Source organism: Saccopteryx bilineata, chromosome 2 (genome assembly GCF_036850765.1).
Source record: "Saccopteryx bilineata isolate mSacBil1 chromosome 2, mSacBil1_pri_phased_curated, whole genome shotgun sequence".
NCBI classification, from domain to species: Eukaryota; Metazoa; Chordata; class Mammalia; order Chiroptera; family Emballonuridae; genus Saccopteryx; species Saccopteryx bilineata.
Genome location: NC_089491.1, coordinates 134,787,294 through 134,928,641, shown reverse-complemented (window position 1 = coordinate 134,928,641; position 141,348 = coordinate 134,787,294). Strand labels below are relative to the sequence as shown.

The 141,348-nt window shown below is 45.2% G+C and overlaps 6 protein-coding genes, 1 long non-coding RNA gene, 1 other non-coding gene and 3 pseudogenes across 20 annotated transcripts in view; 3 read left to right on the top strand and 8 right to left on the bottom strand.

The window, feature by feature from the left end:
• KMT2D (lysine methyltransferase 2D) overlaps positions 1-2,637 on the bottom strand; it is a 41,858-nt gene extending 39,221 nt beyond the window's left edge. For all 11 annotated transcript variants that reach the window (XM_066257937.1, XM_066257941.1, XM_066257943.1 and 8 more), the window contains exon 1: positions 1,712-2,637. The gene's annotated coding sequence lies outside the window, so the exon portion shown is untranslated. The remainder of the gene's footprint in view (positions 1-1,711) is intronic.
• A 3,840-nt stretch (positions 2,638-6,477) lies between these two features.
• RHEBL1 (RHEB like 1) lies at positions 6,478-9,836 on the bottom strand. Of its 2 annotated transcripts, XM_066257949.1 has the most exons (8): positions 9,625-9,836; positions 8,941-9,012; positions 8,303-8,370; positions 7,942-8,024; positions 7,796-7,852; positions 7,544-7,591; positions 7,117-7,198; positions 6,478-6,956 (listed from the first exon to the last, which is right to left on the bottom strand). In XM_066257949.1, the coding sequence occupies exons 1-8, from the start codon at positions 9,674-9,676 to the stop codon at positions 6,867-6,869; spliced, it is 552 nt and encodes a 183-aa protein (XP_066114046.1). In that variant the 5' UTR covers positions 9,677-9,836; the 3' UTR covers positions 6,478-6,866. The 2 variants fall into 2 exon arrangements, with proteins under 2 accessions (XP_066114046.1, XP_066114047.1); XM_066257950.1 differs by lacking the exon at positions 8,941-9,012.
• A 19,131-nt stretch (positions 9,837-28,967) lies between these two features.
• Positions 28,968-34,269, bottom strand: DHH (desert hedgehog signaling molecule). The gene is made up of 3 exons (XM_066254815.1): positions 33,759-34,269; positions 30,790-31,051; positions 28,968-30,519 (listed from the first exon to the last, which is right to left on the bottom strand). The coding sequence occupies exons 1-3, from the start codon at positions 34,059-34,061 to the stop codon at positions 29,894-29,896; spliced, it is 1,191 nt and encodes a 396-aa protein (XP_066110912.1). The 5' UTR covers positions 34,062-34,269; the 3' UTR covers positions 28,968-29,893.
• Positions 34,270-36,039: 1,770 nt separating this feature from the next.
• On the bottom strand, positions 36,040-52,259 carry LMBR1L (limb development membrane protein 1 like). Its single transcript, XM_066257936.1, has 17 exons — positions 51,900-52,259; positions 47,081-47,165; positions 46,104-46,137; positions 44,590-44,729; positions 43,685-43,788; positions 42,997-43,123; positions 42,401-42,469; positions 42,197-42,261; positions 41,777-41,849; positions 41,620-41,703; positions 41,448-41,524; positions 40,430-40,507; positions 40,209-40,282; positions 39,896-39,986; positions 39,728-39,794; positions 36,841-37,002; positions 36,040-36,651 (listed from the first exon to the last, which is right to left on the bottom strand). The coding sequence occupies exons 1-17, from the start codon at positions 51,969-51,971 to the stop codon at positions 36,584-36,586; spliced, it is 1,470 nt and encodes a 489-aa protein (XP_066114033.1). The 5' UTR covers positions 51,972-52,259; the 3' UTR covers positions 36,040-36,583.
• A 4,381-nt stretch (positions 52,260-56,640) lies between these two features.
• LOC136322970 (large ribosomal subunit protein eL36 pseudogene) lies at positions 56,641-56,940 on the bottom strand (annotated as a pseudogene).
• A 13,612-nt stretch (positions 56,941-70,552) lies between these two features.
• On the bottom strand, positions 70,553-74,030 carry TUBA1B (tubulin alpha 1b). Its single transcript, XM_066257935.1, has 4 exons — positions 73,873-74,030; positions 72,220-72,442; positions 71,930-72,078; positions 70,553-71,700 (listed from the first exon to the last, which is right to left on the bottom strand). Exons 1-4 carry the CDS (start codon positions 73,873-73,875, stop codon positions 70,720-70,722), a joined length of 1,356 nt encoding a protein of 451 aa, XP_066114032.1. The 5' UTR covers positions 73,876-74,030; the 3' UTR covers positions 70,553-70,719.
• A 157-nt stretch (positions 74,031-74,187) lies between these two features.
• Positions 74,188-104,529, top strand: LOC136324698 (uncharacterized). Of its 2 annotated transcripts, none has more exons than XR_010729129.1 (4): positions 74,188-74,399; positions 78,497-78,638; positions 84,754-84,802; positions 104,195-104,529. It is a non-coding gene; the product is annotated as an uncharacterized lncRNA (long non-coding RNA). The 2 variants fall into 2 exon arrangements; XR_010729128.1 differs by lacking the exon at positions 104,195-104,529 and adding an exon at positions 84,942-85,251.
• LOC136323719 (heterogeneous nuclear ribonucleoprotein A3-like) lies at positions 89,024-89,964 on the bottom strand (annotated as a pseudogene).
• On the bottom strand, positions 102,850-107,238 carry LOC136324693 (tubulin alpha-1A chain). The gene is made up of 4 exons (XM_066257929.1): positions 107,097-107,238; positions 104,860-105,082; positions 104,569-104,717; positions 102,850-104,027 (listed from the first exon to the last, which is right to left on the bottom strand). Exons 1-4 carry the CDS (start codon positions 107,097-107,099, stop codon positions 103,047-103,049), a joined length of 1,356 nt encoding a protein of 451 aa, XP_066114026.1. The 5' UTR covers positions 107,100-107,238; the 3' UTR covers positions 102,850-103,046.
• A 6,014-nt stretch (positions 107,239-113,252) lies between these two features.
• Positions 113,253-113,329, top strand: TRNAS-AGA (transfer RNA serine (anticodon AGA)). The gene has a single exon. It is a non-coding gene; the product is annotated as a tRNA-Ser (tRNA).
• Positions 113,330-124,866: 11,537 nt separating this feature from the next.
• Positions 124,867-126,216, top strand: LOC136322969 (microfibrillar-associated protein 1 pseudogene; annotated as a pseudogene).
• Positions 126,217-141,348: the final 15,132 nt, after the last annotated feature.

The following is a 141,348-nucleotide window of genomic DNA, read 5'->3' as shown; positions in this document are numbered from 1 at the left end:
AAGTCTAAAACAGCAAGGAAAAGGCAGGGTGGTATACTGTCCTCCCTGCCTCTATTCCAGACCAATAGCTTTAACTCCATTTTCCCAGCCAAAGAAGAAATGGAGCCCTGGAGAGGTGAAAGGCTTGAAGCAGGCTCTTGAGTGAACAGCTCTTCTGTAGGACTCAGGACTTCCTGGTTCCCAGCCTGAGAATCAAACCACACCTCTTCCCACCCCCATTTTGGGGTTGGACCTCCAGGAAAAATTGAAATGGCAACATTGGCCCTGTAGACCCTCTGGACTGTCCCTGGGTCATCCTGAGGTAAGCCACAGCTAACAAGGAGAGAGGCCCCTACTCAGGAAGTTCTTCGGGGACAGACAACAGGAAGGGCCCTCCATAGGAGGCAGGGACAGAGAGCATGGGTGACAGCTAGACTCACTGTACCACCCCTGTGCCACCTTCCACCTTGGGGTTACTACTCAGAAACCTTTCAAGGGCAAAACTCCTATTTTCTCCTTTCCAAGACCAGATTCAAGAAGATCTAGCCCGTGTATATATGTTGCAGGGGCTAGAATGAGGGAGCAGAACACAGGAGCCAAATCTCTGCTGGGCAGCATGACAGCTGTGAGAGGGGCTGTCCCAGCCCAGGGCCCAGAGGCATGAGGCTCATGCTGCACCCTACATACATTCACATACACACCCTTTCTCCCCAACACCTTTGGCCAGGGCTTGAAACAATAGCTTCTGCAGAAACAGCTCTTATGAGGTAATTTCTCCTCCAAACAGGTATAGGCTACTCTATTCTGTAGGGTTGCGACAGGATCGGAGGACCAGTTAACATTCCCTGGTCAAAAAGGGTTGGACAGATCAGGAGGGGCCTATAGGACTGGCTGAGAACTTATGGACAACCAGCTCACCACACCAGGCCCAGAAAGCCGGAGACAAAAGCCATTTTTTGCAGTCCACATTCGCAGGGAGCAAATCTCAACTGCCTCTTCTATAATCCCCTAGAGATTATGTCCATCCTGAGAGGAGGGGAGGCAAAGCAAGCTAAGATAGCACTAGGCCTCGCTGCGGTCACTTTGCCAGGCAGGGGTAGTTTAAAGTTGAACAGCAAGGCCACAGCTGTCCCCAGCCCCACCTCCTTCTTGTCCCAGCCACCCCCTTCATCACACTAGTCAGTTTCCACACAATCTCCCCTGTCCACAGTGAAATAAGGCCTGGTGAAGGATCTAAGGCTCCTTGAGTCTCCCAGAGACTCTTCTGAGTGCCCCAGTGGGCAAGAACAACCTTAAAGTCCAATCTGGCAGTAAGTGTGACCTGGCAGTGGCACTCTACCCACCCTCCCAAGTTGTTCTGTTCCCAAGGTCCACAAGGAACCCTGAAGAAGCAGCTGACGGGATTGGTGCTGGAATCAGGGCCTCAGTCCTACTTTAGTAGAGCTCCCACCAACACAAAAATAAACAGGCAGAGAGGCGATCTGGCCAGGTTCCCAAACTCCTGTGGCTCCCTGAACCCCCAGTCTTTAAAGAGGCACACCCCAAGACACCAGGCCTCAGTTCTGCCCCGGCCCACTGGCTCAGGTTCCCTTGACAAACCCTGCCAAAAAAACCTTCCTCAGCCCTGGCACCCCTTTCTCCAACCTAAAGGCCAGCTCCGGCCAAGATAGTCCATCTGGCTATGCCCCTAGTCCAACCCTTTCTGGGCCTTGGCTGGGCAGACTTCACTCACCTCTTCACAAGGCGATCCAGAAATCCTCATCCGAGAACATGGCCAGAGCCCGGGCCGCTTCCCGACCTCCAACCACCAGAGCGATCACAGCCGCCCCCCGCACGGGGGGGCTTAGGGGGACCAAGAACGGTAAATCCAGGTCGGAGTGGCCACCCTCCCTTCCAAAAACAGCAAAAAGCCAAAGAAGGGTTCTATGCTTCAGGTTCCAGCAGTTTAGGTTTCCATGGACAGCCCGAGGGCGGCGAATCCCGAGCGGACACAAAGAGAGCACCGGTGGCTTTGATCTTGGGCGAGCAGGCTCTGCATCCGCGTCGTCGGGCGGCCTCTCAGTCCTAGGGCCGGGCCAGCGCCCCGGCCGCCCGCGCCGGGCTCGGGCAGAACGTCGAGGCTCTCCAGATGGAACGTCGAGGCGCCTCCCCAGCAGCCCGGAAGGAATGCCGCGCCGCCCCGCGCCGGGACCGGATGGAACGTGAGACCCTCACAGGAGCGCGGAGCTCCACTCCCCGTCCGGGCCGGCGCCCCGGGGCCGCGCAAGCTACGGCGACACGGAGACCGCGGGGCTGAACCTGACACACACCCAGCGCCGGGCTTCTCGACCCCGAGCACTCGCCCTCGGCGGCTTCGAGCCCCCCACCTTCCTCGGGGAAGGGAGGAGGGTAGGTGGGCGAGGAAGAGGAAGGGGCGGGCGGTACGAGCCCTCTGCCCGCTCTCCTCCGGCCGCTCCAGGCCCTGCGCTCGCCTCCCTTCCCCTCTGGCCTCCGGAGCTGCCCCGCCCCCGGCCTGGCCGGCTCTGATCGGCGGCACCCCCTCGACCCCCGGTTGGCTGTGATCGCGGCGGGCCTAGCGGTGCACGGCCCAACCCCGGCTCCCGGCGCCGGGGGGTCAGGAAACTGAGCGGAAAGTGGGGAACGAGGCAGCCATTTGCAACCGGAGAGGAAAGTAGTGCAGCGCGGCGCCGCTCCGCCTCCCCCCCCCCCCTCCGCCTCCTGTTCGGCCGGTAGGGTGGTTCCTCCGAAGGGGCTATTTCCTGGCCCGAGAACTCGGCAGCGATCGTGGAGATTCAAGAAGTCTTCGGTGCGAGACGCAGAATGGGGGGAGGGCCTTTTGCCTAGAGAACCCCACTCGAGAATGGGAGAAAGGAGAAGACTGGTCCTATTTTGTGTTGGAGCAGAGCGGCGGAGGGATACGGCCCTCTCGGAGGAAAGGCTGTGACTTTGCAGTTCTACGCACACGCTGCGGAATCCCTCCGCCACGCGTTAACCCCGACGGCGCCGGGCCGGCTGTTGGGCAACACGTGGGAATGAAGCCCCCCTCCTCTTCGCTCTGACCCTGGAACCGTTTCCTTCACCGCCTGGCTCGGGAAAGTAGGACTCCGACCACTTTCTTATCCCGTTCCCTTGTAGTTTCAGGTCTCTGAAACTCCAACTGCCCCCTTGACTTGACCAGGGACGATCTTTCCCGAGAGGGGAATGGAAGAAGAGCCAGGAGATTGGCTGCTGCTCTGCATCCTGGGAACTGGAGTCCGCAAATGGAGAAAGTGAGGCAGGGCTCCTGGCGCTGCAAAGCGTGGGTTCTTGCCGCGTTCCGGGCTCGAAGAAAAGCGGAACGATCGTTGCTTCTGACTTTCAAACTCCCTCATGAGGAAAAAAGACTGTCAGTAACCCCCCCCGCCCCAATCACCACACACACCTCCCCCCTCAAAACAAATGTAGTTTCTCTTCCTTTCCCAAGTGCCCCCACCCCCAGTCTTTCTCGCTGGACCTTCAGGGCCTATGTCCCCTTTTTCAGTAAACAGTGGGGCTGTACCTTGGAGCCTGGCTGCTACCTGGCTGGAGTACTGTCACTCTGGACAAGATCCCAAACACTGCTTGCAAGCCCCCCCCCCCCCCCCCCCCCCCCCCGCTTCTTCCATAAGTCTGGATGAGAAATGAAATGTCTTTTTCTGTCTTAGCAGTGCAAGGGATGGTCAGGAGGAGACATTAACTATGTACTAGATACTTTATTCTTATTCCTCACCATCATTATGCATTACGTGGAGTTATGTCTGTATTACAGATGACAAGTTGAGGCTAAAATGGGTAAAATTGTCCAACAAACCACAACTATTGAGAAGTAGAGCCATGATTCAGCTAATGGCCACATTTTTCCTAGGATTGAGACTTATTTATTTATTTATTGGAGATGTGGAGAAAGAAGCGGACTAAACAGGGCCAGTTTTGTGGGTAACCGTTTACAGTGCTATCCAATGGAATTTTGTGCAATGATGGAAATGTACCATAGCTACACTAATATACACTGTAACTACACTATCTAATATAACTTGGCCACAAGTAGCTATTGGGCACTTTGAAATGTAGGTGGCGCAACTGAGGAACTTTTTATTTTATTTAATTTTAATAACTAAATTAAACTTAAATAGCTATGTGTGACTTGTGTATTCCATATTGGACAGTGCAGGAGACCTAAATCCCTACTGGCCAGAATCATAGGAGGGATCCAGAATAGGCATCCTGTGCTAGCCACACACTGACATCATGTGCCCTGCACTGACCAGGTCTATTTCAGCAAAAAGAAATTCCAATAGTGACCATACACCTGTCCCAGCTATAGTGGAATAAATAAACCAAGAAACAAAAGTTGGAAAATGGAAGGCCCCTACCTACTCTCTGCACCCAAAGGCAAGAAGGCAGACCCTCACCAGAAAGACCTCTAATATTATAATAGCTACCATTTCTTAGGGGTTTATTATGTACGAGAAACTGCTAAGCATTTCATATATCACCTTAGTTTAACTCTCACCTCTACCCTATTAAGGTTTAACTACACTTCATAAATGAGAATCTGAGGCTCAAAGAGGTTAAATGACTGCACAAGATTACACAGGTAAGTGGAAGAGTATTCCAACCCAGTCATTCTTCACTATTCTTTACTGCTGTCAGGCTCTGAGTTTGCTTAATACAGTTCTAGAAAACCTCGGGCATTTGTAAGTCTATACCAAACCTCATGGAAATGACAGCAGGAGAGTGGGTACCTTATAATAAGTATTCCAGGTGAGAGGTTTGCCCTTATTGACCCACCACATCAGTAGGATGCATATACTTCAGCTAAGATGGTTTGGTCTTATATACCTCTAGTTTCCATGTCCACCCCTCATTTCCTTCCAGTCCTAGGACCTAATTGAGTATCTCCTCGAAGGAGTTACCTGAGTGGTATCCTTCACAGGGAGGGAGGACCCTGTGAAATTAGGTGCAAAAGCACCTAATTTAATGTAAGGAGAGGTGATGAGAACCCTAAAGAGACTCCTAAGCCACTAAGATTGCTCTTTGTAGTATGCCTCTTCCAGCAGCTACTTCTTTTTGGATTCTGGATCAGAGGTACAAAAGCAGTTGGCAGGACTTCTGAGAACCAGCAAACAAACTATTATCCCCAAATGTAAGCCCAACTACCCTGAAGCCAGGCACTAGCAAGGTCACAGCTAAAAATCATACCTATATCTTGTCTATCCTCCCCAACTAAAAATACTTCAATCTCCCCCGGCCAGCAGAAGTCTATGTCCTCCCTCCCTGTGAAGGATACCACTCAGGTAACTCCTTCGAGGAGATACTCAATTAGGCCCTAGGACTGGAAGGAAATGAGGGGTGGACATGGAAACTAGAGGTATATAAGACCAAACCATCTTAGCTGAAGTATATGCATCCTACTGATGTGGTGGGTCAATAAGGGCAAAAGCAATAAATAGCCTTGACACCTAGAAAAGGGAACACAACTCCAAAGGTGTGAAAAGTATCAAAAGGTCACCAAAGGTATAAAAATAGCAAAGAAAATCTATTTTAATGAAAGGCACTGTTGACATTGCAGTATGGGGGGGGGGGGGGTGATAGACATCAGAAGCATTATTTCTTACTTAACTCTCTTAGACAAAATCTTCACAACAGTTTAGTCCCTGCCTCTATATGCCTCAATTCTTTTTTATAAAAGGTAGGATTTTTTAAAGTCAAACTTAAAAAAATTTTTTTTATTGATTTAAAGAGAGAGGAAGTGAGAGATAGAAATATCAATTTATTGTTCCACTCATCCATGCATTCATTGGTTGACTCTTCCATGTTCCCTGACTAGGGATCAAACCCGCAACCATATCAGGATGATGCTCTAGTCTAACCAATAGAGCTATCTTACCAGGGCCACAAAACCGGCCCTGATCTGTCTGTCTCTCTCCACATCTTCCTCAAAAAAAATTTTTTTTTAATTAAAAAAAAATATATATATACACACACACACACACCCCCGTCTCAGTCCTAGCTTAGTCCTAGGGAAAACATAGCCATTGGTTGAATCATGATTTTACTTTTCAATTCTTTCATCATTAGGAATGAGGAGCTTTCTTTCTCTTCACCAAATTGTATCCTCTGAATTCCAGCAAATGCCAAGGTCCAGAAGAGAAATAGGACAGCATGTGGCTGCTGGCCACTAGAGGGTAGTGTTTCTGTAGTTAAGGGGCTCTTGAGAGCCTACAAACTTAGATGGGAGTGGCAGCCAACTAGTACCTGTATAGGGAGAACCCTGTAGAAAAGTAGACTGGGAAAGACAAGTGTTAAGTTTTAAGGTAATGGTCTGAATGATTGAGGAGTAAAGAATAGGAAGAAGGTAGGAGGAAAGAAATTAGCCCTGATTCCCCACCAAAGACCATAGTCATCAGTCATTGGAAAAGGAGATATTGGCCCTGAGCTCTCCCCATATACAGAGAAGTCAACAACAAAAAGAATTCTCAGTTTATTTGCATATATACATTGTCACCCCAGGGAGTAATCTCCACTTTACCCAGCCAACATATAAAACCTACATAAGGAGACTGGGTCCTGAATAAATAATACCCAGGACTCGTATCACAACCCCATACATAGGTTATGTTATAAGAATTTATTTAGCAAAAAAAGAGGCCAGTGCCCATAAGACATCTTTACCCCTTTGTAAACATTGACTACCAGGCCACTGGAGCCTGGGGAAAGTGTGCAAATATGAGGGTACCATACTGTGTGCTCAGAAGGCCAGGGACACACCTGGCAGCCATACCCGTGAAGTCCTGAAGAGCTGCACTCACTGGAACCTGGCAATGCCAGGGGAAAAAAATCAAGGCAGCTAGCCCATGCCTGAGGGCTCACATGAGACTACAGCGGCGCTCTTGCCCATATGAATTCTCCACACGGGCAATCTCCTGGATGACTTTGGTGAAGATGCCTTGAGTCAGCTGCACGAGATAGAAATTCAGGGCAAAAAAAGTCATTTTACTGCCAAAAACACCCAGCTCTGAGGTGAATACTCCACTCCCTCACCATCTCCACCACTAAGGAGTTACATAAGAAAAACACTGCCACCCCCACCATCTTCCTAATCTTCAAGCCCAGCACCTGATTCTCTCGAGCAGATGACTCCATGAATGTTGCACCCCAGGACTCTGCCAGCTTCTTCCCTTCAATTGCCTGGACCTCCCTAGAAGCAAATTTGGGATATGAAGATGAAAAATAGCAATGTCCTCATGTTCTCTGCAAAATCTTTATAAAATCCAGATTTCTTATAGCCCATCCCACTTCCAAGGTTTAGAAGGAGGGTTGGGGAAGGAGAAAATATAAGTAAAACAAAGACACCTGGAACTGAGGCTTGAAATGTGAAATGATAGCTTTGGTAATGGAAGAGTTATCTTCTCTTATCCTTCAAGTTAGAAACAAAAAGAGGTGAAATGACTTGTTCAAGTCAGTGGCAGAGCCAGGACTAGAGCCTGACTGATTCCTAACTCAGCTCACTTTTCTTTGCCCTGAGCTGCAAAGATTTCCATACCTGTCTGGAGAGAGATCTGCCTTGTTCCCCACTAGCACCACCGGCAGCCTGTGAGGAAATAGTAGTTACTAAAGGATCCCCTCCAACTGCCCTTGGACTCCCAACCTTCCTCACATCAGGGCTAGACAACTCCCTATCAGACCAGACAGGATCTATATCCCTGTCTCCTCCCTAACTTAAACCAGTATTTCCCTCTGCTCTCTCCCATGTTGTAGTGTCCATACTATGTCTCTATCCCCTAGGACCACTTACCGGGTTTTCCCATGGCCCTCATGTAGCTTTTGGTACAGACTCTCAATGACTTGGAAGCTTTAAACATAAGAATTTGAGCTATAATTTTATTCTGGGACAGCCCTCAGATCTTCACAAGCCCCCCACTCACAACCTTGGTCCCTTACCTATGCAGAGAGGTGACAGAATACACAAGCACATAACCATGGACCCCAATGATGAATGAATAAGGCAGAATGCTGTACTCATCCTGAAAAGAAATTGAAACATCAATGCCTAGATTCATAACACTCAGATGGCAAAGGTTGGTGGGGCTGCATCCTGGGAACCCTCCCTGGGGCACTCCCTATTCCAGTCATACTTTTATTCAACAAGCAATTATAGAGTAGCTCCAATGAGTGCTACACACTACTAAATGCTAAAATGCTTTTCTTTTAATACTACTGTACAGATGAGCCACAGAAGCTACCAGACCTCATCTCTCAGGACTGAACTGCTACATTTGGATACCCTACCCCAAAGCAGTACCTGCCCTGCTGTGTCCACCAGGTGTAAGTGAAACTCATCTTTGCCAAGAGTCACTATCTTGCTGTAAGCTGAAAAGAAAAGAAAACTTGACTGTAAGTTGCCTTGTAGGGCTAGTGATATGTATCCCAATATATTCTTAACCCTGGGGTAGACATAGATGGACCAAGTCCAGGGAGCTCTCCAGGAAACTATAGAGACAATGTTAAGGGTTTTTTTGTTTTGTTTTAATTTAATTTTATTTATTAATTTTTAGAGAGGAGAGAGAGAGAGACAGAGAGGAATAGAGAGAAGAGACAGAGAGAGAGAGAAGGGAGGAGGAGCTGGAAGCATCAACTCCCATATGTGCCTTGACCAGGCAAGCACAGGGTTTCGAACCGGCGCCCTCAGCATTTCCAGGTCGATGCTTTATCCACTGCGCCACCACAGGTCAGGCCGATTGTCTACATCGACACCACGCTGGACTCAGTATCTTGCAAAATCCACACTCTAGCTCAACTAATAGAACAAGATTGCTGGAGAAGAGATTAGATTTAATATGTAATTAAATCATTCCTTGGCACCAGGAAAATCTCACATTCTGGAGCTGGGTGGGGCACCCAAGCCCTCCCTGACCAACCCCTAGGCAGAAATCCACTCACTATTCTCCACTGTAGGATCATAGCTTTCCAAGAACTTGCTCTCCACAAACTGATGTGCCAAAGATGTCTTCCCTGTGGGAAGCAGTGGTAGTTGTATCCAATCAGCTATCCACATTTAGCACCCTCTGTCCTTTTGGGCTCTGGCCCAGGAATAAAGTGGGCCCCAAATTAGCACCCTAGCCTGTGAGTGACCCATGCAATGCTTTCCTTTAGCCTACTCTCACCTTCTTTTCGCCCTGGGTCTCTGCACCTTGGCCACCAGATGCATTCAGTAGCCCCGCAGGAAGCCTTTCCCGCCGCTTTTTCACACCCTACCCCTGGGAAGATCCGAGATTGCCTAGGATCAACTGTGCGCTTCACCCGGGCACCTACGATTTGCCAACGCAGACAGACCAGGCCTTGTCATCAAACGCTGACCCCACCCCTGCCCCCCAGAGTGACACTGGAGACCACTTTGGTGTTCCTGCAGTCAGGTCCACATTAAGCCTTACATATTTCGCTTCCTGCAGCCCTCCACACACTACGACCACCCCAGGCGTTTCTCCAACATCCTTTCAATCCTCACTCTACATCCCCATTCTAACGATGCCATCATTCCTCCCTGGGTCGCGTTCCCGCGGCAGCGCGCCTCCTCTGGCCACAAAGCCTCGGTGCATCCATTCTCTCCCCAGTGCGGAAACTCACCTACAGAGCGGTATCCGAGGATGACCACCTTCCTATAACGGACTAGCGGCATGGCAGGAGCCGGCCCCGAAGGGCTTGCAGAACTGCAGGCTGAGAAAGCCCTGAGAAGAGGAGGTCACAGGTGCAGCAACTGGCACAGAAAAGCGCTCACCCGAAGATACCGGGGGCAAGCTAGAAAGAAACCAAAACAAGCGCCGCACCCGGAGCTAACTAACCACGTGATCACAACACAGCAAGACTAAAGCGAGGGAGCGGCGCGCGGGGTAACTACAGTGCCGCGCCGCTCAGGGCTCCGCCTCCCAGGCCTCTCGCCATTGGTCTATTAGAAAGGATTAGGGCAGGGCCACAAGCGGGAGGATTGGGTGGGCCTCACGTGTAGCGGGAGAACCAGTAGCTGCGCATGCGCAGAGCGGAGCTGGTTCATTCATAAAGAAACAGAAAGGAACCCGTGGTCCTAAAGGTTTTTGCATATTTGCAACCTACTAGAAGTGGCTGCGAAGAGTCGTTAATAGAAAATATACACTTTGGCTAGCCTGGAATTTCTTTTTTTTTTTTTTTTTTTTTTTTACAGAGACAGAGAGTGAGTCAAAGAGAGGGATAGATAGGGACAGACAGGAACGGAGAGATGAGAAGCATCAATCATTAGTTTTTTGTTTTTTTGTTTTTTGGGGTTTTTTTAGAGAGGAGAGGGAGAGACAGAGAGAGAGAGAGAGGAGAGACAGAGAGAGAGAAGGGGGGAGGAGCTGGAAGCATCAACTCCCATATGTGCCTCGACCAGGCAAGCCCAGGGTTTCGAACCGGCGACCTCAGCATTTCCAGGTCGCCGTTTTATCCACTGCGCCACCACAGGTCAGGCCAATCATTAGTTTTTCATTGCGCGTTGCAACACCTTAGTTGTTCACTGATTGCTTTCTCATATGTGCCTTGACCGCGGGCCTTCAGCAGACCGAGTAACCCCTTGCTGGAGCCAGCGACCTTGGGTTCAAGCTGGTGAGCTTTGCTCAAACCAGATGAGCCCGCGTTCAAGCTGGTGACCTCGGGGTCTCGAACCTGGGTCCTCTGCATCCCAGTCCGACGCTCTATCCACTGTGCCACCGCCTGGTCAGGCTGGCCTGGAATTTCTGATCAAAAGATTCTAGGCCTTCCTTTTGCAAGGTTTTTGGGTCCTTGGATTGGGAAAAAAGGCCAAAGTTCTAATATATTACCTCTGCTTCCCCAACCTTCGGCCCCAGATCTTTTATTGTCAGGTTTCCGTAGCCTGCCAGGACCTAACTCTGAAACTGCAATTACTATTCTGGGAAAAACTATTAGAATTTGTGGCCATGTCCTCTGAGATTTCGTTGTCATCATCATAATAAACACATTTATTTATTCAGCAAAAAGTTATTAAGCGTATAGTATATGTTCCAGGCATTGCTCTAGTTTTGGGAATAGAGAGAGGCACATAGCAAACAGTCGCTGCGCTCACAAAACTTAAAACCTAGTTAGGGAAAAAACAAAAACAAAACATAGTTAGGAAAAGACAAACGTATAAACAAAGCAATATTGGTGTCCCAGTAGAGCCCAAGCTCTACATCGATCAAGTGTCCCTGATTCGACTTCCCGGTGCAGTGGGACACTCCTGCTTATCAGCAGGGCTAGCAGCCTCTTGAGATTACTCTTGAGGCGGCTATGAGGATGCTACTGTTAAGTGCCACGGGAGGAAAGACACGACCAACACACAAATTAGTTGCAGTAATCACACAGGCAATTTATTACAAATCCTTTTGGTGTGCCTGGGTACAGCTTAAGGGGGCCCATTGGCGTGCTCCTCCCGGCTGTCTTTGGTCAGAGCTCAGAGCAGCATGGAGACAGTCCACATCAACGTTGGAGTCTGGGCGACTACTGCAGCAGGGGGCCCCTCAGCTTTAGTACTTTTTCTGGCCAACGCCTTCTAACAGGTGTCAATCTACACCTCAAACCACCTTTTAAGAGAGTTCCTCCCAAGGAATCCCCCACTATGTTAATCTACGGAAATGTTTACATTAAACCACTTTTTTTTTTTTTTGTATTTTTCTGAAGTTGGAAATGGGGAGGCAGTCAGACAGACTCCCACATGCACCGGACCAGGATCCACCCGGCATGCCCACCAGGGGGCAATGCTCTGCCCATCTGGGGCGCTGCTCTGTTGCAACTAGAGCCATTCTAGCGCCTGAGGCAGAGGCCATAGAGCCATCCTCAGCACCCGGGCCAACTTTGCTCCAATGGAGCCTCGGCTGCGGAAGGGGAAGAGAGAGACAGAAAGGAAGGAGAGGAGGAGGGATGGAGAAGCAAATGGGCGCTTCTCCTGTGTGCCCTGGCTGGGAATCGAACCCGGGAGTCCTGCACGCCAGGCCGACACTCTACCACTGAGCCAACTGGCCAGGGCCTTAAGCCACTTTTTAAGATGTTTTTAGTTACATTAATTTACAAAGTTAATGCAAATAACACCAAACCACTTCTTATCTAGGTATAACTTCACATATACACTAACTGGGCCCTGCTCGAAAGTCAGAGTCTGTTTACCACATTACAGAGTTATGACACCAACCCACTTCTTATCTATGTATAACTTCACCCACATTCTAACTGGGCCCTGCTTGTTTTTTTGTTTTGTTTTGTTTTTTAATTTTTTTTTTTAGATTTTATTTATTCATTATAGAGAGGAGAGAGAGAGAGAGAGAAGGGGGGAGGAGCAGGAAGCATCAACTCCCATATGCGCCTTGACCAGACAAGCCCAGGGTTTTGAACCGGCAACCTCAGTGTTTCCAGGTTAACGCTTTATCCACTGCGCCACCACAGGTCAGGCCTGGGCCCTGCTTGTAAGTCAGAGTCTGTTTATCACATTACAGAGTTATGGCACCAAGCCACTATATTAATTCCTACCCAAATGGCATAACTTTATTTAATTTTAATAATTATTTTTAATCTCATTTTAATTACTTTTATATATCTTTCATATTTTTATATTTCTATATATTTAATTACTATAACCTTATATTACTACAACAATTGGGCAATATAAAGTGCTGTAAGGCCCTGGCCAGTTGGCTTAGTGGTAGAGCGTTGGCCTGGCGTGCAGGCATCCCGGGTTCGATTCCCAGCCAGGGCACACAGGAGAAGCGCCCATCTGCTTCTCCATCCCTCCCCCCTCTCCTTCCTCTCTGTCTCTCTCTTCCCCTCCTGTAGCCGAGGCTCCATTGAAGCAAAGTTGGCCCGGGCACTGAGGATGGCTCTGTGGCCTCTGCCTCAGGCACTAGAATGGCTCTGGTTGCAACAGAGCGACACCCCAGATGGGCAGAGCATCGCTCCCTGGTGGGCATGCTGGGTGGATCCTGGTCGGGCGCATGCTAGAGTCTGTCTGACTGCCTCCTTGTTTCCAACTTCAGAAAAATACAAATAAATAAATAAAAATAAATAAATAAATAAAGTGCTGTAAAAGACAGTGTAATAAGAAATGACCATTTTAGACCAGTGATACTTCCTTTCAAAAAAAGCCTTATTTAAACTCAACTTTGAATGACAATAAGGAGCCAGATAGCACAAGATTCCCACAGAAGAATCTATCTGTTTTCTGTATAAGTACCGCGCGCTAACCGATTGCGCCACTGGAGCTCCCTATCTGTTTTCTTACGCTAAAACAGAAATAAATGTTTTTAATTTAAATTCCAGGATAGAGAGAGAGAGAGAGAAAGAGTGAGAGAGAGAAAGCACATGAGAGAGACCAATTAGCCTAAAGCAGATGAAGCCTAAGAGGATAGCAGGGCTAATTCTAGTATCTAGAAAGCTGTCGGTGATGTTTAAGTTAGGGCAAGACATGATCTGAATTGTGTTTCTAGAAATCTCTTTCACTTGGCCCTGGCCGGGTAGCTCAGCTGGTTAGAGCATCAACCCGATATGCCAAGGTTGTAGAGTTTGATTGCATCAGGGCACATAAAGGAATCAACCAATAAATGTATAAATAAGTGGAACAATAAATCGTGTTTCTTTCTCCCTCTCTTTCTCCCTTCCTCTCTCTAAAAATCAACCAACCAATAAATAAATAAATGGTAACTTTTAAAAGATCATAAATATATATATTTTAAAATGTCACAGATACAGCCTGACCAGGCGGTGGCGCAGTGGATAGAGCGTCGGACTAGGATGCAGAGGACCCAGATTCGAGAGCCCGAGCTCACTAGCTTGAGCGTGGGCTCATCTGGTTTGAGCAAAAAGCTCACCAGCTTGGACCCAAGGTCTCTGGCTAGAGCAAGGGGTTACTCGGTCTGCTGAAGGCCCGTGGTCAAGGCTCATATGAGATGAGAAAGCAATCAATGAACAACTAAGGTCTCGCAACGAAAAACTGATGATTGATGCTTCTCATCTCTCTCTGTTCCTGTCTATCCCTCTCTCTGACTCTCTCTTTGTCCCTGTAAAAAAAAAAAAAAGTCACAGATACATAAAGATTACCAATATAGGATCAAATAAAGGAAGAAGCATCCCTCACTGTGGAGAATGGATTGGAGTTTGAGGAGGATAGGAGCAACTGGTGAAGCAGGGAAATGAAAAGTGAAGGTGACTTGACTAGAGTGATAGAGATGAATGAAATAATTTGGAATATGTTTTGAGGCTGAGGTCAGCTGACTTGCTGAAGGATTGGAAACAGGATGTAAGGGAAAGAAAACACCTATATTTACAGAGAGTTCTATGTTGTGCAAGGAGCATTTTATTGTTATCTCATTTAATATCTACAAAAGTCCTAAGGCTGATAATTTGTACTATTTATTCATTAATCAACAAATCCTTATCAACAACCGTCATGTCCCAGGCACTCTTCTAGGTGCTTGAAAAAGAGCAAGGAACAACACAGATGAAGTTTTTGCTCACAAGGAGCAAGTATTCTTTTGAAAGAAGACCAATAATCTACAAGTAAACAATAAATAAGTTACAACAAAAAAGTTATAACTGCGATGGGGAAAAAAAAACAAAGTATTAATGGGCTAGAAACTAACTTGGGGTGTGATATTCCTCTTTTTTTTATGTGATATCCTAGAAAGCCTGAGAAGGTGACATTTGTAGCTGAGACTTGAATGATGAGTAGCTATTATCTTACAGATGTGGAAACTGAGTTAGTTATACAGGTAGTGTACAGAAGTTATTTCTTCTGGAAAGCCCTGTAAAGTGGGTATTTAGGAGTTGAATTATACTGAAGGACAGGTTTTGTAAAACTATAAAACCATCTAATGCTCTAAAAAGTCCAGATCTAAGAAAGCTGTTTTAAAGAGCCATTTCTTAATCTGGCCTCAGAGAGGAACCCAAATACCTTTTCTACTGGGGAAAGAAAGTTCCTTGCAAATCCGCAATTTTATGTTGAATAATTGGGAGTGACCAAGGTTGGCGACGATTGCAGATTGAGTCTTAAACACTGTAAAATAGAACAAAGAACTGGAGGCTCTGGCCAGTTGGCTCAGCGGTAGAGCGTCGGCCTGGCGTGCGGGGGACCGGGGTTCGATTCCCGGCCAGGGCACATAGGAGAAGCGCCCATTTGCTTCTCCCCCCTCCCCCCTTCCTCTCTGTCTCTCTCTTCCCCTCCCGCAGCCGAGGCTCCATTGGAGCAAAGATGGCCCGGGCGCTGGGGATGGCTCCTTGGCCTCTGCCCCAGGCGCTAGAGTGGCTCTGGTCGCGGCAAAGAGAAGCCCCGGAGGGGCAGAGCGTCGCCCCCTGGTGGGCAGAGCTTCGCCCCTGGTGGGCGTGCCGGGTGGATCCCGGTCAGACGCATGCGGGAGTCTGTCTGACTGTCTCTCCCCGTTTCCAGCTTAAAGAAAAAAAGGGAAAAAAAATTAAAAAAAAAAAAAGAACTGGATTCAGTTAAATTCAATAAAAACATATTCATCTCCTACCTTGTGCCAGATACTCTTACTATGTGTTGCATACTATGGAAGTCAGGTTAAGTAAGAGATGTTTTATATACTATTTGTCTTTCCACTCTTCCACCCAGATTTGTATACAAGAGGCAGACCTTGCCCCCTGAATCCTAGTGGGGCTGAGCCAAAGTGGAGCACTCACAGAAGATCAGGTAGAGAGCCTGACCAGTGTTTGTACAGTGGATACAGTATCAACCGGAGATGCTGAGGTGCCACATTTGAAACTCTGAGGTCACCAGCTTTGGCGTGGGCTCAAGAGCTTGAGTGCGGGGTCACCAGCTTGAGCGCCGGATCACCTACATGATCCCAAGGCACTGGCTTGAGCCCAAGGTCATTGGTTTGAGCAAAGGGTCACTGGCTCAGCTTGAGCCTTCTGGTCAAGGCACATACAAGAAGCAAGCAATGAACAACTAAAGTGAAGCAACTACAAGTTGATGCTTCTTTCTCTCCTTCCTCTATCTCTCTCTCTCAAAATCAATTTTTTTTAAAAGATCAGATGGAGGGAGGATAGTGTCAGTGTCCTCCACTAAAGATCAGGGCACCTCTCAAGGCACTCCCTGCCTCCACACACACAGTTCTTTTGTTCTGTTTCTAGTAACTCCCTCCCCTTACTTCTCGGTAACAGCCCTTCTGATACTCATCAAGATGTACTGTTCTACCCCTTGTGGTTTTCCTACAACTTGGCACAACTTTGTAAATAGCCTCTTTTTTAAATCATCCTCAAATTATCTTGAGGGCTTTCTCCTCCTGTGGCTTTACTATATATATAAAGAAAATCTCACAGCAGATTTTCAGCTACATCTCCTTAAACAAAACTGTATCATGTGGTCATCTCTAGCTGCAAGGGAGCCTAGAAATTTTAGCATTTTATTTTCTACCCTCTATAGTAAAGGAAAGAGGGGAAAAAGATTAAGAATAAATGTTTAGTGAACCACTCTACAATCTCAGGACCAAGATATTTGTTTATTAAATATCAATCACCTGCAAAAGTAATGCCTAAAATGATAACTTTTAAAAGATCAGAGATATATTATATAAAGATCACCAATATAAAGATCAAATAAAGGAAGCAAATTATCCTAACATTAGGTAAATGGGATTGGAGTAAAATTTCTAGTGACAGCATCATATATTGCTAGGTCTCAAACAACTGGGACAAAATAAGATGAAATGCTCCCAGAAAACTGTTTTAAGTATTCCTATAAAAAGTGAAAAATGTGCCCTGGCCAACTGGCTCAGTGGATAGAGTGTCAACCCAGCGTATGGACATTCTGGTTTGATTCCTGGCCAGGGAACACAAAAGAAGTGACCGTTTGCTTCTTTTCTCCTCCCTCTCCCCCTTCTTTCTCTCTTTGCCTCTCACAGACAGTGGTTTAATTGGTCTGTTAGCCCGGGTGCTGAGGATAGCTAGGTTGATTCAAGCATCAGCACCAAAAAGGGTTGCCAGGTAGATCCCAGTCATGGTGCATGTAGGAGTCTGTCTCTCTATCTCCCCTCCTCTCAAAAAAAAAAAAAGTGAAAACATTTATACTATTTTTGCATCAAAATTATGGGTCCCATTGTACAGGTCTTCAGGTCTTCTTGGTGTTCTACAGCTTTAGTGGAGAAACCATTACAGGTTCACCACCTTGTTGATGGATCAGTTACCTATTGTTGCATAACAAAGTATATAAAAATTTAGTGGTTTAAAACAACAACAATATTTTATTTCTCATGATTCTGTGGGTTGAATTAGCAATTCTGTATTCTCTCCTGGACTCATTCATATGGCTACTAGAGGCCACAGACCCTGTTGGGCGGTCCTCTCCTTCAACTACAGCTACAGTTACAGCTCTCTCTGGGTTCTTGTACCCTCCCTTCCCTTGCCCCTTGAGGCCTAGGAGTTACCACCTCTAGTGGCTCCCCACTGATGTCAGACTCAGAATGCTTTAGTACTATTGTAGATACTCCTTCACCTTGGCTACACCTTTATGAACAGACCTTTCATTAAATTTTCCTCAACTCCCCATTTGCTATGCAACTGTTTCCTCCAAGGTCTCTGAATGATCCACTTCTGAATGTTATAGTAGGGGAAAATATCAAATAAAATATTAGAAGCCAAATTACATTGTCTTATGTCACAATATAAGTAGTAACATAGAAAAAGAAAATATTCTCAGTGCCTTACTTGTGGTGCAGTGCATAAAGCGTTAACCTAGAATGCTGAGGTCACCGGTTCAAAACCCTGGGCTTGCCTGGTCAAGGCACATATGGGAGTTGATGCTTCCTGCTCCTCCCCCTTCTCTCTCTCTCTGTCTCCTCTCTAATATAAATAAATAAAATATTAAAAAAAAAAATAAGAAAACATTCTTAAAAAAAAAAAGGCCCTGGCTTGTTGGCTCAGTGGTAGAGCGCCAGCTCGGCATATGGAAGTCCTGGGTTCAATGCAGGGCACACAGGAGAAGCGTCCATCTGCTTCTCCATCCCAGCCCCTCTCACTTCTCTCTCTCTCCTCCCCTTCTGTAGCCATGGCTTGATTAGTGCGAGTTGGCCCCAGGCGCTGAAGATGGCTCCATGGCCTTTGCCTCAAGCGATAAAAAATGGCTCTGGCTGCAACTGAGCAAAGGCCCTAGAGGGGCAGAGCATCGCCCCCTAGTAAGTTTGCCAGGTAGATTCCAGTTGGGGTGCATATGAGAGTCTGTCTCCGCTTCCCCTCCTCTCACTTAAAAAAGAGAAAAGAGGATCTAACCTTGCCCTGACCTGGTGGCTCGGTTGGTTAGAACATCATCTTGATATACAATGGTTGTTGGTTGGATCGATTCCAACCAACATTGGTTGATATTTCTCTCTTTCTCTTCTTCTTTTCTAAAATCAATCAATAATTTTTTTTTTAAGTTAACCTTTTTTTTTTGCCTGACCAGGTGGTGGCACAGTGGAAAGAGCATCAGACTGGGACATGGAGGTCCTAGGTTGGAAACTCCGAGGTGGCCAGTTTAAGCGTGGGCTCATCTGGTTTGAGCAAGGCTCACCAGCTTGAGCCCAAGGTCGCTGGCTTGACCAAGGGGTCACTCACTCTGCTGTAGCCCCTGGTCAAGGCACATATGAGAAGGCAATCAATGAGAAACTGAGGTGCCACAATGAAGAATTGATGCCTCTCATCTCTCTCCCTTCCTGTCTGTCTGTCCCTATCTGTCCCTTTCTCTGTCTTTCTTTGTCTCTGACACACACACACACACACACACACACACACACACACACACACAAAGGTAACCTTTTTTGGTAACCGAGGGTTCTCAAGACATACCACAGTGGTATGTAACATGATTTAAGTAATACACAATCTTAAAAATTATTTGAGCCTGACCTGTGGTGGTGCAGTGGATAAAGCGTTGACCTGGAAATGCTGAGGTCACCGGTTCGAAACCCTGGGCTTGCCTGGTCAAGGCACATATGGGAGTTGATGCTTCCAGCTCCTCTCCACCTTCTCTCTCTGTCTCTCTCTCCTCTCTCTCTCCCTCTCTGTCTCTCTCCCCCTTTCTCTCTCTTCTCTAAAATGAATAAATTAAAAATTTAAATAATAATAATAATTTTAAAAGTTATTTGGTTATATAATTTTAAAGTCTGGTAGAAAAAATAATTTATTTTTGACACATGGATTTGGGCACATGTCTCAGATGTTCACATGTCAATGAGCCAATTAAGGATATGTGTTTCTAGGCACACCACAGAAAAATAATCAGTATGCACATACAGACATTTTCCTGCATGTTCCTTATGTCTGTCTGCCTCTCCCCTTACTCCTGCACCTACTCTTGACTTCTGTTAGCATGTAATATGATAAACACTAACCCATTTTAGAAAAATGGGAAGTACTTAGCTTCTCTCAGGGGACCTTGCTCAATCCAGGGTCCACAACTGGCAACTTACAAAATAATTGAATTATTTTGAATTGAATCGAGTTAGCTTATTAGAGCTGGAGGATCTTGGTAAATCATCTGGTATAGTTAGTTATTCTCAAACTTGAGGATGCATCAGAGTCACCTGGAGTATTTGTTAATGCAAAGATTGCTGGGCCTTACACCAAAGTTTTCTTTTTAAATTTTTATTTATTTATTCATTTTAGAGAGGAGAGAGAGTTAGAATGAGAGAGAGAGAGAGAGAGAGAGAGAGAGAGCGAGAAAGGGGGGAGGATCCGGAAGCATCAACTCTCATATATGCCTTGACCAGGCAAGCCCAGGGTTTTGAACCGGTGACCTCAGTGTTCCATCTCAACGCTTTATCCACTGCGCCACCACAGGTCAGAGCCAAAGTTTTCTTTTTAATTTATTTATTAATTTTTAGAGAAAGAGGAAGGGAGAGAGAAAAACATCAATTTGTTGTTCCACTTATTTATGCATTCAGTGGTTAATTCCTATATGTGCACTGATCGGGGATCAAACCCACAACCTTGGCTTATAGGGATGACGCTCTAACCAACTAAGCTACCGGCCAGGCCCCAAAGTTTTTGATTCAGAAGTTCTGAGCAGGATCCAAGAATCTGCATTTTAAATAGGTTTCCAGGTGATACTGAGGTTGCTGGTCTGGGGGACTATACTTTGAGAATCACTTGGTGTAGCAAAACTTCTATAGGCTAGGAAACAATAGCCTGGAAAAGTTAAGTGCGGCCCTGGCCGGTTGGCTCAGCGGTGGAGCGTCGGCCTGGCTTGAGGGGGACCCGGGTTCGATTCCAGGCCAGGGCACATGGGAGAGGCGCCCATTTGCTTCTCCACCCTAGTCCCCTCCTTCCTCTCTGTCTCTCTCTTCCCCTCCCGCAGCCAGGGCTCCATTGGAGCAAGGATGGCCCGGGCGCTGGGGATGGCTCCTTGGCCTCTGCCCCAGGCGCTGGAGTGGCTCTGGTCGCAGCAGAGCGACACCCCGGAGGGGCAGAGCATCGCCCCCTGGTAGGCAGAGCGTCGCCCCTGGTGGGCGTGCCGGGTGAATCCCGGTCGGGCGCATGCGGGAGTCTGTCTGACTGTCTCTCCCCGTTTCCAGCTTCAGAGAAATACAAAAAAAAAAAAGAAAGAAAGAAAGAAAGAAAAAGAAAAGTTAAGTGCATTGCAGCAGCAAAACATTGTGGAAAGAACACGGACTTTGCAGTTAACCAGACCTGGTTTCAAATCCTGGATTATTTACTATGTGATCTCAGGCAGGCTACTTAACTACTCTGAGCATCAGTTTCTTATCTATGAAATGGTTAGAACAACACGGTAGATGCCTGTCATTTTTTCTAGCTGCTAGCAGAAAGACGGAGTTCCAGGGTGCAGAGTGGCAATAGAGGCAGTAGTGCCTTCCAGCATCCAGTGTCAGGGAATTGGTAAGCATTGCAGTGTCTAGTGTTTAGCAACAGTTGCTGAAGTGCTCCGACTGCCTTGGTTCTATATTTGAGGCATTATTTCTGACTGTGTAGCCTTGGAACCCAGGCCCACGGTTCCCTTGTCACCTGCTTAAATCCTTCTGGAATCAATTACTTATTTTACACAACTGTTGTAAAAAGTAAATGAGATCATGAGTGTGATATCCCTATCACTTTATTAACAAACAGTTGGTACCCATTAAATTGAAGCTATCAAAATAATTATCATTATTAGTGTAAAAAAATAATTCACAGTTTGGCCAGAGAGATATGCTCAGAGGGAAGCAGATGGCCTGGTTCCCTCCTTGGACACCACAGAGAATGATGATCCTGGGAAGAGCACTCAGCGTAGCCAGCGTGGGGACTGGACTGGCTCATTACACCTCTAAATGCTCATGTGGTAAGAAATCCTCACCTAAATTCATAAGTACCTGATCCGGATTCCACCATGCCAGTGTATCCATTGCTTTCTCTTCCATCCCCCAGGATGCCTACGTCCTCTGTCTAGGGCATTCCGTTTTTCAGTGAGGTACCAGATTGTTATCTAATGAGCATAAATTCAGGATAAAGGAGGAGGAATCTCTCTGTGGGGTATTTCAGCCAGGTCATACGGAGGCCTGAAGAACCATCCCTGCCCCACCAGGGATCACATTGGGCATCTCCTTCCCCAAGATAATTCTGGGCACACAGTAACAATTCTGATTGACTGGATTGTCCATTTACCATATTCCCTTTGGAATTAATATATTGATATTGGCTGATCAGTTACTCTTTTATTTTATTTATTTATTTTTTATTTTTGGTGACAAAGACAGCAACAGAGATAGAGGGACAGACAGACAGGAAGGGAGAGAGATGAGAAGCATCAATTCCTCATTGCGGCGCCTTAGTTGTTTTTTATTGATTGCTTTCACATATGTGCCTTGACCGGGGGGCTATAGCAGACGGAGTGACCTCTTGCTCAAGCCAGCAACCTTGGTGCTGGTGAGCCTTGTTCAAACCAGATGAGCCTGTGCTCAAGCTGGCCACCTCGGGGTTTTGAATCTGGCTCCTTTGCATCCCAGTCCGACGCTCTATACACTGCACCACCATCTGGTCAGACTACTCTTTTATTTTAGATATAGGGATATCAACTACATAAAGCTGAAGGAAATTGTTTCCGCTTTCTACCTCCTCTTCCCTCCAATCAACCACTATGTCTTAGCAATCCCACAAATGTAAATATTTCCTGAAACTGTCCTTTCTTTCTATGTTTTATTTTTTTATTTATTGATTTATAGAGAGAGGAGAGAGAGAGAGATGGGGGAGAGCAGGAAGCATCAACTCATCATAGTTGCTTCCAGTATGTGCCTTGACCAGGCAAGCCCAGGGTTTTGAACTGGCGACCTTGACATTACAGGTCAACACTTTATCCACTGCACCACTACAGGTCAGGCATTCTTTCTTTCTATTTATATCAGTCAAAATCATCTCTTTTTTCCTTTATTTTTTTATTTTTTTTGAGAGAGAGAGACAGAGAGAGAGAGAGAAGCAGGGAGAGAGAGACAAAGAGACAGGAACATGGAGCTGCTCTGTGCTCTGGGACGACCCTCTAAACAACTAAGCTACCCAGTCAGGACTTAATTTTTATTGATTTTTAGAGAGACAGAGGAAGGGTAGGGGAAGGCAAGCATTCATCTGTTGTTCCACTCAGAATGCATTCTGTGGTTGCTTCCCATGTGTGCTCTGACCAGAGATCAAACTCACAACTTTGTTGTTTTGGGACAATGCTTCTAACCAACTGAGCTGGCTGGGCAAGGCCTCTTCTTTTTTCTTTTCTTTCTTTCTTTCTTTCTTTTTTTTTTTACAAACAAACGTTTATTTAGAAAGTCACAGAAGTAGAAGTGAGCTATGGAAGAATTGAGCCAGCTGAGTTGTGTGGGCTCAGGAAACAAGTTACAGAAGCAAATGAAGGGCCTTTAGTGCTTAAGAGAAAGAGAGGCAAGGAAAATATGCCTGGGGAAAAGGCTCAGGCATGCTTCATAGAGAGAGCTGCTTTTTAAAATCTTGTTGTGTATCCAACATCATCTCTTATCTGCACTATTATATTATCCTTTTTGCCTGCTGTCCTCCTTGGACCCACTAAGTCCCTTCTAATCCATTCTCCACTCAGCTGTTAGAAGGTTCTCTTCAAAACCCAAAATTTATCAGGCTACTCCTCCAAGCTAAAACATAACTAATTTAATTCATTTCAATAACTTCCTGTTGGCCCTTGTCTGTTGGCACAGTGGTAGAGCATCAGCCCTGCATGTGGATGTCCCAGGTTCAGTCTCTGGTCAGGGCACACAGGAGAAGCGCCTATGTGCTTCTCCACCCCTCCCCCTTCTTGCTTCTCTCTCTCTCTCTCTCTCTTCTCCTCCTGCAGCCATGGCTCCATTGGAGCGAGTTAGCCCCTGACGCTGAAAATGGTAGATGGTTCCATGCCCTCCACCTCAGATTCTGAGGAGAGCTCAGTTGCTGAGCAACAGAGCAATACCCAGGATAGACAGAGCATCGCCCCCAAGTGGGCTTTCCTGGTGGATCCTGGTTGGGGCTCATGCAGGAGTCTGTCTCTGCCTCCCCTCCTCTCACTGAATAAAATAAATAAATAAATACAAATACAAATAAAGAAATAAATAACTTCCTGTTTCTTTAGAAAAACATAAGAAAAAAACCCAAAAAAACCTTTAGCATAGAACAATGCCTATCAGTATTTGCCAAGACTTAATAAATATTTCTTGAAGAGAGGGAGTTGTCTCTGGACCTGGGAGGAATTGCCTTGTACCTTTGTGAATTATTTTTGCCTTGCCTTGTTTAAATCTTACAGTACTTCCTTATTTCCAACCTCTTAGAAGTACCTCATTGTAGCCTCTGGCATCGCTTACAAAGTGATTTCCTCAAGGTCACACAGCTGGTGCATAAGCACCCAATAGAATATATAGCCCTATTGTTCTTAACCGTGAGTCACAGTTAAGTGCGACGCAATCACAGTTTAAAAGTGACAACCACTAGTATGATGGCTTGATTCTTCTGTAAAACTCCCACCAAGTTTCTAGGCCTTGGTATAGAATCTTCCAAAGATAAAGGAAACCCACCTTCTCACCCTACCAAACAAGCCCTTTTATCTTTAGATGATTCTAATGGTTATAGAAAATCAGACATTTCAAAAAAAACAATCTATCCTAGCCAGTTTATCAAAGAATAGAGAGGTTGAGAGAAAGGAGGCTGTGTGTGTGAGAGAGACCCACACCTTCCTTCTTGTGGTGGCCCTGAGGTGCTTTGGGCAAGCTGCCCTCAAGAGAAAAAGGTGAGCAACTTTGGCTTCAGATTAGTTCAGGGAGAGAATGATATTTAGTCTCAAATATTCTACAAGATATTATAGACTAGCCAAGGACTAGAAAAGGAAAGAATATGTGGGGAGGAAATAAGATTAATCTTAGCTCAAATGTTGGGTGGAATCCCAGCTGCTGCAGCTGCTGAGGGCTTAACCAGTTGTTCCCTGGGCAGCTGCAATGTTCAGCCCAGATCTGGCTCTCAGGATGGCAGCTCTGTCTCAACTTAGGGCCATAAGCTCCAAGCTAAGCCAAGGCTCTATTGAAAGACTTTCTGGAAAGCAAAAGAGAATAGAGAGAGAAAAAAAGAGCCTTAGTTCCAAGTACTTATGTTTGGACACCATGAGGTTTGAAATCAGATAACTGTGTTCTTAGATTATGTTGTCCCAAGGAGAGAGGTTGAGAGACAATTTGTGTTTGGGTTTCAGAGAAGCAAAGCCAGGCTGGAGGTGTCACCTTCAATTCTGTTCCTATCCTTTCCTGTCCTGTTCCAATATCCTTCCACTGCTGCCCACCATCTGCTCCCATAACACATTCTGTGTGAGGACTGAGGCATTTCCTAGATGGGGTCAGAACTAGCAACGCTCACATGCTCAGATGAGAATCAATTTACTGAGGGGTAAAGACAACCCAAAGAGCTTGCGCAATTGCCAATTTTCTTTTTAAAATGCAAGTTTTATTTTTTTTTCTCCTCACTTGCTTCAAATCCTACAATTGCTTTTCATCTTCAGGATAAAATTGAAAATCTCTGAAGTACATCACATCTCCCTGTCGCTATATTGAATTTGTCAGTGCTCCTCAGATTCATCTTACTTCAGGCCTTTACACATGCTGGTCCCTCTGCTTGAACAACCTTTACACATATTTCAGGTCTTGGCTTAAATGTCACTTCTCATCTCTTTCATCGCACTCAATGACCTTCTAACCACCTGTGCCTGTCTTACCCAGTTGAACTGTAAGGGCCATGCTTGATTCTAATGTCTTATCCCTATGGCACAATACAATGTTTGGTACATTGTAGGACTCAATCAAAACCTAACTGAAGCCTGACCAGGCGGTGGCGCAGTGGATAGAGCGTCGGACTGGGACGCAGAGGTCCCAGGTTCAAGACCCCGAGGTCACCAGCATGAGCAGGGGCTCATCGGGTTTGAGCAAAGCTCACCAACTTGGACCCATGGTTGCTGGCTTGAGCAAGGGGTTACTTGGTCTGCTGTAGCCCCATGGTCAAGGCACATATGAGAAAGCAATCAATGAACAACTAAGGTGCCACAACGAAGAATTGATGCTTCTCATCTCTCTCTGTTTCTGTCTGTCTGTCCCTATCTATCCCTCTCTCTGTGTTTCTGTAAAAAAACAAATAAAACAAACCCAAATGTGTCATACAGTGCCTCCTGAAGAAAGGAGTGTTATGAAATCAAATAATTATAGGGGTAACAACCCCCCCCAAAAAAAGTTTGGGAATCATTAATAATGCTTCTAGCAGAGTAGCAAGGCAGACAGACATCAGAAGCAGCAAAGGGAGTAAGTACTATATGGATGCAGAACATAGAAAACATTTATTGAGTGCCTGCTCCACTTGAGACACATACACTGATCTTGTCAACAGTTCTGTCAGGGAGGTATCATTACCTGTGGGTTGGCCTGATTTCCAAGCCATGCCCTTTCCCCAATCCTCATTACCTATTTTGTTGATGAAAAGAGGTAATGCAATTGGAGATGTTGTATACACAAGTGAATATGCCCTCTGAGCCAGCTTCCTGGAGATGATAGACTTTGCTGCTTGCAGGCAGGTGATGTTTTTTTAAGGAAGTTGGAGGGCCTCCAGAAGACAGAATAATGAGGAATGGAAGGGGTGTGTATGTGAGAGAGAGATGAACCTCAGGCCTGGACTGACAGGATATAGTTTAAGGAAAGCCTTGTCCCCAAAATATCTCCCTACCCAACTTATTAAGGTGCTAGGAATCAGCACCATTATGGTTTTATGGCTTAAGAACTTGTTTGCAGCAGGCAGTTAAGATATATACATTACCTAAGAAGGTTAGTAAAAACAAGGAGCCCACCTGACCAGGCGGTGGCGCAGTGGATAGAGCGTCGGACTGGGATGCGGAGGACCCAGGTTCAGACCCCGACGTCACCAGCTTGAGTGCGGGCTCATCTGGCTTGAGCAAAAAACTCACCAGCTTGGACCCAAGGTCGCTGGCTCAAGCAAGGGGTTACTCGGTCTGCTGTAGCCCCACGGTCAAGGCACATATGAGAAAGCAATCAATGAACTAAGGTGTCACAACTAAAAACTGATGATTGATGCTTCTCATCTCTATCCGTTCCTGTCTGTCTGTCCCTATCTATCCCTCTCTCTGTCTCTGAAAAACAAACAAACAAAAAAACAAGGAGCCCACCAACATAGGAAGACTAATTAATTTATCAGATTAGTCATCCCCCCAAAAAGACATGACTGGAGGGCACCAGGATCTGATAAAGGATGACAAAGGCAGGTTTCAAAACAAAGTTGTTCTCCCAAAACAACAAGGTTATAGCTTCCCCAGTCAGAGCACACACAGGAAGCAAAAAATGAATGTACAACTAAGTGAAAGAACAAATGAATGCTTCCTTTCCCTCTACTCTCTCTCCTTTTCTCTCTCTCTCTTTATAAATCAATCAACAAAATTTTTTTAAATTAAGCCCTGGCCTGACTACGCGGTGGACAGTGGATAGAGCATTGGACTGGGATGTGGAGGACCCAGATTTGAGACCCTGAGGTCGCCAGCTTGAGCGCAGGCTCATCTGGTTTGAGCAAGGCTCACCAGCTTGAGCCCAAGGTCGCTGGCTTGAGCAAGGTGTCACTCGATCTGCTGTAGCCCCCCCCCCCATCAAGGCACATATGAGAAATCAATCAATGAACAACTAAGGAGCCACAATGAATAACTGATGTTTCTCATCTCTCTCCCTTCCTGTCTGTCTGTCCCTATTTGTCTCTCTGACTCTCTCTGTCTCTGCCACACACACACACACACACACACAAATATTAAGCCCTGGCCGGATAGCTTGGTCAGAGTTTGCTGGTCCTATCCCCTTCAGGGCACATACAGGAGTAGCTCAATGTTCCTCTTTCTCTCTCTTTTTGCCTCTCTCTAAAAAACAAAACAAAACAAACAACAAACAAAGTAGGAAAGGTCCACAGCTTGAAGTGCATTTATGAGGTGGCAATAGGAGCCTGATGTGGAAGGGGGTAGAAGGGCACAAAAGGTAAACTTAGCTGCTTCCAAGCGTTGCCTTTATCAAGCACCACCTGGAAACCTAAGTATGCTTTCACTTCTAGACAATGACTTAAGGGTCACAAGGGTGAAGGAGATGAAGGGACAACTTGGATGTACATGGAAATCTGGATTACTACAGGCTACCAGGAGCCAAAGATCTAAATCAGGCAGGAGAGATGCATTAATGCCAGTTTAATTCTTTTTTTTTTTTTTTTTTTTTTGTATTTTTCTGAAGCTGGAAATGGGGATAGACAGTCAGACAGACTCCCGCATGCGCCCGACCGGGATCCACCCGGCACGCCCACCAGGGGGCGACGCTCTGCCCATCAGGGGGCGATGCTCTGCCCCTCCTCTGCCCCTCCAGGGCGTCGCTCTGTCCCGACCAGAGCCACTCTAGCGCCTGGGGCAGAGGCCAAGGAGCCATCCCCAGCGCCCGGGCCATCTTTGCTCCAATGGAGCCTCGGCTGCGGGAGGGGAAGAGAGAGACAGAGAGGAAGGAGAGGGGGAGGGGTGGAGAAGCAGATGGGCGCCTCTCCTGTGTGCCCTGGCCGGGAATCGAACCCAGGACTTCTGCACGCCAGGCCGACACTCTACCACTGAGCCAACCGGCCAGGGCTATTAATGCCAGTTTAGAAGGGCCTTCTCAAAGACAGGCAGCTGGGCTCCTCACCAGCCCCTGACTGACACCTGTGGCTCAGCCCCGGCAGCTTAACCAGCCCCAAGCACCATGTACCATCTCTTGCCTCTGCAGAAAGTCTCCTTTGCGCCTATCCAGTCTACCCATTTCAGTGGTACAGTGTTAATTTACGACTGCTCAGGAGGTCGGCGCTCCTAACGGGGGCGTTGGTTCAAGGGTCAACTCTATACACGGTAGTTCTCTTTCCTTTGGTAAGGTAACTGATCTTGAAAACCACCAGAGGGCGGTGTATAGCAGGGACCCAGCTGCTGGGAGGATACAGCTGCTACTGGGAAGGGCGGGCTCCCGGTGGTACCACCCACCCCCGACCATCCCTCAAACCCTAGACACTCCCTTTCCAGTGTAGTCTGACTTCCTCAGATCTTCTATTCCTAACTAGAGAGCACCTGCTTGCCTGGATTCCAGATGTCTGCTGTATTGAAAGCCAAAGGTTCCAGGAACAATCAGGCCAAGGAAGCAGAGCCGGCAATAATGGAAGAAGGGGGACAGAGAAACTGTGGAGGAAGCCACTAGAAACAACCGGGACAGGCGATCAGGAAGGGTGCTGGGATTGTAATACCCATACACCCTTGCTTGGAGTGCCTATCCCCACCCCACCCCTACCCAACACCAGGGCTGAAGCGGTTTATCACCCAACAGCCCTTCAGAAGGAATAGGTTTCAGTCTTCTGTCCAGGTTTTCTGTCTTGACCAAGAAGAGTATGTGGGGGCTATCAGATATGACTTGGCTAAGAATTGGGCCAGTTGGTCCCATGACATTCCGCCAAAAAACTTTGGTTCCATCCAGACCCCACACCAGGGTAGGAGGGGGCTAGGTTGATGCATGGTCTTGAGGGAGGGACCAGGACCACAGGCTAACAATAGGAGACAAGAATTCTTTGATTATCAGTACCCACAACGGCCTCAGCTCCATCGGAGCCTCTATGAACAGAGAAAGGACGTGCATGGGCTCTTTCGCTCCTTGGACAACTCTGGCCCCTGTAATAATGGCCAGTATGCAACCGCGCGGGCAGAATGTTGTCCTTTCTGGGTGGGAGTAGGGACCAGCAGCCTAAAAAAGGGCACGATTTTTTGGGTTTCTGACTGATGCATTAAGATGCCCCCTCTGAAAGGAGGAAGCAGGGCAGGAAGACCTGTTGGGGAAGGAGGGAGGAGTCGAATGTAGGATATTGACCCTGGCTGTGTCCCTTTTCACCCACTCTCTGGAGGTGAATCACCCTCGAAATAGAGATATTTTCCAATAATCTCCTGGAAGCTTTCCCTTTATTAGCCCACCTGTAGGGAAATGTCAGATGTCAGATTGGTTGGCTGTGTAAGGCAGTGTTAATGCCGTACCTCAGCCCCTCATCTTGCCAGGCTAGGCAAGCAGATAATTATATTATGATTTATAAATAGAAAATAAAATAAAATAATCAGGTGGTGGCTGAGGCACTGGAGAAGAATAGGCGAAATATCTCTTTCGAGAAGTACCCACTATCAACGCCACCTGCCTAGGACCCGGGTCCACCTCTTCAGTTGGAGGTTGCCCCTAAACCAGTCCTGTGTGCCTCCATTTTTATCCCTATCCCTTCCTTCCTCCCTCCCTCCCAATTAACATCATCTGCTGCCCACATCCTTAGATCTCAGCCCCCATGCCCTCTTTTCGGCTGGCGCACGAGATTTCTATGCCTAGAGCGCTCAGCCCAGCAGCTCCTCCGCCAACCGATAGAGGAACCGAGAGTACCAATGCATGCCTGTCGGCTGGACCGCTCCTCCGGGAAGCAGCGCCCCCAGCGCATGCAGCAGGCGCAAAGGAGCAAAGGCGCGGTGCGCCCACTGGTGACTCTCCAGAACCGCGTAGCACGAGGCGAGGACGTCGTTGACCAGCAGCGTCCCGTGCGCTGTAAGCGGCGCGAACACGCCCACGGCTTCCTCTCGAGCCACACGGGCCACGCGCGCCGGCCGCAGCGCGTCCCCGCCGGGCGCCAGCACCGAGTCCCCTGCACGTAGCCGGCGCGCGAATACTGGTGCAAAGTCTCCTGGCGCGGGCGCTGGCCCTCGAGCGGCGAACACCAGGTGCCAGGGTGTGAGCAACAGCTTGCGTGGGGGCCACTCGGTCTCCACAGCCACGAAAGAGGCCCGGCGCTGCAAGTCCCGGTCCAGGAAGAGCAGCACTGGCGTGGGTACCACCCGGCCTGCGGAGTCCGCGGCCAGCACCCAGTCCCCTCGATGTAGTTCCCGCAGCCCTTTCCGCTCTCCACTCTGCAGGCGCACGGTGGCATTTCCCGGAAAGCAGCCGCCAGCCCTGACTGCCAGTGAGTTATCTGCAGAGAACAAGCATAGACACGATTGAATGGAGACCAGCGGTTTCAGAATGTTAGCACAGATGTGGGACAAGCCCAGCTCAGACCTCATCAGTCCCGGGACAACTCCAATTTCCCATATATCTGGCCCCAACCTTGGAGAAATGGAAGGGTAATTTATAACACTAACGCCCACCTTGATCTCTCCCACAGTCGCAACAAAGCTATGTAGTCTCAGTTTCCCGGAGAGAGCCCCTTTGGATCGACCTCACCACCCATCCCTTACTGTACCGGCTTTGACCGACACGTGGACATGGTTGCGGGACTCGTAGTAGACCCAGTCGAAGCCGGCTTCCACTGCCAAGCGCGCCAGCAACCCATACTTATTGCGATCGCGGTCGGACGTAGTGATGTCCAAGGCACGGCCTTCGTAGTGGAGTGAGTCCTGAGCATGGTGGCCATCCTCGTCCCAGCCTTCGGTCACCCGTAGGCGCACTCCGGGCCACATGTTCATCACAGCAATGGCCAGCGCGTTCACTCGCTCCTTACAACGCTGTCGGGGAACGAAGGAGTCAATCTCCCTACTACCATACCACCGCTATGGGGACAACAGGTACCTGGATGGGAGGGTCGATTGTTTTCGTGTCCCCACTCCACTCCCTCCCACCTTTTGTGCGCCCTGAGAATCTGCATAGTTATAGTTGCCAATCTGAACTCCAGTTCCAAACCATCGTTGGAGAACTGTGGGGTTACGTCTGAGGTTGAGAGGGGGCTCCTATATCTAGCTTTTCCACTATTTTTAATGCCTGCTTCTCACCCCTACTAGTTTTGGGGCCTCGACTCAACCTGGAAAAGGGCAACGGTTGAGAGGGCGGTGGAATCTTGGTCAGGAAGAGGTTGAGCAGCCTGGCTCCCCGATAGGAGCCCCTGTTTGAGTCTGACCCTCGCCGCAAGCCCCGGCTGCCCTCCCTCCGCCTGATTCATCTTTTGTTTCGTTGCCTTGCCTGGCACCGGGCATCGCTTCCTTCCTTCCTTCCTCCTCCTCCTTTCGGCCCCTAGCATTAACCCCTTGATAGTGCGAGTGCCCCCCACAGAGGTGCCCTAGCGGAGCCGTGCAGGATCAAGGCTGCTGGAAAAGGGTTGATGGCGGGGGTTGCACGAAGTACAATGGCCATTCTCCGGGATGACTTAACCAAGCGAGAATCCCGGGCCGAGGCCGGGGACGCGCCGGGAGAAGCGGACTCAGCAGCTCCATCCACAAAGGCGCTTTTCAGCCGCCCAGGCTCAGAGAGAGGAAAGGGCAGAAAGCCGCGCCCCTCATCCCTGCTCCCGCCCGTAGGTCCCCTCCCCCAGCACGGCAATCCCTCCGGGTCTCAGCTCAGGCTCTGCCAGCCCCGAGAACCGCCATCACTCCTACTCTGGTCCAGATGCAGCTCAGAGGGGCGTAGGAGTTGCACCTGAGAAAAGCTGGAGCTGTACTTGTGCGGATCTGGGGGGCCCCCTGCAGGGTGGGAGTGGAGAGGAGGAAAAGAAGCAGCAGCTGCTGGAGGCCTGCAACCGGGGGAGTGAGACTACGGTTATCTTGGCTGCTCCGTCTGGGAGCCAGAGACCTTGGCGCTCATCATAGCACGGACACGGAAGGAGGAGGCGCAAAGAGGACAGCTTCCTTTTCTTCTCCCCATCCGTCCTCTCACCTCAGACTTGGTGTTCTACTAACTGCCAGAGGGACACTTTCCCCCTGTCTTTCTTGCCAAGTCTTCTACACCTACGCAGGATTTGGAGAGGAGGGGAGGGGAAAGACAGAAAAAGTGGTAACTTCTCCCAACTTTTTGTCGTTTTGTCCTCTAAGAAGTCCTTGAGGCCTTGACCTGCGGGGGCAGCAGCCCAGTGCGGAGCTCACTCAATGAAGGTCTGTTGCAGCTATGGTGTGGGAGATAAGCAGGATCGAAAGGGTACCCTTAAGGGTTCCCAAACCTTCAGAGCCCCTCCTGGGCTTGTCCATTGTTCTGCCCCCTCTGCTGCAGGTGGCAGCCAGAGGAAAGGACCATAGCATTCCATGCACGAGCAAGGAGGGAAGGAGTGTTCCCTTCCCAATCTCAGTAAGAGAAAGGCTTCAGGGCAAGAGCAAGAAGGGATTCTTTCTTCCCTGGACAGGTTTTCCTAACAAAGTAACCTGGAAAACTATGGCAATTAATCAGAGGAAATCCGTACCCCTCCCTCTCCCCCCACCTCCACACTCCATACACAATTAGGTGGTGTAATGGAAAGTGTATAGGACTTAGAAATCAGGAGTCCTGAATTCTAGTCCCAGCCATACCACTAATTAGTTTTAAGACTTTGATTAAATCGCTTTTCCTCCCAGGCCCCAGCTCTCACTGTAAAATGGGGGGTGGGGTGATGGTGGAAGAATGTGACCTTCAAGTTTCCTTCCAGTTTGGACAGTTGAGGTCTTTGGCCAGAGCATTCCATGATCCTCTCTCCCAAGGCATTGCTCACCTCACCCTAGGTTTGTTAGGTTCTGATCTGCAGCAGATGCTCAATATGTGGTAGTTGGATTTATTTTAATTATTTAATTCCAAGGAAAGCCCCTGAGCTAAACTGAACCTGAGGACACAGGAACCCTTTGATTCTCAGGTGGGCCCATCTGTTCTTCTCATTGAGGGCTGCTTTTCATCCCAAGACAGTCGTTTAGACTCTAGAATAACCTTGCCCTGGTTCTTTACTGCCTCCCCCGTGCCAGAGACAATTTCTGCCCAGCTCATCCTCAGGTAAATGGTCTGGTGGGTGACCTGGCTCTTGGCCACTCTTTCCCAGCTCCCTTCAGTCTCTTTGACTCACAGAGCTTTTCCACAGTCGGGTCAGAAGCCAGGCTAAGGGCATAGCTTTCTGTCTGCTGCCTAGCCAGCTCCTGGCCCCCAGCTCACCCCAGCCCTTCCTGCCTGGCTCAGTAGCTGACCCCCGGTCCACGCCTCAGCCATTTCCCGTCTCGCCTGCCGCCATCCCCCTTTCCCCGCCCTCGCCCTTGGTGTCTCTCCCAGCTTCACTCTCACTAGTCCCTCCTCCCTCTCCCCATCCCAGCTTCTCCCTGTTCGAATTTCTCCTGATCACTCAGTCCAGCCAGCAGAGGTTTTATGGGGGGGGGGGGGTGTCTTTGAGATAAAGGTTGCTTTAGATGAAGCCCAACTCACCCTCCTGGGCTGCTATAGGAAAGTAGAGAGGTTGGCAGTGCCCTGGCGCAGGTGAGAAGAGGCCCACCTTACCTCTGTCATCAGGCGGTCTGCGCCACTGTTCTCCTCATCCTTGAAGATGATGTCGGGGTTGTAGTTGGGCACCAGATCCCGGAAACGCTCCGAGCCCCTTGCAACCCTCCCCTCAGCGGGCCCACTGGCGCCCAGGGTCCGTTCGGGCACGCTGGGCACATACTGCTTGTAGAGCAGCGGCACAAGCTGCTTGCGCACATAGCGGCGCCGGCCAACCGGCCCCCGGCCCGGACCGCAGCTCTGGGCTGGCAACGCCAGAAGTGCCAAGCAGCACAGGGGCACCAGACTGCCCAGCAACGCCATGGATGCAGCGGACTCGGGCCAAAAGGGAATGTTCTTGTCCTCACCAGCTCGCCCTGCAATTGGGCATTCCCCCAGCACCAGACCACGCAGCAGGCAGAACTGCCCCCGGAGTGCCCTAGAGCTCTTGTAGCTCTGTGCACCTGGCTGCCACTAGTTCTGCCTACATGCCCCCGGGGGATCTGGAACCTGCTACTGACGGGCCATCATAGCAGGGAAGGGGGGTCGTGGGTGAGTGCCAGCTCAGCCTGGCTCTGCGGCCAGGCTCCGGCACAGCCACAATGCCCCGGCTCCGCCTTAAGTGGCCCCTGGCCCCGCCCCCGGCCCAGGACCCGCCCGCCCCCTCCCACCAGGGCGGGGGCTCTAGCCGGTCACCACTGGTCCAGTTTGAGACTGAAGTTGTGTCCCATCCTGGAAACCATACAGTTACCTGCCTAGGAAATCCTAGTAGCTTTACAGTCCTTGGCTGCCTGGATAAGCATCCTTCTACCTCCCAGTCTAAGCTTGGCACCAAACCACCCTCCTCTGATACTTGAATTGGACCTTTGCTCTCCCAAAGCCTACCCTGGCAAGCCATGTCCTCTGCTACCCTCCAGGAAGTATTGGTTCCAGTTTCTGCCCACAGCCAAATTCTTTAGGCATAGAACTGGAGCCTCCCTTGTCTGTCATCCTCCCCAAACCTCTGCCATTTCCATCTTTCTTCATCAGCTGTAACCAAGACTAGAAGGGGTGGGTACCAGGGGACCATTTTCCCTAGTAGCTTTGTAGTCTTCTGCTGGGATCTTCTCTCAGAATCAAGAGCTTGTAGTTATAGTCTGGTTTAGGAACTTCAAATTTTGGCCCCTCTTTTGTCCTTGCTAGACACCCAACTTCTTTTCAAATGAATAACTTGCCAATTCGAAGTTGCTGGAGGGTACTGGGCATGTTCAAGTCTCTAATAGGTTAACGATTGCTTCCTTTTACCTTTCATGTAGCCACCTCTCTAGCCAGCTCCCTCTCTGGACCCCCTGGGGCTCTACTTTCAGACACTCAGGTTTTATCTGAGGCTTTGAGTCTGCTACACTTCCTTCACCAATCTATTCTGCAGTGATCACTTTCTCTAAGAAGCCTTTTCTGATAGCTGCCCACCTCTGTGTTCCCTTGAGAACCAGTAATTAATTGCCACCCACTGTGCTGTTAGAATTATGTCACCATTACAATAAAGCAATTAAGCAAACTTATTTATCAGGTAACCCCATGGTTAAGTGCCTGGCCTATGGTAATGTTCAGCAAATATTCATGGCACCTACATTATTTTTGGATTCCATATTCATGCCTCATGCACCTCCATAGCTAGCACTCAGCACCTTTGTGTATATTAGAAAAAAAGCACCCCTTCCTCAAGGCACCTGCTATTTGCAAGAAAATAGTCATAGTAACTACACATAAGGCTATGAGGTGAATGGTGCCCCTAAAAGTTGTACAATGCACAATCTGCATAACCCTGAGCAGAAACTTTGTCCCTAGCCCCAACATTGCAGGGGGCTTGTATAGTATTTAAGGCACGTACAGCCTCTGGAAAGATGGAGTTAAGGTCTTCTCTGAGGTAGCTTGCAAATCCTTGTTAGCCAGCCACTTCTTTTACTCCACAGCCAATAGTCAAATCAGGGAGGACAGGGTTGAGGGTGTGTGTGTACAGGGGGAGGTTATCCTACTCCTACACCCATGCCTACCTATCCCCAGTAACCAAGGCACAGAAACAAGGTCCAGGGGTATAAGAAAGAGTCAGGGGATCAGCTAGCTTTAGGCAACACTAAGGGAGAGGAGCTTCCAACACCTAATTGTGTGGCCTCAGTTCCCAAAGACCTCAGTCTCCAAAGGATAGTAAGAATGTGGATGGAAGGGAAGGGGAAGGGAAAGGATGGTAGACAGGACCCTTCTGTTTCTTTCAGTTTAGGAGTGGGAGGAGCAAAGCTGTTCAAATAGACACAGAGACAAGGTCTTTAAAAAAACAAAAGCAAACCTTGAGATCAACTTTATTGCTGATGGCTGTGGCCTCTTCTTCCCTATGCCTTTATCTCTCTGATGGCCTAAAGCTCATCCAGGATAGTACAGTGCTTAGGTTTTTCTGGACCAAGAGGCAAAAAGAGACAATCTGCCTCTCAAGTCTGCCCCTGCTCAGTCCCTCCCCTGTCCCACCCTACCCTATTGCACATCAAATCATGTAAACATGGCTACAGGCACAGCCCGGAATAGCACTGAGGCAGATTGATGTGTAAACGGATTTGGGACCAGAAGCCAGACTCGGTCACCCAGTCCCACCCCATGCTGAGGCCCACAGTTAAATCTGGAAAAGGGGGGAAGGGGAGGGGGCCTGGTCCCAAACTCTGGCTCAGATTATGCAACAGTGCAGATGGCTCAGCTCCCCTCTGCCACCCACCCCTCCCAGATTCCAGGTCCTGAGGTCCACCCACTCCTGGTGTTGCTCCAGGCCTGAGCAGCAGATGGCAGTGTCCAGTTTTCTCCCTCTCACCCCCAACTGGGGATCACTGGTTCTGGGTCTTCCTAGATGCCCTGGGAAAACCGGAAACAGGCAATGGCAGTCTGTCTAGCCCTAGAAAAGAGGAGGGAGGGGGCATATAATCAGACCTCTGGGATAAGACAACAAAGCCACCAAATGGATGGATGTGGGAGGTTACAAACAAAGCAGAAAGCATGCTGTCTTTCCTTCTGGGATGACCCGTTCCAGAGGGCACCAACTCAAAATTATCCCACTAGCCCATGCCCCTCCACTCCTTCTCACCAAAAGCCCGGATCAGCTCTGCCCGCACAGCTGCAGTGAAGGTCTTCACCAGACAGAGAGTGGTGAGGCCCGCAAAGGTTGCATTGTAGAGGAACACGATGTAGAAATTGCCCAGCCAGTTGAAGCGTCCAAAATCACCCAGCAAGTCAAAGCGAGTGAGTCCTGCAGTACAAAGACCAGGATGGGAGGTGGGCACCCCAGCCTCTCCCTGGCTCAGAGTCCAGCTTTCTGCTGCCTCCTGGTGGCCTCATTGCAACTGATAGGTTGGCCTCCTCTCTCATCAATTATTTCTATCTCTCAAGCTCTGTCTCTGGCAGTTCAGGGCTGTGGAAAAAAAGTGTCAACCGCTAGCCTTGTTCCAACTTCCCTTCTAAAGTTTGGCATGTTTTCCAGTCAAGTCCCCTCTGGCTCCAGGTGTCCCGAAGAGCTCCCTGGGCCTGCCAGTTGTCCCTGGGTCAGGAACGTTAAAGGTAGTCACCACGTATTTTATCAGTGTGGAGGCTAAGAGCTCTGACTCTGAATAGACTGTTTTGGTTCATATCCAAACTCCACCCCAACTAACTGTGTGATCTGGGACAAATTCTTTAAACATCTGTGCCTCAGTTTCCTCAACTATAAAGTAGAGAAAATAATGGGACTGTGAGAATCAAATGACACACACAGGCCCTGGCCGGTTGGCTCAGTGGTAGAGTGTCGGCCTGGCGTGCGGATGCCAGGGCACACAGGAGAAGCGCCCATCTGCTTCTCCACCCCTCCCCCTCTCTGTCTCTCTCTTCCCCTCCCGCAGGCAAGGCTCCATTGGAGCAAAGATGGCCCGGGCACTGAGAATGGCTCCGTGGCCTCTGCCTCAGGCGCTAGACTGGCTCTGGTCGCGACAGAGCGATGCCCCAGATGGGCAGAGCATTGCCCCCTGGTGAGCGTGCCAGGTTGATCCCGGTCTGGCGTATGTGGGAGTCTGTCTGACTGCCTCCCCGTTTCTAGCTTCAGAAGAATACAAAAAGGAAAAGAAAAAAAAACCACACAAATGACACATACACATAAAGCACTATATGTGCCAGGCACTAACTAGTTTAACACTTACTGAGCCCTTAAATAATACATATATCATCACAAGTATGATTTCTGAGGCCCTCCTCCACTTAAAAAAAAATTCCTACCTGGACCCAACCTAAATGATCTAACTGGTAAACCTACAAACCTAGTTTGTAGGTAAACCTACTACTAAATCCTCATGGTTTAAGTATAAATGGTACAGGGGAAAGAGTATGGATTTAAGAACCAGAGAAGCCCTGGACGGTTGGCTCAGTGGTAGAGCGTCGGCCCGGCGTATAGAAGTTCTGGGTTCGATTCCCGGCCAGGGCACACAGGAGAAGCGCCCATCTGCTTCTCCACCCCTCCCCCTCTCCTTCCTCTCTGTCTCTCTCTTCCCCTCCCGCAGCCAAGGCTCCACTGGAGCAAAGATGGCCCGGGCGCTGGGGATGGCTCCTTGGCCTCTGCCCCAGGCACTAGAGTGGCTCTGGTAGCAACAGAGTGACCCCCGGAGGGGCAGAGCATCGCCCCCTGGTGGGCAGAGCGTCGCCCCTGGTGGGCGTGCTGGGTTGATCCCGGTCGGGCGCATGCGGGAGTCTGTCTGACTGTCTCTCCCCGTTTCCAGCTTTAGAAAAATACAAAAAAAAAAAAAAAAAAAAAGAACCAGATAAAATTAATTTATTTTTTTATTTTGAGAGTACATTTATTAAAGCTGGGGATAGTGGGGGAGTTGGAAGAGGTAGAATAAATAAAAGGGTGATAAATGGTGATGAAAGGAGACTTGACTTGGGTGGTGAACACACAATACAGTATACAGATGGTGTGTTATTAAATTGTACACCCAAAACCTACTTATTATTAACCAATATCACCTCAATAAATTCAATTAAAAAATAAAACATAATTATACAATGAAAAAAAAAAAAAGCTGGGGACTCCGCCTGGCTGGGTGGCTCAGTGAGTTAGAGCACCATCCTGATACACCAAGGTTGTGGGTTTGATCCCCGATCAGGGCACATACTAGAATAAACCAATGAATGCATAAATACATGGAACAACAAATCTCTCTTCTTCCTCTCTATTCCTTCCTTCTTTCCCCTCTCTCTCTCTCTCTCTCTCTCTCTCTCTCTCTCTCTCGTCAAAAATAAATAAATAAATAATAAAAATTCTCTACAAATTTGGATGTTTCTTATATTGACAGTTACTCAGTGTTGCTCGCAGAATTTTGAAGACGCTACCCAGGACTACCCCGTAAACCTAGACCTAGTACTAGGTGCCAGCATGGGCTCATTGTGCCGCACTGTCTCCCCACCTCAAGTCCAGTGAACTTGGAAAGGACGTCAAATAGAGACACTCTCCAACATTGTTGGAAGGGACCTTATCAGGGACCTAACCATGAATGGACACCTGCCCTTGCCTCCACCTACAAGAGACATCAAAGTTTCCTCTAGGATGAGAAGCTATTGACACCAGAGGTAGACAGCTATCCCAAGATATTGGGAAGGCCTGTATACCTATGGACTGATGTTGAACTCAGAAACCATTTTGTTTAATTGTCTTTACCTATCTCCTAATAATATTAGCCATAATAATAGTTATACTTGTTAAAAAACAAAACAGAACTAAATGGAAGGTTATGTGATGTAGCAAATGGAAAAAAGTATGAGTTTTGAAGCAACACTACTCTGAAACAGCATAAGCATTTCACAGAGCCTCAGTTTCTCAATTTGTATCATGAGGATAATACCTTCTCATTAAGTTTGTTGTGGGAATTAGGAAGAACATGCACATAAAGTGCCTGCTTAGCACCAGTAGGTACTCAAAAAAGCCAATTCCCTTATTTCCTTTTGCTACTTACCCAGGGTTCGAGAAAAAACAGGAAGTGCTGAGCTTAGAACCAGGAGGCAGACACAGTTCCCGATGATCTGGTTAGGAATAAGGAAAGGGGAAGTAAGGAAAGCAGAGCTGCCAGCACCTAGTCCCCATGCATGCCCCCAGGATACCTCCTCTACTCCTATCCAGCTACCTCTGTCATGGCTGTGTTGTGCCATCTGGGCCGCAGGCCCCGGAAGAGTGGAGAACTGTAGAATCCCACGACCGAGGATACCATCAGGTAACTGCCACTGGGGTTAGGGAAGAACAGGCCAACTCCCAAGGATCTGTTCCCTCATCTCAAAGGAAACAGACCCTTTTACCCTTGCCCTACTTTCAAAATCATGTCTTCTTCTTTCTCAACATCAGGTTGGTGAAGACTTGCCCCCTTCCCATCACTTCTACCGCAGTTCTGCCCAGAGTCCCAAAGGAGACAGATTCAGCGGACAGGAGCAATAAAAGGATACAAGATTAATACAACCTGAATGACGGCACCAAAGGAGCCCAGCTTGGAGAAGGAGACCTGGCCCAGGGAGGCACCCTGAGAGATGAAGCAGTGTCACTTGGAGCATTATCCACCCTCAGCACCACCCAGCACCCAGCCTTCCCTCTGGCCTCAGTTTCTGCCCCTCACTCCAGCCCTTCTTAGGCTCTCCCCAAAAGATGTGGTGGGAGGGCAGCCCAGTACCTGCATGCCCCGGGGCATGGCAGCCTCATCAATAAGCAGCTCCAGGATGTGGATAGCCACAATGAGCACAGATAGGCCCTGTGTGAGACAAGGTCACAGATTCCCAACCCTGCCCCAGCCCACAGCTGTATCCAGAGTTGAATGTCAACAGCAGATACTCTGGTACAACATTTTCAGTTTCCAAGTAGTTATATGGGACCTCCTCAAGGCTGGTACAAGCAACAGATCACCTGTGAGGGTATTATAAGATTCACCCTCTCCAGGTAGAAGGATTGCAAAAAATCTGAATAGAAAAATGGACCATGGCCCTGGCCAGTTGGCTCAGCAGTAGGGCGTCAGTCCAGCGTGTGAAAGTCCCGGGTTCAATTCCCAGTCAGGGCACACAGGAGAAGCAACCATCTGCTTCTCTACCCCTACCCCTCCTCTCTCTCTCTCTCTCTTACCTTCCACACCCCTTGCAGCCATGGCTCATTTGAGCAAAGTTGGTCCTGGACACTGAGGATGGCACCATGGCCTCACCTCAGGCACCAAAATAGCTTACTGCTGAGCATTGCCCCATAGAGGGCTTGCCGGGAGGATCCCGGTCAGGGTGCATGTGGGAGTCTGTCTCTCTGCCCCCCTGCCTCTCACTTAATAATAATAATAGTAATAATAGTAAAAATAATAAGTAAAAAAAAAATGGACCTCTTCCTCAAGACCCAATAAAACTTATTCCCAAGTCCAAGTTGTGGCAAATCAGGGGACTGGTGTTCAACCCTTATTTTCACCCCAAAGCAAACCTGGGTTACTACTCAGTGGCCCTGTGTGAACTTGGGCAAACTCCTTAACTCTACATTTCATCATTTACAAAATGGGAATTGATGTGCTCAGCACAGGACAGGACACAAAGTAGGCACTCAGTGACAGGCAACTACTATTATTGAGGATAACTAGGTCTCTGCATCTCCCTCTTCCCTGAAAAGGCCTAAAGTACTCAAGGGCCAACTCTTCCCACCCCCACCAAGGCTAGTATACACACCGTCAATACCAGTAAGCACAGCATGGCCAGGGGATAGCCCAAGTTCCGCTGCCAGGCTGAAGCCTTCCACCGCTTCTCTGTGCAAGGATGGGAAGTGGTTAGCAAGGGCCTGGAACGAGAGGCTACTCTCCTTGGCGAGCCCAGGTATCCCCATCCCTACCAACCCACATACCCAGCAGGACCCTCTGTGTCTGCAGAGCCAGGACCTGTCTATGCAGCAGCTCCATGTACAAAGGCAGCCAGCAGGAGGTAGGATCTGAGAACAGAGAAGATAGTGCTGGCCCTGCCCAAGCCATGCCACCATCCCACTGAGAAGATTTTCAACTCACTGCAAATCCTGCGGGTCAAAGCTGCTTCCTCAAAAGCTGAGCAGTACAGCTGCTCCTCCAGGTCCTCTAGCAGCTGGGAGCAGGGGAAAGGGAGGGACTAACAGTCAGAGGCTCCCAGATCCTAAGGGCCCCAGGAGTACCCTGTTCATGCCAGGGCTTTATATTTATAGTCCCATTCCTTCCCCTACCTCTCATTTACCACCCTGTGGTCAGCAAGTTTACCCACCCCTCCTAACTGCCTTGTGCTCTGCTTTATGTCTGGTAACCAGCTCCAGATGATGGAGGTGGATACAAGAGCCAACAAAGGCTGTGGCCCTCTGCAAGGTGTGCATCACATAACCACATGGTTGCTTCATTGTTTGGCTTCAGCTTTGCAGGAAGCTCACCCAGGCAGATCAAAGGGCCAGCAGCACTACATACCCGGGGCTTGACCAGCAGCTTCCCAGTAACCGAGAACATGCGGGCAAGACCCAGCGGAGTACACACTGTAGGGACAGAAGCCAGTCACCTGCTGGACCCTTCTCTCCATCATTCCCCCTTCCCACTTTCCATTCCCTCTCATCCCACCCTGGTGGCTCTGGCCCAGGGACCTTACCCATTCTCTCCTAGACCCTGAATACTCACCCAGAAGAAGCAGGACCCCAAGGAAGGAAATGCAGGAGTAGAGGTAAGGGAGGTAGTACTCCCAGAAATCTAAGGGTAAAAAACAAGATACAGTCAGCCCATCTCCTTCCTACTTACTGGGACTATCAGGCCTCAGAGACAACACAAAACTTACAGGGGTTAGGCAAGTAATGCAAATCAGGAAAGCTGGCCTGTGTCAGCAGAAGAGGGAGTGGCAGGGACTACAGCAAACTGGAGATCCTAAGCCCTACCTATAGGGCACAACTGCTATTCAGCTCTAGTCACCAGGGACTAGTGCGGCCAGATTCTCAACCTCGTCAAGCAAAGCCAGAGATCTGAACATTAAAGTGAAATCTCACCATTTCAACAAGTCAGCAACTGACTCATATATTTTTTTAATCATTGCAGGGGCCCAATGGAACATTTCGGCAGGTTATATTTGGTCTAAAGTCCATCATTTCAAAACTTCAGTCTAATGGCTGAGATGATTCCAACCTTCTCCACCTTAGAGGGATACAGTTGTTCCAGGCAGGGGAGCATCATCCAACTGAAGAGCCACTCAGCCTGGAGGGTGGAAAGGAAGCTGGCCCTCTCACCATAGAGTGACTCTCTGCTGGCCTTGTTGTTGTCCACAATGGCTGATGCCACCCACACCATGCCCAGCACCAGCAGAGTGAGGAGCATCAACATTACCACCGTCTCGTAGACCCGGCCCAGGACACCCTATGGAAGAAGGCATTAGGGGTTGGATGGAGAGAAATCCCAATATCAGAGTATTGTGAGAAAGAAAGGAAATATGGGGATGTCAGCCTGGCTGGGGGAACCAGAGGACCGGATTCGGGAGGAAGGGAAAAGCGTTTCCCTCTTATTCTACTAAATCACTCTGTCCTACCCCACATGGGCTGTTCCCTATCCTGGGTATTCATTTGTAACCCCCTCCTGGCTCCTTTCCCCATCCCTGTCTTGCCCTGGGAGGCTGACCCCTGCGGTTTGCATCACAGAAGCCCTTTGTCCTTCAGTTTCCAGTTCAGCTTGACCAAAGGAAAGGACTAGCACATTCTCAGCTTCAAATACCAGCGGGTTCCAGAAGCTATTTCTTCCCTCTGCTCCCACAGGCCTAGGGTAGTAATGACTTTCAGCTGTCACTAGCACCTCACACTCCTTGTTGGTCTCCTCAACTCTGACTATAACTCTGCAAATAGTCTCCATTAAAATCTCTTCAGTCAAAACATCTGAGCAGAATTCTGTTGCCCACCTGGATTGATTGATGTATCCCTTACTCACCTTTCTGGAACCAGCGAAGCCCTCAGACTCAGTGAAGAAGTATGCAAAGGGCATGAGGAAGATGAGAGACAGGTTGGAGAAGAGAAAAACGAGGTTCCAGAGGCCTAGAGCAAAAAAGTAAAGACAGCAGTGGTCAGGAAAGGAGGGTTCAATGCAGAGAGGACTGACCATGTGCTAGCACTCACAGCACCTTTGTGTACATTAGAAAAAAAGCACCCCTTCCTCAGGGCACCTGCTATTTGCAAGAAAATAGTCATAGTAACTACACATAAGGCTATGAGGTGAATGGTGCCCCTAAAAGTTGTACAATGCACAATCTGCATAACCCTGAGCAGAAACTTTGTCCCTAGCCCCAACATTGCAGGGGGCTTGTATAGTATTTAAGGCACGTACAGCCTCTGGAAAGATGGAGTTAAGGCCTCTCTGAGGAAGCTTGCAAATCCTTGTTAGCCAGCCACTTCTTTTACTCCACAGCCAATAGTCAAATTAGGGAGGACAGGGTTGAGGGTGTGTGTGTACAGAGGGAGGTTATCCTACTCCTACACCCATGCCTACCTATCCCCAGTAACCAAGGCACAGAAACAAGGTCAGGGGTATAAGAAAGAGTCAGGGGATCAGCTAGCTTTAGGCAACACTAAGGGAGAGGAGCTTCCAACACCTAATTGTGTGGCCTCAGTTCCCAAAGACCTCAGTCCCCAAAGGATAGTAAGAATGTGGATGGAGGGGGAGGGGAAGGGAAAGGATGGTGGACAGGACCCTTCTGTTTCTCACAGTTGATAGACTCAGAAGTAGGAGGAGCAAAGGTGTTCAAACAGACACTGACTGATAAGTTCAAGGCTGTCTGTATCTGCCTGATCCTTTCTACTCTCTATCACCACCCAAAACTGTAGCCACAAGCCACGCACCATGGATGAGGGAGCCATTGAGCCACTGGATGTAGTAGTTCCGAGGCAGTGAGAGCAGCACCTCATTGCTGATGATGGAGAAGGGCAGGAGCAGGACAGCACCCAGGGCAACCGCCAGGGTAAAGGTGCAGAGCTCAAACCTGGGCAGAGAAGAGGTAGTGCCCTTGCTTAGCTCAGACACTCACTTCCCTGGGCCCCAGAAGCCCCATTCGTTCCTGTGGGCAACTGTGCATTCTCCTGGAACTGACTAAAGCAGTAACAGAGCTAGGGAAGGAGCCATCATCTGGGGGTCTACCTACAGCCCCCACCCCATCCTAGCCCTTACCTCAGGAAAGCCTTGGCACATATCAGGGATGGCCACATATCAGGCATTCATGGGAATCTGGTCACCTGCCATGTTACTTTCCCAGACTATCCCCAGGAGAGTGTGATCCTCCCACACATGCCTGTAGGGTGCACCAGGCATGATGCCAACCTAAGGGGCCTGGCCTCTGCTCAGAGATGTGGATTTCTGAGCTTGCTTTCAACCCACATAAGTGTAGGGTCATCCCAAATGGCTAAGCCCTGCACAAAGCACTAGGACAAAGGGGGGAAAGGAAGCTAAAACCTAACTTCAGCCTGACCAGGCAGTGCCGCAGTGGACAGTGTTAGACTGGGACGCGGAGGACCCAGGTTCAAAACCTCAAGATCGCCAGCTTGAGTGCAGGCTCATCTGGTTTGAGCAAGGCTCACCAGCTTGAGCCCAAGGTCGCTGGCTTGAGCAAGGGGTCACTCAGTCTGCTGTAGCCCCCCAGTCAAGGCACATATAAGAAAGCAATCAATGAACAACTAAGGTGCCACAACAAAGAACTGATGCTTCTCATCTCTCTCCCTTTCTGTCTGTCTGTCCATATCCATCCCTCTGTCTGTCTCTCTCACCAAAAAAAAAAAAGGAAAAAAATATCCAACTTCATAGCCAAGGTCTGTGTCCAAGGTTGCATCAGTTGAAAAGAAGGGACACATTTACCTATTTGGTCCACCAAGGCGGGGAGGGTTGCCTTCTTATAATCTGTTGACCCAGAGGGGTCATCTCTACATTTTTCTCTATACTTGCTAGTGAATAATAGCAGCCTGGAATTAAGGCCATCCTCTTAGAATCAAGGATGCCTCCCCTGCAGGTATCCTCTTCCGCATGCTCTGGAATTTTCATTAGTCTGCATCCTACCCTACTTCCTTCCCTATAGGCTGCTGGAAGGTGAGGCCAAGCTGAAGCCATTTCCGGTGACTCAGGCCCCAGCTGACAGTTCCTGGCCATGAGGATCCCAGAAGCTCCTGGCCTAACCAGGAAGGCAGGAAGAACAGCTTTTCTAAGCTTCCCCAGGGTGGGGTAAAGCTGGAAAAAGCCAGAAATGGGGTGTAAGCAGAAACTCTCTCTTCACTCTGTGACACCCCACTTTCTCCCCCAGCTCCAAGGCCTCACTAGATCTAAGTGTCTAAAGGATACTGGTGCCAGGTGTTCAGGCAGCAACACTTACGCAATCTTGTTGACTGTGGCATCTTCATCATCCACTACAAGAGACAGAGGCATGGGGAAGAAGCAGGACATCACTGGACAGCTCTGAGAACCATCTGTGTTGCAGTGTGCCCTCCTGCCCCTCCCTGCTCCCTGAAAGGAGGGTCTACACTCACAGAGGCAGAGTTGGACAGGAGGCTCTGGGAGAATTCATGCTGTGAATCCTACAACCTGTTTTCTGGCCAAGGTGGCAGTGATCCCAGGCCAGAAACACTCTCACTTCCCTTCCTCCCCATGACGTCTTCCATCACAGGTTCCTCTTTGTAAGCACAAAATATGATAAACAACTGGTCTGCAAGGTTAGTTACATCAGTGGTTGGGTGCAGAGAAGACAAATGCAGGGAGTGGGGGGAAGGGAGATTCACAGAGAAAGTCCCCAGGGAATTACACAGAAGCATAGCTGCCTTCTTGGGTGGGGACTCATGAAGTGATCTGGAGGGGTGGTAAAGCTAGGACAAGAAAATCTGGACAGGCTGGGACTAGGAACTGAGGCTAGTGTGTCCCTCCCACCCCCTGCCACATAATGCCTACAGGAAAGAAAACTCCAATCTAAGCACACTTAGGCTCTCTATCTATAAAGAGAAAGGCTACCATCACCAGGTCCTGGGGTCCCAGTGGTCATGAAGGTCTCTGGTCCTGACTATGGGAACACTAGGAAAGGAGGTGCCCATAACATTCACCTTGCAGTTGCCCACTTTAAGTTTAAAGAGTGCATTTATATTAACCATCTGATTTGGTCCACACAAAAACAATGGACTGGGTAGAGACTGTTAGGTCCATTTTGTAAAGGAAGAAACTGAGAGTCAGAAAAGGTAAAGGCTCTCAAACAGCCACCTCTCCTTTCCCAGTAGGCACCATAGGCCCATTCTCCTGAGGCTGGCCCCATGGCAACGGGAACACTGGCAGAGGGCGGGCAAATGGGAGGGAAGTCACAAGTACCTGTGGTGAACTCGGCAGGCTTCTTGAAGTGGGTCAGGGCAATGTGGCAGAGAATGTAGAGCGTCGCAAACAGAAGTGTTGAGATCTGCGGCAGAATGAGAGCTGGGATAAGAAACTGTAATCCCTGCCTGACTGGTGGCACAGTGGATAGAGCACTGACCTGGGACATTGAGGTCCCAGGTTTGAAACCCCAAGATCCCTGCTTGAGTGCAGGATTGCCAGCTGGAGTGCAGGGTCACCAGCTTGAGCATGGGATTATCAACATGATCCCGTGGTTGCTGGCTTGAGCCCAGAGGTCACTGGCTTGAAGCCCAAGGTTGCTGGTTTGAAGCTCAAGGTTGCTGGCTTGAGCAAGGGGTCACTGGCTTGGCTGGAGCCAACCCCCCCCCCATCAAGGTACATATGAGAAGCAATCAGTGAACAACTAAAGTGCCACAACTATCAGTTGATGCTTCTCATCTCTCTCCCTTCCTGTCTGCTTTCTTCTCTCTTTCTCTCTCTCGCTCTCTCTCTCTCGCACATGCTAAAAAAAAGGATAGAAAAAGAAAAAAATAATTCTAATCCCCAGCACATTCCTCAGCCCCAATTGCCTCTCTCTTAATTTTTTTTAAAATTTTTATTTATTTATTTACAGAGACAGAGAGTGAGTCAGAGAGGGGGATAGACAGGGTCAGACAGACAGGAACGGAGAGAGATGAGAAGCATCAATCGTTAGTTTTTCATTGCGCGTTGCAACACCTTAGTTGTTCATTGATTGCTTTCTCATATGTGCCCTGACCGCGGGCCTTCAGCAGACTGAGTAACCCCTTGCTGGAGCCAGCGACCTTGGATTCAAGCTGGTGAGCTTTTCCTCAAACCAGATGAGCCCGCACTCAAGCTGGCGACCTCGGGGTCTTGAACCAGGTCCTCTGCATCCCAGTCTGACGCTCTATCCACTGTGCCACCATCTGGTCAGGCGTCTCTTAATTCTGTGGGTGAGTTCACCCAGACAAGGCTCCATGGAACTTCCAAGGGTCTACCTTTCTCCCAGGTACTTCCTCCTAGTCAGGGCCTCAGGAGTCGCTAAGAAGCAGCAGACAGGGGCTGTCCCATGCATCTGGAAAAAGAGCACCTTGTCTAGCCCTATAAGAGTTCTCCTGGGAGAAAATAGCAACAGCCAAATGCTGGCTGATAAATTGGCAGAGAAAACTAGAGATGCACATGTACACACACCTGAAATAGGCCAGAGAACCAGAGAGCATTTACTCTTAGCACATTATTAGAAAAGGAAGCAAGTCTGAGAGGAAGGAGATACAGTATCTGTATTGTCCTGGCACTTCACTGCCCTTCCCTTTCACCTGCTCCCCCAGTGCAATCTTGACCCAAGCTCCAGGAGAGAATAAGTAGGAATCATGTTTCTAGATCAAGTCTGAACTTCTGTGCTTATTCAGAAGTCTTGAAAGAGCGGGTCTGCTATGAGCCAAACCAGAGTCTCACTTAATTCTCTGCCCCTAAGAGTAGGACTTAGTTTGACTGACTGGTGGTGGCGCCATAGATAGAACATTGACCTGGGACACTGAGGTCCCAGGTTCAAAACCCCAAAGCCGACAGCTTGAGCATGGGCTCATCCAGCTTGAGCACAGGCTCACCAGCTTGAGTGTGGGATCATAGACATGATTCCATGGTGGCTGGCTTGAGCCCAAAGGTCATTGGCCTGAGGCCCAAGGTCACTGGCTTGAGCCCAAGGTTGCTGGCTTGAGCAAGGTGTCACTGGCTCAGCTGGAGCCCCCTGGTCAAAGCACATGTGAGAAGTAATCATGAACTAAAAAGCTGTAACTATGAGCTGATGCTTCTCATCTCTCTCCCTTCCCATCCCCCTCTCTCTCCCTTTCTCTCTCTCTCAAAAAAAAAAAAAAGAGTAGGACTTAGTTTGCTCAACATCTGCAAAGATTCTGGAGTCAGTATCAGCCCCTTTAAAGGCTGCCACTTCTTTGTTCCCTCCTGCAAGTGACTTTCCAACTCTAGGACTGAGCCTCTCAGAGCCTGTCCCATGCCTCTCAGTGATTGGACCTCCAACTGACAGTTAAGATAGGACTTGGCCTGGCTGGGTAGCTCAGTTGGCTATAGTGTCATCCCAATAGACCAAGATTGCAGGTTCAATCCCTGGTCAAGGCACATACAAGAATCAACCAGGCCTGGCCCTGGCCGGTTGGCTCAGCGGTAGAGCGTCGGCCTAGCGTGCAGAGGACCCGGGTTTGATTCCCGGCCAGGGCACACAGGAGAAGCGCCCATTTGCTTCTCCACCCCTCCGCCGCGCTTTCCTCTCTGTCTCTCTCTTCCCCTCCCGCAGCCAAGGCTCCATTGGAGCAAAGATGGCCCGGGCGCTGGGCATGGCTCTGTGGCCTCTGCCTCAGGTGCTAGAGTGGCTCTGGTCGCAATATGGCGACGCCCAGGATGGGCAGAGCATCACCCCCTGGTGGGCAGAGCGTCGCCCCCTGGTGGGCGTGCCGGGTGGATCCCGGTCGGGCGCATGCGGGAGTCTGTCTGTCTCTCCCCATTTCCAGCTTCAGAAAAATGAAAAAAGAATCAACCAGGCCTGACCAGGCGGTGGCGCAGTGGATAGAGCGTCAGACTGGGATGCGGAAGGACCCGGGTTCGAGACCCCAGGATACCCAGCTTGAGCGTGGGCTCATCTGGTTTGAGCAAAAAAGCTCACTAGCATGGACCCAAGGTCACTTGCTCAAGCGAGGGGTTACTCAGTCTGCTGAAGGCCCACGGTCATGGCACATATGAGAAAGCAATCAATGAACAACTAAGGTGTCACAACGAAAAACTGATGATTGATGCTTCTCATCTCTCTCCGTTCCTGTCTGTCTGTCCCTATCTATCCCTCTCTCTGACTCACTCTCTGTCCCTGTAAAAAATTTTTTTTAAAAATTAAAAAAAAAAAGAATCAACCAGCAAATGCATAAATAAGTGGAACAACAAATAGATGTTTCTCTCTCCCTGTCTTCCCTTCCTCTCTCTCTAAAATCAATAAATAAACTTTTTTAAAAAGGCAGGACTTGACCAAGTTACTCTGCACATGTATGCATCCCAACCCCACCCCAAGTAAGCTGCTATTGCTCATGGAAGGAAACACTGATCAGTTTGGCTCCACAACTGTAGTCTTGAGAAGAAGCATTATTGTTTTTGAAGTAGTCCTAGAAGGCAGGATCAGTCTCGTGGGTATTCCAGTCTCCAAGAGGAGCTGACCTGACAGGAGATCTGCATATAATCCATACAAAGTGGGAAAAAGTCAGAGAAACCCCAGAAGAGTCATGGGTCTAGGACAAAGCTGTAGCTTTTGACATTAGGGAAGCAGAGGAGAATGAGCCACTCAGATTGCAACTGCAGAATTTTTACAGCCTAGTGCTCTGCCCTGGGCTTGCGTAATAGCCAGAAAGGTGGGAGGGCTCAAAAGGTCAGGCTGGAGTTCCACGCAGTTCCAGTACAGGCTAGGTCATTCTCTAGAGCAGGGGACGAGAGCCAGGTAGAGAAGCTACCAGAAGCCTTCAGGCTGTCCTTGGCCAGCACTGATGTCCTCAGCTAATGGGAATCAAGGATGGGGGAGACATCCAGGAGGCTGCTTCTCTGTCCAAGGTCTCGTCTCATCCCTCCCTTTTCTCTAGTAATGGGGGTCTCTGGCCACACACCATCTCAAGGCCTGGGTGAACCTCAACAATATGTTCAACCCCACCACCATGTGGGACTATCCACTAAGGGACACACAAAGGCTTCCTGAAAGCAGATCTGGCATTCTACATATGGACTGATAGATTTCCTACTTTCCAGTCCTCACAGATAAAGACAGATCCAGTTGAGCTGTGGCTCACTTTATCCCTCCTCCAATCTGAGGCTGCTCAGGGCAGACCAGAGCCCAGCCTGAGAAAAATGAAGAACGAGCCCACTCACTAACACTTCTATTCTTCCAAATCTTTTTCTTTTCCTTTCCATTTAATGTACAGAAGAGAGAGCTACCCTGGGGAGCTTCAAGGAAGACTGGGGAGAAAGGAGAAAGATGAGAGCTCAAAGCAGGCCTGAGGAAGATTCCACTTCCTAAGCACCTTTGGGTGTCCCCCACACCGAAGTGAGTTGCTGTGGCAGGTTCAGCTGATGCTCTCTAGGTGGCAGTGAGGGAGTAAAGAAGGCAGCCTTCCCCTCTAAAGCACTGAGGAAAACCACTCACAGGGGAAATCCCTAAATGGCTAGGTAGCTACTAGGAACCTCCATTCGTAGTGCTCCTAACAAACACCAATAAAGGGGTGGGGAAAGGGAATACTTGAGTTGTTCTCCATCTCTACCCAGTAGAATCCACCTCAGCAAGAGCCCCTTCTTCCAAAGTGCAAGATCCACCAAAATACCCCTTCAACAAACATCGGATGGGTTGGGGGGGGGGTAAATGTAAATAAGCCCTCCTCTAATCAAATCGACCTCTCAGACTGAGATGAGCAGACTCACCAGACTCTTAGACACTGGAGGACCCACACCCGGAACAACAGAAGGGGTGGGGGGACAGACAGGAGGGCAGGGGGAGGGGCGTGCAGAGGGGAGGAACGGAAATCGATCAGCTTTGTTTATCTCGCAGCAACCCAGCTGAGCCGACCTACTGGTTCACCAGCTGGGGCACCGGTCCTTCTGTCGGGCCGGAGCCGTTCGCTGCTCGATCTGGGTCCAGGCAGGGTCTGACGGCACTCTGAGCCCAGGTGATCGTACTCAAACCCGAACCTCTCCCTCTCCCGCGACACCCGTGCTTCTCCCCGCTTTGGTCCTAACCTTCCTGCCCCGGTCCCGCACTCACAATGCATTCGCGGACCCTCTCGTGGAATAGCTGCTCTCGCACGGACAGCACTTCGTAGTCAGCTGCTTCCATAATCTGCTCAGCATGACTGGGGCGGGCGTGTCTCCGGGCCCGGGGAGGACCAGCGGGGATAAAGCCGCCGCCGCCAAGCACCCGGACCCAGCCGAAGAGCCTTTCCTCGCAGCCTGAGACGGAAACTCGGGGAAATCTAAGGTTCAGATTCAGTTGTCCGCACGCCCCGCCCTTAAAGAGGCAGGCACTAGTGAGCCTTGCTTTAAAAGGCCCCCGTCTCCGGCCTCCTTCTGTTCCCTCCCCTTTAAAGTCGGGCCTCCGTCACGTTTCAACGCAAACACTCGCCACCAGGCTAAGAGGAAGCGTCGATCCTGACTCTATTTTACAGGCAACCAAATAACGACACAGGGATGGGCGGGTTCCTTTCAGAGAACGGAACTCATTGGCTTCGAGAGAGCTGCCTCTCATCGCTGATGGAACGCTGATAGGCTTTTCCCGACAAAGGAGGCAGGATCTTTGATGTTAGTGGGTACTGAGTCTAAGACTAACCAGTTGACTCCCTCACCTCGGGCGGGTGGAATGGGAGAATTCCTGAGTATTTGTAGCGACCAAAGTTTTAGTTTGGCCGTGGTTAAGTGAACCATTTAGAGCAGGTCAGCCATGGAAGTGCTGAAAGGTACTGCCACCCAGGAACCCAAGGCCCACAGCATCATTTTCTGAAAGTGTGTTTTTATTGGAGTGGGGTCCTCTTCACGGTGAGTTTTCACTGGGTCCCTTTTGTGGATGGTCAGATGTGTGCTGGAGCAAATACGAAAAACAAAACCAAACAACAGCAACAACAACAACAAAAACCTGAATAGAAAACTATAGAAATATTCTTCTGGCCTGACCTGTGGTGGCGCAGTGGATAAAGCATCGACCTAGAAATGCTGAGGTTGCCGGTTCGAAACCCTGGGCTTGCCTGGTCAAGGCACATATGGGAGTTGATGCTTCCAGCTCCTCCCCCCTTCTCTCTCTCTCTCTCTGTCTCCTCTCTCTCTCTCTCTCTCCTCTCTAAAAAAAATGAATAAATTAAAAAAAAATTCTTCTGAAGCTTTGTGAGGAAATGACTATAGGGGAACATCGCTGAGTAGGGGCTGAATTAAACATTAGCCAACCTGTGTGCCACTAGCTTTACAGACTTGATCTCATTTAATATCACAACCCTTAAGAGGAACGGGTTATGATTAGCATTTTAGAAATTAGAAAAAGGTAAGAGGCCATGTGCCCAAGGTCACATAATTAAGGAATTCAAGTTACCTTCCATAGTTCTGTAGTTCTTGGTGTAAGTACTGTTTGAGAAGTCCCACCGGCCCCTGACCGGGTGGTGGCGCAGTGGATAAAGCATTGGCCTGGGATGGTGAGGACCCAGGTGTGAGGCCCTGAGGTCACTGGCCTGAGGCGAAGGATCATAGACATGACTCCATGATCACTAGCCCAAGGTTGCTGGCTTGAGCAAGGGGGTCACTAGCTTTGCTGGAGCCACCCCACCCCTCCATTATATGCCTGGGGCATGACTGTCCATCATGACCTACCCAGTTAAGAATTTATGATCAAATCACCCTATGATGTTACTTTCTGTAGAACCCCTTCTTTTGCCCACATCTTGAACATGCTTATTTCCTTAACCTGGTGCCTAATATGTGTATTACTCAAATATTTACAAATGTAGTGAGAAAAGATGTCAGACATTGCTAATAACCAGAAAAGTTGGGCTCTGGTTCTACTATTGTCATCTTGAGGTACACTTGATCTCATCTGCAAAACTAGAAGACCCTTCAGATTGCTTCCAAATCTATAAATCTAGTGTTAATGTCCTTTGCAATCCACAAAGTACTGTGACATCACTCAAGTCACAGACTGTTACATCTGATTCTTTTTTATTTTAATAATTTTTTTATTTATTCATTTTAGAGAGGAGAGGGGGAGAGAGAGAGAGAGAAAGAGAGAGAGAGAGAGAGAGAGAGAGAGGAGAGAGACAGAGAGAAGGGGAGGAGGAGCTGGAAGCATCAACTCCCATATGTGCCTGGACCAGGCAAGCCCAGGGTTTCGAACCGGCGACTTCAGCATTTCCAGGTCAATGCTTAATCCACTGCGCCACCACAGGTCAGGCACATTTGATTCTTATAACTGATCAACATAGATTTCTGCTTAGAGATTTAAATTTATCCAGAATGTACTGTTGTGTTCAACTGAAATGAACTTAAAAAAAATTTTTTTTAATTTATTGCCTGACCAGTGGTAGCACAGTGGATAGAACATTATTAACCTGGGACGCTGAGGTACCAGGTCTGAAACCCTGAGGTCCTCAGCTTGAGTATGGGCTCATCTGGCTTGAGCATCGGATCACCAGCTTGAGTGCAGTGTTGCTGGCGTGAGTGTGGGATCATAGACATGATCTTATGGTTGCTGGCTTGAAGCCCAAGGTTATCGTCTTGAGCAAAGGATCACTGGCTTGGCTGGAGCCCCCCTACCCCGGTCAAGTATGAGAAGCAATCAATGAACAACTGAAGTACACAACTATGAGTTGATGCTTCTCATCTCTCTCCCTTCCTCTCTCTCTCTAAAAAAAAAAAAAAAAAAAAAAGAATTTTAAAAAATTTATTGATTTTAGAAGGAGCAGAAAGAGAGAGAGAGAGAGAGAGAGAGATCAATTTATTGTTCCACTTATTTACGTATTCATTGATTGATTCCTGTATGTGCCCTGACCCAGGATTGAACCTACAATCTTGGTGTATTAGAACAACATTCTAACCAACTGAGCTACCCGGCCAGGGCTGAAATGAACTTTAATATATTTTTTTTCATTTTTCTGAAGCTGGAAACAGGGAGAGACAGTGAGACAGACTCCCGCATGCGCCCAACTGGGATCCACCCGGCATGCTCTGCCCACCAGGGGGCGATCCTCTGCCCATCCTGGGCATCGCCATGTTGTGACCAGAGCCACTCCAGCGCCTGAGGCAGAGGCCACAGAGCCATCCCCAGCGCCCGGGCCATCTTTGCTCCAATGGAGCCTTGGCTGCGGGAGGGGAAGAGAGAGACAGAGAGGAAAGCGCGGCGGAGGGGTGGAGAAGCAAATGGGCGCTTCTCCTGTGTGCCCTGGCCGGGAATCGAGCCCGGGTCCTCCGCACGCTAGGCCGATGCTCTACCACTGAGCCAACCGGCCAGGGCCTGAAATGAACTTTAAAAGGCAAAATATCACCCTGGCTGGGTAGCTCAGTTGGTTAGAATGTTGTCCCAACATGCTGAGGTTGTAGGTTTTTTGTTTGTTTGTTTGTTTTTTATAGTGACAGAGAGAGAGTCAGAGAGAAGGATATAGATAGGGACAGACAGACAGGAGCGGAGAGAGATGAGAAGCATCCATCATTAGTTTTTCGTTGTGACACCTTAGTTTATTGATTGCTTTCTCATATGTGCCTTGACCTTGCGGCTGCAGCAGACCAAGTAACCCCTTGCTTGAGCCAACGACCTTGGGTCCAAGCTGGTGAGCTTTGCTCAAACCAGATGAGCCCGCGCTCAAGCTGGCGACCTAGGGGTTTCGAACCTGGGTCCTCCGCATCCCAGTCTGATGCTCTATCCACTGTGCCACTGCCTGGTCAGGCGAGGTTGTGGGTTTGAATCCCGGTCAGGGCACATTACAAGAATCAACCAGTAATGTCATAAATAAGTGGAACAATAAAAGTTGATCTCTCTCTCTCTCTCAAAAATCAATAAATTTTTAAAAAGCAAAATATCTATAAATGAATGAGGCCTGACCTGTGGTGGCGCAGTGGATAAAGCATCGACCTGTAATGCTGAGGTCGCCGGTTCAAAACCCTGGCCTTGCCTGGTCAAGGCACATATGGGAGTTGAAGCTTCCTGCTCCTCCCCCTCTTCTCTCTCTCTCTCTCTCTCTCCCCTCTAAAATGAATAAATATAAATGAATGAACTTGGACCTGCATTGTATAAGACAATTTTAAGCTCAGAACAGAGAAAAAACCTAGAAGACATCCTAGAAAAAGGAGTTTTGAGCCCAATAGCAATCTGATTTATTTGCTCACAACTCCTTGAGCCCTTGTTTATAAATCTATTGGAAGCACAGTAGCTTTGTTCCCAATGACTATGTTTAGAATTGATTAAAGCTTCTCTGTTTACTGAATTACTACTGAAGACATTATGTAAAAAGACACTATATAGCCTCTTTTTAAAATATATTTTTTTATTTATTCATTTTAGAGAGGAGGGGGGTGTGTGTGTGGGAAGGAGCAGGAAGCATCAGCTCCCACATGCGCCTTGACCAGGCAAGCCCAGGGTTTCAAACCGGTTACCTCAGTGTTTCCAGGTCGACACTCCATCCACTGCACCACTACCTGGTCAGGCTATATAGCCTCTTTTTAAACTTACTAAATCTCCCTTTGTTCAAATCCTATCTACTTCCAAGGCTCAACCCAAATACCTTCTCTTCCATCCTTTCCTAAAAGTATTTCTACCTCTTGTAAATTTTCAAAACAACATTCAGCTGTATAGTTCAGTGGGCAATGAACAATTAGGCATATATGTACAGTCTCCTAATATTCATTATCTTGAGCTGTTATTTAAATCTTTTTGTTGTTGTTGTTATTTAAATCTTTTGTATTGTTTAACTTTATCTCCATTTGTGTCTTTTTTCTTTTTTCTGAACAGGTTTTATCACACACAGAGGGGATGGGGTTCAGTCCTTCTTGGCTGCTGCCTTCCTCATGGCTGCGAGGACATTGCTCAGCTCCTCTCTCTTCCTTGTGGCACAGATGTGTGTCCCCACCCTCTTCTTGATGGATTTCAGGGCTCCCTTGTCCTTGAAGACCTTGAGCAGCTCCATGATGCAAAGCCACAACCTCTCAGATTGTGTCCCACACAAACTTAGTGTGCTTGGCGAGGTGCCTGTGGCAGCAGCTGTGCCTTGACTTGCTCACGCTGTTGGTCACATGTGGCCCTTGTGGAGGTCCATGGCTAAGTAGTAGCACAGAGTCATGGCTTCTACTCCTTAATGGCTGCCATAACGGAAGGGCTTCCATTTATGACTTTTCTCCTTTCCTCTCTTCTTAAAGGGCTAGAACCCTGCATTTGGCTTCTAATTCACCCCTTTCCTTTAAACCCCAGTACTTAACCCAGTGCAGTTCTCACAATAAACACTCAATGTTTGTGGATTTGATCTGCCCAGGAGATTAGGTACCCATTCTTAATAGGAAAGGGGCCATCTTAACAGTGGAGTAAATTTCAACATCTCCAGGCAACACAGAGAAGGGAATAATCCAGACTGAGTCACCAATAAGTGCTAAATATGAACAGATACTTTACATAGATTAGTTTATTTACTGTCACAAGGACCCTAAAAAGTAGACTTTTTTTTGAAGGGTCCAAGTTAACATTTATTGTGCACTTACTGTAGGCAACTGCCAAGTCCTCAAAATGCTCAGCAACACAATTTTACCTGAAAGAACTGCAGAAATATATCACCTATATACTATTATTATTTTTTTTAGATTTTACTTATTAATGTTTAGAGAGAGAGAGAGGATGACGGGAGGAGCAGGAAGCATCACCTCCCGTATGTGCCTTGAGCAGGCAAGCCCAGGGTTTCAAACTGGTGACCTCAGTGTTCCAGGTCAACTCTTTATCCACTGCACCTCCACAGGTCAGGTAATATATCCCTATATAAAAACAATTTAGCCTGACCTGTGGTGGCACAGTGGATAAAGTGTTAACCTGGAACACTGAGGTCACCGGTTCAAAACCCTGCGCTTGCCCGGTCAAGGCATATATGGGAGTTGATGCTTCCTGCTCCTCCCCCCTTTCTCTCTCTCTCTCTCTTTCTCTCTCTCTCATTCTAACTCTCTCTCCTCTCTAAAAAAAAAAAAAAAAAAAAAGAATAAATATATAAAAACAATTTGGTAGAAACATAAAGGAAAGAATAATTTGAGTGAGAAAAAGATGAAGTATTGGGATGGATATTTCAGCATAAGTAATGGTTCAGAGGTGTGAAAATATGGTATGAGGCTTTTAAAAAAAATTTATTGATTGATTTTAGAGAGAAGAGAGAAAGAGATAGAAACATTGCTTTGTTCCTGTATGTCCCCTGACTGGGGATCAGACCCATAACCTTTGCATTATAGGATAATGCTCTAATCAACTGAGTTATTCAGCCAGGAAAAGCTTTTTTCTTTTTTCTTTTTCTTTTTTTTTTTAGATGAGGAATCAGTTCTAAAAGATTAAGTAATTTGTACAAGGGGCTACAATAGTAAATAATGGAGCTGGTATTTGAATTTGGTCTGTCTGACTGGAAGCTTCCCTTTCCCTCACTTCTGTATTGCTCTCATTACTAAACTGCTTAGATACTCACTGTAGTAGGAAGCTAAAACTTGAAGAGGTCTGGCATCCTACATCTGTATCTAAAAGGTTCACTGTTCTGCTTCTTCCTGTGAGGACACCTTTGAGCTTTCAAATGTTGACTTATTGCTGAATAGCACCTTAAGCGGAGCAGACAGAAGACCCAGAGGCACCCACTCCCAGAGATGACAGGGGTAAACAGGGGACTAGGAAAAATTACCCTTTTTTTTTCAAACAAAGATTTCAGAAACTTTCCATTCAGAATATGGGTTATTTTCATTTTCTCTTTGCTTACCTACGTGTCCCAATATTCCCACAGAAAACACAAAAAGTACAGAAAAATTTCTGCTGACTCAAAGACTGGTAGCTTTAGGGTGGTTTTATTCCAGAATGTCCTGGATCTTCAGAAAGAATTCACTCAACTCTAAGGAGAAAATACTATAGGCTGTAGCTATCCACTGAATGTTTGTGTTCCCCTCCCCCAAATTCATATGTTAAAACTCTAACCCCAAACATGATAGTAATATGAAATGGGACCTTCGGGAGGTAATTAGGTTTATATGAGATCATGAGGTACAGCCCCCATCATGGGATTATTGTTCATGTAAGCAGAGAAAGAGACTAGAGCTTTCTCGCTCTCAGCCACATAAGGACACAGCAAGAAGGTGGTGGGCCATCTGCAGGCCAGGAAAAGGGCTCTCACGAGACTGAATCTGCCAACACTTTGATCTTAGATTTCCCAGTCTCCCTAACTGTGAGAAATAAATGTTTGTTGTTTAAGCCATCTAGTCTATAGTGTTTTTTATAGCACCCCAAACTAAGACAGGCTGTAAACCCTTTTCCTTCTCTGATGGAAATTAAACCAATTTCTAGAAATGAGCCAGCAACTTTGGAATTGCCCTCTTGTCTAGGATTCTAGGGGAACCAGAGGTTCTCCTTAGGCAAGGCCTCCCTGGATCTGAGAACTTGTTGTTGTTGGCCAGAGGGGGGAGAACAGTTTAAGAAACATGCTCTGAGAGGTTCTGTTCTTTTGTCCCTACCTTTCTCTGACCTCTCCAAAAATATTTGAGAGAATAGTCACAATGAAAGATTGGCTTAGGATAACAAGAACATTTGGAAGCCCTAGACTCTACAAATGGGGAAGGATTGTAGAAGTCTTTAGTTCTTCCTGTTTGCCTTTTGTAACATGGATGCTGTGGCAGCCCACTGTAGGTCATAGTTAATTGCTAGAAAGTGAGCTGCAATGTTCTTCCCCATCCTTTGCTGTGCCCTTTAGGGTTTTGAGGAAAGAGTCTGCCACCATTTCTAAACAGGAGCTCCTCATTACATTTCTCTTTTCTAATCTAAACAACCTCAGTTTTCTGAGTTGCTGTACCCAGGTACCCTTACCCACTCCTCTCACCCTTGGAGGAAACTCTCTTGCCTGTCCATATCCTTCTTAAGGTGCACAGAACTGGATAACCCTGCATAGTAGGATGATCAGTGAAGCGGATGGTGGGAACACTTACCAACAAGCTTTGTACACTGTTATATAGAAGGAATGTCTAAGGTGACATCAGCCTGATCGGGCAGCTGGGTCACACCCATCTCATGGTACACATTCATTTGGTCAATGGGAGCCAGCAGAAGTTCTTCCATGTTAGTTAGCATCATGAGACACTAGAGTTGGGCCAAAGAGAGGCTGAGGGTGTTCTTATCAATGAAGAATCTTTAGAAAGATGAGCAATTTTATTGTTCACCTCCATTTGATGTCACTGTCTACCCTGTAGTGTCTACCTGAGGCATCTTAAATCTTTGGGACTGGGAAAGTGGGGGAAGGGGAAGTCAGTAGAGGGGAAGTCTTTGCTAGCTTTCAGAGTTAAAAGGTTGAATCTGCCCTGGCCAGATAGCTCAGTTGGTTAAAGCATCGTCCCGATGCACAGAGGTTGCCTGTTCGATCCCCAGTCAGAGCACATATAGAAACAACAGATTAATGTTTCTGTCTGTCTCTCTCCTTCCTCTCTCTTTAAAATCAATGAATAAAAAAAAAATTTTTAAGTTGTAATTTAGCCTGACCAGGCAATGGTGCAGTGGATAGAGTGTCGGACTGGGATGAGGAGGACCCAGGTTCGAGACCCCAAGGTCGTCAGCTTGAGCGTGGGCTCATCTGGTTTGAGCAAAGCTCGCCAGCTTGGATCCAAGGTCGCTGGCTTGAGCAAGGGGTTACTCAATCTGCTGAAGGCCCACGGACAAGGCATATATGAGAAAGCAATCAATGAACAACTAAGGTGTCGCAACGAGAAGCCGATGATTGATGCTTCTCATCTCTCTCTGTTCCTGTCTGTCTGTCCCTGTCTATCCCTCTCTCTGACTCTCTGTCTCTGTACAAAAATAAAATAAAATAAAAAGTAAAAATGTTGTAATGTATGCTTTTGTTTATTAAGTGTCAATCACTTAATAATAAGCACCAAGCGAGGTACTGGTGATATAATGGTAGGCATAATAAACATGGAGTTTATAAAATCTGGTGTGGGAGCCTGGCCTGTGGTGGCGCAGTGGATAAAGTGTCGACCTGAAAATGCTGAGGTTGCCGGTTCAAAAACCCTGGGCTTATCCGGTCAAGGCACATATGGGAGTTGATACTTCCTGCTCTTTCCCCCTCGTGTCTCCCTTCTCTCTCTCCTCTCTCAAATGAATAAATAAAATCTTTTTTAAAAATTTAAAAAAATTAAAAAAAATCTGGTGGGGGAAATATATTAATTATATAATCACATAAATATATAATTCAAAAATATGATAAATACTTTAAAAGTAGGAGGTTCTATAAAAATACATAATAGAAAACCTCATCTAGTTTGACCTAGTCTTTAAATCCTTAATGAGGTGACTCTTGGGTTTTCATCTTCAAAGGAAGAAGATGAGTTAACTGGGCAAAGGGGGTGGAATCATTTATGATTAGTAAAAGTATTATATCTATGCAGATAGAATAGTGTTTGAAGGCCCCAGGCAGCACTGAGATGATGAGGTTGGTTCTATCACAGTTGGACACAGTAACATACATCAGGCTGTCAGGAGAGGGGTTGGTCGTTTGAGGGATGGATAGCATAGGGCATTTATTCCAGTTGGACCAGATGGTGGAGAGAAAAAACCTCGCCCTCACAACACAATATCAGTATCCCTACATGATGATGTTCACTTTTAAGAAACTTTTTTTTTTTTTTAAATTTTATTTATTCATTTTTAGAGAAGGGAGAGAGAGAGACAGAGAGAGAGAAGGGGGGAGGAGCTGGAAGCATCAACTCCCATATGTGCCTTGACCAGGCAAGCCCAGGGTTTCGAACCGGCGACCTCAGCATTTCCAGGTTGATGCTTTATCCACTGCGCCACCACAGGTCAGGTGATGTTCACTTTTTATCAATATTGACTTCAGATTAATCTGGCAACATGTTCCTTCATTACCCTTGTTGACCCCAAGGCCATGTTTTTTTCTTTTCTTTTTTTTTTTTTCGTTTTTACAGAGACAGAGAGTCATAGAGATAGGTAAGGATAGACAGACAGGAACGGAGAGAGATGAGAAGCATCAGTTGTCAGTTTTTTGTTGCGACACCTTAGTTGTTCATTGATTGCTTTCTCATATGTACCTTGACCGTGGGCCTTCAGCAGACTGAGTAACCCCTTGCTGGAGCCCGCGACCCTGGGTCCAAGCTGGTGAGCTTTGCTCAAACCAGATGAGCCCGCGCTCAAGCTGGCGACCTCGGGGTCTCGAACCTGGGTCCTCCACATCCCAGTCTGACGCGCTATCCACTGCGCCACTGCCTGGTCAGGCCCAAGGCCATGTTTTTATTTTTATTTTTTGGGTTTTTTTTTTTTTTTTTTCTGAAGTTGGAAATGGGGAGGCAGTCAGACAGACTCCCGCATGTGCCCGACCGGGATCCACCTGGCATGCTCACCAGGGGGTGATGCTCTGCCCATCTGGGGCATCACTCTGCTTCAACCAGAGCCATTCTAGTGCCTGAGGCAGAGGCCATGGAGCCATCCTCAGCGCCCGGGCCAACTTTGCTCCAATGGAACCTTGGCTGCGGAAGGGGAAGAGAGAGACAGAGAGGAAGGAGAGGGGGAGGGGTGGAGAAGCAGATGGGCGCTTCTCCTGTGTGCCCTGGCTGGGAATCAAATCTGGGACTCCTGCACGCCAGGCTGACGCTCTACCACTGAGCCAACCAGCCAGGGCCAAGGCCATGTTTTTAAAACAATAATTTTAAATTGATTTTAGAGAGAAAGAAAGAAAGGGAGAGAGAGAAAGAGAGAGAGATTGACTTGTTGTTCCACTCATTTATATATTCTTTGTTGATTCTTATATGTGCAACCTTGGCATATTAGCAACTAACTGAGCTACCTGGCCAGAACCTCAAGGTCATTTAAAAAATTTTTAATTTAGCCTGACCAGGCGGTGGTGCAGTGGATAGAGCGTCGGACTGGGATGCTGAGGACCCAGGTTAGAGACCCCGAGGTCGCCAGCTTGAGCGTGGGCTCAACTGGTTTGAGCAAAAAAGCTCACCAGCTTAGACCCAAGGTTGCTGGCTCAAGCAAGGAGTTGCTTGGTCTGCTGAAGGCCTGTGGTCAAGGCACATATCAGAAAGCAATCAATGAACAACTGAAGTGTCGCAATGTGCAACGAAAAACTAATAATTGATTCTTCTCATCTCTCTGTTCCTGTCTGTCTGTCCCTGTCTATCCCTCTCTCTGTCTCTGTAAAAAATAAATAAATAAAAAATAAAATTTAATTTATTGATTTGAGAGGGAGGAAGAGGGCGGGGGGGGGGAGAGAGAGAAAGAAACATCCATTTGTTGTTCCACTTATTTATGCATTCATTGATTGCTTTTTGCATGTGCCCTGACTGGGGGTCAAACCTGCAACCTTGACATGATGAGCTAACCAACTGAGCTATCTGGCCAGGGCCCAAGGTTATGTTCCCATCCCACCGTGGGAAGCACCCCTAGTGGCAGGAGCTGAGGTGAAGAGCTCCTTGGGTGTGGAGTTCCTGTGGCTGCCTGATTCACAATGGCCTAGCAGGAGGTCCAGCTGACTCCAGGAATAGACAGAACAAGAAAGTGACAAGTATGTGAATGCTAGGGATGCCAGGTCAGTCACTTCCTGTTTGTTGTATATCTTTTGGGTTCAGCTCCCAGGTGATAACCAGGACAAAGTTCACAAATCTGAGCTCAGCACTTCTGGGCAGAGAACTCTTTGTCAGTGGTGCCATCTGCAGGGCATTAAGGAATTTGCCAGGAATTTGATGGGATTGAGAGGGGGAAATGGCATCTCCTTCCTCTCTGCCTCAAGCCTCTTAAACTGAGTGTCCCTGGATAACAGCCCTGGTCCTTCATAGGGCTGAAAGACTCCTATTGTCTCTGATCTTGTGGCAGGCAATATTTAAGGGACCTGGTCCTACAAGGCAGGACACTGAGCTGTGTTATCATGTCCTTTCTTCCCTGACAATTAAATGTCATCTGTAAAAAAGAGAGAGAGAGAGAGAGAGAGAGAGAGAGAGAGAGACCTAAATAAATAAATTAAAATGTGTAAAAACAAAAGAGGCCAAGAATGCTGGGTTGTGAAGATATTTAAGCATTTTGACGTTAAAAAAAAAGTGGATGGGCCCTGGCCGGTTGGCTCAGCGGTAGAGCGTTGGCCTGGCGTGCGAGGGACCCGGGTTCGATTCCCGGCCAGGGCACATAGGAGAAGCGCCCATTTGCTTCTCCACCCCCACCCCCTCCTTCCTCTCTGTCTCTCTCTTCCCCTCCCGCAGCCAAGGCTCCATTGGAGCAAAGATGGCCCGGGCGCTGGGGATGGCTCCTTGGCCTCTGCCCCAGGCGCTGGAGTGGCTCTGGTTGCGGCAGAGCGACGCCCCGGAGGGGCAGAGCATCGCCCCCTGGTGGGCAGAGCGTTGCCCCTGGTGGGCGTGCCGAGTAGATCCCAGTCGGGCGCATGCGGGAGTTTGTCTGACTGTCTCTCCCCGTTTCCAGCTTCAGAAAAATACAAAAAAAAAAAAAGTGGATGGGTAGTAAATTGACAATGTTGATGTTAAGGTAAATTATTATTTTTATATCTTTGCCATCTCTTCTTAGGCATTTACTTATTTTTCTTTCTCTGAATAAATGGCTCACTCTTTCTTGGCAGTGGTTCTAGGGTACCACTGGGCAGAGCTGTCACATCCTGGCTTGGGGTGCCCGGCTCCTCATCTTTCCAACTTGGACATATATCTCTAAGCTTTCAAGTCCTTCAAGTCCTCCATTTGCTACCTCTTCTGAAAAAGGCAGGATGGAAATCTGTAGTGCAAAAGGGAAAACAGGGCTAGAAGGTTGAGAGCCTGACTAGTGACAGAACAAGAGATCAAGTGTCTCTCTCTTTTCCCTAGGCCTCTCATCCTGAGACTCACCTTTTCAGGAGATGCTTAAAAAGACCTGGGCTTGCCTGACCTGTGGTGGCGCAGTGCATAGGGCATCGACCTGGAAATGCTGAGGTCGCTGGTTCGAAGCCCTGGGCTTGCCTGGTCAAGGCACATATGGGAGATGATGCTTCCAACTCCTCCTCCCCTTCTCTCTCTCTGTCTCCCTCTCCTCTCTAGAATGAAAAAAAAAAAAAAAAAAAAAAAGACCTGGGCCTGGAAAGAGGGTGAATATATTTTACAAAACTCTAGAGAGTTTATATTGAGTAGAACAATAAAGAATCTGACTTAAAAGGGAAATCATTTTTATTTCCTTGGAGCATTCTGTGGGCCACAAGCATTAACAGGCACTGTGTTTGCTGCTGGAGCAGAAGTGTAGATAATAAGACCCCCATGCTCCCCTAAAAGAATGTTTGGTGGCATTCCATTATAGTCATCCCTGCCATGTCGTACACTTGGTGTCCCATGTCACTAAAGGCTTTGACTACTATTAGTCAACTACCAGTCATGGTCTTGACATATGATTGAAAACAGAGGGTACAGAGGTAAGTACTGAATTTTAGCAGCAAGTTCGATCAGTAACCAAATAAGGTATAAAAGGCATACAATAGTTCAGGATTGTCAGGTGTCTGTTCTAAAGGGAGCTTAAAATGCAGTCAAACCCCCGGCTGATTAGCTCAGTCCGTTAGAGCATCCTCTTGCAATGACAAAGTTGCAGGTTTGATCCCCAGTCAGGGCACATATGAGAAGCAAACGGTGGATGCACAACTAAAGTGAAACAATAAGTGAATGTTTCTCTCTAAAATCAATCAATGAAAAACTTTTTTAAAGTAAATTAAAGACAAATAAACACAAAAATTAGAGTTTGACCTGTAAAAAATGGGAAAACTGTCTGACCTGTGGTGGCGCAGTGGATAAAGTGTCGACCTGGAAATGCTTAGGTCTCCGGTTCGAAACCCTGGGCTTGCCTGGTCAAGGCACATATGGGAGTTGATGCTTCCAGCTCCTTCCCCCCTTCTCTCTCTGTCTCTCCTCTCTCTCTCTCTCTCTCCCTCTCCTCTCTAAAATGAATAAATAAATAAATAAATAAAATTTTAAAAATGGGAAAACTTTTTCTCTAAATTATAGGTTTTCCCTCCTTCTTTTTTTCCCCCATTAAGTGAGAGCAGGTAAAGCAGAGAGACAAATTCTGCCATGTGCCCCAACCAGGATTCACCTGGGAAGCCCCTTAAGGGACGATGCTCAGCACATCTGGGGCATTGTTCTGTTGCTCTAGAAACAGATATTTTTAGCACCTGAGGCAGAGGCCTTGGAGCCATTCTCAGCACCGAGGGCCAACTCGCTCAAATCAATTGAACCATGGCTACAGCAAGAAGAGAGAGAGAGCTAGAACAGAGAGGGGGAGAGGTAGAGAAGCAAATGATTGCTTTTCCTGTGTGCCCGGACCAGAAATTGAACCCAGGACATCCAACTCAGGACATTCACACACCAGCCAACACTCTACCACTGAGCAAACTGGTCAGGGCCTCCCCACTTTTTAAAAAGAAAATATTTCAAGCACACAGAAAATAGGATATTATAACTATGGTGTTGTTCTAGTCACTATAAACATTGTATAACTCTATTGATTCTCACCTCCTGTCATTAAAGTTTGTTCCTACATTGAAAAGGACTGATGTATAACACATAGGATATTGTTAAATGACAGTGTGACTTAAGATTATGTCATAAGACATTATGGTTTCTAACTTGCCTCTCTTGGATTACTCACTCTGGGGGAAGTCTGCTGCCATGCTGAGAGGACTCTCAAGGAACCCTATGGAGAGATCAATGTGAAGAATTAAGGCCACCAGCAAATAACTAGCACTAACTTGCCATGCACATGAATGACACCCTGGAAGTGAATCATTTAGCCCATCAAGTATCAGATGACTGCAACCTTATGAGAAACTAAGAAAAACCATCCAGCCAAGCTGCTTCTAAATTCCTGACCCTGAGAAATTGCAAGAGGTAATATACATTTATGTTGCTTTATTTATTTAAAAAAATCTTTAGTCCTGGCCAGATTGCTCAAGTTTGTTATAGCATCATCCCAAAATGTGAAGGTTGTGGGTTCGATCCCTGATCGGGGCACATACACGAACAGATTGATGTTTCTGTCTCTCACCCTTCTTTCACTAAAATCAATCAATAAATTTTGTGTGTGTGTGTGTGTGTGTGTGCGCGTGTGTGTGTGTGACAGACAGAGAGAGAGAGAGAGAGAGAGGGACAGATAGGGACAGACAGACAGGAAAGGAGAGAGATGAGAAGCATCAATTCTTTGTTGCAGCACCTTAGTTGTTCATTGATTGCTTTCTCATATGTGCCTTGACCGGAGGACTACAGCAGACTGAGTGACCCCTTGTTAGAGTCAGCGACCTTGGCCTCAAGCTAGTGAACTTTGCTCAAACCAGATGAGCCTTCGCTCAAGCTGGTGACCTTGGGGTCTTGAACCTGGGTCCTCCGCATCCCAGTCCAATGCTCTATCCACTGTGCCACCGCCTGGTCAGGCAATCAATAAATTTTTAAAAATTAAAAAAAATAATCTGACCAGGCGGTGGCACAGTGGATAGAGCATCAGACTGGGAGGTGGAGGTCCCAGATTCGAAACCCTGAGGTCACCAGCTTTAGTGTGGGCTCATCTGGTTTGAGCAAGGCTCACCAGCTTGAGCCCAAGTCTTGAGCAAGGGGTCACTCGGTCTGCTGTAGCCCCCTGGTCAAGGCACATATGAGAAAGCAGTCAATGAATAACTAAGGGGTGCCGCAATGAAGAGTTGATGCTTCTCATCTCTTTCCCTTCCTGTCTGTCTTTACCCGTCCTCTCTTTGTCTGTGTCACAAAAAAATAAAAAAATTTATCTGATTCTAGAAAGAAAGGAGAAACATCTATTTGTTGCCCCATTTATTTATGCATTATTGATTGATTCTCGTATATGCCCTGACTGGGGATCAAACCCTCAACCTTAGCATATCAGGACAACAATCTAACCAATTGAGTTAGCTACCTGGATAGGGCCCACAAATTTTTGGGCAATTTGACCTGACCAGGCAGTGGCGCAGTGGATAGAGCATTAAATTAGTATGCGGAGGACCCAGGTTCGAGACCCCAAGGTTGCCAGCTTGAGTGAGGGCTTATTGGGTTTGAGCAAGGCTCACCAGCTTGAGCTCAAGGTGGCTGGCTCGAGCAAGGGGTTACTTGGTCTGCTGTAGCCCTCCCCCCCGCCCCCGTCAAGGCACATGAGAAAGCCATCAATGAACAACTAAGGTGCCACAGTGAAGAATTGATGTTTCTCATCTCTCTTCCTTCCTGTCTGTCCCTCTCTGCCACACACACACACACACACACACACACACACACACACACACAAAGGGGGGGGTTGCAATTTGTTATGTAGTAACAGGTAAATCATAAACACCTATGAACTTACCACCCAAGCTTGTCATCTTAACATTTGCCTTACTACATTTTATTTTCTTAAAAGCAATGTTGGCCTGGACCAGATGGCTCAGTGGATAGAGCACCAGCCCAGCGTGTGGACGTCCCGCTTCTCCCTGGTCGGGGCACATATGAGAAGCAGCCATCTGCTTCTCCCCCCCCCCCCCCTTTCTCTCTTCCCCATTCTCAACTAGTGGCTCCATTGGTTCACATGGCAGCCCTAGAACCGGGTTGCTGGGTTGATACCAGTTGGGGCTTATGGGCAAGTCTCTTTTCCCTTCTCTCATTTAAAAATAAAAAGCAGTGTTCCCCCACCCCAAAATGAAACATTACAGTTGAAAACACTGGTCTTTTAATTTTTAAAAATTAAAAAATATTTGACTTTAGAAAAAGTGAGATACAGGAACATCGATCTGTCCCTGTATGTATCCTGACAGGATTGAACTGGCAAAGCTTGTGCTTACAGGATGATGCTCCAAGCAACTGAGCGATCCAGCCAGGGTAAAATACTGGCTTAATCTTGTGCCCAGAATTCTGAGAAAGGATCATAGCATCCCCTGCACTTATTGCTTGCCTAAAAAGCTTTCCTGCATTGGTTCGCTGTTGTTACCCTGGCTCCAATCTACCTTTCCCTCGTGTCATAGAAACAACAGAGGGACATTTAAGAGGTCCTTCAAACATCTCTCAAGCCGGTCTTTTCTGTGAATTGGGCACTAACTCAAAACTTTTTTTTTTTTTCTTTCTGAAGCTGGAAACAGGGAGAGACAGTCAGACAGACTCCCGCATGCGCCCGACCGGGATCCACCCGGCACGCCCACCAGGGGCGAAGCTCTGCCCACCAGGGGGCGATGCTGTGCCCCTTCGGGGCGTCGCTCTGCGGCGACCAGAGCCACTCTAGTGCCTGGGGCAGAGGCCAAGGAGCCATCCCCAGCACCTGGGCCATCTTTGCTCCAATGGAGCCTTGGCTGCTGGAGGGGAAGAGAGAGACAGAGAGGAAGGAGGGGGTGGGGGTGGAGAAGCAAATGGGCGCTTCTCCTATGTGCCCTGGCCGGGAATCGAACCCAGGCCCCCCCGCACGCCAGGCCGACACTCTACCGCTGAGCCAACTGGCCAGGGCCTAACTCAAAACTTTAATTACAATTTATCCAGTTTAAAAGCCTTGACATCTATCTCCCCCTTGGAATTAGTGGCTACATGAGTGTTGCTGCTAGGCCTATAGTGCTACCCAACAGCTTTCTCAAATATCTATGCAAGTCAGATTCTTCCAGAAGCTAGGAACTATTTTATACAGATGGGACAAAAGTAGGTTTAGTTTTTTCTATGTGATTTTCTATAGCAACTGTAAACCTTTGTCCCATCCTATGTAGAGCATCTATGGGCTAGGAAAAACCTTGGCCTTTGCTACTTAAACCAGTTAAGACCTCAACATCTCCAGCAAATCTCAATAGTCCCTATGCTTCTGATCTTTTTTTTTTTTTAATTTTATTTATTTATTTATTTACAGAGATAGAGAGTCAGAGAGAGGGATAGACAGGGACAGACAGACAGGAACGGAGAGATGAGAAGCATCATTTAGTTTTTTGTTGCACATTGTGACACCTTAGTTGTTCATTGATTGCTTTCTCATATGTGCCTTGACCGGGGGCCTTCAGCAGACGAAGTAACTTTTGCTGGAGCCAGCAACCTTGGGTCCAAGCTGGTGGGCTTTTGCTCAAGCCAGATGAACCTGCACTCAAGCTGGTGACCTCGGGGTCTCAAACCTGGGTCCTTCCGCACCACAGTCCGAGGCTCTATCCACTGCGCCACCACCTGGTCAGGCTATGCTTCTGATCTTGAAATGTACTTTTCTCCTAGGTTAAATCCTCCATTTGCTTATCTCTAGATTTGTTTAGATGTAGCAAAATTCTGTACTTAGAATAATGTAAGCTCTCAACCTTTACAAATGTTGCCACTTCATACTGTGTAGTAAATCAGTGCTCTCCTACAAATCCACATAATTTAACAGTAGTCACATCTGCAGATTCATTCAGATTTACAGGCATACACTGGAGATCTGCAGGCTTGATTCTAGATAGAATTAAAGCACACAACAGAGTTGCAACTTTTTTTGCTGGAGGGTTTTGTGTCCAATTTGTAGTAAAACCAGGCATGTCTGTACTCGTTATTCATAACTCATTACCCAATTAATTCCAAAAGCTGTATTAGCAGAACTTATAACACATCAGTATCAAGCCATGCTTTTCCCATGTGCTCCTTTTCCTCCAGATAGACAGAAGTGGGTTTGTTGATATTACCACCATGTTGCAGTCTCTATCCTGGAAGTGTAGAGAAATCAATTTAGAAAAAGGACAGAAGTCAAACTTCATTTCTCAATGTCTTTACTTGGAGACATGAGGGGGAAATCTTTTGGGTATACATGAAAAGACAGACATGATCACAGGTAAAAGTGAAGACAATCTAGTCAGAAAGCTCTAACACCTGAAGTTCTGAGTGAGTATAACATGTTACAGGGCTGAAAGGAATGGTAATTAGTATTCCTCTCCTTCCTCCTCACCCTCTCCTTCAACAGAATCCACACCAACCTCCTCATAATCCTTCTCAAGGGCAGCCATGTCCTCACGTGCCTCGGAGAACTCTCCTTCCTCCATGCCCTCACCCACATACCAGTGGACAAAGGCACGCTTGGCATACATCAGGTCAAACTTGTGGTCCAGGCGAGCCCAGGCCTCAGCAATAGCTGTGGTGTTGCTCAGCATGCACACAGCTCGCTGCACTTTGGCAAGGTCTCCACCAGGGACCACAGTGGGAGGCTGGTAATTAATGCCAACTTTGAAGCCAGTGGGGCACCAGTCCACAAACTGGATGCTGCGCTTGGTCTTGATGGTGGCAATGGCTGCATTGACATCTTTGGGAACCACATCACCTCGGTACAGCAGGCAGCAAGCCATGTATTTACCGTGGCGAGGGTCACATTTCACCATCTGGTTGGCTGGCTCAAAGCACGCATTGGTGATCTCTGCTACAGAAAGCTGTTCATGGTAGGCTTTCTCAGCAGAGATGACAGGGGCATATGTGGCCAGAGGGAAGTGGATGCGGGGATAGGGCACCAGGTTGGTCTGGAATTCAGTCAGATCAACATTCAGGGCTCCATCAAACCTGAGGGAAGCAGTGATGGAGGACACAATCTGGCTAATAAGGCGGTTAAGGTTAGTGTAGGTTGGGCGCTCAATATCAAGGTTTCTACGACAGATGTCATATATAGCTTCATTGTCAACCATGAAGGCACAGTCAGAGTGCTCCAGGGTGGTGTGAGTGGTGAGGATGGAGTTGTAGGGCTCAACTACAGCTGTGGAAACCTGGGGTGCTGGGTAAATAGAGAACTCCAGCTTGGACTTCTTGCCGTAATCGACAGAGAGACGTTCCATCAGCAGGGAGGTGAACCCAGAACCAGTTCCCCCACCAAAGCTGTGGAAAACCAAGAAGCCCTGAAGACCTGTGCACTGGTCAGCCTGTAGGGGAAGAAAAAGAGACACTTTAATTCTTTAATGCTAGAATACATTTTCTTACTTAGAATTTTCTATTTCTTTAACTTATGATCACATTGATGTAAACAATTAACATAGTGAGCAGTGTATCCCATTTGGCATGTGTCAAAGAATGAGTGCTATAGTCTGGTCTTTCCTTTTAATTTACAATTGAACCCCCAACTCATTATAAATATACATTTAAATTTGATACCAGTTTCCGAATTCGGTCCAAGACGAGGTCAATGATTTCCTTGCCAATGGTGTAGTGTCCACGGGCATAGTTATTGGCAGCATCTTCCTTGCCTGTGATGAGCTGCTCAGGGTGGAAGAGCTGGCGGTAGGTACCAGTGCGAACTTCATCTGGAAAAAGGAAGCCAGGCGGCCACCGTCACTAACAACCTGCACCAGCCTGCCTAACCCCAGGGTAGGCACAGAGCCCCCAGGACTTATTTCCTGTCTCAGACCCCTGGGATCTCACTCAGGTTACTGAGATCAACTCACCAATGACTGTAGGTTCTAAGTCTACAAACACTGCCCTAGGCACATGTTTGCCAGCGCCTGTCTCACTGAAGAAGGTGTTGAAAGAGTCATCTCCCCCTCCAATGGTCTTGTCACTTGGCATCTGGCCATCGGGCTGGATGCCGTGTTCCAGGCAGTAGAGTTCCCAGCAGGCATTGCCGATCTGGACACCAGCCTGGCCAACGTGGATGGAGATGCACTCACGCTGTGGAAAAAAGAAAATCTGGTTGAAACTAACCCAGCATTGGTTGTGAAGCAGAACAATAATTGGTTGTGAAGCAGAACAATATATATATGGAATCTTAATCTTACAAATTGCCTTTTAAAACAAATTAAAATGTAAAACTTTTTTTCTAGGGGACACTTTATTTTTTGATCTGTGTTGCTTTTAATGAATTTCCTTTCTCCTTCTAAATTGAGAAAGGCCCCTTTTCAAACTAAGGAGAGACCTTAGTCACAGCTTCCTTTTTTGAAAGACCAAAATAAAGAAGCCATTAGTCCAGCACGCAGGCCCCAGAATTCCATTTTAGACTAGGTGGCCAGATTTCCGGGCAGCTCCCAGTACAGGAAGCACGTGGCCAGAGCAGTGCAGAGGAAATGTCTGGCCCTCGTGAGGGGTAGGGCAGGGCCAGGATTCTGCAGCACAGGATGAATGAGCAATTCAGGGTGTGCGCGACAGCGCCCTCTACGGCCAGCGGGGCCATGCAGCTGCACAGGCACTGGGACAGCTACGGCCACGTCGGCAGAAGCGCAGCCATGACCAAACCATCCTCAGCGTTCCGCAGGCACTGGGCTCAACCCAACACATCAGCATCTGTCAGGTCATATCAGGGATTATCCACAACACGTATCTGGACTAAGATCGGATTTCCATTCACTCAAAATCCCTCTCTGCCAACTGTTCCCACAAGCATTCCTAACGTAGCAGAGAGGCCACGGAGGGGCAGATGACCTCTAGGGCTGGTGGGAGGTAATATGGCAGAGTGCAGCACACTGACAAGGAACCTTCCTCTATACTCTCCTTAATATATTCATTTAAAAAACCCCGAAAACTCAAAACTAACCCCCAAACACGAAAACTCTTGAGTAACAGGAGACACACCCTTCAGGTAGATCCGCAGCATCCGAGCGCGCACGCGCAGACTGCAGTGGCGGTCTCCCGCCGACCTGGGGCGGGAAGATAACGGTCGCGCGTGCGCTCTTGTGTCAGGTCCCTTCCCGCCTCTGCTTTTCGCGCCGAGGAGGAAGTGAAGGCGGGGAGAGCCCGCGCGGGTGCCAGTCAAAGGCGGGGGGAGAGATGGGGGATGGAAACGCGCGGGGAAAAAACTGCAGGGTCTTGGGGCGCCGCACCCTGGAGCTAAGGGCTAAATAAGAGCCCTAACCAGGGTGGAGGAAGTCGACCATCCCCTTCCATAATCAGAGAAGAAAAGGTGGCGAACTTCTTTTCCGGGCCCCAGCTTTTCTCTGCAAACCAGAGTCGATCTATTTCCAACCTTGGCTCATCTCATTTTTCGCCCTCCAAATGCACTGTGCTGGTCCCACCCTCTCTAGTTCGAGGCTCTCCGCCATACCCCCCTCCTCGCCTTGTTTTCTCCCCGTTCTCCGAGCGAGGGCGAGGCTGCTCGCGGCACTCACCATGGTTACGGGTTAGCAGGCACAGGCTACAGGAGTAGACAACGGATCCCGGTTACAGCCCCCGACAAGCTAAGAGTCGTGGTAAGTAACGCACTGAGGTGGGGGAGGCGCCGGAGTCGCTTAAGTAGCGGTTCTGGGAGGGGCGGACGGGCTCAGGCGGTGCCGTAGCCGCGGGCCCCTCCCTCGGCCCGGCGCGCCCACTCTGTGCCCGGCTTGGTCGCCGCAGAGGCGGGCTCCCGGCCCGGAACCCCCTCCCCCCTGCCCCCTCCCGCCCAGCGGGGCGGGGTCCTCCGCGCCTGCGGCCCGCGCGCTCGGGTGCTGCAGTCAGCGGCGCATGGCTGCCGAGGCCTGGTGGATGTTGGGCAGCGTTCCAAAGCAGACCATCCTGGAAGTGCGAGCTTGTCTTAATTTGAACGAACGTTGAGACTTAAGAAGTCTATACAATTTTAAAGGGGAGGCACCATGAAATGCAGAAACGTCTGTTCGGATAGCTCAGCTGATTATTTTCATGTTGCCACAATTTGTCAGTGAGTTTTGCCTTTTCCTTTTCTCAGTTCCTTTAAAGGCATTGCATTCTGTACTTCCTTGGTAATGTGGAGTCACGCGAGGTTAGAAAACAGTTCAGGCCCTGGCCGGTTTGCTCAGTGGTAGAGCGTCGGCCTGGCGGGCAAGAGTAACCGGGTTCAATTCCCGGCCAGGGCACACAGGAGAGAGAAATTCTTAACAAAAACATTTGAATTACTGAAAACAGTTCTGTTTGGTTTATTATAATGACTTGTTCTTGAATCTAAGGGTGCCAAACGTTGGAAGTAAAAAACAGTCATTCAAAGAGTAGTACCTAAGCATTTAAGATCCACACTGTTTAAAAGGGCCCTATTTTTGGACCTCAGGCACCAACTTTTTGGAGCAGCCCTGGCGATTTAAAGACAGTTTGGTAGCTGAATTGAAGAAGTGAAGTCAGAAATTTGAGGTGGGACGAAATTGGCCCCGGAAAGATACTAGAAAGTGGGGATTCCTTATGTTAGTTTTGTAAAACTCTTTGTATAATAAATAACTGCGTTCTGTGTATCAAGATAGATCAATTTGTTATAGTTTACTGCTAGGAGGCCCAGATTTTAGTGAGTAGACTTTTTCCTCCCCTTACCTTTTGGGAAAATATTCCAAAACCACTGTTAACCCTTCAAAATGCTTAAGGAGGTTAGGGTTAAAGTGTGGCTTTTAAATGGTGCTAACAGAAAACCAGTTATTGTTACTACACTATTCAAATTATCCTCCTGATGATAGTGTATTAGTAACAGAAAAAGCTAAATGTAAGACAGTAAAAATTAATAGTTAATATTCAATTATTACCTGATTCAGATTTGGTAAACCATTTCATACAAATAAAAATTTTACACTGTTCATATGTGTGTGCTGTTTGTAAGGCTATATATTTTTTTCCACTCATATTTATATGAACCTGGAATGCAAACAAGGAGGTCTTCATTTATTTCTTTTTTTTTTTTATTTTTATTTATTTATTTATTTATTTTTACAGAGGCAGAGATAGACAGGGACAGACAGACAGGAACGGAGAGAGATGAGAAGCATCAATCATCAGTTTCTCATTGCGCGTTGCGACTTCTTAGTTGTTCATTGATTGCTTTCTCACATGTGCCTTGACCGCGGGCCTTCAGCAGACCGAGTAACCCCCTGCTGGAGCCAGCGACCTTGGGTCCAAGCCGGTGAGCTCCTTGCTCAAGCCATAGGAGCCCGGGCTCAAGCTGGCCACCTCGGGGTCTCGAACCTGGGTCCTTCCGCATCCCAGTCCGACGCTCTATCCACTGCGCCACCACCTGGTCAGGCCTCATTTATTTCTCATAAATGTTTTTTGTAGGCCTGACCTGTGGTGGCGCAGTGGATAAAGCGTCGACCTGGAATGCTGAGGTCTCCGGTTCAAAACCCTGAGCTTGCCTGGTCAAGGCACATATGGGAGTTGATGCTTCCTGCACCTCCCCCTGTTCTCTATCTCTCCCTCTCTCTCTCATAAAAAAGGAATAAATAAATAAAAATCTAAAAAAGTAAATAAATGTTTTTTGTAGTCCTGCTAAAGGAATGTTGTTTTTAGGAATGTATTTGAATATTATCACACTTATCCTTGACATACAGTAATATCCTATTAGTTTCAGGTTGTCTCATGTATACTTTTTTTTTGAAAATTTATCTGTTACATTTATTCTTAAAAGGATATGGAAAATACCAGGGTTGATTTTATTGTGCTTTGCTTTAGTGTGCTTCACAGAGAGTATTTTTTTTTTACAAATTGTAGGCAAGGCTCTCCACCATCAAAACGATTTATGACCAGCTTTATTGCAGTGGTCTGGAACTGAACCTACAATATGTTGGAGAAATCCTTGTCATTAGCTTGTCTTAACTGGAAATATGAATGTTAGGGAACCAAGTAGCTGAACTCCATTTTGCTTTCTGCTTTGGATGAAAGCTATTTGAAAGCAGGCACCTCCCTCTTCCTAGCTCTCTTCAGAATCTTAGAGCTTTCACTGCAGGGATTTGTTCCTGTGGGCCTATATGCCTACCCAGATACCTTCCTAAAACTATTAGCTTTGCTAATAGCCTTGTTATCTATGAATTCCCCTGTTATGAATAAGAAGTATTGAGGTGGTTTTCCCTTTCTTTCTTTCTTTCTTTTTTTTTTTTGGTTCATGATGATACCTCAGGTTTCAGATAATAGAGCCAAAGGGATCTTTAACTATAACCTAGTTTGGTATCTTTGTGATAAGGTGCCAAGAAACTATAAAACTTAGCATTAGCAACTGCCATTTTAAAGAGGAAAAGTCAAGCCTCTTAACCCCTCTTTTCTGTGGAGAAAGGAAAGAGAAGAATGCAGGAGCTTCCTGGCTTGCAAGGGCAACTGGGTCAGATAAGTCATAATTTATTTATTTATTTTTAGAGAAGGGTTTTTACTTTTTTTTTTTTAAGAGAGATAGAGAGAATCAGAGAGAGGGATAGATAGAGACAGACAAACAGGAAAAGAGAGAGATGAGAAGCATCAATCATTAGTTTTTCGTTGGGATACCTTAGTTGTTCATTGATCACTTTCTCATATGTGCCTTGACTGTGGGCTCGAGCCAGCGACCTTGGGTCCAAGCTGGTGAGCTTTAGCTCAAACCAGATGAACCCCGCGCTCAAGCTGGTGATCTCAGGGTCTCAAACCTAGGTCCTCTGCATCCCAGTCCAACACTCTACCCACTGCGCCACCGCCTGGTCAGGGAAGATAAGTCATAATTTAACTACAGAGCAAGGAAGATGGAACTTATCTGAGAATCCCTTCACTTCTCTTTTCTTAAAAGGCTTTAGGGTGTAGCAATGTTCTCCTTTTTATTTATAGTATAGATAAACATTGTAACAAAGCAGTAAAATTCAGTGAGCTTGTTAATGAGATTAATGACTTTTGTGCCATGCTCCCCCTCCTCCCAAGCCCAGCCAGTGTGTAATTGGGACTATAAAAAGGGGGGGCTGCCTGACTTGTGGTGGCACAGTGGATAAAGAGTCGACTTGTAATGCTGAGGTTGCCTGGTCAAGGCACATATGGGAGTTGATGCTTCCTGCTCCTCCCCACTTTCTCTTCTCTAAAATGAATAAATAAATTAAAAAAAAAATTTTTTAAAAAGGGGGGGCTGCAGGATTTGGGTTTGTTTTACACCCCTGTAGTCGCCGGCCAATAAACTCCTCCAAAATTCATCTGGTGTCTTTGGGGAACTCTCTGGTTACATTACTACATCTTAATGCCAGAAAAAGATTGAATAATGAATGCTAAGTTAATTAATTTTGCTACCTCTTCAGTACCTGAGAAAAAAGGCTGACATTTTTACCCATTCTCAACTTAATCTGTTTGTATTATACATGGATGCATACACTTTGAGTGTGTGTGTTTGTGTATATATATATATATTTTTTTGTTTTTGTTTTTTTAGAGAGAGGGACAGACAGAGACAGACAGGAAGAGAGAGAGGTGAGAAGCATCAACTCATAGTTGCAGCACTTTAGTTGTTCATTGATTGCTTTCTCATACGTGCCTTGATGGGGGGGTGCTGCAGCTGAGTTATTGACCCCTTTCTTGCTCAAGCAAGCGACTTTGGGCTTCAAGCTAGTGGCATGGGGTCATATCTATGATCCCACGTTCAAGCAAGCAACCCTGCGCTCAAACTGGTGAGCGCACTTTCAAGCCAGATAAACCCATGCTCAAGCTGGTGACCTTGGGGTCTCGATGGGTCTTCAACATCCTAGGCTGACTCTATTCACTGCCTGGTCAGGCCACTTTGTATTTAACAACTAAATAGTAGTTGTTAAATTGATGCATGTTGGTCAAATAAGTTTGTAAATACGATATATATGTTTGCTCGCTTATAGTTTGCATTGGGTGTGGGAGACAGGCTGTAAGCTAAGTCCTTATAGCCTAAGGCTTAGTTTAAGACTAAGCTTTTCCCCACACCCCTGACTGTTGCATGATGTGGGTGGTGCACTCTCATGAGGAATCCCATTATGCCTCAGAGAAGTGACTTTGTATCAGAGACTTCCTTGTTTGTATATTGGATTAAAGGTTTTGATTTCTATACTATTAAATGAGGCAGAGGAGCCCATGCTGGAGGAGAACAGAGAAAGGCCACGTGGAGGAGGCCAGGAGAAGCAGCCAAGATGGTGGAGTGCTGAAGGACAAGCCAGTTTGTGCAGAGTTTGTGCATGGAGATAGAAGGAGATGGGGAACAGAGGTGAGTAAGGCTGGTGAGGTAGAAACCTTTGATTCTAGGAAACTCAGATAAGTCAGTGGCTTTGGGAGCCCTGAATGGAAAGGGAAGTGTTTTCCCACTGTGTGTATTTCTTGCTTGCTGGGTGCAAGCTAGGATTAAAGCTAATGGCCCACCAGTTCTTGGCTCCATTGTTTCATTACTGTCTATCCAAATCAAATGTGAACCTGCACGGGCCAGGCGGCTGTGATGGTGGCCACGGCTACTGGTCTTACACTGCAATATAAACAGTATTATCCACTGTCTTAACATTTTAATGGATTATATAGGTCTTTCTTTTGTTGGACGATTTCAGGGCCTACAGCTATTTGCTTTGAATCTTTGATATAGTAGGAGACTCTATGTTGCTATTTGAGCCACTCTCATCTTAGCTACCTAATATCATGGTCGTTTGCTACTCTTCTCAGCAGTCAGTAACATTTTTTTTTTTTTTTGCACTTTTCTGAAGCTGGAAACGGGGAGAGACAGTCAGACAGACTCCTGCATACGCCCGACCGGGATCCACCCGGCACGCCCACCAGGGGGCGATGCTCTGCCCATCAGGGGGCGATGCTCTGCCCCTGGGGGGGAGGTCACTCTGTCGCAACCAGAGCCACTCCAGCGCCTGGGGCAGAGGCCAAGGAGCCATCCCCAGCACCCGGGCCATCTTTGCTCCAATGGCTGCGGGAGGGGAAGAGAGAGACAGAGAGGAAGGAGAAGGGGAGGGGTGGAGAAGCAGATGGGCGCTTCTCCTGTGTGCCCTGGCTGGGAATCGAACCCGGGACCACTGCACGCCAGGCCGACGCTCCACCACTGAGCCAACCGGCCAGGGCCAGCAGTCAGTAACATTTGTTAGTCCATATTGTGGTTTAGAAAACACAAAAGTTCACAAAATATTTTGTTCATTTAAGCAGCTCTACAAGGAAAGACACAAATAACAAATAGTAACAACTTACCAAGCATCTATGATTTTCAAATGTTTAGCCTTTTATTTTTATTTATTAAAGTATTAAAAATTTATAGATGCCATTTTATGTTCTCTTTTTTTCCAGATGATATAGGGCAGAGATTTTCAATCTTTTCATCTCATAGCACACATAAACTACTTACTATTGTAGAATTCTGTGGCACACCAAAAATATTTTTTGCCAATCTGAAAAAAATATAGGTATGATTTTGATTTATTTACAAATAATAATAATAATAAAAATAATTATCTACGCTTTTTACTCCCCAGTGACTTTTTTTTTTTTTTCTGTATTTTTCTGAAGCCGGAAACGGGGAGAGACAGTCAGACAGACTCCCGCATGCGCCCGACCGGGATCCACCTGGCAGGCCCACCAGGGGGCGATGCTCTGCCCCTCCAGGGCGTCGCTCTGTTGCGACCAGAGCCACTCTAGCGCCTGGGGCAGAGGCCGAGGAGCCATCCCCAGTGCCCGGGCCATCTTTGCTCCAATGGAGCCTTGGCTGCGGGAGGGGAAGAGAGAGACAGAGAGGAAGGAGAGGGGGAGGGGTGGAGAAGCAGATGGGCGCTTCTCCTGTATGCTCTGGCCGGGAATCGAACCCGGGACTTCTGCATGTCAGGCCGACGCTCTATCACTGAGCCAACCGGCCAGGGTCTCCCCAGTGACTTTTTAAAAATCAGGTACCTATTCTTGCACATAAAGATTTCTGGTATAGCCTGACCAGGCAGTGGCGCAGTGGAAAGAGCGTCAGACTGGGATGTGGAGGACCCAGGTTCGAGACCCTGAGGTCGCCAGCTTGAGCGCAGGCTCATCTGGTATGAGCTAAGCTCACCAGCTTGGACCCAAGGTCGCTGGCTTGAGCAAGGGGTTACTTGGTCTGCTGAAGGCCCATGATCAAGGCACATATGAGAAAGCAATCAATGAACAACTAAGGTGTCGCAACGAAAAACTGATGATTGATGCTTCTCATCTCTCTCCATTCCTATCTGTCTATCGCTCTCTCTGACTCTCTCTCTGTAAAAAAAAAAAAAAAGTTTTTGGTACCAAGAATTAACCAGTCAGATGCAACCTTATTATTCAATGTGACCAATAAAATGCAATTCTATTATATGACCTATATATTTATGGTTCAAAATGGAGCATTCATAATAGAGAGCTATTGTGTTGGCTGTTGTCTTTTTTTTTTTTTTTTCATTTTTCCGAAGCTGGAAACGGAGGCAGTCAGACAGACTCCCGCATGCGCCCCACCGGGATCCACCCGGCACGCCCACTAGGGGGCGTTGCTCTGTTGCATCCAGAGCCATTCTAGTGCCTGAGGCAGAGGCCACAGAGCCATCCTCAGCACAGGGGCCATCTTTGCTCCAATGGAGCCTCGGCTGCGGAAGGGGAAGAGAGAGACAGAGAGGAAGAAGAGGGGGAGGGGTGGAGAAGCAGATGGGCGCTTCTCCTGTATGCCATGGCCGGGAATCGAACCCGGGACTCCTGCACGCCAGGCCGATGCTCTACCGCTGAGCCAACCGGCCAGGGCTTTTGTCTTTTATTTTTTATTTGATAATCTAAGGGAAAAGAGGTCAGTGCCCTTGACTAAATAGTCTAGTATTGCATGTTTTAAAAATTCTTGTGGCACACTGGTTGAAAATTGCTACCATAGGGGAAAGAAAATGGGCTTTAATTTCAGATAGTATTAAATTTATTTCTGACATCAGTTAATAGTAGTATGACTTTAGACTCTTAATTATATTTCTTGAGCTTAATTATGAATGGAAATCAATATTAGCTTGGAATCATCTTTTTCTCATACTGTCACATTCAATCCCATTAGTAAATTTCATCAATTTTATCTTAAAAATGCCCATCACTCTTTTTTAATCACATTACATTATTTCATAGGATTTATAGAATCTGAAATACTTTATTCATTTATTTACTTGTTCATATATTTATTTACTTAGAATTCAAGTTTCATGTCTTCTAAAAACTACCTTCCATTCTTCTTTGCCAAGAGAACTCTTTTTTTCTTTTTTTTTTTTAAGGGTAGTCCTGTGCTCAATCCCAGGAGACAAATCAAGGGTGCCCTGTCTCCCTTTGCCACATATTTTCTCAGTCTCCTTCATATTTATGTGACATAAAGGGAGTTGAGTAGGGTGTTTCTGGAAATTGTTTTCCTCTCTGATCAAGACATTGCAGCCCAGGCCAGTTGGCTCAGTGGTAGAGTGTCAGCCTGGTGTGCAGGAGTCCCGGGTTCGATTCCTGGCCAGGGCACACAGAAGAAGCACCCATCTGCTTCTCCACCCCTCCCCCTCTCCTTCCTCTCTGTCTCTCTCTCCCCCTCCCGCAGCCAAGGCTCCAATGGAGCAAAGTTGGCCTGGGCCTGAGGCTGGCTCCATGGCCTCTGCCTCAGGCGCTAGAATGGCTCTGGTTGCAACAGAGCAACGCCCCAGATGGGCAGAGCATCGCCCCCTGGTGGGCGTGCCGGGTGGATCCCGGTCGGGCGCATGCGGGAGTCTGTTTGACTGCCTCCCCGTTTCCAACCTCAGAAAAAAAGAAAAAAGAAAAAAGAAGACATTGCATCCTTGAGCAAAGCTCTTTTGTTTCACTTTCCTCTCTTGCTTTTTGCTTCTGGAAATGTTCTATGAAGATATAATACCTGAAGTCAATTTAAGACCTTGAGGGTCTTAATGTAAAGAGAATCAAAGAAATGCCATTTTAGTGCTCTGACACATAATCTGCTGAGCCAACATTAAAACCACCTATCTCTGGATTTATTATTACATAGTAGGTGCTTAATATGTAATTTGTTTTTGAATATTGAACTTGGAGTTTGAGAGACACTGAAGAATGAAAGTTAATTTTCAGATATTTGGTTTAAATACTTGATTGAATAGTTATGTTTTTCACTAAGATCATAATACTTAAAGGAAGAAGTGAATAGGAGCTATAGAAGGGATGCAGGAGGAGTTAATCGTTCAGCTTATTTTTATTTTTATTTTTTTTGCAAGGGCTTTCCCTTCTTTTATTTATTTATTTATTATTTTTATTTATTCATTTTTAGAGAGGAGAGAGGGCAAGAGAGAGACAGAGAGAGAGAGGAGAGAGAGACAGAGAGACAGAGAGAGAGAAGGGGAGGGAGGAGCTGGAAGCATCAACTCCCATATGTGTCTTGACCAGGCAAGCCCAGGGTTTCAAACCGGCGACCTCAGGATTTCCAGGTCGACGCTTTATCCACTGCGCCACCACAGGTTAGGCCCGTTCAGCTTATTTTTAAAAAATTATTTATTTTAGAGAGGGAGGGAGAGAGAGAAACATGGGTTTGTTCTACTTTTTTTTTTAGATTTTATTTATTGATTTTAGAGAGAGGGGGAGAAAGAGAGAAAGAGGGGAGAAGCGGAAGCATCAACTCATAGTAGTTGCTTCCTGTATGTGCCTTGACCAGGCAGGCCCAGGTTTCGAACCGGCAACCTCAGCATTCCAGGTCGATGCTTTACCCATTGCACCACCAAAGGTCAGGCTGTTCCACTTTTTAATGCATTTACTGATTGATTCTTATGTGTGTCCTGACCAGGAATCAAACCTGTCACATTGGCATATTGGGACCATGCTCTATCCAACTGAGCTACCCAGCCAGGGCTATTAGTTCAGCTTTTGACATTTTTTGAGTTTAAGTATCTGTGACACATAGCTGGAGATGTCCGTAGTCAGTTATATATACAGATATGGAGAGAGGAGAAAGATACAGATTTGAGTCTTTGAGATTTAAGATGATAACTAAACCATAGGGCTAAACAAAATCACTCAAGAGGAATGTATAGACTTTAGGAGAGTGGTGGCCTAAGTAGAGAACCTGGCCTTAGTAGGGAATATGAAGAATGCTCACAAAAATTAGGGGATATTTAAAAATAAATATGAAGAGATAAAAAAGCATTTGATTTTATTTTTTATTAAACAAGAACATCAGAAAAGCAAACAAGTCAGAGAAAGTTGTTTGGCTATGCAAATGAGATGCAAAACCAACTTTTATTTCATCAGTTAAAATGCACTATACAAAAGGCTGAAAGTACTGGAATATCTGCACATTCACTAATCCCCTAATTTTTGTGAACACTATTTAAAGTAGAGAAAAAAGCCTTTAAAAGGCATCTAAGAAGAAATGATCAGAAGGGGAGAACTGCAAGTTTCACAATCCAAGGAATGATAGAGTTCCAAGAAGAAGAGGTCTTACAAAGTCAAATACTACAGAGAGGTTAAGTAGGATAAAGATAGGAAAGTGTAGCCTGACCTGTGGTGGCGCGATGGATAAAGCATCACCTGGAAATGCTGAGGTCGCCGGTTCGAAACCCTGGGCTTGCCTGGTCAAGGCACATATGGGAGTTGATGCTTCCAGCTCCTCTGTCTCTCTCTCTCTCCCTCTCTCTCTCATCTCTAAAAATGAATACATAAAAAAAAAATTAAAGAAAAAAAAGATAGGAAAGTGTCTATTGTATGTAGAAAACAATATGGCTTCTATTTTTATTTATATATTGGATATATATTTATTGAGAACCTATAATGTCAGGCACTTTTTTTTAAGTTTTGGGGTAGCTATCACAATGAACAAACTATATCCTGCCCTTATGGAGTTTATATCCTAGTAAAGGAGAAAGAAAATGAATATCCAGCAAAGAGATATGAAATATAATATAGATACTAATAGGTGCTACAAGGAAAAATAAAGTCTGGAAAAGAGATTAAAGTTACAGAGGAATGCTGTAAATAAATAAATAAAAGTAAAAAAACCCCCGCTGCATATTGTATGATTCAATTACATGAAATGTCCAAATAGGCAAATCCATTGAGACAGAAAATAGAGTAGTGTTTGCCATGGGCTAAGAGGAGGGTAGAGCCTGACCTGTGGTGGCACAGTGGATAAAGTGTTGACCTGGAATGCTGAGGTTGCCGGTTCAAAACCCTAGGCTTGCCCGGTCAAGGCACATATGGGAGTTGAAGCTTCCTGCTCCTCCCCCCCTTTTCTCTCTCTCTCTCTCTCTCTCTCTCTCTCTCCTCTAAAATAAATAAAAATAATTTTTTAAAAAAGAGGAGGGTAGACTGGAGAGTGACTGCTAATGGGTATAAAGTTTAGCTTTTTTTTTTTTTTTTAGATCGAAGAATATGTTCTAGAATTAAAGGTGGTATTGGTTGCACAAGCTGGTGAGTATACTAAAAACTCAAATTGTATATTAAAATTAAACTGTATACTACCTTGTACACTAGAGGGTGAATTTTGTGGTGTATGAATTATATATCAAGTAATCTCTGTATTCTAAAATTCCATGTCCTGCCTGACCAGGCGGTTGCACAGTGGATAGAGCGTCGAACTGGGATGCCGAAGACCCAGGTTCAAGACCCCGAGGTCGCCAGCTTGAGTGCGGGCTCATCTGGTTTGAGCAAAAGCTCACCAGCTTGGACCCAAGGTCTCTGGCTCAAGCAAGGGGTTACTGGGTCTGCTGAAGGCCCATGGTCAAGGCACATATGAGAAGCAATCAATGAACAACTAAGGTGTTGCAGCACGCAAGAAAAAACTAATGATTGATGCTTCTCATCTCTCTCCATTCCTGTCTGTCTGTCCCTGTCTATCCCTCTCTCTGACTCACTCTCTGTCTCTGTAAAAATAAATAAATAAATAAAAAAAATAAAATTACATGTTCTACTGGTGTTTCTTTTATCTATATGGATCACTGAAAATGGAAATATTGCTAAAATATATCTACTTAAGTTGATTTTTTTTAAAAGAAAAAGAAACAAGTTACAAATGTCTACCTATTGTAATTTATAAAAAATGTCTGGAATAGTGAACAAAATAAACTAACAAAATAGAAACAGATTCATAGATATGGAGAACAGACTGATAGCTGTCAGAGGGGATGGGAGTTGGGGAGCTGTGTGAAAACGGTAAAGGGATTCAACAAAGAAAGAAAATGTATAGCCTGACCTCTGGTGTCACAGTGTAAAGCAGGGGTCCCCAAACTACGGCCCGCGGGCCGCATGTGGCCCCCTGAGGTAATTTATCCGACCCCGCCGCACTTCCGGAAGGGGCACCTCTTTCATTGATGGTCAGCGAGAGAGCCACGCAAAGCACGGCGTAGCTCACGTACAGTACTACTTCCGGTGACGTGGGACGCACTTGTCACGGCTCTGGAAGCGCGTCATATCACTTGTTACGGCTAGCAGTGACAATTATGGAACTGGATATTGACCATCTCATTAGCCAAAAGCAGGCCTATAGTTCTCATTGAAATACTGGTCAGTTTGATTTAAATTTACTTGTACTTTATTTTAAATATTGTATTTGTTCCCATTTTGTTTACTTTAAGATATGTGCAGTGTGCATAGGGATTTGTTCATAGTGTTTTTTTATAGTCCGGCCCTCCAACGGTCTGAGGGACAGTGAACTGGCCCCCTGTGTAAAAAGTTTGGGGACCCCTGGTGTAAAGCATCGACCTGAAATGCTGAGGTCACCAGTTCAAAACCCTGGGTTTACTTGGTCAAGGTATGTATCAGAGGCAACTATTACGAGTTGATGCTTCCTTCTCCTTTCCTTATTCTCTTTCTCACCTCTCTCTAAAATCAGTAAATAAAATCATGTAAAAAATTATATATAAAAAAAGAAAAACAGAAAGAAATAACACTTGTAAACATACAGCAGTATGGGAATTACAGGAGGGAAAAAGGAGGTGGAGGGTAGGTGGGGATAGATGATGATGGAAGGAGACTTGACTTGGGGTGGTGAACACACAATATATACAGATGATGTGCTGTAGAACTGGGTACCTGAAACCTGTATAATTTTATTAACCAATGTTACCCCAATAAATTAAATGAAAAAAATTTAAAAAGTTAACAGTAAAGATGCTATTTTTGTTATTTATTATTTTTCAATCTGCCTAATAAGACACTATTAAGTTGGGAATAAATTGGTTTCATTTGATATAAATGTATATGAAAAAAATAAAATGTCTGGGATAGGAAAATGTATAGAGACGAAATAGATTAGTGGTTGCATAGGGCTTATGGTTGTTCAGGTTACAGAGTTTCTTTGGCGGGGGTGATGAAATGTTCTAAAATTGATTATGGTGGCCTGACCTGTGGTGGTGCAGTGGATAAAGCGTTGACCTGGAAATGCTGAGGTCGCCGGTTCGAAACCCTGGGCTTGCCTGGTCAAGGCACATATGGGAGTTGATGCCTCCAGCTCCTCCCCCCTGTCTCTCCTCTCTCTCTGTCCTCTCTAAAATGAATAAATAAAATAAAAAATTTTTTTAAATTGATTGTGGTGATGGTTGCATAACTGTGAATATAATAAACACCACTGATATGCATACTTTGGGTGAATGTGTAGTATGTGAATTACATTTCAATCTAGATGTTATATTAGAGATAAAATACAAGATCAAGTGTGAGAGAAAGAAAGGTGGGGGGCAGGTCTGGAAGGGGCGCAGGTCTGGAAGAGCAGGATGCATCAATTCATAGTTGCTTCTCGTAGGTGCCTCAACTGGGCAAGCCCAGGGTTTTGAACTGGTAACCTCAGCATTCCAGATAAATGCTTTACCCACTGCAACACCACAGGACAGGTGATAGACTCTTGATAAACTTTTTTTTGCTCTTTATAAGAAAAATGGAAAGAATGAAAATTCACAGTTGCATGTGAGACATTTGCTTAGCACCTTTAATGTGTTCCTCTGAAAAACTTGTGCTTACTGACTCATTACCACAAAGTGATTTATAAAATAATGATGTGGGGAGGTTCTTAAAAGTAAGTGCCATCTAGAATATGCTAGCATCAACTATAAATAGACTTGTAAAATAATAGAGTGCATCATTAAGGAAAATTCTGGATTTATTGACACCCAGCTTGTATATCCAGTATAAATAGGTTTTTAAGGTTTTTTAAAATCTTTATTTTGTTTTAGATTTTGTTTATTGATTTTTAAAGAGAAGAGAGAGAGAGAGAATGAAAGAGAGGAAGAGAGAAAAAGAAGGGGAAGAAACAGGACGTTTCAACTCATAGTAGTTGCTTCCTGTATGTGCCTTAACCAGGCAAGCCCAGGGTTTTGAACCAGTGACCTCAGCATCCAGGTCGATGCTTCATCCACTGTGCCACCACAGGTCAGGTGGCTTTTCAATTTAAACCAGAGAAATTCCTTCTTTTTAAAAAATAATTCTCTTTTCCTTTGTTTTACATACTCATTCTAGAAAATTCAGACAACTTAAAAAGTTAGAATGAAAGTAAAATTTACCTGAAATCTTATCATTAATAAAAATACAGTTAGAGACCCTTTTAGACATCTCTATGCATATACACATATAAAATTTTATGTAAATGGGTTTATATTATATAGAAAAATAAGACTTTGCTTTATATTCAGTTCTGAATCTGTTAGAGGCATTTCTTTTATTTATTTATAATTTACAAGTCTGCAAAAGGAAGCTAGATCCAAAATATGTGATGTTTCTCCCCCCCCCTTTTTTTAAAGTTAGAAATTCCTTAACTTTTTATTCCTGTACCACTATCACAATTTACAGGACAACATACCTGATGTAATGAAAAGAAAAAACCAAAGCTACGACAGAGAAAAGACCTCAGGAATGTACATCTACTTGACACTACATTGCATTAATCAATAGCTGCACTTTTTTTTACAAAAGCTGCACTTCTGTGGCTATGACAGTCCTGAACAAGAAGGGTTTCCTGTTTAATCTGCAGTAGCAGTAACTTCTCTGACTATGGATCATCTTTCTTTCTCTTTCTTTCTTTCTTTCTTTCTTTCTTTCTTTCTTTCTTTCTTTCTTTCTTTCTTTCTTTCTTTCCAGAGACAGAGAGAGAGAGAGAGGGATAGATAGGGACAGACAGACAGGAACAGAGAGAGATGAGAAGCATCAATCATTAGTTTTTTGTTGTGGCACTTTAGTTGTACATTGATTGCTTTTTCATATGTGCCTTGACGGGGGTGGGGGCTACAGTAGACCTAGTAACCTGTTGCTCAAGCCAGCAACCTTGGGTCCAAGCTGGTGAGCTTTGCTCAAACTAAATGAGCCTGCGCTCAATCTGGCGACCTCGGGGTCTCGAACCTGGATCCTCCGCATCTCAGTCCGACGCTCTATCCACTGCGCTACTGCCTGGTCAGGCTCATTGGTCTTTCTGTGGCATATTTTTACAGTTCCTCTAATGCATTTGGGATGATTGTCTCAAAGTAACCTCCAGCTTTCCTGACAACTTCTTGCTCTCCTGCTAAGAACTGTAGACCTTTTCTTGATATTTTAGAACCTTCTGCTACTATTGTATATCTACCACTTCCACCACCAGATCTATAACCACCATCATAGGGATTGTCCAAGCTTCTTCCAGCAAAACAGCTCCCTTCATGGGTCTGTAATTTAATTGCTGCTGTCCAGTCTAATTTCCAAAATTATTCTAGTTCCCACCACCAAGTTACCACCAAAATTCCCCTCATCATTGTAACCATCATATCTACCACCACCGCTACCATATCCACCACCTTGGCTTCCATATCCTGGTCCACCACCACCACCATAGTCTCCTCTACTACTATAACCAGGACCACTGCCATAATTGTCCCCATCGCCTCCAAATTCATTATATTCACCTCCCCCATAACTACCTCTGCTGCCACCTCCACCACCAAAGCCTCCTCTTCCACCAAAGTTTCCACCATTGCCGAAGTTACCTTCACCACCTCCAAAGTTTCTTCCACGACCTATAAAGTTGCCAAATCCACCTCCACAGCCTCTTTGTGATCCAGCAGACTGCATTTCTTGTTAGAAAGGACCTTTTTCACTTCACAATTATGCCCATTAATGTGTGGTATTTCTGAACAATAATTTTATCAACTGTATCATGATCATCAAATGTTACAAATGCAAATCCTCTTTTTTTTCCCAGTCTGCCTGTCTTCCATAACTTCTATGGTTTCAATCTTGCCATACTTTTCAAAGTAGTCTCTCAAATTATATTCTTCTGTGTCTTTTTTAATACCACCAACAAAAATTGTCTTCCTTTTAGATGGGCACAAGGCTTTACAGAATCCTCTCTAGAAACAGCTCTCTCTGGTTCCACTACACTCCCATCAACCTTGTGTGGTTGAGCACACATTGCTGCATTCACCTTCAACACAAGATTAAGTCACAAAACCAAATCCCTGGGAACATTTTGTTTGAGGGTCTCTCATCCCCACACAATATGTGAGTGTACCCCATTGCTCAAAATGTTCTCTTAAACTGTCTTTAGTTTCAAAGCTCAGACCACCGATAAACAGTTTTCTCAACTGCTATAGTTCCTTCGGATCACGGCCCTCCATTTTGACACTGGACTCGCCTCTTTTAACTCGAGTTCAATATGGGCTTTTTTCGAACTAGAGAATCTATACAACATATGTGGATATTGGTTAAATTAATATAAAGCTAGTGAGACCATCTTAATAGCTTATTTGATTAATACAGGCATAATTTATGAACTAACAAAATCCATTACAAATCTTATTTTTTAAGTTATAAGGATTTTGCAGATAGCCCAAGGGTTGGAATTAAGAGGCCACATTCCAGAATGGTAAAGAGAGATTCTGTAGCATAACAGTTTGACAAAAAAGAATCCTTAGGCTGGGCCAGTGGCTCAGGGGTTATGTTGGCTGGCATATGGATGTCCTGGGTTCAATTCCTGGTCAGGGTACACAGAAGCAACCATCTGCTTCTCTGCCCCTCCCCCTCTTGCTTCTCTCTCTCTCTCTCTCTCTCTGTCCCCTTCCTACAGCCATGGCTTGATTGGAGTGAGTTGGCCCCGGGTGCTGAGGATGGCTCTGTGGCCTCCACCTCAGGCACTAAGAAAAGCCCGGTTGCTGAGCAATGGAGCAATGCCCTAGTGGACAGAGCATTGCCCCCTAGTGGGCTTGCTGGGTGGATCCCAGTCAGGTTGCTAGCAGGAGTTTGTCTCTGCCTCCCCTCCTATCGCTTTAAAATAATAATAATAATAATAATAATAATAATAATAATAATAAAAGGAATCCTTATCTCTTTACATGATCTATCAAGAGTAAAAGAATCTGAAACATAGAAAATAAACATACAGAGGATCCTTGGATTACGACAATCTTGACATATGATGTTTTTAGTTTAGGACACTAACTCCCATAAAAACAAAAAAATTCAGACTTGAGTGTTTCAGTTTATGCCATTAGGGTTGTACAGCAATGACAGATTCAATAAGATATACAGAGCTGTTATGGATGCCTTGCAATGCTATAGGCAGATTTTGGAGGAGAAGAAGTTATCAACCTTCCAGACTAGCCTGGAACAATTATTTATTTATTTATTCATTCATTCATTTTTAGAGAGGAGAGAGAGAGACAGAGAGGGGGAGAGAGGAGAGACAGAGAAAGAGAAGGGGGAGGAGCTGGAAGCATCAACTCCCATATGTGCCTTGACCAGGCAAGCCCAGGGTTTTGAACCGGCGACCTCAGCATTTCCAGGTCGATGCTTTAGCCACTGCGCCACCACAGGTTAGTGGAACAATTCTTTAAAACAGTAGAGAGGCCTGCAACAAATCCTCTAGCCTAGCGGTTCTCAACCTGTGGGTCGCGACCCCAGCGGGGTCGCCTAAAGCCATTGGAAAATACATAATGCATATCAGGTATTTACATTCCGAATCATAACTGTAGCAGAATTACAGTTAAGAAGTAGCCACCAAAATTATTTTTTGGTTTGGGGTCACCGCAACATGAGGAACTATATTGCGGGGTCACGGCATTAGAAAGGTTGAGAACCACTGCAGTCTAGCCTCTACCTCAGCAGCTTCTTGAGATGAAACACCTGAAGTACAGGTAGAATCATCTCCAGTGTCTCCTGCATGGTCCTTAGGCAATCCTGATTCACCTGACCCAGTATCTCCAGCACCTTCTGCAGGTTCTCCTGCCTCTCCAGCTTCCTCCTCCCAATAGGTCACTCTCTCTCACCTTGCAATGCCCCTTCCAGTGTGCAAGCCAACCACAGGAATAAAGGTAAGGAATTTTTTTTACACTCATTTTTTCTATTATGACAATACAGTGTATTTATGTCCTTTTTCTTTTTCTGTGGCTTAGTTGTGTTTTTATGTTCTAGATTATGATTTTACAACTGTGTTAGGATAGGTAAGTGACTTAGGCTAGAGTGTGTTTCAACTTACACTAAAATTAAGGTTATGTTACTATCGTAGGAACAGAACTGTGTCATAACCCGAGGACACCCTGTAATCAAATTTAATCTTAAATTCTTCACCTTAGCCTTATTAGCCAGATTAAAAATATCCATATTTAGCTTCCAGAGTAGTAAATATTCTTATCCTTTAGTATTTTTATCAGGATAAAAAAGGCAATTTGTAGCATAATGTCTAGATAAAGTGCCTACATAAGTGATACAGTTATCCCACGCCATATTGCGGTTCAGTTTTTTTTTTTTTGTGGGAGAGACAGCGAGAGTTAGAGAGAGGGACAGATAGGGACGGACAAGACAGACAGGAAGGGAGAGAAATGAGAAACAGCCATTCTTCATTGCGGCTCCTTAGTTGTTCATTGATTGTTTTTTCATATGTACCTTGACCGGGGGCTACAGCAGACCAAGTAACCCCTTGGGCTCAAGCTGGTGTGCTTTGCTCAAACTGGATGAGCCCATGCTCAAGCTGGTGACCTCGGGGTCTGAACCTGCGTCCTCCACATCCCAGTTCGACGCTCCATCCACTGTGCCACCGCCTGGTCAGGCTCAGTTCACTTTTTGCGGTCTCACTGTATCATGGATTTTTAAATTGTACATATCTAATTTTGCATCTTGGATTTTTTGCTATATTGCAGGATTTTGCAGTATATAGTTAGATATTTTTATATACTTATTATTTTAGTTATTTTTGAAATAAAATAAGCATTTTCTAACCTAAAAAGTTGAAAGTGTTGGCCCTGGCCAGTTGGCTCAGTGATAGAGCGTCGGCCTGGCATGCGGGGGACCCGGGTTCGATTCCCAGCCAGGGCACATAGGAGAAGCGCCCATTTGCTTCTCCATCCCCCCCTTCCTCTCTGTCTCTCTCTTTCCTTCCTGCAGCCAAGGCTCCATTGGAGCAAGGATGGCCCAGGTGCTGGGGATGGCTCCTTGGCCTCTGCCCCAGGCGCTAGAGTGGCTCTGGTCGCAGCAGAGCAACGCCCCGGAGGGGCAGAGCATCGCCCCCTGGTGGGCAGAGCTTCGCCCCTGGTGGGCGTGCCGGGTGGATCCCGGTCGGGCGCATGCAGGAGTCTGTCTGATTGTCTCTCCCCGTTTCCAGCTTCAGAAAAATACAAAAAAAAAAAAAATAATAATAAAATAAAATAAAATCGAGTGATTCCACTGAGAAGTCTTTAAAAAAAAAGTTGAAAGTGTTTATACAAGTTTGGGAAATGTTAATAACAGTGTGGGAAAGGTTTATAAAAGTGTAGGGAGGGTTTATAAAGCCTTAATATATATATATATAAATAATAAAATAAATATAAGGTTGCTACTTTGCGGATTTTTGCCTATCATGGGGAGTTCTGGAACCTAACCCCTGCAATAGGTGAGGGACCACTGTATCTTCCCAGGCCTTAGAGGTTGAGGAGGCTTGCTCTAGAAGAGCAGACACTCCAAGTACCTTGTCCCATGATGCCACTATTCCCTGTGTTATATAAAATGGAACACAGGGACTTTGTTCATTCTGTACTTTTTAAAAAATCTTGTCCTGGCCAGTTGGCTAGAGTGTCAGGCCAGCATAAGAATGGCCTGGGTTTGATTCCCAGTCAGGGCACACAGGAGAAAAGACCATCTGCTTCTCCACTCCTCCCCCTTCTCTTTCTCTCTTCCATTTCCTCAGCCATGGCTCGATTGGTTTGAGCACATCAGCCCACATACTGAGGATGGCTCATGAGCCTCTGCTTCAGGCACTATTTTAGTTCAGTTGCGAGTATGGCCCCAAATAGGCAGAGCATCAGCCCTAGATGGGGGTTGCAGGGTGGATCCCAGTCGGGGTGCATGCAGGAGTCTATTTTCTCACCTCTCACGTGGAAAAGAAAAAAAAATTTTTTTTAATCTTCTAGTATGGTGTCATACATGCTTTTGTCAAGTGCATGGTTATATGCACAAACTCTTTTATGATTTTCATTGGAATTGCATTGAACCTACAGATAATTTTGAGAAGAACTAAATTTTTGAGGTTACTCTTCCAACCCATGGACTAAGTATATAATTCCATTTATTTAGGTGTGCTTTAGGGTTTTTCCAATAAAGTTGTATTAAAATACATCTTGTCCATTTTTATCCCTATGTCTTTCACAGTATTATACCCACATACTTTATATGTTTTTTTTTTTTTCCTTCACAGGAACAGAGAGAGAGTTAGAGAGAGGGATAGACAGGGACAGACAGACAGGAACGGAGAGACGAGAAGCACCAATCATCAGTTTTTTGTTGCGAGACCTTAGTTGTTCATCGATTGCTCTCCCATATGTGCCTTGACCGCGTTCAGCAGACTGAGTAACCCCTTGCTGGAGCCAGCGACCCTGGATTCAAGCTGGTGAGCTTTTGCTCAAACCAGATGAGCCTGCGCTCAAGCTGGCGATCTCGGGGTCTCGAACCCGGGTACTCCGCATCCCAGTCTGACACTCCATCCACTGCACCAACACCTGGTCAGGCTATATGTTTTTGATACTACTATGAATGACATCCTTTCTAAGGTAAAATTTCTAATTATTTTTAGTATATAAAAACGCAGTTGAGTGCTCGCTTCGGCAGCACATATACTAAAAATGCAGTTGATTTTTATGTATTTTTTTATTTTATTATTTTATTTATTTTTTATTTTTTTACAGGGACAGAGAGAGAGTCAGATAGAGGGATAGATAGGGACAGACAGACAGGAACGGAGAGAGATGAGAAGCATCAATCATCAGTTTTTCGTTGTGACACCGTAGTTGTTCATTGATTGCTTTCTCATATGTGCCATGACCGCGGGCCTTCAGCAGACTGAGTAACCCCCCGCTCGAGCCAGTGACTTTGAGTCCATGCTAGTGAGCTTTTTGCTCAAGCTGGCAACCCCGGGGTCTTGAACCTGGGTCCTTCCGCATCCCAGTCCAACGCTCTATCCACTGCGCCACCGCCTGGTCAGGCCTTATGTATTTTTTTTTAAAGATTTTATTTATTCATTTTAGAGAAAGGGGGAGAGAGAGAGTGAGAAAGAGAAGGTGAGGAGGAGCAGGAAGCATCAACTCCCATATATGCCTTGACCAGGCAAGCCCAGGGCCTTGAACCTGTGACCTCAGCATTCCAGGTTGACGCTCCATCCACTGCGCCACCACAGGTCAGGCTGTAGTTTTTTTAAAGATCTTATTTATTGGCCTGACCTGTGGTGGCGCAGTGGATAAAGCGTCAACCTGGAAATGCTGAGGTCGCCGGTTCGAAACCCTGGGCTTGCCTGGTCAAGGCACATATGGGAGTTGATGCTTCCAGCTCCTCCCCCCGTTTCTCTCTCTCCTCTCTAAAAATGAATAAAGAAAAAAAAAATAACAACAACAATTAAAAAAAAAAAAAAGATCTTATTTATTGATTTTAGAGACAAGCGATAGAGTGTGAGAAGGGATGAGGAGCAGGAAGCATCAACCTGTAGTATTTGCTTCTCCTATGTGCCTTGACTTGGCAAGCCTAGGGCTTCAAACTGGCAACCTCACTGCTCCAGGTCGATGCTTTATCTACTGTGCTACCACCAGTCAGGCTTTATGTATTTTTGTATCCAGCAATCTATATATTTTTAAAGATTTTATTTATTTATTTTAGAGAGGAGAGAGAGAGAGAGAAGGGGGGAGGGACAGGAAACATCAACTCCCAAATGGACCTTGAGCAGGCATGCCCAGGGTTTCCAACTGGTGACCTCAGTGTTCTAGGTTGACACTTTGTCCACTGCGCCACCACAGGTCAGGCAACAATCTATATTTTTTAAGTATTGCCTTTTCTTTTTCTGTTCTCTTTTTTTCTCTGGAACTGCTATGACTTCAGCCCAGGCCAACAGCATGATTGAAACCCATGAGTTCTGGCATGTAACTCATTTGGTCTCTTCTCTTGGAAATTGTCAGTGAGCTGGCCCTTCCTTCTGTGATATATTACAGCAAGGATTCCTATGAATGCTATCCAGAATCCTGGGTTTCGCCTACCTCTCCAGGTCAGACCCAGCATTTCACTTGAGGAACATTTAGCTGTTGTTTCCCTAATAAAATAACGCCTAGTATGGGAGCCCGACAGTCTGCCTCATAGGCCTTGGTTTGCTGTATTCTCTGTATCATAGGCCATCCCTGCTGTATTCTCTGAACTATTTCCGGGTACCTGGCCATTTTTCCAGGGTTTGCTTCTCTTAGCCATATTATCTTTGACCCTTCTGTTTCATTATGTTCTTTTTTTTACTAGATTGGAACTCTTGATCTATAGTATTGTCATTCTCCTTCCAACCCTCTGCCCTGCCCACCTCATTCATCAGATGGAAGCCATGCCCTATGTCACAATCATTTTTTTTTGTTGTCTCAGTCATTATTTCTCCAGACTCTGTCCAGGTGGGTTCTAACTCAATTTTCTTTTTAGTGAGTGAGAGAGAGAGGACAGGCAGATAGGAAGAGAGAGATGTGAGAAGCATCAATTCTTTGTTGCAGCACCTTAGCTGTTCATTGATTGCTTTCTCATATGTGCCTTGACCAGGGCGGCGTCAGCCAAGCCAGTGACCCCTTGCTCAAGTCAGTGAATTTGGACTCAAGCCAGTGACCATGGGGGTCATGTCTATGATCCCATGCTCAAGCCAGTGACCCTACGCTCAGGCTGATGAGCCCGTGCTCAAGCTGGTGACCTCAGGGTTTGAAACCTGGGTCCTCAGCATTTCAGGCCAATGCTTTATGCACTGTACTACTGCCTGGTCAGGCTTAACTCAATTGCAAATTATACTCAGTTCCTATCATGGCTGTGTTCTTTATGATGATATTTGAATACATCCAGCTGGTTTGTGTATTTAACTACATTTATACCATATTTTATGATGTAGAACTTATGGTCTGCTTTTGTTCATTTATTTGTGTATAATTTTGTGTGTATATTTTTTTATGAAGAGTTTTGGTCTAGCCTTAAAATACTACCTAAACTTTCTTGGAGCAGAGGAGGAGGGATGATGGATGGTCCAGTAAGTTTCTCATTTTCACTTTAGGTTGTCAGTTTCTTTTGATTGTGAAAGCATATGGCCTTTTATTTAATTGCCAGATTCAATAGCTATACTCTGCAAAAGATGATAATCTGAAGCACACTACTGATAATATCCATTAAAAACACCAAAAAAAAGAATATTTATGAGATATAGACAGTCCCTGATTTAGGATTGTTCAAATTACAGTTTTTCAACTTTGGTACCAAAGTGATATGCATTCAGACCGTACTTCTAATTTTTATCTTTTCTCAGGCTAGTAATATGCAGTACGATACTCTGTCATGTTGCTGGGCAGAGACAATAAGCTGTAGCTTCCATGCTTGTAGCCATGCAACCATGAGGATAAAAAACTGACACTCTACAGTGTAATATTAACTGCATTTTAGACTTAAGATATTTTCTACTTAGTGATAGGTTTATTTGTTGTAACCCCATAATAAGTTGAGGAGCATGTGTATTTCCTGGAGAATTTTCAGTGTCTCATTTCACTAGTGGTTTTAATTGTTTTAGAGACTCTGATGAAAAATCTCTCCAGATGTGTGTGTAAGCCTTTTTTTCAGTTATCTTTTGGTATGTATCACATCACCCCAAAATTTACTGGCTTAAAACAACATTTATTTATTCTCATGATTCCAGTGGTTATGGACAGTTTGTTCTATGTAGTGTCATCTGGTTCACTCATGCAGTTGCATTCAGCTGAAATCTCAGCTGGGGATGGAATGCCTGGGATATTTATACTCACATGTCTGGGGTCTTTGTGCTGGCTGTTGAATGGAGTGCCCTGGTTCTTTTCCACATGACCTCTCTGACTGAAAACAAGCTGCCACCTTCTTAAGGGTTTTACTTGAATCTGGCACAAATTCTCTTTTTCACATTCTATTAATCAAAGCAATCACAAAGCCAACTGAGATTTAACGAGAGAAGAATAGACTCCACCTCTTGATGGGAGAGTACTGTGTACCTACAGAAATGAGAGAAATAGTGGCTATCTTTGGAGTCAATCTACCATGAACAAATTAAAACAAAATTCTGTATACAACATCAGGGAGTTCACTAATTCATGAGAATCATCTATAATGTACCCTATACTTTCCAGATTCATGGGTTTGGAATTCCTACTTTAAACTGTAGTTTATCCCAGGAGTACAAAGTTAATTTCATATTCAAAAGGTAATAAATGCAATTCACCATATTAATAGAATAAAAGAAAAAAAACATTATCATCTCAATAAAAAAAGAATTTGACAAAATCTGACATCCATTTATTTAACAAAACAAAACAAAAACCTCTCAGCAAACTAGGAATAGAAGGAAACTTCCTCACTGTGATAAAGAATATTTATAAAAAACTGACAGCTAACATCATACTTGATAGTAGAGTTTTGTTTTTTTTTCACAGAGACAGAGAGAGTCAGAGAGAGGGATAGATAGGGACAGACAGACAGGAACAGAGAGAGATGAGAAGCATCAATCATCGGTTTTTTGTTGCGACACCTTAGTTGTTCATTGATTGCTTTCTCATATGTGCCTTGACAGTGAGGCTACAGCAGACTGAGTAACCCCTTGCTCAAGCCAGCAACCTTGGGTCCAAGCTGGTGAGCTTTGTTCAAACCAGATGAGCCCACACTCAAGCTGGTGACCTTGGGGTCTCGAACCTGGGTCCTCTGCATTCCATTCCAACACTCTATCCATTGTGCCACTGCCTGGTCAGGCTGATAGTAGAATATTAAACACTCCCTAATAATTGGAAATAAGACAAAGATATTTGTTCTCATCACCTCCTAGTCATCAAGAATGATCTGCTTTTGATACCCTATATTCTGTCTCTAAAATAAACTAGATCATCAAAGGCCTACCTGCCTGGACTGTACAATGTAGACTTCTGGTAGAATCGGTCTCCCCACCCCCAGCTAGAATGTACTCTGGTGTGATGCCATAGCCTATATTGAAAAACATGTAAGACAGCCATATATTCACATACACTGCTGAAGGGAGTGAAAATTCATATCATCAAATAGAATCTAGCAGCATATTAGAATAAACACTATGACCAAGGGTTTTTTTTGTTTGTTTTTTAACTGGAAATGCAATGATGATCCAACATTAGGAAAACTTTAAAAGTAATTCACATGTCAATCTCAATCTCCAAATATTACTGAAAAGATATGTAATAAAATTCAACACCCAATCTGATAAAAATTCTTTTTTTCTTTTTCTTTTCTAAGGGAGAGAAGGGGAGGTAGTGAGACAGACTCCTGCATGTGCCCGGACCAGGATGCACCCAGCAACCCCCGTCTAGGGCCAATGCTCGAATCAGCTGAACCATCCTCAGCACCTGGGACCAACTGAGCTATCTATCCTCAGTGCTTGGGGCCAATGCTAGAACCAATTGAGCCACTGGCTGCAGGAGGGGAAAAGGGAGAGAACAGACAGAGGGAGGAGGAGGAGAGAAGCAGATGATCACTTTTCTTGTATGCCCTGACCTGGAATCAAACCTGGGACGTCATCCACTGAGCTACCAGCCAGGGCCTAAAAATTCTTAATATATAAATGAAATATAGAAAGTTTTATATTGAATGTATCCTTTTCATATATATATATATATTTATTTATTTATTCATTTTGGAGAGGAGAGGGAGAGACAGAGGGAGAGAGAGAGAGAGGAGAGACAGAGAGAGAGAAGGGGGGAGGAGCTGGAAGCATCAACTCCCATATGTGCCTTGACCAGGCAAGCCCAGGGTTTCGAACCGGTGACCTCAGCATTTCCAGGTCGTTGACGCTTTATCCACTGCGCCACCACAGGTCAGACTATATTTTTTTATTTATTCAGTTTTTAGAAAGGAGAGAAAGAGGGAGAGAGAGAGAGAGAGAAGGGAGAGAGAAGGGGGGAGGAGCAGGAAGCATCAACTCCCATATGTGCCTTGACCAGGCAAGCCCAGGGTTTCGAACCGGCAACCTCAGCATTTCCAGGTCGATGCTTTATCCACTGCGCCACTCCTTTTTTTTTTTTTTTTTTTGTATTTTTCTGAAGCTGGAAACGGAAAGAGACAGACAGACTCCTGCATACACCCAACCGGGATCCACCCGGCACGCCCACCAGGGGCAACGCTCTGCCCACCAGGAGCCGATGCTCTGCCCCTCCAGGGCATCGCTCTGCCGCAACCAGAGCCACTCTAGCGCCTGGGGCAGAGGCCAAGGAGCCATCCCCAGCGCCCGGGCCATCTTTGCTCCAGTGGAGCCTTGGCTGCGGGAGGGGAAGAGAGAGACAGAGAGGAAGGAGGGGGGGGGGGTGGAGAAACAAATGGGCGCTTCTCCTATGTGCCCTGGCCGGGAATCGAACCCGGGTCCCCCGTACGCCAGGCCAACGCTCTACCGCTGAGCCAACCGGCCAGGGCCCACTCCTTTTTATATATTGATGAAAAACATAAAACATATCTCTCAAGGACAAAAGCTAAATGCCAACTAAAGCTAGAAAGAAAGGATAGAAGGAGCATCATAGCCACTATTATTATTTTTTAATATGAAGGAATATGCACAGGAAAATTATAAAATGTATATAATAGTCTCAAGATAATACATTCTTTTGCTGTCAATTAAAAAAAAAAATTTAGTGCCTGACCTGTGGTGGTGCAGTGGATAAAGCGTTGACCTGGGATGCTGATGTCACTGGTTCAAAACCCTGGGCTTAAATCAATAAATAAAATATTTAAAAAAAAAAAAAGAGAAAAAAAACAAAAAAAAAACCCCTGGGCTTGTCTGGTCACAGCACATATGGTAGTTGATGCTTCCTACTCCTCCCCTGTCCTTCTCTCTCCCTTATCCTCTCACACTCTCTCTTCCCCCTGCTCTCTAAAATGAATAAATTAAAAAATAAAAATAAAAAAAATATTTAGTAAGAAAGAGAGACAGACAAGGAGAGAGATGAGAAGCATCAACTTTTAGCTGTGGCACTTTAGTTGTTGTTCATTGATTGCTTCTCATACATGCTTTGTGGGGGATGCAGATGAGCCAGTGACTACCTGCTCAATCAAGCCTGCGACCTTGTGCTTCAAGCCAGTGACCTTTTGGACTCAAGCCCACAACTATGGTATCATGTCAGTGAACCCACACTCACGCTGGTGAGTTCATGCTCAAGCTGATGAAGTCAGGGTTCAAACCTGGTACCTCAGCATTCCAGGTTGATGCTCTATCCATTTTGCCATTACTGGTGAGGCCAATTTTTTGGTTTTTTACATTTCATTTATCTCCAGGTTCTTCTTACCTCAGATTAAATAGAATAAAAATGTTTTAATAATGCCCTGGCCAGTGGTTCAGTGGATAGAGTGTTGGCCCAGTATATAGATGTCCTGGGTTCATTTCCCAGCCAGGGCATACAGGAGAAGCACCCATCTGTTTCTCCACCTTTAACCTTCTCCTTTCTCTCTTATCTCTCTCTTCCCCTCCTGCAGCCAATGCTCTATTAGTGCGAGTTGGCCCAGGCACTGAGGATGGCTTCATGGCTTCCTCCTCAGGCGCTAGAATGGCTCTGGTTGTAACAGAGCAACGGCCCAGATGGGCAGAGCATTGCCCCCTAGTGGGCATACTGGGTGGACCCCTGTTGGGCACATGCGGGAGTCTCTCTGCCTCCCTGCTTCTCACTTCAGAAAAATACAAAAAATAAAATTATCACAAGAAAAAAATTTAATTGTATGATGAATGTTAATTAGACTTGTGTAATCATTTCACAATGCATACAAATATTGAACCATTATGTTATAGACTTAAAGGTAGTATGTTATATATCCTTGTGCCTTGATTTAAAAGAATTATATGCCTGACCAGGTGGTGGCACAGTGGATAGAACATCAACCTGGGACACTGAGGACCCAGGTTAGAAACCCTGAGGTGGCTGATTTGAGTGTGGGCTCATCATCAACATGATCCCATGGTCACTGGCTTGAAGCCCAAGGTTGCTGACTGGAGGCCAAGGTCCCTGGCTTTGGCAAGGAGTCACTGCCTTGGCTGGAACCTCCCGCCCTCACACACACATAAGGCACCTATGAGAAAACAATAAACCAAGATGCTACAATGAAGAATTGATGCTTCTCATCTCCTTCCCTTCCTGTCTCTCAAATAAACTTTAGTCCACTGGTATTTTACCAGAACAGGATACCATGATAGCACAAGACAATTCCTTATCCTTGGATCCTTAGCCTTTCCATCCGTTGAACTTATCAGGTGTTCTATTGTTGGAAAAACCATTTATCCAAAACTGTTTCTTTTACCATCTTGTGCTGATGCCTACAATTGCAGTATTCGAGTTTTGTTCTTTGAAGTGATTGGGGTATGAAAATAAGCTTGTAAGACCTGATGATGCATTTGGAATATTCATTATTTAATGTTAGTTGTATGAGACTCAACAGCCAATCAGACCTTTGGCTGTGCATTAGAAGGTATCAATTCTTACTAGCATTTTTAACTATTATAATGGAACCAAAACATAAAAATATCATGGATGTTATCTAATTACATTTAGATATAATTTTATAATTTATAAGTTTTATAATATACTAAGATAATTTAAAATAAAGTCATAATATAGCCTAACCAGGTGGTGGCGCAGTGGATAGAGCATTGAACTGGGATACGAAGGACCCAGGTTCAAGACCCCAAGGTCACCAGCTTGAGCACGGGCTTATCTGGTTTGAGCAAAGCTCGCCAGCTTGGACCCAAGGTTGCTGGCTCGAGCAAGGGGTTACTCGTTCTGCTGAAGGCCCACAGTCAAGGCACACATGAGAAAGCAATCAATGAACTAAGGTGGTGCAACAAAAAACTAATTGATCTCTCTCCGTCCCTATCTGTCCCTGTCTATTCCTCTCCCTGACTCTCTCCGTAAGAAAAAATAAATAAAATAATAATATATGTGTATACCAGTAAAATTACTCTTTCTGTTCAATATACTAATACATAAAAAACTTTTGACACCTCAACAGAAAACACAAATCTGAACTCATTTAAGACAGGGAATACTTTATTCAAACCCATCAGAAATGGACAGTTGAGTCTGTAACAAAGCATTGTTTTAAAGCATAGGCCAATAATTGTTTAGAGTACTCGCTGCTACATTCAAATTAAGACCACAACTTTTAAATGTTTAAAACAGAGTAAGTTTCCCTGTAAAAGCAGCACCGTTGTGACATTTAAACTTTAATATTCCTCTCCTTCTTCCTCACCCTCTCCTTCAACAGAATCCACACCAACCTCCTCATAATCCTTCTCAAGGGCAGCCATGTCCTCACGTGCCTCGGAGAACTCTCCTTCCTCCATGCCCTCACCCACATACCAGTGGACAAAGGCACGCTTGGCATACATCAGGTCAAACTTGTGGTCCAGGCGAGCCCAGGCCTCAGCAATAGCTGTGGTGTTGCTCAGCATGCACACAGCTCGCTGCACTTTGGCCAGGTCTCCACCAGGGACCACAGTGGGAGGCTGGTAATTAATGCCAACTTTGAAGCCAGTGGGGCACCAGTCTACAAACTGGATAGTACGCTTGGTCTTGATGGTGGCAATGGCTGCATTGACATCTTTGGGAACCACATCACCTCGGTACAGCAGGCAGCAAGCCATGTATTTACCGTGGCGAGGGTCACATTTCACCATCTGGTTGGCTGGCTCAAAGCACGCATTGGTGATCTCTGCTACAGAAAGCTGTTCATGGTAGGCTTTCTCAGCAGAGATGACAGGGGCATATGTGGCCAGAGGGAAGTGGATGCGGGGATAGGGCACCAGGTTGGTCTGGAATTCAGTCAGATCAACATTCAGGGCTCCATCAAACCTGAGGGAAGCAGTGATGGAGGATACAATTTGACCTATCAACCTATTCAGGTTAGTGTAGGTTGGGCGTTCAATATCAAGATTTCTACGACAGATGTCATAGATGGCCTCATTGTCAACCATGAAGGCACAGTCAGAGTGCTCCAGGGTGGTGTGAGTGGTGAGGATGGAGTTGTAGGGCTCAACTACAGCTGTGGAAACCTGGGGTGCTGGGTAAATAGAGAACTCCAGCTTGGACTTCTTGCCGTAATCGACAGAGAGACGTTCCATCAGCAGGGAGGTGAACCCGGAACCAGTTCCCCCACCAAAGCTGTGGAAAACCAAGAAGCCCTGAAGACCTGTGCACTGGTCAGCCTGTTAGAAAAAAATAATACAGGAAACATAGTTACTGGTTTTTGTGATACAAAATATATTTTCACTTTTTATACAAATCTAAGGACACAGATCTTATTTTGACAAACACTTTAAAAACTGTAGGCCATACTGGAATAACTTGACATTTCTTTCTTTCTTTTTTTTAGATTTTATTTATTGGTTTTAGAGAGAAGAGAGAGAGAAAAGCTGGGAAGAGGGAAGAACAGAAGCACCAACTCGTAGTTGCTTCTCCTATGTGCCCTGACCCAGCAAGCCAGGGGACTTGTACCAGCAACCTGTGCATTCCAGGTCCGACGCCTTATCCACTGTGCCACCACAGGTCAGGCACAACATTTCTTAATTTAAAATATCTTCATTAAAATTTATGAAATGATACCAAATAATCTATGTTTTGAATTTTTAACATACTGTAAAGGAATAATTCATCTTATTACATTTCAATTCTGTATTTGAAAAAAAGTATTATTTTAAATTTCTTCCGTAGAATCATTAATTTATTTTACTTTTAGAACAAACATACCAGTTTCCGAATTCGGTCCAAGACGAGGTCAATGATCTCCTTGCCAATGGTGTAGTGTCCACGGGCATAGTTATTGGCAGCATCTTCCTTGCCTGTGATGAGCTGCTCAGGGTGGAAGAGCTGGCGGTAGGTACCAGTGCGAACTTCATCTGGAAAAAGGAAGCCAGGCAGCCACCTGTCACTAACAACCTGCACCAGCCTGCCTAACCCCAGGGCAGGCACAGAGCCCCCAGGACTTACTTCCTGTCTCAGACCCCTGGGATCTCACTCAGGTTACTGAGATCAACTCACCAATGACTGTGGGTTCCAGGTCTACAAACACTGCCCTAGGCACATGCTTGCCAGCGCCTGTCTCACTGAAGAAGGTATTGAAAGAGTCATCTCCCCCTCCAATGGTCTTGTCACTTGGCATCTGGCCATCGGGCTGGATGCCGTGTTCCAGGCAGTAGAGCTCCCAGCAGGCATTGCCAATCTGGACACCAGCCTGGCCAACGTGGATGGAGATGCACTCACGCTATTGGAAGGAAATGAGAAAAACTGTAAACATAGGCTGTGTTAACATTTTGAATTTTCAGTAGATTTCTAAAAATATTTCTAGTAGTATACAGATATTCTTCAAATTTATCTAAGTTCATGTCCCTAACATAATAGAAATGATTAAGGAAAAGCACCCCTACAAATGCTGCAGATGGGCATGGCCTGAGTAATTAATGTTGTACTGTTTAGCACATGGTGCAAGCCCATTGTTCCTACCAGCATGCTTGAGTAGATTTTTCACATTTAAAAAATATTCAAAGCACTGATTTTATAAAACGAAGTAAGTTAAATTCAACCATTAATTGAAATCAACATTACTACCTTGTTCTGCTTTAAATAAAGATAAAAGTTTAGTCTAAATGATTTGGTATTTCAACATGAGCATCTGTACTGCAGCTGAGGCTAGAAGCCACACCCTTCTGCAGTCTATCTGCAGAATTCATCTGTACTTGGGGGTTTGAAGCTGAACAAGGGCTGACTCCTGAACTGCTGCATTTGCTGTGCCTGGTACTAGCCTGTACTGTCTGCTACATTATTTAACAGAGCAAGCTCTATTTCCAGAAACTGCCTACATGATCTCATTGTGCCGTTCTGCCAGTTTTCCTCCGCTGAACCAGGCTGGGACCATATGCCTAAATTGAAATGAATTAATGAAGTGTTAGAACAAACAATAGCTGGACATGGAGTATAATTCTTCTTTGCAGAAATTTCATTACTTTTTAAAAAGTTTCTCCAGAATCTTCTCTACTATAAAAAAACTGAAAAATTATTCTTTAAAACAGTTCCTAAATTAGAAACAAATATCGCATGAGAAATACCAAACAAAGAATAAAACCCAGTGAAAGGATAATGAAATATTTCTTTAAAATAACAAAATAGTACCTATTTTCATTCTGAGATTTTTCTACCCAGCACAGAATGTTCACACTCAATGGTCTTTACGGCTACAACTTCATTGTCTATTCACTGACAGGGGGGTGGGGCAGGGAAGGGCGTTTCCCTGGGTCCTGACCATTAGGGTACCTTGGCTCACACAGTGGTTTTCCTCACTGAACAGGGTGCCAACAGACAGACATACTCTAGTCAGTCAGGGCGGGGTAGCCCAGGACCAGATTTTAAAGGACTTGTCAAGTGAATTGTGATTTTGCTCCTCAAGAAAAAAATATTTCATCTTCATCTAAGTTGTAGCAATGAATGAAAAACCTAACACCTACAGTTCCACAATGATGAAAGGCTTTTTAAGTTTTCTCCTGATAGAAGAGGTTTAGCAAAAGCCAACCCCGCCCAGTGGCTCCAAGGCCAGAAAAGCCAGAAACAAACAACTCCACCCCTGCGCCGCCCTGACGCCTGCTACCACCGGCTTCAACAGAAACTAACCAGTTTTTCCTTGTTAATGTATTTCCCATCTTTCTAAAATGCCTACGAATCAGCGAGGGAACTTGGGAAGCTTTTTTTTTTAAAATAACCCAAGGGTCCACTTTGTTCCAGTCCTTCCCTCCCCCCACTCCCAGCTACACCCACCGACCCCTGGTCTTTTAGGGCGACTCCTCCTCTCCCTGGCCCTGGGGAAACACGCGGGAAAAAAAGAGCCTCTCCGAGTCACTCGGAGACAGTGTACATATACACTGGGGCCAAACAGGAGACGCCACGATCGTCTTTCCCAGCCCGAGACACTTTCATCACCAACAGATGGGCTGCTGGAGGCTCCGAAAGGCTCGGATAACAAAAAACCCTTCCAAGCCGCCTTTGTTTTTCCCCACGGTTCTGCCGCGCCCTGGGCACAGTTCTTTCTGAGCTCCTCCTGCACTCTGCACTGCGGCGGCGGCCAGCTCAAGGATTTGGGACAGACAAAGCTTAACCTCGCCAACAAAGCGTAAGGCTCCTCTTGCCAAAGATACTGTAAAGGGAAAAAGGACTTCATATTTTCCAAGTACCCTGGAAGACTGACCCCACCCAACGACCACAAAGAGCCAGAGAAAACAGATTCCTACCATGGTTGCTGTTTTGCTGCTGCCAAATGGAAGGTGGAGAGGAAGAGGAGAGGTTGTTGCTTCTTACAGCACGACTCTTAGGCGGTCGATGTAAGAGAACCTGCGGCATATGGGCGGATGCAGCTCCCTATATACAACTCAGTCACCATGGGGATGGGCTGGGGCCTTTTCCTGTTGGTCCAGACCCCTCAATCTGCCCAGAGAAGCCATGACGGGAGAGTTGTGATTGGTGCAAACGACATGGGATGAGGTAATCTCTCCCCCACCCCCTTTTCCCTAGCATCCATAGACTGCATCCTTCAGACAAAGAGACCGAGAAAGAACAGTCAGCCGAGCATCCATTATGGGGTGGGGTTGGGGAGGGGGGTGCAAAAGAGAAGAAAGAGAGTTGAGGGTGGATGATTTTACGGTGCTTAAACCTCCAACTACAGTAAAAACCACCAATGTAAGTTTTTTTTCCCCAACATTTAATCGCAGATTTTGTGTTGAGATGAAATATTTAATGGAAAATTACTCCCAGTTCCTCCGTCAAATTATACTGAACCACATTCGGTGAGGATTGAACATCTCAAATTGCTTTAAAAATAAAGAAGAGATGAGAATGATGTTTAAAATGGCTTGGGTAAATGTAATTTTTTAAATGAAAAAAGGTTCAGTAATAGAGACATCCAAAATGGTTTTTCAGGTTCAAGTAATTTATTTTCAGACCTTCGTTTGCACCTCTCCCCCAAATAACTAAACAAAAATGGAAGATGGAAAGAATAACCATACTAAATATGGAAGCACACAAGTAGTTCTAACATGGCAATAATTGAGGTCTAATGAACATACCATAGTTAAATGGTTTACTGGAAATATTCCTTTACTAGAAGTCTATGTAATATATTTTATGAAGTGTATTGTTCCTTACAATGAATCATCTTTTCTGATAAAGAACTGAGAAAATACAAGGAGAAAGCATTGAGTTCAGAAGCTAGTACTACCTGGTCAGACAGTTATATTCTGTATTATTCTGTTTCCTGGAATGAGAAAAGTAACAGACACCAAATTAAAAAGGAGAACTGTACAGTGTAAAAAGAAGACCATTTTGTAATGTTGCCTCCATCCACAGATAACTGTAATGTCAGCTCAATAACTACATTTCTTTTTTTTTATGTAGCTCTTGTGTGAATTTGGTAAATCTCCTCTAAGAAGCAACTGTGGGAATTGTAGCCAGCCTCATACCGTTGCTATTCAACTAGAGACTGGTGGTTGCTCAATTGCCTCTTGGGACAAAAAGGCTTTGCTTTCACCTCCTAGGAAATGGATTGCAGTAACATTCTTTTGCTACTTAGAAAGGCTCCATTATCAATAAAAATAGGCTATGCAGAATAAGACTCTGGACTGGGTGCCTCCTGACATTGATGAAATCCCAGAGAGAGAGGTTTGTAATGGTCACAAAATTGAAAATTTGTATTTTCCCTTTGGTTGTCAGTGACATATTTTTAGGGTCTGCAGCACCATTTACAGTGCTTTGCCGAGCCCATTCATTCCTGCTGGCTGGCAGGCAGAGCAGGGTGTGGGAGGGAGGGACTTGAGGAGACAGCTGCTGTAAGGTTGTGATGTTACAATAATGGCCATGGATTTTTCTAGCCTGCAAACCACAGCTCTGCTTTACATGTTCAAATTTGCTTCACTAATCTTCCCTAGAGGAGAAAAACCCAATGTATGAATTATTTTATCTACTTTTTGCATGTCACAGGAAAAATAATCTTCAATATCATCTTATCTTTCTTCAGAAAATAAAAGTATACTTCAGTAAAGAGACAAGAAAATTAAGGACAACCTGAATACTTCTTTCTAAATTCAGAATTACATTTAACAAAAATAAGAATTAAGTGACATGGGGGGGGGGGTAAGGATTAATTAAGTAGCTCATTGAAAAATACTTCCTTCAAAATTTTAACAATGAAATAAATTAGACACTGCTAGACCATAGTAAAATGTACAAATCTTTTGGGAATGAGAGGCACAGTCTTGAATTTTATTTTCTTTACATTATAAAAGAAATATGTCATTTGCCCAGTAGTCTCAATTCTTTATACAGTTTACACTGAGGATTAAATAAAAAAGAGGAGGTTCATGCAATTGATTCTTTGTAATTCTATCTCAGTGCCATTCTGTTCCTTATGTAAATGAGGAAATTTTTTCTCCCCTTGGGCATAAGTAACAATAAGATCTAGGTCAGAAATAGACTATTTGAGCACTGATAATCTTAAATATATAAATGGGAGAGCAGGGGGAAAAAACTAATCTCTTCTTTTTGTTCTTTGTCTGATTAATAGTGTGCCAACTATGGGAGGCAAAAAAATATTTTTTTTATTCGTTTACTTTTTATTTTCAGTGCCAATTTCTTTAACTTACATTAGCTATCCTACTAATGGATTCATTATTGTCCATAGTAAGATTAGGATAAAACTTTCTCTTTTTTCTTTCATAATATTGTGGAATTAAGCTTTTTTGTGTGTCTATACTTTATCTCCATTAAAATGTGAACGCTAGTCTCTGGCAAAGTGCTTAGTGTACAATGGGCATTATACATGTTGGTTGAATTAAATGAACAGCTCTCTGTGCATATTTTCATTAACTATTATCATGGTTAGTAATTTATTTATTTAAATTTTTTGTGAGAGATAGTGAGAGACAGAAAGAGGGACAGATAGGGACAGAAAGACTGGAAGTGAGAGAGATGAGAAGCATCAATTCTTTGTTGCGGCACCTTAGTTGTTCACTGATTGCTTTCTCATATGTGCCTTGACCTGGGGGGGGGGTGGCTACAGCAGACCGAGTGACCCCTTGCTCAAGCCAGCAACCTTGGGCTCAAGCTGGTGAGCCTTGCTTAAACCAGTTGAGCCCGTGCTCAAGCCGGCAACCTTGGGGTTTCAAACCCGGGTCCTCTGCATCCCAGTCTGACACTATCCACTGTGCTACCGCCTGGTCAAGCTAAAAGTATTATTTTTTAAGATTTTATTTATTCATCTTATAGAGAGGGGGAGTGAGAGCGAGAAGTATCAACTCATAGTTGCTTCACTTTAGTTGTTCATTACTTGTTTGTTGCTTGTTGTATGTGCCTTGACTGGGCAAGCCCAGGGTTTTGAACTGGTGACCTTAGAATTTCCAGTTGATGGTCTGTCCACTGCACCACCACAGACCAGGTTAAAAATATTTAACAAAGTATTTTATTTTTTAAATATATATACAATAAGCATTTACCGAGTGTCTGTAGTAAGCCCTAGACCATTCTAAATACTGTGAGAATTCAGAGGTGGTAGCATGGCCCCTTTCACCAGAATCTTCCAATCTAATTGAAGAAATAAAACAAAAACATGTACATCAGTTTGAGAATGGGCCTGACCTGTGGTGGCATAGTGGATAAAGTGTCGACCTGGAACACTGACGTCGCCGGTTCAAAACCCCAGGCTTGCCTGGTCAAGGCACATATGAGAGTTGATGCTTCCTGCTCCTTTCCCCTTCTCTCTCTCCTCTCTCTCTAAAAATGAATAAACAAAAAAATTTTTAGCCTTGGCCGGTTGGCTCAGCGGTAGAGCGTCGGCCTAGCGTGCGGAGGACCCGGGTTCGATTCATGGCCAGGGCACACAGGAGAAGTGCTCATTTGCTTCTCCACCCCTCCGCCGTGCTTTCCTCTCTGTCTCTCCCTTCCCCTCCTGCAGCCGAGGCTCCACTGGAGCAAAGATGGCCCGGGCGCTGGGGATGGCTCTGTGGCCTCTGCCTCAGGCGCTAGAGTGGCACTGGTCGCAACATGGCGACGCCCAGGATGGGCAGAGCATCGCCCCTGGTGGGCGTGCCAGGTGGATCCCGGTCGGGCGCATGCGGGAGTCTGTCTGACTGTCTCTCCCTGTTTCCAGTTTCAGAAAAATGAAAATAAATAAATAAATAAATAAATAAATAAAAATAAAAAATTTAAAAAAAAATTGAGAATGGTATGTGTTTGAGTGTATATGGGGATGAGCCTTATAGACTCCATTGCATGACTCTGTGTATCTTAACTTATGTAGGAAACAAGAGTTGTCTAACACGTTTTTTTCCACTTTTTTACCTCCTACTTATCCTTAAATTCATTCCAATCTGGATTCTACTCCAGCCACTCCTTAAAACCATGTTTCTTGCTAAATCCACTTGACACTTTAGTTCTTATTGACCGGTGAATGCTTTGTTACAGTTTACTATTCTTTTTCTTTCTTTTTATTTATTAATTAATTAATTTATTTATTTATTTTTCATTTTTCTGAAGCTGGAAACAGGGAGAGACAGTCAGACAGACTCCCGCATGTGCCCGACCGGGATCCACCCGGCACGCCCACCAGGGGCGATGCTCTGCCCACCAGGGGGCGATGCTCTGCCCATCCTGGGCGTCGCCATGTTGCGACCAGAGCCACTCTAGCGCCTGAGGCAGAGGCCACAGAGCCATCCCCAGCGCCCGGGCCATCTTTGCTCCAATGGAGCCTCGGCTGCGGGAGGGGGAGAGAGAGACAGAGAGGAAAGCGCGGCGGAGGGGTGGAGAAGCAAATGGGTGCCTCTCCCGTGTGCCCTGGCCGGGAAGCGAACCCGGGTCCTCCGCACGCTAGGCCGACGCTCTACCGCTGAGCCAACTGGCCAGGGCCAGTTTACTATTCTTGAGACACTTTCTTCCCTTGGCCTCAAAAACTACATTTTCTGGATTTTATTTCTATATTTTTTGCTTTTTTTTTTTCCTCCTCTCCTAGTCTTCAAATGTTGAAGTTCTTCAAGGTTCAGTCCTAGGCCTTTCCCTCATTTTATTCTGTGAGATCTCATCCACTTCTAATTATTTGTTATGCAGTAAAGATATGTTTTGTGCATTCTTGTTTTTATGCAATTTTTCTTTTTTTGTATTTTTCTGAAGTTGAAAATGGGGAGGCAGTCAGACAGACTCCTGCATGCACCAGACCGGGATCCACCTGGCATGCCCACCAGGGGGCGATATTCTGCCCATCTGGGGCATTGCTCTGTTGTAACCAGAGCCATTCTAGCGCCTGAGGCAGAGGCCACAGAGCCATCCTCAGTGCCCGGGCCAACTTTGCTCCAATGGAGCCTTGGCTGCGGGAGGGGAAGAGAGAGACAGAGAGGGAGGAGAGGGGGAGGGGTGGAGAAGCAGATGGGCACTTCTCCTGTGTGCCCTGGCCCAGGAATTGAACCCAGGACTCCTGCATGCCAGGCCGATGCTCTACCACTGAGCAAACTGGCCAGGGTCTTTTATGCAATTTTTATTTATTTATTTTTTTATTCATTTTAGAGAGGAGAGGGAGAGACAGAGAGAGAGAGAGGAGAGACAGAGAGAGAGAAGGGGGAAGAGCTGGAAGCATCAACTCCCATATGTGCCTTGACCAGGCAAGCCCAGGGTTTTGAACCAGCAACCTCAGCATTTCCAGGTTGACGCTTTATCCACTGTGCCACCACAGGTCAGGCTATGCAATTTTTATAATACAAATTTTAACAATATAAATCTGTGAGTTCATAAAGATATCCCCACAAAGCAAAAGAAAAAAATTAAAAAGATTAAAAAGTGAATTAAAAATAATCATTGTCTGACCAGGCAGTGGTGCAGTGGATAGAGCATCAGACCGGGATGCAGAGGACCCAGGTTCAAAACCCCAAGCTCATCGGCTTGAGCTGGGGGGTCACTGGCTTGAGCGTGGGATCCTAGACATGACCCTGTGTTTGCTGACTTGAGCTCAAAGATCACTGGCTTGAAGCCCGGGTCGCTGGCTTGAGCAAGGGGTCACTCGTTCTGCTGTAGGCCCCCCCCCCACTCCCCTCTTTGGTCAAGGCACATATGAGAAAGCAAACAGTAAACAATGAAAGTACCGCAAGAAAGAATTGATGCTTCTCATCTCTCTCACTTCCTGTCTGTCTGTCCCTGTCTGTTTCTCTCTCTGTTTCTCTCTCTCTGTCTCTGTCACAAAAAAAAAAATAATCATCATCTCATATCATTGTACTATTAGAAGTAACTAGGGCACCAACTCCATACTCTATACCAGTGGTAGTCAACCTGGTCCCTACTGCCCACTAGTGGGCGTTCAAGCTTTCATGGTGGGCGGTAGCGGAGCAACCAAAGTATAAATAAAAAGATATATTTTGGCCCTGGCCGGTTGGCTCAGTGGTAGAGCATTGGCCTAGAGCGTGGGGGGACCCGGGTTCGATTCCCGGCCAGGGCACACAGGAGAAGTGCCCATCTGCTTCTCCACCCCTCCCCCTCTCCTTCCTCTCTGTCTCTCTCTTCCCCTCCCGCAGCGAGGCTCCATTGGAGTAAAGATGGCCCGGGCGCTGGGGATGGCTCCTCCGCCTCTGCCCCAGGTGCTAGAGTGGCTCTGGTCGCAACAGAGTGACGCCCCGGAGGGGCAGAGCATTGCCTCCTGGTGGGCGTGCCGGGTGGATCCCGGTTGGGCGCATGCGGGAGTCTGTCTGACTGTCTCTCCCCATTTCCAGCTTCAGAAAAAAAAAAAAAAAGATATATTTAACTATTAGTAAGTTGTTTTATAAAGATTTATTCTGCCAAACTTAGCAAAAATCGAACATAAAGTACTTGGTAAGTAATTATTATTATATGCTTTAACTCTGCTTTATAAATTTTATACAGTAAAGTTACTTCCCTACTTTATAAATCACCATTACTGTGGAACCAGTGGGCAGTTAGAAAATTTTACTACTAACAGAGATACAAAAGTGGGCGGTAGGTATAAAAAGGTTGACTACCCCTGATCTATACAATGACAATCAAATCATTAAATAAATAATTGAGCTTTTGTTCTGCATTTTCAGTACAAACTGTATTTCAGAGTAACCAAATTACCCTAGTTAATAAGGGAAAATCATTGTGTGTATATGTGTGTGTATGTGACAGAGTCAGACAGAAGGACAGACAGGAAAGAAGAGAGATGAGAAGCATCAATTCTTCGGGAGGCACCTTAGTTGTTCATTGATTGTTTTCTCATATGTGCCTTGACTGGGGAACTACAGTAGACCTAGTGACTCCTTGCTCGAGCCAGCGACCTTGGGCTCAAGCTGGTGAGCCTTGCTCAAACCAGATGAGTCTGCGCTCAAGCTGGCGACCTCAGGGTCTTGAACCTGGGTCTTCCGCGTCCCAGTCTGATGCTCTATCCACTGCGCCACTGCCTAGTCAGGCAGGAAAATCATTCTTTTATAGGGTATGAAATGCCAGCTAGTAAATATGGCAATAGGCCCTGGCCGGTTGGCTCAGCGGTAGAGCGTCGGCCTAGAGCGCGGGGGGGGGGGGGGGGGGGGGGGGGGGGGGGGGGGGGGGGGGACCCGGGGGGGACCCGGGTTCGATTCCCGGCCAGGGCACATAGGAGAAGCGCCCATTTGCTTCTCCACCCCCCCTTCCTCTCTGTCTCTCTCTTCCCCTCCCGCAACCAAGGCTCCATTGGAGCAAAGATGGCCCCGGGCGCTGGGGATGGCTCCTTGGCCTCTGCCCCAGGCGCTGGAGTGGCTCTGGTCTCGGCAGAGCGACGCCCCGGAGGGGCAGAGCATCGCCCCCTGGTGGGCAGAGCATTGCCCCTGGTGGGCGTGCCGGGTGGATCCCGGTGGGGCGCATGTGGGAGTCTGTCTGACTGTCTCTCCCCGTTTCCAGCTTCAGAAAAATACAAAAAAATATATATATATGGCAATAGAATTAGAAAAATCACCCTTTACATTCTCTAATGAAATAATTTATTCAGGCAAAGATTATCAGTGGTTGAAAATTTAGATAAAAAATTGATGGGGCCTGACCAGACGGTGGCGCAATGGATAGAGCGTCGGACTGCGATGCGGAGGACCCAGGTTCGAGACCCCGAGGCTGCTAGCTTGAGCTCAGGCTCATCTGGTTTGAGCAAAAAGCTCACCAGCTTGGACTCAAGGTCGCTGGCTTGAGCAAGAGGTTACTTGGTCTGCTGAAGGCCCACGGTCAAGGCACATATGAGAAAGCAATCAATGAACAACTAAGGTGTCGCAACGAAAAACTGATGATTGATGCTTCTCATCTCTCTTTGTTCTGCCTGTCTGTCCCTATCTTATCTATCCCTCTCTCGACTCTCTCTGTAAAAAAATAAATAAATAAATAAATAAATAAATTGATGGGGATATTTTAAATAAAAGGATTAGGCTATTAGCATCTGAACTGACTGATCAATCTTATCACTATAAGTGGGACTACCAGACCTTGTGAACCTGTGATGTGATCCAACAGAAAGTATGTGACATCATCTATGAAATGATCTGGCACAGACAATCGTGCTGAATCTAATCAAGTCTTTAGAGCCAGAGGTTTTTTTTTCTTTGCCTTTCCCAAGTAAGAGGAGGGGAGATAAACTAACTCCTGCAAGCGCCCCAACCAGGATCCACCTGGCAACCCCGTTTGGGGCCAATGCTCCCACCCATCTGGGGCCATGTACAGCAGAGCAATTTTTTTTTTAATTATAATTTTATTTTTTTAATGGGGCGACATCAATAAATCAGGTTACATATATTCAAAGATCAACAAGTCCAGGTTATCTTGTCTTTCAATTATGTTGCATACCCATCACCCAAAGTCAGATTGTCCTCTGTCACCTTCTATCTAGTTTTCTTTGTGCCCCTCCCCCTCCCCCTTTCCCTCTCCCTTTCCCCCCTCCCCCCGTAACCACCACACTCTTATCAATGTCTCTAAGTTTCACTTTTATGTCCCACGTACGTATGGAATAATGCAGTTACTGTTTTTTTCTGATTTACTTATTTCACTTCGTATAATGTTATCAAGATCCCACCATTTTGCTGTAAATGATCCGATGTCATCATTTCTTGTGGCTGAGTAGTATTCCATAGTGTATATGTGCCACATCTTCTTTATCCAGTCGTCTATTGACGGGCTTTTTGGTTGTTTCCATGTCCTGGCCACTGTGAACAATGCTGCAATGAACATGGGGCTGCATGTGTCTTTACGTATCAATGTTTCTGAGTTTTTGGGGTATATACCCGGTAGAGGGATTGCTGGGTCATAGGTAGTTCTATTTTCAGTTTTTTGAGGAACAACCATACTTTCTTCCATAATGGTTGTACTACTTTACATTCCCACCAACAGTGTATGAGGGTTCCTTTTTCTCCACAGCCTCTCCAACATTTGCTATTACCTGTCTTGTTAATAATAGCTAATCTAACAGGTGTGAGGTGGTATCTCATTGCAGTTTTGATTTGCATTTCTCTAATAACTAAAGAAGATGAGCATCTTTTCATATATCTGTTGGCCATTTGTACTTCCTCCTGGGAGAAGTGTCTGTTCATGTCCTCTTCCCATTTTTTTATTGGATTGTTTGTTTGTTTGTTATTGAGTTTTATGAGTTCTTTGTATATTTTGGATATTAGGCCCTTATCTGAGCTGTTGTTTGAAAAAGCAGAGCAATTTTTAGCACCTAAGGCAGAGGCTCCACAGAGCCATCCTCAGCACCCATGGCCAAGGACTCCAACCAATCAAGCCATGGCTTTGGGAGAGGAAGAGAGAAAGAGAGAAAGAGAGAAGTGAGGGACTGGGGTGAAGAAGCAGATGGTCGCCTGACTAGGCGGTGGCCCAGTGGATAGAGCGTCGGACTGGGATGCGGAGGACCCAGGTTTGAGACCCCGAGGTCGCTAGCTTGAGCGCGGGCTCATCTGGTTTGAACAAAGCTCACCAGCTTGGACCCAAGGTCGCTGGCTCGAGCAAGGGGTTACTCAGTCTGCTGAAGGCCCATGGTCAAGGCACATATGAGAAAGCAATCAATGAACAACTAAGGTGTTGCAATGAAAAACTGATGATTGATGCTTCTCATCTCTCTGTTCCTGGTCTGTCTGTCCCTATCTATCCCTCTCTCTGACTCTCTCTCTGTCTCTGTAATAAAAAAAAATAATAATAAAATAAATAAAAAAAGAAGCAGATGGTCACTTCTGTGTGCCCTCACCAGGAATTGGAATTGAACCTGGGACATCCACATGCCAGGTCGATGCTCTACCACTGAGCCAACTGGCCAGGGTTAGAGATTCTTAACTTCCATTTATAGGAAATTCAGAGGATAGTGGAACAAGTCAGATGATATCACAAGGAGGCAAGGAGGCAACAGACCAATTCAGAGCATGGGATATTGTACAAGACAAATTATCTTGTTTCTGCAACAAGTTACTGGTGGAGTGGGGTTAAAAAGGTGGGAAAAGTGGACTGTTCTAGATTGAAAGAGATTTTCTTTTCAATTTTAGATTAGAAGAGATTTTGACAACTACCAAATATAGCAATGGATGTTGTTTACATCCTGATTCAAACAAAATAAATGTAAAACACTTTGGATATAGCCAAGGAAATTTGAGTATGGACTGGTGATTAGATAATACCAACAAGTTGTTACTTTTATTAACTAATAATGGTAGTGTGGTTATGTAAAAAAATTTCAATAACTTTTAGAGATGCATGCAGAAGTATGGTGAGTTAAATGAAATAAGGTATGAGATTTGACCTGACCTGTGGTGGCACAGTGGATTAAAGTGTCGACTTGGAATGCTAAGGTTGCCAGTTTGAAATCCTGGGCTTGCCTGATCAAGGTACACATGGGAGATGACGCTTCCTGCGTCTTCCCACCCCCTCACTATCTCTCTCTCCCCCTCTCTAAAATGAATAATAATAATAAAAAAGAAAATATGAGATTTACTTTAAAATACCTTAGCAAAAAATGGTAGATAAAAGATTGTGGCAAAAATTTTGATGGTTGTTGAATATTAATAATGGATATATAGAGTTTGTTATGCTATTTTCTCTTTTATAGTATGTTTGAACTTTTCTTTTTTTAATATTTTATTCAGTTTTAGAGAGAAGAGAGCAGAGAGAAAGAGAAAGAGAGAGAGAACGAGAAGGGGGAGGAGCTCTAGCTTGACACCCCATTCACTGCAGCACCACAGGTCAGGCTGAGATTTTCTTAATAAAATTTTAAAGGCTATAGAAAGAGGAAATTTGGGATGCTAAAGACCGGTTTTATCTTCTTCATAATTTACTCTGTACTAATTTGAATAGAAAGTTATAGAAATTTCAAAGGAAAGAAAAAGTCCTTGTATTATGACCTATGGTTTATCATGGAAACCTTCATTAGAAATGGAGGCTTTTGACTGAATGGGATGGGAGTAGATGAGTAGTAAAAAAGGGAAAATAATATTAACAAAGACATAGTAGGATGATGATCTGGTGCCTGCAGAAGAGAAGCAAAGAAATTGACTTGATTTGGGCATGCAAAGGAATTTTGAGTGATGTGTTATGTGGGGAGAGTGGAGCTAGTTAACAAAGCATTTTGAACTTCAGTCTGAAGAAGTTTGAGTGTGAGTCCATAGACAATGTGAAGCCTTATAATTTTATAAAAAAGAGTAAAGAAAAAGTAACAGCTTTTTCATAAAATTAATCTGGTACGTAAGTGGAATCAGGAAAGAACCTAGAATAAGGGGACCAAAAAAGAGGTTATTGCAATAATTTAAGCAGAAGGTGTCAGATGATAGTAATTACAGTGGGAATAGATAGAAAGGGATAATAGAAGAAACCATCCAAAATAAGAATCTCAGAGGTGATTAGTTGGACAGGAGGTAAAAAGGAAAGTGTCAAAATAACCCTTAAAGTTTTGAACCTGAAGAATTAAGAGAAGGAAATGGTATTTCATTGAAAAGAGATGTAACTCTGAGCAGGAAATGTGTTTGTGTATGTGTTGTGGGGAGTGTAGTGAGGGCAGGACCAATTAGTGATGTAATCTTTTTAAAAAATATTTATTGAGAGGCAGGGAGGCAGAGAGACAGACTCCCGCATGTACCTCGACCTGACCAGGATCCACCTGGCAAGCCCTGTACCAGGGGATGCTCTGCTCATCTGGGACTGCTGCTCTGTTGCTTAGCAACTGAGCTATTTTAGTGCCTGAGGCGAGGCCGTGGAGCCATCCTCAATGCCTAGGGCCAGCTTGCTCAACCATTCAAACCATGCTGCAGGAGGGGAAGAGAGAGAGAGAGGAAGGGGGAGGGGCAGGGGTGGAGAAGTAGATGGTTGCTTCTCCTGTGTGCCCACCAGAAATCAAACCCAGGACTTTCACATGCCAGGTTGACATTCTACTTCTGAGCCAACTGGCCATATGTAAACTTATAAATTGAATGTTACACTGTTTGCGGTGATAGAGGGATTGAGGGCAGAAGTCTTGGATGCCACTGGGAATCTGAGATTGGCACTGCTCAGAGAAAGGTCAGGATTAGAGGAGTGGAGATGTATATTTAGAACCTAATGAATGACAACAGCATTATACACTGGTGGTATGGTATGAGAATAGAATTCTCAAGAGTAACCTAGAATTTCAAGTTATGCCACTGAAAGGGAAATATATTTAGGTGTAATTATGTTTACCAAGTTGGAAGCCTTTCTTCCTTTTTTAAAAAAAAATTTTTATTTTATTTTTTTACGGAGACAGAGAGAGTCAGAAAGAGGGATAGATAGGGACAGACAGACAGGAACAAAGAGAGATGAGAAACATCAATCATTAGTTTTTTGTTGCGCATTGTGACACCGTAGTTGTTCATTGATTGCTTTCTCATATGTGCCTTGACCACAGGCCTTCAGCAGACCGAGTAACCCCTCGCTTGAGCCAGCGACCTTGGGTCTAAGCTGGTGAGCTTTTGCTCAAATCAGATGAGCCTGCGCTCAAGCTGGCGACCTCGGTCTCGAACCTGGGTCCTCGGCATCCCAGTCCAACGCTCTATCCGCTGCGCCACCACCTGGTCAGACCTTTCTTCCTTTTTAATTCTTTGTGTTGAAACTTCTTCTTTTTTTTTTTTTTAAATTGATTTGAGAGAGAGAGAGGAAAAAGAGAGAGATAAACAATGATTTGTTTTTCCAATTATTTATGCATTCATTGGTTTATTCTTGTATGTGCCCTGACTGGGGATCAAACCCACACTTTGGCATGTTGGGGTGATGCTGTAACCAATTGTAACCCATCCAGGGCCTGAAACTTATTATTGAAGGATACATACATACATAAATTTTTACCAATTATAAATGTACAATTTAATGAATGTTTGCAAACTTTACACTATTACTAATGTAACCAGGATGCAGATCAAGAAACAGAGCAGGCCTGACCTGTGGTGGCGCAATGGATAAAGCGTCAACCTGGAAATGCTGAGGTTGCCGGTTCGAAACCCTGGGCTTGCCTGGTCAAGGCACATATGGGAGTTGATGCTTCCAGCTCCTCCCCTCATCTCTCTCTGTCTCTCCTCTCTCTCTCTCTGTCTCTCCCTCTCCTCTCTAAAATGAATAAATAAAAAAAAAAAAAAAGAAACAGAGCAGTATCACTACCTGAGAGGCCTCCCCCTTGTTCCCCTACCCACTTACTATCTGCACTCAAAAGTAATCCCACGAAATTCTAGCACAATAAACTCATTTTGCCTGTTTTTGAACTTTATGTACTGTCTCATATTCCATTGAATATGAATATACTTCTTTCAGTCAATATTATGTTTGAGAAATTTACTCATACCATTGAATATAATTATAAATTGTTTTCATTGATCTGTAGTACCCCATTGTATGAATATACCATAATTTATCCATTTCCCAATGTTACTAAGATACTTGCATTGTTTCCAGCATTCTTGTACATGTATCTGGGTGAACATATTTACAAATTTTTGTTGCATGTATTTCAGCTGCTAGATTGTGGAATTGTGGGGTAAGAGGGCATGTATATATGTTCAGCTTTAATAGAAAAACTACAAGTTTTTCCAGAGTGGTTGTAGTTACATACACGCCCACTAGCAGTGTAGGAGAGTTCTGGTTATTCCTCATCCTCCTCCATTGTAGCCATTTAGGAGAATTTATAGCAGGGGTCGGGAACCTATGGCTCGCGAGCCAGATGTGGCTCTTTTGATGGCTGCATCTGGCTCACAGACAAATCTTTAATAAAAAAAATAATAACATTAAAAATATAAAGCATTCTCATGTATTAGAATCCATTCATTTCCTACTGCTCATGTTTATGGTTGCAGATGGCTGGAGCCAATCAAAGCTGTCCTCCAGGACAACACCAAATTTTTATTGGATAATGCACAACGTACACGGGTCCTTGTATGGCTCTCAAGGAATTACATTTTAAAATATGTGGCGTTCATGGCTCTCTCTGCCAAAAAGGTTCCCAACCCCTGGTTTATAGTAATATTTATCACATTGTGACTTTAACTTGGTAACTAATGAAGTTGATACCATTTGCTTTGTTCACTGTCCATTTGGATATTCTCTTTGAGAAAATGCCTGTTCAAGTCTTTTTTATATTTTCTCATAATTTGCCTGTCTTTATGTTAGGAATTGGTAGGAGTACATTATATATTATTATGAATGAGTCTTTTGTTGGATTTGAAGAATGAAAAAAATATTTTCCTACTCTGTAGCTTGCCTTTTCACTCTTAATGATGTCATTTGATGAATAGAAGTTTTTAATTTTAATGTAGTTCAGTTTTATCATTTTTTATTTATTGTTAACATTCCTTGAGTTATAATTTAAAAATCTTTGCTTACCCACAAGGTCTTGACTACATTACCCTAAAGGATTTATTTCTTCTAAAGGATTTATTGTTTAAACTTTTACATTTTGTTCCACAATACATATGGCAATTGATATTTTCGTGTGTGTTTGGTCTGATGTAGGGGTAAAGATTTATTTTTTACCCCATATGAATATCCAGTTGGCCAAGCACTACTATTTATTTAGAATACCATCTTTTCGCCACTGGAATGCAGTGACCCTTTTGTCATAAATCAAAGCAACTTCTTGCTTTCTAGCTCATACGTATTTCAACTGTATTATTATTATTATTATTATTATTATTATTATTAATTTTTTTAAATTTTTATTTATTCATTTTAGAGGAGAGAGAGAGAGAGAGAGAGAAAGAGAAGGGGGAGGAGCAGGAAGCATCAACTCCCATATGTGCCTTGACTGGGCAGGCCCAGGGTTTTGAACCGGCAACCTCAGCATTTCCAGGTCAACGCTTTATCCACTGCACCACCACAGGTCAGGCTCAACTGTATATTTTTTAAATGATTATATGTATATTATTTTGAAGCCAAGTAATTAACTCATATGAATGGTCAACCCTACATGTTTTATTTTTGGAAAAAGGCAGGGAGAGTGTTGGGCAGATAAAATGTATTATGCTCATTTTGTTGAAAATGGCGCTACCCACGTGAGGCCGTCGTCGCCCAGGTGATATTAATGTGTGTTGGGGATCATTGTAGCCTGGGGCTTGATTTTGGGATTAAGCCTTTCCCACCCTTTTTGATGTGGGGTGGTACAATCCAATCATGCCTCAGAGAAGTGACTTTGTATTGGAGACTTCCCTATTTTGTATATCGGATTAAAGGTTTTGAATCTACACTATAAAATGGGGGCAGAACGGGAGCTTGCTCTCTTGGTTCCTGGAATGATTAGCATGAGAGAGCAGAGGGAGCAGAGCAGAGAGCAGAAAGAGGCCATGTGGCCAGGAGAAGCAGCCAAGATGGCAGAGTGCTGAGTGAGATGCCAGTTTGTGCAGAGTTTGTATCTGGGATAAGGAAGGAGATGGGGAACAGAGGTGAGTAAGTCTGGTGAGCTAGAAACCTTTGATTCTAGGAAACTCGGATAAGTCAGTAGCTTTGTGAGCACTGAATGTGAGTGGGTTTTGGAGCCCAGTGTGTGTTTTTACTTGCCCGCCGGGTGCAAGCTAGAATTAAAGACTATGGCCCACCAGTTTGTGGCTCCGTTGTTTCTTTACCGACTGTCCGAATCCAATGCGAACCTGCATGGGCCAGGAGGCTGCTGTGATAGTGGCCCTGGCCGTGGCTTCTGGCTTTACAGAGAGGGAGAGAGAGACAGGAACATTGAGCTGTTTCTGTATGTGCCTTGACTACGGATTTAACCAGGAACCTCCACACTTCTGGATGACGCTCCAAACAACTGAGCTATCTGTCCAGGGCTTAATTTTTTTATTTATTTATTGATTGATTTTTTTTTTTTTAGAGAGACAGAGAGAGGAAGGGAACGAAGGGGGAAGGGAAGCTTTCATTTGTTGTTTCACTCAGTTGTGCATCCTTCAGTCGCTTCCCGTGTGCCCTTACTGGGGATCAAACCTGCAACTTTGTCATTTTAGGATGCTCTGACTGAGCTAGCCAGGGCTCCTACATGTTTTAAACATTTATTTCTTATTTTTGGAAACAAATACTGATTACCTAGTAAGATGCATATATTGGGCCAGGCATAGTCTAGGGCAGGCGTCCCCAAACTATGGTCCGTGGGCTTCATGCGGCCCCCTGAGGCCATTTTTCTGGCCCCCTGCCGCACTTCCGGAAGGGGCACCTCTTTCATTGGTGATCAGTGAGAGGAACGCTGTATGTGGTGGCCCTCCAATGGTCTGAGGGACAGTGAACTGGCCCCCTGTATAAAAAGTTTGGGGACTCCTGGTCTAGGGTATTAATAGGTATTTGTTTGACTAAGATTTAAATGGAGGCCCTGGTCAGCTGGCTAAGTGGTAGAGCGTTGGCCCGGCAAGTGGAAGTTCCAGGTTCAATTCCCAGCCAAGGCATACAGATACAGCGCTGATCTGCTTTTCCATCCTTCCCCTTCTGCTTTCTTTCTGTTTCTCTCTTCCCCTCCCCCAGTCAAGGCTCCATTGGAGCGAAGTTAGCCCCGGGGCGCTGAGGATGGCTCAATGGCCTCTGCTTCAGGTGCTAGAATGGCTCTGATTTCAACAGAGCAACGCTCCATCTCAGAGCATCGCTCCCTGGGGGGCTTGCTAGTTGGATCCCAGTTGGGAGCAGGCAAGAGTCTGTCTCTCTGCCTTTCGGCATCTCATTTCAGAAATAAATAAATAAATAAATAAATAAATAAATAATAAAAAAGATTTACATGGATGTGATGCATTCTGATAAGTTCCAAGGAAGAGGCATGGCATGATCCTGTTCAAAGATATATATGACTTATTGTTGTAAAGTACCTGTACCTCATTTCCTTGAGTTTACGTAGAGACACCAGGTCCAGATGAATTTTGAAGGGTTTTATTAAAGGAGGAGATTTCTTAAATATGCTGGCCGCATATGGCTTAACACGGGGCATTGCAGACCAAATCGTGTGCACCAAATACATCTCAGAGGCTGGTTATATACCCTTGATCACACACAGGTTGGGGGGAGCATGACATCATGACACAATTATTAGCAAGCTGACAATATTTGTTTAGGGGATTAACAAAAACAGTAAAACTTTTAAGGTAATACAATCAAAGACTTTTACAAATCTTTTAGTGTCTTGTCTATCTCCCCTTCTTTGCCTGGAGGTATGTTACTCTCAGGATTCCAGGAAGGGGGGAGGAACAATAATCAATGTAGGGTAGTATGTAAATTCTGTCTCTTATTGAAAGAGAAAAGAAGTTCCTCAGACAACCTTTACTCTATAGTTAAAACTAAATGACTCATTGTCTTTGCAAGCCAGAAACTTCTACACTCTTCTCCCTCCCCTCCCCAAAGGAAGGATGGGACAGGAAAGCCTGACCTTTCTTCCTAAAATATCAATATTAATTTTGCAGCTTTTTGGTACCTTACTACATTATAACCTCCAGGCTTCCAGGAAGTCTAAGGCTTCCTGGAAGAGGTGATACTTGGGACTGTCTTGAAAAATATATAGGAATAGTCTTCAACATTATAGCTGTTTACTATTTGGAATCAGTGAAGTTTCGGGAGTACCGCCACAGCCATGAACATGTCGGTCCCAAGCGCACTCATGAAACAACTGCCCATTCAGTCCACGGCTGGTGCCGTCCCTGTTCGCAATGAGAAAGGTGAGATTTCAATGGAAAAAGTGAAGGTAAAACGTTATGTATCTGGAAAGAGGCCAGACTATGCCCCTATGGAGTCCTCAGATGAGGAGGATGAAGAATTTCAGTTCATTAAGAAAGCCAAAGAACAAGAAGCAGAACCTGAGGAACAGGAGGAGGATTCATCTAGCGACCCTTGGCTCCGGCATCTGCAGAACCATATTAGTGAAGATGTGGAAGAGAGATTGGCTCGACATCGGAAAATAGTGGAACCTGAAGTGATAGGAGAAAGTGACTCAGAAGTAGAAGGAGATGCTTGGCGCGTGGAATGAGAAGACAGCAGTGAAGAAGAAGAGGAAGAAATGATGATGAGGAAATAGAGCAGCGTCGTGGCATGATGCGTCAGCGAGCACAGGAGAGAAAAAATGAAGAGATGGAAGTCATGGACGTGGAAGATGAAGGAGGTCTGGGGAGGAATCAGAATCAAAGTCCGAGTCCGAAGAGTACACAGACAGTGAAGATGAGATGGAGCCTCGTCTTATGCCAGTCTTCATTCGAAAGAAGGATCAAGAATGTGAAGCTGAAGCATTGAAACAGAAGGAGCTGGAGCAGGAGGCAAAACGCATGGCTGAGGAGAGGCGCAAGTCCATACTCCAGATTGTAGAAGAGGAGACCAAGAAAGAGCTGGAGGGAAACAAGTAATCCCTGGATGCACTGGATGCACTGAATACTGATGATGAAATGATGAGGAGGAATATGAGAAATGGAAAGTTCGGGAGCTAAAGAGAATCAAGAGGGACAGAGAAGATAGAGAAGCGCTTGAGAAGGAGAGGCAGAAATCGAACGTATGTGAAACCTAACTGAGGAAGAGAGGCGAGCTGAGCTTCAGGCAAATGGCAAAGTTATTACCAACAAAGTGGTTAAGGGCAAATACAAGTTCTTACAGAAATATTATTACCGGGGTACCTTCTTCATGGATGAGGATGAAGAAGTATACAAGAGAGATTTCAGTGCACCTACCCTGGAGGATCATTTCAACAAAACCATTCTTCCCAAAGTCATGCAGGTCAAGAACTTTGGGCGCTCTGGTTGTACCAAATACACCCACCTTGTGGATCAGGACACCACCTCCTTTGACTCAGCATGGGGTCAAGAGAGTGCCCAGAACACGAAGTTCTTTAAACAAAAGGCAGCTGGGGTATGAGATGTATTTGAACGGCCATCTGCCAAGAAGCGGAAAACTACTTAAAGTTCAACTACTAATTCTTCCAGTTGTGGGACACAAGGGAATGTCTCAGTGGCTAGCCCTTGATTTTTTTTTTTAATTTTTTTTAATTTTTATTTTATTTTTTATTTTTGGCAGAGACAGAGAGAGGGACAGATAGGGACAGACAGATAGGAAGGGAGAGAGATGAGAAACATCAATTCTTTGTTGCGGTTCCTTAGTTGTTCATTGACTGATTTCTCATATGTGCCTTGACCACGGGGCTACAGCAGACCAAGTGACCCCTTGCTTGAGCCAGCGACCTTGGGCTCAAGCTGGTGAGCCTTGCGTTCAAGCTGGCGACCTCGGGGTCTCGAACCTGGGTCCTCCACATCCCAGTCCGACGCTCTATCCACTGCGCCACTGCCTGGTCAGGCTAGCCCTTGATTTTTTTATTCACATGACCCATGTATCCAGTCTATTGGAATGCCAACTGTAACATTTGGGGAACCCAATTTTGGAAGGTGCTTTGTGAGATTTGGACTCATGCTGATAAACCCACAGAAAAGCACTTTGAATCTAGGTAATTGAGAGAATATTTGTCCTATTTGGTTGTTGTTGTTATTAATTGATACTAGAGAGAGGAAGGGAGAGGCAGAGACATCGATATCAACTTTCAGGTAGGACTATCTTCACTTAAAACTATTTCTGAGAAATCTTAGGTTTCATCATTGCTCTAGTTTCCCAAACTCACTTGGGACTATTCAAAGTTTCTTTTTCCAGCCCCTTAGCTTGGGTCAGAAACACGGGCATGTAAGTATACAGTACATTACTTCTTCCTTATAGAAATCTACACTCATAAAACCTGTTTTTCATTTTTGGCTGGCGTCGGTTTTTTTTAAATCCATTTATGTATATGTCAAGAAATAAACACATACCAAGATACTTTTTGAGCTTGATATTGGAAATAAAATATGCAGGCTGACAAGTATTTACCTGTTAACTAAAATAAAACCAGGAAATCGTCAGGCAAAAAAAAAAAAAATCTATATATATAGGAATAGTAACTACAAATGGGGAAGAGAGTGCGTAGACAACTGTGTGAGTTTCAGAAACTGGAGGTGGTTTGTTAAAGTGTTAGAAAAGGGAATTGGGAAATGATGAAGCTGGAGGATTATGCAAAGAGTCAATTATGAAAGGACTTTATTCCCAACTCAATGAGAGCCATTAAAGGAAAGAGGAAAAATGAATTTAGCATTTCACAAAAATTCTTCTGACTGCTGTGTACAGAGAGGATAGATAGAACAGAGTTGGGGATGAAGAACCATAAGGCTGGGAAACTGGTTAAAAGATTGCTGTTTAGAATGATTAGACTTATTTAAGGAAATTGTAATGGCCATGGAAAGAAGTAGACATATTTGGAAAATATATGGAAGATAGAATCTAGAGGAGCTGGTGATGTGTAGGAATGAGGAGCAATGAAGATGGGGTTACCAGCTCCAGAGTCAGGAAGACCTAGGTTTAATTCTTTTGTCACAATTTGTTCAGATTAGAAAGATTGTTAGGGCTTTAATGAATGGACTAGAAGAGTTTGAGATGGGAAGCAAGGAGATTATTTAGGAGGCTATTTCAGTCATCCCAAACTTCATGATAAGGGCCTCAGGCTAATAGAAGAAAAGAGATGGATTAGAATGCTAGAGATGGATTTAGGGGATATTTAGGAGGTTGATTTACCAGATTCAGGTACAGACTTAATAAATTAAAGACAATAAAGGACTGCAAGAGAAAGAAGAGTCAGAAAAGGAAACAAAGGAAAATGGCCAAAGGAAGAGAAAAGCGGAAGCCATTGATGTTACAGAAACAAAGGAAGGACAGTGTCAAGATAGAGGATGAGTAATATCAACTACTGAAAAGGGGCATTGTTAACAAGGACAGAAAAGGCCCTGGCCGGTAGCCCAGTTGGTTATAGCATTGTCTCAACATGCTGAGGTTGCGAATTCAATCCCTGGTCAGTACACATGTGAGAATCAACCAATAATGGCACGAATAAGTGAAGCAATGGGTCAACGTTTCTATCTCTGTCTCTGTCTCTCCCTTCCTCTCTAAAAATCAATAAAAAATAAAAATAAGGATAGAAGAGTGTTCATTGGAATGAGTGAAAAGGAAATAAATGTATATAGCATGGGCTTGATACAAAAGGCTTAAAACTTGTTTCCTTGAACTCTTCTAGGACAGAAACTGTTATTACAATGTATTATGTTGTGTGCTGTGAAAGTGAGATTCACATAAGAGCTGCTGGATACAAAGAATTAGGTTACGTTGTCCCAACATTTTCCCACCATGGCATCCACTGTCTCATGCCATATCACTGCCTCTACATCTTTTGTGAAATGACCATACCCACCCACCTCAACACTGCCTTCCTCATGTAGGTTTGAGTATAAAAGAATAAATTCAAACAAGTAGTTTTTCCTTAAATTCTCTAACAAAAACACACCTCAAACACTAATTTTTAACAGGGAGATGGAGATGATTATGCTGACATGCTGAGTTTACATTTATCTTTATTTTAGGGTTTAGTAATTATCTATTGTTGGTCAAATAAGTTTATAAATATGATATATATGTTTGCTTGCTTATAGTTTGTACTGGGTATGGGGGACAGGCTGTAAACTGGCAGGGTGGTTATAGCCTAAGGCTTAGTTTTAAGACTAAGCTTTTCCCCACACCCTTGACTGATTGCATGATGTGGGGTGGTACACTCTCATGAGGAATCCCATTATGCCTCAGATAAGTGACTTTGTATCAGAGACTTCCTTGTTTGTATATTGGATTAAAGGTTTTGATTTCTATACTATAAAGTGGGGCAGACCAGGAGCTTGCTCTCTCTGTTCCTGCTATCACCATTGCAGGGGCCTCCCTGATCCCTTGCCCTTCATGGGAAAAGCAGGTTTTCTGCTTTTCCTTTGTCTTCTCTTGTGGCTTGCCTATCTTGGTGAGACACCAATAAACAGAACGGCCTACCATCCTCCGACTCCACCATTTCTATACCGTCTGCCCAAATCCAATGGGAACCTGCATGTGGATGGCCACAATGACAGCTCCTGGCCTTACATTCATATATTGAGTTAATTGGTTCTCACTATGTGTGGCTGTTGGGCAGATAAAATATATTATGCTCACTTTGTTAAAGATGGAGCTGCCTACATGGAGGCCATTGCCCAGGTGATATTAATATGTGTCTCTGTGGGCTGTGGGCAGGCAGAATCCTTGTAGCCTGGGGCTTGGTTTTGGGATTAAGCCTTTCCCACCCTTTTTGATGTGGGGTGGTACAATCCCATCATGCCTCAGAGAAGTGACTTTGTATTAGAGACTTCCCTATTTTGTATATTGGATTAAAGGTTATGAATCTACACTATAAAATGGGGGCGGAACAGAAGCTTGCTCTCTTGGTTCCTGAGCTTGCTCTCTTGGCTCCTGAGGGAGCAGAGCAGAGAGCAGAAGGAGGCCACGTGGAGGAGGCCAGGAGAAGCAGCCAAGATGGTGGAGTGTTGAGTGAGAGGCCAGTTAGTGCAGAGTTTGTGCAGGAAGAAGGAAGGAGATGGAGGACAGAGGTGAATAAGTCTGGTGAGCTAGAAACCTTTGATTCTAAGAAACTCGGATAAGTCAGTAGCTTTGTGAGCACTGAATGTGAGTGGGTTTTGGAGCCCAGTGTGTGTTTTTACTTGCCCGCCGGGTGCAAGCTAGAATTAAAGATAATGGCCCATCAGTTCTTGGCTCCATTGTTTCTTTACTGACTGTCCGAATCCAATGCGAACCTGCATGGGCCAGGCTGCTGTGATAGTGGCCTTGGCCATGGATACTGGCTTTACAGTGGCCTTTAAAAACTGCTGCATTCACATTGGCCAAATTCTAACATTAACAGTTTAGGTAAAAGTATGACCCCAGATCTGAATTCAGATCTTTATTTAAAGCTTAATATTATCTTTCTCAAACTCTGGTCAACACAATAAATACATGATTACTAAATAATAGGGTTTCTTTGGATATGATGGTAAGAATTATCTGTGCAGATTTTGGTAACTGGGTTTCATCTATGTTAGGAAGGACTTTTATGTGTATAGCAGAGATAAATATTAATAAATTTCTGCTCCAGAAGTAAGACATAAAACAGTGCAATAAACACCTATACTCTATAATATTAAAAATATATCTTGGCCTTGGCCAGTTAGCTGTCAGAGCGTGGTCCCAAAATGATATGTTATGGGTTCAATCCCCTGTCAGGGCACAGACGGGAAGCAACCAATTAATGTACAGCTAGGACGCCTGACCTGTGGTGGCACAGTGGATAAAGCGTCAACCTGGAAATGCTGAGGTCTCCGGTTCAAAACCCTGGGCTTGCCTGGTCAAGGCACATATGGGAGTTGATGCTTCCAGCTCCCCCCCTTTCTCTCTCTCTGTCTCTCTCTCCTCTGTTTCCCTCTCTGTCTCTCTCTCCTCTCTAAAAATGAATAAATAAAATAAATTAATATACAGCTAAGTGGAACAACAAATGAATGCTTCTCTCTCTTTAAAATCAATCAATAAATAATTTTAAAAATATATCTATTATTATAATAAAATGCTTTGAGGTGGCCTGACCTGTGGTGGTGCAGTGGATAAAGCATTGACTTAGAATGCTGAGGTCACTGGTTCAAAACCCTGGGCTTGCCTGGTCAAGGCACATATAGGAGTTGATGCTTCCTGCTCATCCCCCCCATCTCTCTCTCTCTGTCTTTCCTCTCTAAAATGAATAAATCTAAAAAAAAAAAAAAGAAAAAAGGTTTTGAAAAAATGCTTTGAGGTTACTCACTGATATTTAGTAATTTACCGAACCTCTCTTTTTAACAAAATATTTATGCCCTAAGCTACACATTTTAAATATTTTATTTATTCATTTTAGAGAGGAGAGAGAGAGAGAAATGAGAGAGAGGGAGAGAGAAGGGGGGAGGAGCAGGAAGCATCAACTCCCATATGTGCCTTGACCAGGCAAGCCCAGGGTTTCGAACTGGCAACCTCAGTGTTCCAGGTCGACGCTTTATCCACTGTGCCACCACAGGTCAAGCCTAAGCTACACATTTTAATTTGTAATTTTGCTCTGGTACATTGGGGAAGTGGTTTACACAAGCCTACTGATGAAATCTGATGTTTTGGACAACTGGAGAAAACTTGAAGAGGTTCAGAAGCATCCTGAGAGGAGAAGGAAGCAGGAAGTGGAAAAGATAGTAGATAATCTGTTTTTCATGAAACACACTTTATAATTTGGTTGCATTTTATTAACTCAGATTACACACACTCACAAGGATGCACATTGAACCACCTTTTTCCTACCCTTCCCCTTTGCCCCAAAGCAGATGGAAATTAGATGGCAGTCTGGAAGGTTGCCATGGTACACTGGCTATAGAGATTTTATAGTAGTCAAAAGAAGCTCCAGAGTCCCCTCCCCCAGCATCCTAATGTATGTTTCTCTTTTTTCTCTCATTAATTCCATGTTATAGATAACCAGGGTGAGACTGATTTACTAGTGAACAACAAAAAAATTACTGTATCCAAAAGTGTTCCTAGCTGCATTGCTATTGTTAGATGTAAAATACCGAGGAACTATAAGTTGCCCTTTTTTTTTTACAGGGACAGAGAGAGAGAGGGATAGATAGGGACAGACAGACAGGAACGGAGAGAGATGAGAAGCATCAATCATCAGTTTTTCGTTGCGACACCTTAGTTGTTCATTGATTGCTTTCTCATATGTGCCTTGACCGCGGGCCTTCAGCAGACTGAGTAACCCCTTGCTTGAGCCAGCGACCTTGGGTCCAAGCTGGTGAGCTTTTTGCTCAAGCCAGATGAGCCCGTGCTCAAGCTGGTGACCTCAGAGTCTTGAACCTGGGTCTTCCACATCCTAGTCCGACACTGTATCCACTGTGCCACCGCCTGGTCAGGCAGTTGCCCATTTTTATATAGAACTAGCCACACACAAAAATAAGAATTCATTTTTAAAATGTTTTATGCAAGGAGCCCTCATCTTCAAGGTATATATTTTTTACTGATTTTATCCCCCTGTATGACCTGTAGGCATCTCAAATTCAGTGTATCCAAATAGAATTGGTTACTTTTCTCCATTACCCTCTTTACTGTTCTGTAATCTAAATTATTCTATATTCTCATTATTAGTTCATTGTCACCATCTTTCTAGTCTACTAAGCTAGATTAAAATAATACCTTCATATAATGCTTATTATGTGTCAGACATTAATCTTAGCACTTCATATAATATTAACTCATTTAGGTTAATCCAAACTGATTACTAAATTCTGTCAATTATATTTTAAAATTGTCTTTACAAATATTTGCCAAATGAACAAATGACTAATTTTCTAAAGCGTGACCAATTTTTATTAACCAAAGGGTCTAGCTCAAGGAGAGGATGTGACACAATATTTAGGACATGGTCTTTGAAGCTTCATCTTTAAGCGTTATATGTATAAATCCAAGAGCCAAAATAGAAGATCACCCTTTGCAGCATATTGAAATCATCTCTATACCAGTGTTTCCTGCATGTGCTGAACTAACTAGTGTGTTTGTTTAAAATACTGATTTCCAGTTCCTGCAACAGAGCGTCTGATTTAGTAGGTCTAATTTTCTTAGAAATCTTAGAATTAATAATTTGCCATTTTGGAACTATAGAGTTTTAATGCTTTTGGGTGCTGTGGTTCAGTTATTTCTAAATTCTGTTAACTCCTGGATAAATTGACTAAGAATTACTCTCCAGAGAGTTGTAATCATGAAAGACACAACTTCCAATGATGGCCAGTTTAAAAGGTATTTTAGGAAACATTTCTTCATCTTCCTTTAGATTTAAAAATCAACTATGCACATGCAGAAGAGAAGAAAGGCTGCATTTTTCTTTATCTAAAATCACTTAGCCTAAAAGATCACTTAGAAGACACTTCTTCATTAACCTTAAACACTGATTATGCATGTGTTGAAAAGAAAGATTAGAAAAGGCTATTGGTTTTTTCTTCATCTGCTTTTACGAACAACAAATCATTATTCTAAAATATATAGCTTATATATAGCTTAAGAGATGTAGAGGTTTACTCAAAATAGCGTGGCCTGAAATGTCCTTTCCGTGGTAAGACTGTCTCTGGATTCAGTATATTTTAATAAATAAGTCCCACTATTAATTTTTAAATGATTTTAGTATTTTTAGACATGTAAGAGAAACTTGACTCTCACCCCTCATATTACTAAGCATATCATATAGTTGCTAGGAGACAGACTTGTAAGCTTGAGGGTACTTCAGTTTTTCCTTATCATCTTGCATTACCACATGAGTGTTTTACAGCCTTAGAGGAAAGAGACAAACATTAATAGCACCTAGAAAAGATGGAAAAAGAGAGATAAGGGTGGGGAAATAGAATAAGGAAAATAGCAAAGTATTTGAGAAGAGCTTGTGAGGTTGGCAGAGGGAGGCTATTATGCAATTTCCTTGACTGAGTCATGGAAAAACCTTAAATTGCCAGTGCTCTAAATTCTGTACGCTTCTACCTTGTCTTAAAAAGAATTAGAGAGTAAACTTTAAGAGGATAATGTTTCATATAGTATTTCTGAATATTTTCAGTAGGGTGGATATCAGTTGTAACTCTTATAGAAGACTAGCAATTACAAACACATTAAACAAGTCTTACACATTGTTTAAAATTCCAAATTCAGGTATACAACACTATTTTCTTTCATTTCTTCCTCAAAAGAGTAAAAAGGGACAGTATTAAAAGGAAGGTTACAATATAAGTGTTCTTGACTCCTGGGCAGTACATGTTTCTGTACAAAAATTTTAAAATCTAATATAAAAGGTAGAAAGAAGAAGCTGTTGTGCTTTACCTAGAGGACTCTGTTGTATCTGAAATAAGAAACCAGGCTCCAGGTTTCATTGTGGGCATGTGAAAGGTTGAGTCTTTGTGTCTCTGTGGCATTTGCTGTTGCTGGCAACCAGGAAGCTGCCTAGTGATTGTTGCTAGGTCCTCAGTGCCTCTGTGTGCCTGAAAACTTAATCGGTGCCAGAAACACCAGAGATAGAAATCGTTGCAGAGAATCCAGCGCCTGTTATCCTCAATGGTCCTACTGTAAACAGTCCATCTTGTGTTCAGTGAAAATCAGTGTAAAATGGAGATTTCACACAAAGAGTTCATCCTGAGCTTCCTCTTCATGAATGGCTCTCTCAGCACAGAGCACTGAGAGGATGCTGGAGGTGGTTTAATTGAAATAAGGTTTATATTTTTGTGTCACCAGCTTAAACTAACACATAATAACGAGTCTGAGACAGGGAATACAGAAAAGAAAAATTTTGTCGGATTTAGATGACTTCCAGTTCTGAAGGCAGGAAGGACCCATCAACATTTGCTGACAGCTTGAGGTCGCCTTAATGACCACAGAAGCCATGATACAAATGATGGTACCATTTTAAAGAGGTGTCAGAAGATTCTGATAAAGGTTCATGTCAGCATCATTCCCAGAAATAACAGATATCATCTCTTGAAATTAAACATCGGTTCATAGATGAACATTACAAATCAGAACAACCACTTAAGCCATCTTGTGCAAATGTAGACTTCAAATTTTATTTTATTTTATTTTATTTATTATTATTTTTACAGACACAGAGAGAGAGTCAGAGAGAAGGATAGATAGGGACAGACAGGAATGGAGAGAGATAAGAAGCATCAATCATTAGTTTTTTGTTGCGACACCTTAGTTGTTCATTGATTGCTTTCTCATACGTGCCTTGACCGTGGGCCTTCAGCAGACTGAGTAACCCCTTGCTCGAGCCAGCGACCTTGGGTCCAAGCTGGTGAGCTTTGCTCAAACCAGATGAGCCCGCGTTCAAGCTGGCGACCTCAGGGTCTCGAACCTGGGTCCTCAGCATCCCAGTCCGACGCTCTATCCACTGTGCCACTGCCTGGTCATGCTAAATTTTATATTTCTTGCATGTCTCCTACCCAGATGTAAATAGTGATAGCTCTGAATTTATCTTGGGAACAACTGCAAATCTCAGCTGACATTAAGTAAAGATTGGTGTTGAAAAAAAGATTGGTGCTGAAATGACGTAAATATCTACTCATATTAGGCATCTGGTCTCTAAAAATGGGTCTAAATATTTACTGTTTTGATTATTACTAATTTTTGAACACCTAGGCAAGGTTAACTACAGTATGATCTAATTTATACCTCAAAATAATTCCTGGAAGTAGATACAATTATGTTCGCTTTTTCCTCAGATGATAAAACTGGTTCAGAGGAGTTAATAATATTCTCAAGGTCTCCCAGAGCTAATAAGTAGCAAAGTGAAAATTCAAACTTGGATATATCTGGCTCCAGTGTTTGACTATGAACCACTACTCTTGAGTATTTTGTTTTAAAGAGAATGCTTTATGTATGGAAATAAATTGTGTAGTACATCATGTGTCAAGGTGAAGAGCACAGGTTCTAGAGTCCCTCTCTCCCCTTTTAGGATAGTTGAGACTCAGAATATCTCCTCCTTCTGGGGTTGGCTTACCATAAAGGCCCTACCGGGACAGTTCTCCAGAACCTGGCAAGTCACCATCCTTGCATTTCCCCAAGTCTAGATGATTCGGTATGTAATAACATCCTATGGGGTCTTTAGATGGATAGTTCTGATTGGGCTTTGCAATCCCAGTCCAGTTAACCTGATTGTAAGGTATTTTTCCCCGCCGAGAAGGAAGGAACGGGCCAGAGCCGCAAAGTGTGGAATAATAAACGGCTTTATTGAGTACAGAGCGCACACCCCGTCCAGCAAGGTTCCCTGGCCCCGAGGAAAGAAAGAGAAATGGAGGTAAAAAATGGAGGCTAGGGAAGTTGCATGGATTAAACCGTGTGGGAGATATTTAAAGGGTCCCTCTAGGGAAGTGGAGCTACTATGACGTGGTGAAATTTCACTGGCTGGCAGATGATCGCTTCTTTCCAAATGGTTCCTGGGAAGCTTCCTTTGGCGGGCTTGATTGTGGGCGGTCCTAGCCAAAGTAGGCGGGTCTGAGTCCCTACGTCACCATCCCTCTATCCACCGACCTTACACTGATAGTTCTTTTTCTTTGTGAGGCAAAGACTTGCCCCTAGAGGATTGATTTTCAACATTTTTCATTTCATGGCACACATAAACTACAAAATTCTACAGTGCACCAAAACATATATTTTTTTCCTAATCTGACAAAAAAGAAAGGTATAATTTTGATTCATTCACTCTGCTCAGCTATTGTTGTGTTGGTTGTTGTCATTTTTTTTTAATTTGACAATCTAAGGGGAAAGAGGTTAGTGCCCTGACTAAATAGTCAGATATTGCATGTTTTAAAAATTCTTCTGGCAGCTTGACCAGGCGGTGGCACAGTGGATAGACTGTCAGACTGGGATGTGGAGGACCCAGGTTCGAGACTCCGAGGTCACCAGCTTGAGCGCAGGCTCATCTGGTTTGAGCAAAGCTCACCAGCTTGGACTCAAGGTTGATGGCTTGAGCAAGGGGTTACTCAGTCTGCTGTAACCCCACGGTCAAGGCACATATAAGAAAGCAATCAATGAACAACTAAGGAGCCACAGTGAAGAACTGGTGCTTCTTATCTCTCTCCGTTCCTATCTGTCTGTCCCTTATCTATCCCTCTTTCTGTCTCTGTAAAAAAATAAAATAAAATTTAAAATTGGTGGTGGTACGGTTGGTAATGGTTGCATAACTCTGTGAATATACTTAAAACCATTAAATTGTGTACTTTAAATGGGTGAATTTTATGTTATGTTAATTATATTTAAATAAAGCTTTAAAAATATTATAGCCATGAAAAAAAATTATTTCCTGGTTCTATTCATTGAATAGGCCTAGAAATAATGATATCTCAGTAGCAAAAAGCCCTCTTAGCACCAAGATTGTAAGTTTTAGAAACTATTCCCAGTCCTGGCCAGGAGTCTCAGTGGATAAAGCATTGATGGACCTGATGGGCCAGAGGTCGCAGGTTCAACCCCTGTTAGGGAAGCTACAGAGAACCAATCAATGAGTACACAGTTAAATGGAACAATTAAGAGAAACAACAAGTTGATGCTTTTCTCTCTCTCAAAATCAATGGAGGAAAATAATATATTCACAAATCATTTAGGAAGTCAGAGGATCCCAGAATTGTATGTGATAAAACAATGTAACTATTATAAATATATGAAACAACTTCACTGAGGAGGATGGGGAGAAAACGTGCTGATCTAAGTTACTTTGGAAATAAGTGGAGACTAAAGGCAAAGGAACTGTATATAAGCACTATACTTGGCCCTGGCCGGTTGGCTCAGTGGTAGAGCGTCAGCCAGGCATGTAGAAATCCTGGGTTCAATTCCTGGTCAGGGCACACAGGAGAAGTGCCCATCTGCTTCTCCAGCCCTCCCACTCTCTTGCGCTCTCTTCCCCGCCCACAGCCATGGCTTGAATAATTCAAGCAAGTTGACTATGGCACCATAGCCTCATTTCAGGCGTTAAAATAGCTCGATTCCTGAGCAATGGAGCAGCGGCCCCAGATGGGCAGAGCATCCTTCAGTAGGGGGCTTGCCGGTTGAATCCTAGTCAGGGCACATGCGGGAGTCTGTCTCTCTGCCTCCTTGTCTCTCATTTAATAAAAATTAAAAATAAAAAAATAATCACTATACTCAATAAAATTGTTTCCCATGAGGGATACATACAGGTTAACAATTCTGAAACCATTATCCATGTAGACTGGAATTGAACAATTAAGTAAATGAATGGTGGTGAATGGTGGGACCCACATTTCTTTTTTTTTTATTATAAATAAATTTTTATTTTAATGGGGTGACATCAATAAATCAGGGTATATATATTCAAAGAAAACATGTCCAGGTTATCTTGTCATTCAATTCTGTTGCATACCCATCACCCAAAGTCAGATTGTCCTCCGTCACCTTCTATCTAGTTTTCTTTGTGCCCCTCCCCCCCTCCCCCCCTCCTTCCTTCCCTCTCCCGGCCCCCCGTAACCACCACACTCTTGTCCATGTCTCTTAGTCTCGTTTTTATGTCCCACCAATGTATGGAATCCTGCAGTTCTTGTTTTTTTCTGATTTACTTATTGCACTCCGTATAATGTTATCAAGATCCCACCATTTTGTTGTAAGTGATCCGATGTCATCATTTCTTCTAGCTGAATAGTATACCATGGTGTATATGTGCCCCATCTTCTTTATCCAGTCTTCTATTTTTTTTACAGTGATTAAAGCCTTTAAGCAAACTCTTGGCCAATACAGCAAGAAGAATCCATAAAAGAGCAGTGTCCTTAACATGTTCACCAAGTCCAAGTTGGCCCCAACATCATGCCAAATCCCTGAAAAATGCAACCCAACCCCAGTTCAGTCAGTTAGGAGCTGTCACAAGGAGCAGGAGTCCAGGAAAAGTCCACATCCAGGAAAAGTCTGCATGGCACTGGAATTGTTGTTACAATTCTATACTTTGCAGCTCACGTCCAAGTCCCAATGACTGCTGCTTCTAGCTGGTAATGATTCAGGTAGACTGGAAAAGCCATCTGCAGCATGGGTGGATATGGAGCTTCTGTTCTCCTCTGCCTGGAGAGATGAGATCAGGTTGCTTTTCCCTGGAGCTCTGCGACTGTGACATGGTAAAGAGAACCTTGGGATACACTAAGCTGGGTGGCAAAGGTAGATTCATAATAGAAGCTGGCAAAAGGGGGAAAAAGAGCTCTAAATTAGGAGTAGGTCCCAGCCTGAAATATGAGTGGGGCATTGAGGTAGGAGGAATAAAGGAAACACTATATATTAAGCAAAGCAGCAGAAAATAGTACTATCAACACCCACAACAGAGATCTTCGAGGGAAGAATAAAAAACCTGACTATTCAGGCAAGACATAGTTAGGTGGCCCTTGTGCAAATGAGATCAGTTTATCTGCTTCCTGGAAGAAATACCCTAGGCTCGTCCACAGTATCGTAGATGGGGCCAATGGCCCTGGGCACCTTCAGCCTTCAGTGGCAAACCCCAGCATTCTGGGCAAGGTTAGGTCATAGGTGGCTGGAGCAGAGCTGGAAGAGACTGAACCCTCCCTTAGAGGAGCAAGGGAGAAGCCTACCTTTCAGTGTCCCTGTTTCCTCACAGCAGAGGCATGTAAGTCTGGCAAGCTTTAGCTCAATGACCTTCCTTTCTACTATTGAAGCAGGACCCAGATGGCATCCTATGAGACCCCTTTGGGGCATTGGAGCCTTTAAGGGTGTATCCTAAAAGCTGGTAGTTCACCTGATCTCTATTGGGCTTTTTCTGCCTCTTGGTATCTTAAAGGCCATGCTCAGAAGACCCTGCTGAGGGGTTTGAAGACCCCCATTCACCTATATAAATCTTTTCTATATATCTGGAGCTATTTGGAAAAAGACAAAACAGTGTTATTAGCTGTATGAAATAAAGAAGGTAGTAGTTTTCAGGAGAAAAAGATTTGGCGTCTCCTGTTCATCAGCATTCAAAAGAAATTTAAAAAAGTTTTAAGTGAAAAGCATGATATGGTAGACCCGTAGTAGTTCCAGGATATGACTCCCCCCTTTTAAATTTTTTTAAATTGACCTTAAAATATTTGCTGGGTACACTTTAATAATACCTTGACTTTAAAGATTGTAAGAATGACAAAATACAGTAAATGCTTTTGCTCCATATGCAGGAGCACTGTCAGTTTAACCAGTTTAGGAAGTCCAATAATAGAACAGTGCATACAGACAATGAGCTATAACATGCTTAGCAGCCTCTCCTGTTCTGACAAAGGTTACTATAAATCCAGAATATGTATTCACTGTAACGTGGACATAGGACTGTTTGCCAAATGAAGGTATATGAGTAACATTCATTTGCCAAAGTTGTCCTGGTATGGGTCCTTGAGGGTTAACTCCAAATGAAGGGGCAGATTGTAGTATAGGACACCTTGGACAGGATTTCCCAATCTGCTGTGCTGCTTCCCAAGAAAGTTAAAACTGTTTACACAGGGCTGCAGCATTCTGGTGATGAATAGTATGAGACTGAATTGCTTGATCTGTCATGGTTGCTCCAAATAAATTTTCTTTTGGGTAGCTTGATCAACAAGGGCAGTCCTAGGCCCTGGCTGGTTGGCTCAGTGGTAGAGCATTGGCCTGGTGTGCAGGAGTTCCAGCTTCGATTCCTGGCCAGGGCACACAGGAGAAGTGCCCATCTGCCTCTCCACCCTTCCCCCTCTCCTTCCCCTCTGTCTCTCTTCTCCCCTTCTGCAGCCAAGGCTCCATTGGAGCAAAGTTGGCCCGGGCGCTGAGGATGGCTCTGCGGCCTCTGCCTCAGGCGCTAGAGTGGCTCTGGTTGCAACAGAGCAACACCCCAGATGGGCAGAGCATCCCCCCCCCCGTAGGCATGCCGGGTGGATCCCATTTGGGTGCATGCAGGAATCTGTCTGACTGCCTCCCCGTTTACAACTTCAGAAAAATACAAAAAAAAAGGGGGGGGGCATTCCCTTGTGCTAAAGCTCCAGGGAGCATGGAGTGAGCTTGAGTTTGTCCTATAAAACATGGAGCTCTATGTTGACATACAAGTCTTTGAAGAAGGAGGAACTGCTGAAATAGTTTATCAGCATTTGTCCCTAAGAGAACAGTCTTTATAGTGGAAACAACCATAAGTAAATATTTGCTGTCAGTATATAGATTAAAGGGGGAATATGGCAAATGCTGAAAAGCCATGAAAATGGCATATAATTCTAGACTTTGAGCTGATTTTAAGTTGATAGTTTCAGTATAAAGTTGTCCATTGATTTGCAAGAGCGATTTGCCATTTAGAGGAAGTTTCCTAGAGCCATTGTTGTTGATCCTTTGAAAAAAGGAACAACAATAATTTTGAGGCTCAAAATCTATAAGCTGTAAGGGTCGCCTATGCCCCTTGATAATCCAGGAGGCAACAAGTTCAAAATATGGAAGTGTATTCCATGGGCTATTAGGTGGTTCAATGTGCCCAGGCTATAGCTGCTCTTGTACCAATTGAGCAGCTGCCCTAAGTTTCTCCTGAGAAAGGGACCATTGGTCTACCCTTACAGGATTATCTGATTTCCAAGTAATTGGGTCTGCACAATGCATTATTGAGGT

Coding starts and splice junctions, on each gene's coding strand:
- RHEBL1 (XM_066257949.1), bottom strand. CDS start 9,676: ATGCCGCTAGTCCGTTATAGGAAGGTGGTCATCCTCGGATACCGCTCT. Junction 9,013..9,624: donor CCTCGGATACCGCTCTGTAG/GTGAGTTTCCGC, acceptor TGCTTCCCACAG/GGAAGACATCTTTGGCACAT. Junction 7,199..7,543: donor GCAGATCTCTCTCCAGACAG/GTATGGAAATCT, acceptor ATTTGCTTCTAG/GGAGGTCCAGGCAATTGAAG.
- LOC136324693 (XM_066257929.1), bottom strand. Junction 104,718..104,859: donor CCTGGAACCCACAGTCATTG/GTGAGTTGATCT, acceptor TCCTTTTTCCAG/ATGAAGTTCGCACTGGTACC. Junction 104,028..104,568: donor TGGACCGAATTCGGAAACTG/GTATGTTTGTTC, acceptor TTTTTCTAACAG/GCTGACCAGTGCACAGGTCT.
- DHH (XM_066254815.1), bottom strand. CDS start 34,061: ATGGCGTTGCTGGGCAGTCTGGTGCCCCTGTGCTGCTTGGCACTTCTG. Junction 31,052..33,758: donor CAGACCGCCTGATGACAGAG/GTAAGGTGGGCC, acceptor GTTCCCCGACAG/CGTTGTAAGGAGCGAGTGAA. Junction 30,520..30,789: donor CCACGTGTCGGTCAAAGCCG/GTACAGTAAGGG, acceptor TGTTCTCTGCAG/ATAACTCACTGGCAGTCAGG.
- TUBA1B (XM_066257935.1), bottom strand. Junction 72,079..72,219: donor CTTAGAACCTACAGTCATTG/GTGAGTTGATCT, acceptor TCCTTTTTCCAG/ATGAAGTTCGCACTGGTACC. Junction 71,701..71,929: donor TGGACCGAATTCGGAAACTG/GTATCAAATTTA, acceptor CTTCCCCTACAG/GCTGACCAGTGCACAGGTCT.
- LMBR1L (XM_066257936.1), bottom strand. CDS start 51,971: ATGGAAGCAGCTGACTACGAAGTGCTGTCCGTGCGAGAGCAGCTATTC. Junction 46,138..47,080: donor GCCTGCCGAGTTCACCACAG/GTACTTGTGACT, acceptor TGTCTCTTGTAG/TGGATGATGAAGATGCCACA. Junction 41,704..41,776: donor TTTGACCCGCAGGATTTGCA/GTGAGTTGAAAA, acceptor CTCTGTTCTCAG/ATCCTACCTCCTGCTGGCTG.